The sequence below is a fragment of the Ceratotherium simum genome, chromosome 20 (genome assembly GCF_057802395.1).
Source record: "Ceratotherium simum simum isolate JZ-2026a chromosome 20, ASM5780239v1, whole genome shotgun sequence".
Classification (NCBI taxonomy): domain Eukaryota; kingdom Metazoa; phylum Chordata; class Mammalia; order Perissodactyla; family Rhinocerotidae; genus Ceratotherium; species Ceratotherium simum.
Window position 1 is genome coordinate 22637568 of NC_141919.1, and position 111993 is coordinate 22749560.

Below are 111993 nucleotides of genomic sequence, written 5' to 3' on the forward strand. Positions count from 1 at the left end.
CGCTGGGTACCTCGGAAAGTACAGGAATCACACTGTCTCCGGGTCGCTCTGCACCTCTCGGTGCGCTTGCAGCGACCCTGCAGCAACGCCCTCGGTGTTTGCAGCCGGTGCAAGCTTGCACGCGGCTGGAGCGCGGTGGCTAGAGTTGGGGGGCATTGGGCGTGGCCGCGATCCCTCGCGCCGTCTCCCGCCCAAGCAGTCCCGGGAACATTCTGAAAAGTATCCAAAAGTTCTCCGCCGCGCGCGCGCGCGCCAAAAGGAAAAAAAAAAAGGGCACAACCCCCCACCACTCTGGGCGTTGCACGTCGCGACCTCGCCATTCGGGCTGCACCTCCGGCTGCAGCGCACACGCCTCCTGCGCCTCCTCCTCGGGAGCCTCGCCGTCGGTTGGGTCCTTCCCTTGCAGCCGTCTCCAGAGACTCCTTGCGCTTCTACTTGGGGCACCATGCCCAACGACGACGCATTCAGCAAGCCCTCGGCACCGTCGGAGGCCCCGCACGCCCCCGGGGCACCACCGCAGGGGAAAGCCGGGGGCTTCGGCAAAGCAGCAGGAGCGCTACTGGGCTCCGCGGGCGCCGGGGGCAGCGGCGGCGGCTCGGGCTCGGGGGCGTCGGGCATGGGCGCTGCAAGCAAGAAGTCCCCACGGCTGCCCAAGTGCGCGCGGTGCAGGAACCACGGCTACGCGTCGCCGCTCAAGGGCCACAAGCGCTTCTGCATGTGGCGGGACTGCCAGTGCAAGAAGTGCAACTTGATCGCGGAGAGACAGCGCGTGATGGCCGCGCAGGTGAGTGCGGGCGCCCAGGAACCGGGGTTCAGCCCTGAACTTTTTGGACAAAATCTTCCCGGCGTGGCCAGTGCCACGTGGGGCCCGGGTTTGGGAGGCAGGCAGCGGTGCTCGCCGACGGCCGCATTGCGCTCGGGACCCGGGCCTCCCAGCCACGCGCCCACGCCGCGCTCAGATGGCCGGGACGCGTCTCCTATCCCGCCCGCGGAGCAGAGAGTTGCGGCGTTTGCTTCTCTCAGGGGGAGCACGGGATACCTGATTCGGCCGTCCAGCGGAGTTGCGGGGTTCGCCCCTTCAGGGGTCCTCCGGATCCCCGAGATCTCTGATCCCGCTTTCAGAGCAGAAGTTGCGGAGTTCGCTCCGCTCGGAGTCCCGGGGACCCCTGAGCCCACCCTGCCGCAGCGAGTTGCCGGGTTCGCCCCTCCGAAGGTCCCCGGGATCTCCGACTCCCAACAGAGACTTGCCGAGTTCGCGCCTTTGGGGATCTCTGACGCTACACCCCAGCAGAGAGTGGTCGGGGTCGCTCTTTGGGGGACCTCGGCATCTCCGACCTCATTTTCCGAGCAGAGTTGGGGGGTTCGCTCCTCTCGGGGATCCCCGGGATCCCTGACTCCGCCCCCCAGCAGAGAGTTGCGGTGAAACTAGGGAGGGTGCTCGAGGGTGCCGGCGCGGGCTACCGGCTGGGGCGAAACGGAGACGCGGCCCGCCTGCTGCTTATCCGGATAACGTGTCGGGAAGCTTTGTGTTTCTGGAAAAGTCGCTGTAATGGACGCCCACGTGGCGTGGTCCTCCTTGTGGTCTTGGCGCACTTTTCCTCTTCGCCCGGCGTGGATCCAGGCCGAGCTCCTCAGCCATTTTGAGCACTACGGAAATTTTATTAGCATTTTAAAATGTGTTGTTTCGACCTAAATTCTTCAAGTACGAATCACACTGAGTATATTTTAAAACACACTTAATTTTAAAAAACATGCGCAGGGGAGAAAATGCGGAGGTTGGAGGTTTTGTTTGTCGTTCATAGCTTTTTAAATTTCTTTTTAAATCAGCATAAGCAGGACAGCATTTAACATTTTATCGGAAATAATTAACGGCATCGGTATCCTAAAAGGATTTTTAGAAGAGAATAACATACATTCTTTCCAGCTAAAAGTTGTTTTATCTTTTTAAGACAGGTTATTTAAAATGAAAAGATACTGAAGAAATGTTTACTAACGATGTGCTACTTTTGATTGGAAACGTGTAAATATCCTCCACTGAAAATAATTTAGATAAGAGCTTTGGGCAGGACTGCACAAATGCTTAAAGATGATACTTATTCTGTACATCCGATTTTTAAAAATGTGTTTTAAACTAGATATATTTTGGCTTCAAAGATTGCAAGTGCAGTCATGGAAATGTAAGTTGTTTTCCTTAGTTTCTTCTTTATAGGTTTTTAGCTTAATTTATAGTGGATGAAAAGAATACACTGAATGTAGCATTAATGCATCACAGTGAACTTACTGAAAAAAACTTATGGACATTTAAATTGTATTTGTAGGTAGAAAAATAATCTGAACATTTAGTCGTTGGCTTAAATATTTAGCATGGAGAGTATGCTTGGGAGGGGAATTTTCCTCAAAATGTAATTAACAATATTTGTCCAAGTAGGGCCATTAATTTTGAATAAGCTTTATTAATAGGGGCATTAACTTGGCAGAAGCCTGTTTTTCTATGTTAAATACAGAAGCAACTCAGGATTACTTTTATAATATGAAACTTAAGTATTTTCCTCACCAGAAGGCTTGTGCTGTGCTAGATGAAATCCTTTAAAATCCATGTAACAGTCATTTTTCAGTCATTCTAAAGTAGTTTGAAATTGATCTTAGATATGACTCTGAAATAATTGCTTTTTTAATCGGTTGCCCCACCTTCCCCGTTTAGATAACATTTTCTAAAACTCTCGAGAGGTGTTTGTAAAAGTGTCCTTAGTTTATGGAGTATATGTAATACCCTGTGCATTTTGGGCAGGCATGAGATTTGTGTAAGTCAGGGTATAAGTATGCATTGACATACTTCAGAGGTTTGTGGGTATTTTTTAAAATTATTTCTGGTCAACTGCTTAATATTCTGTTTCTAAACTTCTTGATTAATAATAGAAAATCCAAGATTTAAGCTTAATTATTTAATCTTCATTGATCATTTATGGATATTTTTTCTCTGTTGAAGATTCTTCTTGTTAAGAGTAAAATTAGTTCCAAATTAATCAGCTGTCTAAATTTGGACTACAGTTTTCCTAAAACAATATATAAATTGTAGTTGTGTTTCTGGTTTACCACTTTGATTTCAACTTTTGGCTTGTATTTGGGCTTCTGAGGTGCAAGTGCTTCTTTCTAATTTCATTGTCGCCAATAGTCAATTTCAACAGAAAGTCTCCTTTTTTTTGTTACATGTAGTAAGCAAAAATACAATTTATTTTCTTTACACCTCTTTTTTCAACCTTTAACAATGTGATTTAAAAGAAGATAAATTGAAGAGGTGGCATGAGGCGTTTCTTAGGTGTGTTAGGTCCTTTCCAGCTCCCTCTTCTGTCTCCTTCCCTGCTGCCTGGAATGTCACCCATCCTCTCCCTTTCTCTCCACCTCCAGCCTCTCCCTTCTCCAGGGACTTCAACACCACGTCCCAGCCCTTTTCCCCATTACTTCTCTGCATGCTCTCTCCACCTCAGAGAACAGGGCTCTGCAGGGTTTCTCAAGCAGCCCCTGCCTTTCCTGCCCACTCTGCTCCCTTTTTCCGGATTGTTCTGCCTGTTCATCCTTGCCTCTCTAGGTTCTCCTCATCCTGTTCTTCAAGGCCCCTTTCCAGTACACCCTCAGGCTGATACTTGCACCTAAAGCCATTGGTGTCTCCTTCTCCTGTGGTGTTTGCCACATTTCATCTTGAGTTGCATTTGTATATTTGCCTGCCTACTGTTTCTCCTTTTAAACAGTGAGTACCTTGGGATCTAATTTGATTAAATCTTGCTGGTCACTGTTCCCAATACAGTGGACTTTTACAAATTTGTGGAATGAAAGAGTGCGTGAGCCCATTCTCCTTCCTTCCTCATCTATCAATGCTGACATCCTTTACTCTTTTTTTTTTTTTTTAAAGATTTTTTATTTTATTTTTTGCCCCCAAAGCCCCAGTAGATAGTTGTATGTCACAGCTGCACACCCTTCTAGTTGGTGTATGTGGGACTCGGCCTCAGGCTGGACAGAGAAGTGGTGCCTCGATGCGCACCCGGGATCCGAACCCCGGACCGCCAGCATCGCAGCGCACGCACTTAACCACCAAGCCACAGGGCCGGCCTCCTTTACTCTTCAGAGTGAAGTCCTCTGCGTGGCTGACTCTAGTTTTTCCTGATCTTCCCTAGCCAACCTTATTCCCTGCTGCTCTACATACTCATTTATTTAATGAATTTTGTTTTGCTGAGGAAGATTAGCCCTCATTCCTCCACTTTACATGTGGGTTGCTGCCATAGCATGGCTGGTGAGTGGCGTACGTCAGCCCTGGGATCTGAACCTGTGAACCCAGGCTGCAGAAGCAGAGCCCGCCTAACTTAACCACTACTCCAAGGGGGCTGGCCCCTAAAGATCATTTTTTGAGCACTTACTGTGGGCCAGACACTCTGGCTCTAAATCATTTCTCAGCTTTGGCTGCACATTGTGGTTACCAGCCTAGCTTTAAAAAGAAATTGGAGATCCTCAGGCCTCACCCCTGGAGCTAATGAACCACAATGTGTGGGATGGGCGGGGTTTCAGTGGTTTTCTCCAAGCTGCCCAAGTGATTCTGGAGTGTTGGAGGATGACCCGCTGCCCTGTGCTTCTAGGTGGCCCTGAGAAGGCAGCAGGCCCAGGAAGAGGAATTGGGGATCAGCCACCCCATCCCGCTGCCCAGCGCGGCTGAGCTGCTCGTCAAGAGAGAGAACAGCGGCAGCAACCCGTGCCTGATGACTGAGAGCGGCAGCTCCGCGCAGCCCCCGCCGGCCAGCACCCCCACCGCTGCAGCTTCAGGTAACCTGGGGCCTGGGTTCACGTGGTCGCCGGGCCTCAGGGAAGAAGGGCTGTGGCCACAAAAAGTCTTAGGACCGTTCTGAGCCACATATCACATTCAGAGCTTGGAGGGTTTTCTTAACGGAGTCTCCCTCTGAAGGTCTGTTTTTGGCTGCCTCACCAAAGAGATGGCCATGAATTCTATAATTGGATGTGACAGCTTCACTTTCCTGTTGGTTATTAGCCAAGACTGAATCTGGACAGTCAGAATCACAGAAAGTCAGAGGAGTGAGATTCCGAGATTTCAGCTCAGTCTACCCCTCCATTTTTGGGTCCTCTTGTTGGGAGCTAAAGATCCTTGTTTCCCAGAACTGAAGGTCCCTTTCTCTGGCAAGGACTGCAGTTGATTTGGGGAAAGTGTCTTGAAAAAGCCAAATCCTAGGTGTCAAGTTTCAGTGGGCACTGGGTAGTGAGGGAAGACATGTCACATCGGCTTGAATTCTTTTCTGTGTGCTACGACTGTACCAGGGGCTGTATGTGCTCATTCATTTCGTTTCACTCTCTGAAGAAGGAGTTATTAATCCTATTTTACACATGGGAAAACAGGTGTAGGAAATTGAAGTGACTGGCTAAGTCTGCAGAACTAGAAAGTATCTGAATTGGTCCATCTGCCTCCAAAGCTCGCTGTGCTAACTGCCTGGATCTCCAAATTACCTCAAGAATCATGAGGTCTAAAGCTGCACCGTCCAATATGGAAGCCCCCAGCCATTTGTGGCTATTGAAGTTAATTACAATGAAATAGAATTAAAATATTCATCCAAAGGAGATATACTAATGGCCAATAAGCACATGAAAAGATGCTAAACATCACTGATCATTAGAGAAATGCAAATCAAAACTAGCGTGAGATACTACTTTCCCTCCCCCCCCCCCCGCCCAAAGCCCCAGTAGATAGTTGTATGTCACAGCTGTGCATCCTTCTAGTTGCTGTATGTGGGACGCGGCCTCAGCATGGCTGGAGAGGCGGTGTGTCAGTGCACGCCCAGGATCCGAACTCGGGCCGCCAGCAGCGGAGCGCATGCCCTTAACCGCTAAGCCACGGGGCCTGCCCCTGTGAGATACTACTTAACACCCATTAAGACAGCTACTATCAAAAACACAGAAGATAACAGTATTGGCAAGGATGTGGAGAAATTGGAAGCTTTGTGCACTGTTGGTAGGCATGTAAAATGGTACAGCTGCTATGGAAAACAGTATGGTGGTTCCTCAAAAATTAAAAATAAAATTACCATATGATCCAGCACTTCCACTAATGGATATATACCCGCAAAAATTGAAAGCAGGGTCTTAAAGAGATATTTGTGCACCCGTGTTTATAGCAGCATTATTCATAATGGTTAAACGTGGAAGCAACCCAAGTGTCCATTGACAGGTGAATGGATAAGCAAAATGTGATATACACATACAGTGGAATACTATTCAGCCTTAAAAAGGAAGGATATTCTGACACAGGCTACAACATGGATGAACCTTTAGGACATTATACTATTGAAATAAGCCAGTCACAGAAAGCTAATACTGTATAATTCCACTTTGTAGTCAAAATCATAGAGACAGAAAAAATAGTGATTGCTAGGGGCTGGGGGGAGGGGAGAATGGAGAGTTATTGTTTAATAGAGTTTAACAGAGTTTAACAGAGTTTCAGTTTTACAAAATGAAAAGAGCTATGGCGGGGCCGGCCCTGTGGCTTGGTGGTTAAGTGCGCGCGCTCCGATGGTGGTGGCCCGGGTTCGGATCCTGGGCGTGCACCGAGGCACCACTTCTCCGTCCATCCTGAGGCTGAGTCCCACATACAGCGACTGGAAGGATGTGCAGCTATGACATACAACTATCTACTGGGGCTTTGGGGGGAAAATAAATAAATAAATAAAATCTTTAAAAAAGAAAAGAGCTATGGAGATGGCTGGTGGTGATGGCTGCCCAACATTATGAACGTGTTTAATACCACTGAACTATGCACTTAGAAATGGTTAAGGTGGTAAATTTTGTATTATATGTATTTTACCACAGTAAAAATAAAATAAAAGAAATTTAAAACATTCAATTCCTCAGTTGCACTAGCCACATTTCAGGTGCTTGATAGGTGCATGTAGCTAAGGCCTGCCATATTGGATAGCGTGCATTTCCATTTCTCACAAAGTTCCATTTGACAGCGCTAGTCTAGGGTGTAGGAGCTCTAAGAAACCACCAAAGATGAAATCCTGTTGGCAAATAAATACATATATTACATATTAGATACATATGCTGAGATTCACAGAATACCTTTAGAGCCTGCTAAGGCTCCATGAAATCCAGCCCTGCAGTGTGGTACCTCTTAACTAAGCTTGTCCTGAGTTACTCAGTTTGCTGCACTTAACCCCGAGGCTAAAGTTGCTCAGCTGCCTGTCATGAACTAGCTGTGCAACTTGGAACGAGTCACTTAAGCTCTCTGGACCTTTTGTTTCCTCTTCTCAAAAATGAGGGAAGAGGTTTTGAAGATTTTCTGAGTCTTGACCATTATAAAGAAGGGGAAGGTAAGCAGGCACCGGAGAAAGCAGGTGAGAGGTGGAACTGTCATCCCTGTGTTGCAGGTAGGTGTGTCTGTCACTGTGTGTGTTTCTTGGGCTATAGATTTGTAGTTTACAAAGGGAACTGTATAATTTCCTTTTTTGGCTTGATTGCTCATAATATATACTTAAAACAGTTCCCAAACTTTCCTTTTCATCGGAAGGAAGGAGTATATCTATCAGAAATATGATCTTTACACTTTGGAATTTTAAGCTGTCTAAGGTTAATGACCACATAATCCCTGGTCAGGGCTGATCTGGTGGGTTTAGCTGGAGTGCTGAGAAGGGAACAGGGGTATGTCAGAGGAGTAAAGAGGCGCGTACCTCATTTGGTGTTCACAAACATCGTATCGGGGAGGAATTATTATTCCCATTTACAGAAAAGGAAACCAATGGTAAGGAACCTGCCCCAGAATAAAGCTGAGTTGAGCTGAGATTCAGTTCAGGCCTCTCTGGTCCCAAAGCCCATGGATTTTCCATTTCATTTGCCTGTGAAGAGAGCCTGTGGGAACAGTTGCCATGTTTTCTTGGAAAATGAACAATTATGATTGGAAGCTATGGTTTAATCCCCAGAAGGGATTTAGGGCTAATGGACAAATAGGAACAATGTTAGGGGCAAAAGCCCCTGCCATTCTCCCTTGGCATGGAAGGCTGCAGCCACGGATCTTCTTGGGGAGAAATACAGGGAAAGGCCTGTGATGGATAAATATCAGTGCTGGGCATTTTGTAGGACACCATAGGTGAACTTGGTCTAGCTTGCTGTCCTGCATTCCACCTTGGTGGAAGGGGTGTCAGAGTTTGATACCCCAAGAAAGCAGAGCTTTAGAGAAGGATTTGAGGCTGGACGGAGTTCAGAATGAAGAAGTTCTTGCAGGGTATTTCTGAGTGGCGATAGGGAAAGTTACAAATAGAAGCAGCAGGGGAACAAGATAGAAGGTTCAGGATGGATGGATGGTTCATGGAGGATGTGACCAGATTCCTTTCCTTGCCTCTGGAGCTGATGGACCTTGGAGTCATTTTGGAGTCATGAACCAAACTCAGAAGGAGGGGAGTGTGGAAGCCGACAGTGTGCTGTGTGCATGTGCTCAGGCCTGGGTGGGTTGGCATCGCTCTGGAGACTGCCTGCCAGGGGAAGATGGGCCCAGCCGGCTCATCTCCGTGGGGCGGGAGCCTCAGCATCATCGTCATCACACCCAGGGCTTCTGCCACAGCTCTTGAGGTGGGATTGATAACTTCTGGGCTGGGCTGGGATATGAGCAAGAGAAAAACAGAGATGCCAGTGGAATTAAACTACATAAATGTATAGAGGGAGAAAGAGAGAGGGAGGGAGCGGGGAGAGTGGGGGAGAGACAGACAGACAGACTGACTGACTGAACAGCGTCTTTCTAGTTTATGCAGTGCACGGGGCCCAGCTTCTTAGATAGCTTGCTGCTAACAAATCTGTGCTTCTCTTAAATTTCCAGAGATGAGGATTTATTTAAAATAACATTTAACTTTATGCAGGTAAATGGTAAACATTTATAGAGTGCAAAAACATTTTCAACAAAAAATAATAGTTCTTCTAGTCCCAACCTGCGGGTCTCTTCTATCTGTCATTCCCGGGTTACTTGCTGCATGTACAAGTTAATACGTCTATTTATTGTTTTCATGCATATATATATAATTTATATATTTAACATCATGGGAGTGTGTTATTCCCACTTGTGTATAGTTAGGTTTATTTTTTAATTTAAAACTGCTTGGAATTTTTATATGGCCATTTTAATTTAATTCCATTAGATAGATGTGGAAGGCTAGGATTTGCAGTTATTTAGTGAGAGGTGAAAGTTGTAGTTGTCATGCAATAGTTAAACCTACTAACTTGGCTCACACGGGGGCAAGTTGCTAGCCTTCTCTTTCTAAGACCTAATATTTAGCGTCTACAAGGGCAGGAGCTTAGTGAAATTCAGTAGATTTTTATGTCCTTGAAGTTTCTTAGTTATCTGTTTGGCTCCCAAAAATGCCAAAAATGAGAATGAGAAATGCCCAAGAATTATTGCCAAGATTATTGGCTGGATTCTGAGGACACTGCGAAGGAAATTAGATTTACCAAGCTGTTGTTTCATTTATTGGAGAGCTGACCCCTCTGACTAGGATTAAGTACCTTAGAAGCAAGTCGCTACAATCCTTAGCCAAAGATTGGCTCAGATGCACCAAAACACTGACTGGAGATTCCTCAAATAATGAGTATAAAAGATTTTTGTTGTTATTTTTCATCTATGATTGTGGGTATTACTGTGGAAGAAACAGCCTTTTGAAGAAATGCCCTGTGCATTGCTGTTTCTAGCAGGATCAGATGTTAGCAGATGCACTGTTCATGAGCAAATAGTTTCTTCCTGGCCATTTCGGGGGCACCCAGAAAAAAATGGTGAGCATTTTTGGTGATAAATGACAGTGAATTAATAGCAACTTCAGCATTATCTCTGTGGTTTTACTTTTTTAATTTAAGCATAAAATATATATTTATTTCAGAAGTTATCAACTGACTTAAAAAAAAATCTCATAGGCATTCTTCTTTGAAATTTGGGCTCCTCTTTGTTTTATTGTATATTCTGCTTTTCCTTCAACCTTCTGTGCAGCCAGTAGAATGGTGTTTTGCCCAGTACTTATGTTAAGGTCTGCCTAGTTCTTTGCCTCTTGTTTTCTGTGCAGAACTGTCAGATGAAGGGTTGCATTGTAGATAATTTGGTTCTGCATATGTCCTTTGTAAGTAAGGACCTGAATGTTATCTCCCTTGGAGCCCTCCCTTCTGGTGCACCCTAGACTTCCACACACACACTCACATTCACACTCCCCCTCATCAAACCACGTCCTACCGTCCGTCTCGGGCCTTCCCCCTGCAGCCCAGCCTCCTGTGACCTGTAGCCCGCCTTTGCTCACCTTTCCCCTGGTGGAAGGGTCAGTCAGGTCTGTGTCTGATAATGGTGGGGCCCCTTCCTTCACTTCTCTTCTTTAGCAGTAATTCCACTTCAGTGTACAGAGACAGAGCACGTGCCGGTAGGGGAACACATTTGTTTGTGTGTCTTCTAAGTGCTTAAATGCTTAACAAACATGTAATATGGTAGTTGGAAAATGGAATAATGTCCCCATGCAGTTTTTGCCAGTAAGAAATGTGGCTGATGAACTACCACTTGAAAATATTGAATTATTTAAATGTTTTAAAAAGAAACATTATTCTTTAGAGCAATTATGGCTTCACAGCAAAATTTAGAGAAAGGTACAGAGTTTTCCCATATACTCCCTGCCCCCCACACATGAAGTCCTCCCCCATAATCAACATCCCCCGCCAGAGTGGTACATTTGTTACAATTGATGACCTACACTGACACTTCATAATCACCCAAAGTCCACAGTTTATGTTAGGTTCACTCTTGGTATTGTATATTCTGTGGGTTTGGACAAATTTATGATGACATGTATCCAGTGTTATAGTATCACACAGAGTGGTTTCATTGCCCTAAAAATCCTCTGTGGAATTATTTAAATTTAAAATAATATTTCCGTTTTTATCTTTGGAGTTTTCCAATATTGTATAGAAAGAAGCACTTCATTCAAATGAACAACCAAGACATTTTATCCAAATTGGTTTGAGAGTTTATTTTTGAAGGATTCTGGCTACTTATATGAGATGAGTTCCATTTGATTTTAGACCGAGCTCTCGATTTCAAGTAGAATAGAAAATGTAGATATGTGGCTTAAAAAGGCCTTCAGATAAAATAGCCTTCCCCAGTTTTACTGTCAGTGTCAAAGAAATTTCCAGGATGTCTAACAAAACAAAATTCCTTAAAACTGAAGCAATAGTTGGATGAGAGAAAACACTTAAGATTAATGGTACTGATCATTTTGATAGTCTGTTGCTTTAAATAGTGTCTCAATCAATTTTTATTTATTTCAAGGGCAGTCTTTGCTTACAGGTGAAATATAGGAATTCATTGGCCTGATAGAACTTCTCTGTCGACAGTATTTCCATAAAGCAGTTACAACAACAAAGTATACAGGAAGTAGCCTACTGGTCTACCTTTGGCTAGAAAGGAAATTTAGAAAACATCTAGAGCCACAAAAAAGGTAAATACAGGATTTAAGGTCATAAATTAGTTTTGTAACAGCATAAAAGACATAGAAACATTTGATTGGTTTACATGTATATCTCCTTTGTGAAAATGTAATCTTAAGGGCAGGGATTGCGTTTTGTCTATCATTTTATTCATGTACATACTACAGGACCTGGCTTTATAGTAAATTGTCAACTTTTGCTGAATGAGTGAATAATGATGGTTAAATTTGAATTTTTTTTTTTTTTTGTGAGGAAGATCAGCCCTGAGCTAACATCCATGCTAATCCTTCTCTTTTTGCTGAGGAAGACCGGCGGCTCTGAGTTAACATCTATTGCCAATCCTCATCCTTTTTTTTTTCCCCCAAAGCCCCAGTAGATAGTTGTATGTCATAGTTGCACATCCTTCTAGTTGCTGTATGTGGGATGCGGCCTCCGCATGGCCGGAGAAGCGGTGCGTTGGTGTGCGCCCGGGATCCGGGCCGCCATTATCGGAGTGCGCGCACTCAACCGCTAAGCCACGGGGCTGGCCCTAAACTTGAATTCTTTTAAAACACTAGATTGGTGGTGTGAATCCACCTGCAGATATCAGAGAGTAAAATCATTGGTGTTCGATGTGCGTTTTTATTTTGTGATATGTTTTAAATGTATCTGAATTTTTTAAATGGCTAAAAATTCAAATGTAATTTAACAATTTAAGGTGTAATTTGTATACTATATTCGTCTATCTAAAATGTACAATTTATTGTTTTTTAGTAAATTCACAAAGTTGTGCAACCATCATCAGAATCTAATTGTGGAACATTTTCATCTCCTTCTAAAAAAAATTCTGTATGCATTAGCAGTCACTCCCCACGCTAGTCCTAGGCAACCACTAATGTGTTTTTTTGTCTCTATAGATGTGCCTATTCTGGACATTTTCTATATTCTGGACATTTCACATAAATGAATTATGTGATATGTGACCTTTTGTGTCTGGCTTCTTTCACTTAGCCTGATGTTTGCAAGCTTTATCCATGTTGTAGCATGTATTTATTATTCCTTTTTTTTTTTTTTTGCTAAATAGTAGTCCATTATATGGACATATCATATATATATTTTTTAATTCATCCGCTTATGGACATTTGGGTTGCTTACACTTTTTGGCTATTATGAGTAATGCTTCTCTAACATTTTTGTACCAGTTTTTATATGAATTTATGTTTCATTCTCTGGGGTATATAGTCAAGCGTCGGTTAATTACAGAGACACGTTCTGAGAAATGCATCGTTAGGCGATTTTGTCATTGTGCAAACATCATAGAGTGTGCTTACACAAACCTAGATGGTATACATAGCCTACTACACACCTCGGCTATATGGTACTAACCTTATGGGACCACCATCGTATATGTGGTCCTTTGCTGACCAAAACGTCATTACGTGGTTCATGACTGTATACCAGGGAGTGGAATTGCTGAGTCATAGGGTAACACTATGTTTAACCTTTTGAGGATCTGCAGGAATGTTTTCCAAAGAGGCAGCGCTATTTTACATTCCCACCAGCAGTGTATGAGGGTTCTAGAAAATTCAAACTTAAGTTTTTTAAAATTAGAAGGTATAAGATGCCTTCATCTTGGAAAACCCATAGATATAAAAACCCAGTGAGAATCTCTGATGACCGGAAGTTTAGATCATGGAGGATTCTCTAGGTTTGCATTTTATTATCACTAGAAATATGTTAATATTTAGTCTTTCAAAAAATTTCCTCATTTAGGGCCGGCCCCGTGGCTTAGCGGTTAAGTGCGTGCGCTCCGCTACTGGCGGCCCGGGTGCGGATCCTGGGCGCACACCAACGAACCACTTCTCCAGCCATGCTGAGGCCGCGTCCCACACACAGCAACTAGAAGGATGTGCAACTATGACATACAACTATCTACTGGGGCTTTGGGGTAAAAAAAAAAAAAAAAAAAAGGAGGATTGGCAATAGATGTTAGCTCAGAGCTGGTCTTCCTCAGCAAAAAGAGGAGGATTAGCATGGATGTCAGCTCAGGGCTGATCTTCCTCACCAAAAAAAAAAAAAATGCCCTCTTTTACCTCATTATCACATACAGTTTGTAGTGAAAGGAACGGCGTTTGAGGAACTAAATCATAGAGGGACCTGGTGACAGGCTTTGTTTGTTGTCTTAAAGGCTGATAGAAGTACTGATTTGTTTCTGAAAGGCTGAAGCAATTTTTCAGACCTTGGATGACAAGCATTTCCTCAGAACGAGGCAGAGGAAATTCTGTTGCCCTAGAAATTTGGCAAGAGTAATTTTTATCATTGGATTTTTAAAAATGGAAGACAACCATCACTTTTGTGGAAAGCAAAAGAGAAAACCTGAGAGTTGGTGAAAATAGACAGCTGTACTTCACATTACCAATGGGAAGAGGGTAGTTCATAGACTGTCCTAGAACTTACTGCCATAGCTGGTCATAGCATTGGAGGACTTTTATAGATGGCAACACTAGGTATTGTTGTAGTGTGGTACAGCCTTGCATTTGCTGCTGTAGGAAACTTCTGGAATGTCAAAAAGCTCATCTGTGTCATCCCTTTCACTTTCCTGCTCCACAGTGCCCACCTGAACCTTGAACCTGGTTATCTGCTGGTTCAAGGATCCTGTTCATTGACCACCGCCTCAGCCACCTAGTGCTTGGATCTTGTGGATGCCTTTCTGTCCCATCTGTTTTATCAACTAACTTATTAAAAAAAAATTTTTTTTTTGCTGAGGAAGATTCACCCTAAGCTAACATCCGTTGCCAATCTTCCTCTTTTTTCGCTTGAGGAAGATTGGCCCTGAGCTAACATCTGTGCCAATCTTTCCTCTATTTTGTATGTGGGTCGCTGCCACAGCATGGCTGATGAGTTGTGTGTAGGTCTGCGCCCGGGATACGAATCCTTGAACCTGAGCTGCCAAAGCAGAGCACGCAGAACTTAACCACGACACCATGTGGCAGGCCCTTAAAAATTTTTTTGTTGTGGCAAACTATACATAACATAAAATTGACCATTTTAACCATTTTTAAATCTACGGTTCAGTGGCGTTAAGTACACTCACATTGTTGTGCAACCATCACCACCATCCATCTCCAGAACTTTTCGTCTTCCCAAACTGAAACTGTGTACCCATTAAGTGATAACTCCCCTCTCATTAACTTTTGACTAAGGACAGCCTCTTTAGCTAGCCCAGTTCTCTTCAAAGCACTTGGCCTTTGAAATCACCTGTAGACTCACGTGAGCTAAGATGATTCCTTTTATCTCTGTCAGCATCCTTTCTTTCCTCTCATCCTTCTTCTCCCAGGCCCTAAATTTTTGCAATGTTTCTAAGGTAACGAGGACTCGGAAGTTTCTCAAAGGACTGAGGTTCATAGGGAAGAGGGTACAGGGGAGTGTCAGGTAACACCTCATGCAGGATACTATAAATTCTGTACCTCTGCCAGATGATCTGGACTCTGAACCTGGCAGTGCTCCGTGTTGCGCTGTGAAGCAAAGGAAGCCGGGTAAGGGTGCCTGTGGGCCCCCCGTGGCTCTGGCTGCTGTCTCACTGGTTCTTGACTTGTCAGGGTTCCTTTTGCCATTGTCACAAGCAACTATGACAACTTTTTTGACTCCCCTAAGAAAATTCACATAAATGTTGATTCCTGTTGCTGAACCAGTTGCATTTCAAACTCAGTTTAGTCTCTTATGTCTCTTGGCGGACTTCACAATCACTAATCTAGTCTTATCGTATAATATCACTGAAGATGCTTTCCAGAAAAAATGCATAAGAAACAAAGTAGACTATAGATAGCTGGCTTGTTATCAAAAGAAAATATCAATTCAATGTTATAGTAATAGCAGATTTTCTCATGTTTATTGGCAGTAAAAGTTCTTAGATATCGCTTCAGCCATCCCGTGTCAGTTCGGTCCAACGTCTGCTAACAGCTGACTCTCAGGATTGATTTCAGCATGTACAAAAGTCCTTCCTGTGTTTGCACCACCCCTTAGGTCTGGGCCTGAGGTTTGGGGGTGTATCTAAAATATGGAATATGCATTAATTCAGGGAAGCGGATTAGATTTATCAAATACCAATAAATGTTTGCTGAACCAAATTGAATTCATCTTTGCTGGTGAGTCTGCTGTCTGAGCAAGATTCCCTCCCTCCCTTCTTCCCTTTCTTCCTTCTGTTTTTTTTATTTTATTTTTTATTTGTTCAACAAATATTCATTGTGTGACTGCTTTGGGGCAGACCCTTTCCTAGGCATGGGAATATATAGCAGTGCATAAAACCTCTGTCTTGCGTGGATCTTATATATCCAGCAGGGGAGACAGTTGATAATAAACAAGTATACCAGTAAATAAGCAAAATATTTTCAGAAAGTGGTACGTGCTGTGAAGAAAGAGATGTGATGGATGTGTCCGAAGGGACAGTGGCCGATGATAGAGTAGTTAGGAAAAGAGGGCCTATTTAAGGAGATTAAATTGGAGCTAGTCCCAAATGATGATGAGCCATTGCAGTCAAGATCTGGGGAAAGAGCCTTCCAGGCAGAAGGCGCAGCAAGGTGCCAGGGTGCTTAGAGCAGGAAGGAGGCCAGTCTGCTGGAGTGCCGAGAGCAAGGGTGACATCACTGGGGGCTGCATCTCTCAGGGCCTTGTAGGCCAGGGAAAGAGTTGGGATTTTATTAAGAGTGCAATGGGAAGTCATTGGAGTGTTGAAGCCGTGAATGATCTGATTTACTTTCTTAAAGATCTCTCTGTTGCTGTGTGGGGTGTAGTGTGAAGGGAGGCGAGTGGGAGCAGAGACTGAAGTGGAGGCTGTGCAGTTGCCCAAGCAAAGAGGAGAGCAGCTTGGGCTGGGGCGGTGGTGGTAGAGATGGAAAGAAATGGTGGGACGGGAGGTCTATTTTGGAGGCAAATTTACGTGTAATTTTGGTAGATATTGTCAATGGCGCTCCCTCCAGAGTGGCTGCCACAGCATGGCCAGTACTAGGTTGTCCTGGGGCCTCTACCATTCTGAAAGCGGAACAGTTGTACATTGGCGTGGTCAGCAGAATCATGGTCCCCCAGAGATATCCACTCCCCAATTCCTGAGCCCTGTGAAGATGTTACCTTACACAGCAAAAGGGACTTTGTAAATGTGAAGAAGTCAAGGATCCTGAGATGGGGAGATGATCTGGATTTTCCAGGTGGGCCTGTTCTAATGGCATGAATGCTTAAAAGTGAAGAACCTTTCCTAGCTGCCCCAGAGATGCCACAATGGAAGAAGATGTAGGAGTTTCCAAGTGGAAGAGAGGCTTGACCCGCTGCTGCTGGCTTTGAAGATGGAGGAAGGGGTCCCTGAGCCGAAGAATGCAGGAGTTCTCTAGAAGCTTGGAACAGCCCTCTGCTGACAGCCAGCAAGGAGATGGGACCTCAGTCCTACAACCACAAGGAACTGAATTCTGCCAGCAAACTGAACGAGCAAGGAAACAGATCCTCCTCCAGAGCCACCAGAAAAGAATGCAGCCCTGTTGACACCTTGATTTTAGCCTGGAGAGACCTGTATCAGACTTCAGGCCCACAGAACTGTAAAGATAGTAAATTTGTGTTGTTTTAAGCCACTGAATCAAAAGAAAACAAATACAGTTGATACAGTTTATAATCCACATTTTCCTTTGTTAGTGAGGTTCAATATCTTTTCATACATTTAAAGGCCATTTGTATTTTTTTCTGTGAACCATCTGTGTATGTCTTTTGCCCATTTCTCTTTGGAATTTCCCTCCTCCCCCTATATGTAGGAGTTTCTTATTTATTATGGAAATTGGCGCTTTGTGATATGAGTGGCGGTTCCTCCCCACTGCTTGGTATTTCAACCTATGAAACTAGCGGACAACAGACTGCAGAGACGAGAGGAGCCCAAGGACTGAGCCCTGGTCCCTGCACTCTGGAAATCAAGCAGGAGAGCAGAAGCTTGTGACCCCTCCAGCTCCCTGTTAGCAGACCGTTAGCCAAGTGAAAATGGCCATAATAGAACGACTACATCTGTGTTCATCTTCTTCCAACTTCTACTACTCATTTTAGTTTAACCATGAGCAGATCTCAATTTAAGCTTGTGATCCCAATGGTTAAACCGTTTCAGGGCCGGCCCCGTGGCTTAGTGGTTAAGTGCGCACGATCTGCCGGCAGCCCGGGTTGGGATCCCGGGCGCACACCGTCGCACCGCTTCTCCAGCCATGCTGAGGCCGCATCCCACATACAGCAACTAGAAGGATGTGCAACTATGACGTACAACTATCTACTGGGGCTTTGGGGGGAAAAAAAGGAGGAGGATTGGCAATAGATGTTAGCTCAGAGCCAGTGTTCCTCAGCAAAAAGAGGAGGATTAGCATGGATGTTAGCTCAGGGCTGATCTTCCTCACAAAATAACAAAAAAAAACAAACAAAAAAACGTTTCACAATCACAACACGTGTGTGGTCTAGAAGTTTCAATACAGTTGTCCGCTCTTATGTGCGGTTTCGCTTTCTGCCATGTCAGTTACCTGCAGTCAACTGTCGTCTGAAAATATTAAATGGGAAATTCCAGAAACAAACAATTCATAAGTTTTAAATTGCACGCTGTTCTAAGTAGTGTGATGAAATCTCGTGCCACCCCACTTCGTCCCTGCTGGGACAGGAAACATCCATTTGTCCAGTGCATCCACCCTGTATATACTCCCCACCCATTAGTCACTTAGTAGCCGCCTCGATTATCAGATGACTGTCTTGGTATCGCAGTACTTGTGTTAAAGTAACTCTATTTTACTTAATAATGGCCCCAGAGTGCAAGAGTAGTGATGCTGGCAGTTCGGATATGCCAAAGAGAAGCTGTAAAGTGCTTCATTTAAGAGAAGAGGTGAAAATTCTCAACTTAATAAGGACAGAAAAAAATCATGCTGAGTTTGCTAAGATCTACAGTAACTTTTATTACAGTGTATTATTATAATTGTTCTGTTATTATTATTTATTGTTGTTAATCTCTTACTGTGCCAATTTATAAATTAAACTTTATCCATAGGTGTGTATGTATAGGAAAAAACATAATACAGTTGGCCCTCTGTATCCGTGGGTTCCATATCCATGGGATTCAGCCCATCTCAGATTGAAAGGCCTATAATGGTTGCGTCTGTACTGAACATGTACAGATTTTTTTTGATCATTATTCCCTAAACAGTACAGTATAACAGCTATTTACATAGCATTTACATTGTATTAGGTATTGTAAGTAATGTAGAGATGATTTAAAGTATATAGGAGAATGTGCGTAGGTTATATGCAAATACTACACCATTTTATATAAGGGACTTGAGCATCCGTGGATTTTGGTATCCACAGGGGTCCTGGATCTAATCCCCTGCAGATTAGGGACAATCTGACCAAGGGACAACTGCATATATAGGATTTGGTGCTATTTGCAGTTTCAGGCATCCACTGGGGGTTTTGGAACATTTTCACTAAGGATAAGGGGAGGCTACTGTATTACTGTTTGGTATATAATAAACTGGTGTGGCCACGACTGAGGAATGGGATATACTGTCTAGTTGGGTATTCTGGTTGTTAGAGACTAATCTTATTCTTCCAATGTTACATGAAACTAGAATGCACGTTACCCATCAGCTATTTCAGAGTAATTTTACTGCTTTCTTTGATTGATGTGGAACACATTCAGGGTTGCAGTTCCCCCCTGGTGAATTGTTATTACTGCATGGCAGTGCCAGGGTTCTCCCTGAGAGAATGGTATATGGTAGTAGAGACTTGATCAGAGGTCTTGAAGTTTGAAGACCCCTGGAAAAAAAGAGTTTTGCTGTTATCTTGATAACTATACCTGGGGAGGAAGCTCTATGTCATTGAAAGAACCTAAGATATATCGTCCAGGGACCTGGCTTGGTTACTCACCACCTCTCTGATTTTCAGCAGTTCACTTAATTTTTTGTCTATTTCCTCATTTGTGAAATGGATAAAATATTAATGCCTGCCCAGTTTATCTTACAGAATGGTTATGGTGCTCAATTAAGATGTTTATGTAAACATTCTTTGTAAACCATGATGAAGTACAGAAACATGCCATAGAACTTGGGTTTCAAATACTAATATGAGGAGCAGAGGAACGAGCCTGCCTATGATCCCCGCTATAGCCATAAACTGTGTTTTTGCAAAAATGAAGCTACATGAACTGATACAACAAGAATTATGTCTCTGGGTGAGGATTATGTAGCCCATCACATTTCCCTCCACCCCATCCACACCCCAGCTCTCTGGAATCTCAGGGATACATCTTAATGCTCACACCTGGTAAATGTACAGAGCCTTCACATTAGAATATGAGTAAGTTTCCCCCTTCCTTTCTTGGCCTCACTTTTATTTTTCTGTTTTATTTATTTTCCTGATATGTGTCTTTAGTGTTAGCCATCTCTTATCCTTTCTAAAGGGAGTGGGGAGAGTTGATAACCACACAAATACTCAGGACTCTGAGATGAGGAAGTTACCTTCAGCAAGATAGGTAAAGACCATCAATATCTTGCTTAGTTTGGACAGAAGGCACACATTTTAGAAACCTTTGGCCGTGCACGTGGGATTAAGAAGCAGAGGGTGTCAGCGCAGACTCTTGGGGGGCAGACACTTTGACATCACCACCTTCCTTAAGAAACGTGGGAAAGCTGAGCTCAGTGAGTCAGACTGTTGCCCACTGTGAAATAGAGTCTACCTGGTGATGAGGATAGTATTTGTAAGCATTTAGTTTTAGAAGTTTTCATTTTTAGAAACCCTCCCAAAGCTGTGTGTATTTGAAAATAAACAGAGGCAGATTTTTCGTTAGAGGCAAAACAGAAGACATCAAGAGAGTCTCAAGGACACTATTCTCATGCACTCATATCGAATGCAACGGATGAGGAAGGAATTAGCAAGTAGAGTGAGACACACTGGGCCTCCTTCCTCATCAGCAGGTTTGAAATGCATCTGATACTGTCCCTCGGCCTCCCTCCCCAGAACTGCTCCCTCTTAGGGCCCCCGCCATCCACTTGATGAGGGTGGTGTTCATTTCCCTTATCACTCTCTGCCTCAATTTTTATCTGAGAGATGGAGTTATGAGTTACAGGGGAAAAGGAGTAGAAGCACATCAAAGAATTTTCTTGTGGCTTTTGAATAAGGGGCCTTATTGCTATAGGGTTGTTAGTTTTGGGTGTGCTGTTTTCATCATGAAGCACCTGGGGTTTGTTTTTCTCTAAAAGATGTAGATAAACCAGAGAGCATCCAGGGGAAGGGCAACAAAAATGATGTATGGCTTGGAGAGAAGGAGAATAACAGTCTATAAATATTTGAAAGGTAATATAAAAGAGGGAGAGAGATTATTTACAGCAATGGAGAGGAGTTTGACAGGGAACAAAAGCTTGCATCTAGGAGCAGGGGAAAATTGGGTAGAACTGAAGAAACAAAGCATAATAAGGGTGATTAAGCAAAGAAATGTAATTGTTATGTTAGTTTGTGCTGCAGGGAGCCTGAATGGCGGGAATAAGCGATGTTTCTCAAACTGAGGATCCACGCACGATTGTGAATAATGTTTTCCTAATTCCTCCGTGTGAAGCGGGGAGAGTGGGCAGTGCTTTATTCTTTCCCATCTGAGTGTGTAGTTTGTTTAATTCCCAACTCTGTGGCATTATATTTTCAGAGGTGGTAATAATAATTACAATACTACTAGCTCTCATTGACTGAATGTCTGCCTCATGCCAGCTATTGTCTTAGCTGCTTTCTTATTTATATTCTTATTTAATCTCTACAGCAACTCTGTAAAGTAGAAACTGTTTTTTCCACTTAGAAGGAAATTGAGGTTCAGTAATGTGCTCAAGATCGCACGTGTATTGAGGAGTGAGCTTGGGATTCAAACCCAGGCTGTGGCTCACAGCCCAGGCTCAGGCCGTATATTGGGCTCCATCGCCCAGGTCTTGATAGTAGTAATTTGGGACCCACTGTATAGCCAGGTAAACAGTTTGCATCCAGGTACAGGCGTCAGTAAAATAGTAGATGTTCAAAGCTCCCTTTGTTTTTCTGTTTTCTCTTTTTTTTCTTTTCTTGAGATATGTTTTCTCAGTATCAGTAAGTGCTGATATTAGAATGTTACATTTTCTCATTCTATAAATTCAGTTATACCATACCATTCTTGTAGTTATATAGTGATCTGTACAATCTCACGTAGGAAGGAAAAGTATTGTAAGCCAGGTAGATCTTACATGCTGGTTGTAACGGGGATCCTTTGGCAGTATTGTGTATTTCCCTTAGCTTTCTGACTCTGATATTTTATACTGTCCAGTGTATTGATGATTAGTAAAAAAAAAAAAAAAAAAGAAAAGAAAAAAGAAAGAAAGAAAAACCCAAAAACAAAATACACAGAATTAACTACTCAGAATAAAGGTGAAGAACTGGGTGTCTGGGTTTTTCATGTCATTGCAAGAAGGGACGAAACATGGAATCAAAAGGCCTGGGTTAAATCCAGATTCCAGCTTCTACCTATTGCTTTGTATGCAGGATATCTTTCTAAGCCACAGCGAGCTCCTCTTTCCAGGGAGGCATAGTAGTTCCTGCTCTGTCAATCTCACAGACCTATTGCGGGTAGCAACTGAAAGAATTTATGTAAATTGCAGAATATTCCATAAATGAAAGATGGTATTCAAGTTTAAAAGTTAGCATCATTTGCATTAGCAGCTCTTTTCGTAGCTCAGCTCCTCTTGGTTAAAATCTAGAATAATTAGTAGTGGTTGAGACTTTTGAGAAAGCTGACATTATTCAGGGGGAGCAGCATCAGATTTTTATTGGGGGCAAAACAGAAAGTGCCAGATGAGTTTCAAGGACACTATTCTACTAATTCCACAACCATTGCCTCTTCCCTTTGCCCCGGTGGCATGTCACGAAGACCACGCTGAATTTCCTAGCCAGAGGTTGATGGTATAGAAATCCAAAATGTGGCTCAAGGCACTGCTGGCATTTTTCATTTACACTTTTCACTTGCCAGTCCTGTTTGTTGCTCTACGTAGGAAGTACCTTCCCTCCGCAGCTCTGTGCCTTTTTAAAATAAAGAGCTTTTTGATTTCTGTCCCCATGCTGTTCTTGCAATAGTGGTCTCTTGTGAATTTCTCTCTAAAGTCATCCCTAGATTACTTTTACTGTAAACTGTAATGATTTTACCCTGGTCGTATTTCTCCCAAGGCCTCCTATCTCGGTTACTTGTAAGGCTACTCCTCCTTTCTCTTGTTCTCTTTGATCTTTTATAATTGGCTTAAAACTCTCCATATTTAATCTGCAGTGACTTTGTTTCTCCTCCCTATTTTTGCTTTTTCAGTCCCTCAGAATTTAATAATCTGTTGCTTATTATTTTCTTAGTTTTTCTCAAGGTGTCATATTTTCTGTCGCACTGTTTAGTGGTCTTTTTGTCTTTGTCTACACATTTGTTTTATTTTAGCTCTTAATGCAAGGCTGCACTCTGTATTTCGGCTTACAATAAATAAAACCCTATGCGTTCTGTGGAGTTGGTGGGCTTCCTGTTTTCAGACTCCGTTGAACCTGAAGGCACCTGCCTGTGCATGTGGTAATGTCATGATACAGTGACCCTTCCTGCCTTGGAGATAAACAGTTGAGCATCCAGATGGGAATGAATGAATGAACGAATGAATTTATTGAGGGCTTTTTCCCACAGGTTGACTTTCTGGGGCAAATGACTGTGACAGCTCAGCATGTATGAAAGAGCAGCTGTTTCCTCCTCTGTGGTTGACTTGTTGGTGCATCCTCCCCGTGGCAGCGTCCATAAGGATCTTCTCAGTAAGCTGAGCTCTTCAGCTCTGAAATCTTTTCAGTCACAGCATTGTAGTCTCTTCTCAGAAGGTCAACCTTTACTTTTCCAGTCTGTGTCTAGTCCAGGGATGAAAGAGAACCCCCAGGGGAGTCTTGAGATTGCCTATTTTGTGTTCTTTTCCTGGGGTGACGTGGGGGGAACAACTTAATCTTAAAACTTGTATGTTTGTAGGAGTATGTGCTTTTTTGTTGATAGTGTTCAGATAATTAGCCTTGCCTCGTTGTTGGTTAAAAAAAAAAACCTTTATTTTCTTACTTGTCAGTCCAGTATTGTTTCTGTGATGGAATAAACCTTGAGAAGCACGGGTGAGGCTGGTGGTTGCTGCAGCCACAGATGATACCAGTGCTGCCCACAGTTTGCCGGCTCCTCTGCCGCAGACAGGGCTCCCTTTATGCAGGCCCCATCATTTCAGAGTTCGTGTGCTCCTCCCACCGTGCCGCAGGCTGTCCCCCACCGTGGAGCTGCTCCTGGGTTGTGTGTTGACTTTGAGTACCGCCAAAGAGTTCGTGATCCTGGTGACCTTTCTGTGAAATGGAATTTCTGAAAGCGTGTTAGATTTCCAGTGACCCAGACACACAAAATCTGTATGATGTAGGTCACTAGATGAGGAAAATAAAGATAGTTGTGATGGGCTGTGACTGTGGTCTTAAGAAGTTGGCCAGCTACATAGCTTCTGTCATGCTGTTTCTTATTCGCCATGATAACATTTTAGTGGACAGGCCCTGCTTGGCTCTTGATAATCGTTTCTTTCAGTTAAGATCTGACTTTCTTTTCAATTAGGATGTTGATTGATATATAGATATAGATAAGGTTATAGGTATAGATACAGATAGATCTGTGTGTGTGCGTGGATTTGTATGTGTTATGCTTGTATATGTATGTGTGTGTGTATATATATGTGTATGTATATGTGTGTGTGTCTACATATCCATATGCCAAGTTGTCAGAGCCTTCACAGCCTTGCAACTGTGGCCTCTGCTACCATCAAAAACCAGAAGCCTCTTGCTTCAGCCAAAAAACAAAACAGAAAGGGCATTGTCACAGTCGAAGTCTCCCTTGGGTGATCCAGTTGGCAGAGCTTACTTCTCATGCCTAGGCCCTAACCACACAGAGGCTGGGAATTCCAGTTCTGGCCCCTACATTGGGGAGGCAGGGATTGTCACAAGTATGTCATTTTTTGCTGTGGTTGGTGAAATGTTTGGTGGAGCGGTTAGCTGTGAGGTGATAACTGGGAGTTTGGAGATGATCATCGTACATGGTACATAGTGACTCGTATACACACTTTGAACACAGCACAACACAGTTGGTTTGGCAGCAGCTGGCAACCGAGGCTGCAGATGCAGAGCTGAACAAGGACCCAGGGCTGGAGCGAGCTGCTTCAGGGATGAGTCAGAAGAGCCACCTGTTAGGGGCTCTGGGCCAGTGTGATGTGCCCTTGGACCAAATCTCGACTCTCAGCCCTTGCCCTGCCTGACATTTCCCAGTGGAAGGGATGAGGTCCTGACCCTCATGGTCTGTCTTTGAGTCAGACCATGCTGCCTCTCCATGCCAGCACTTGAAGAATTGGTAGTCATTTGTATTCTTCTCCAGGAAATCATCAGTGTTGACTCCTTGTCAGTAGCAACAGATGTCTTTTAACTTAGATGTCCATTGGCCATATCTGTGTGGCTTCCTTTTCCTTTAATGACACAGCGTGGTGGCGAAGTGTGAGGTTGCGGACGGGGGCCTCGGCCAAGGTCCCACTGCCAATTTCACATACATCCTTAGCCTTACCACTTTAACTTCTCCAGGCATCAAAACAAGGGATAGAACTACTTCCTAGGCCTTCCCTGTTGTGGGATTCCCTGAAAAGCTATTAGGTTTGATTCCCCATGGTTCACCCTACCTGGCTTTGGTAAAAATGATGGTTGAAAGAATGGACAAGTGTTTATTTTTAGAATTGACTTCTTTTAATTTCAGAGGTGCTTTATTCAAAAGAAGGAAAGCCAGAAGGAAAATAAAGACAAACACACACATAAAGAGTGGACACATGGAGGAGATTCTGTTGCATAGGCTCAGAAGCTTGGTAGTTGGTGGCCGCACAGAAATCGAGTGGTTTCAATCCTAGCAGTGTACCCTATTTCAGACTATTTTTGTGAACTTTATAAAGCTTCGAGGTACATCCCACACCCTCACACCTGAGCCGTGCAGCAGGGGCTTCTGAAGGAGGCAGTGGTGGAGAAGACACAGAAATACTGATGACTAGCTGAGCGTTTCGGCAGCCGTGTGTACAGCCAGCAATCCTTGCCCCCTTTTCTCTTTCCCTGCTAATGTTGAAAAGTGAGGTAAATGTAAAATGACACTTTGGGATGTATCGCCAAATGTCAGTTCTAGAATTAATATTTTAAATGCACGTGGAATCCCCAAATCTCATTTTAATCATTGATTTGAACATAGTTCTTCCTCCCACTCAAGAAAAACTGAATGTGGGAGCATATATATTGAATTTAAGATTTCAAGTTTCACCCTTTCTCTATTCCCTTTCATATCTCCACCTTCTCCAAGTAGCAATCTTTAAGAAGCATGATACAATTAAACAGCCAAATCAAAGACAAAGGGGTGTAAAGGCCTCCAGATAATTCCCGGTTTGAGTTATCAGCTCCCACGTAATGAAGAGTTGATTATGCCTTATTTTCTTCCTCTTTGAGGGGAGGTAAAACTCCGTGGAGGTGGGAAAGGTACATCTGGAAGAGGTCTGAAATACTCCTGATCCGAGATAAGCACGCCTGTAAAACGTTCTGATGTCGGCTTTGGAATATACCATGGAAAGTACTAAAGGTCAGAAAAGCTTCCTTCACCAGTTTGGTCAGAGGGAGCAGTTAGCTGTCACAGCGGTGCAACCCTGGAGGTCATAGACCAAGCTGGGAGAAATCATTATGCATGGTAATGGGCAATTACAGATAATGACCTTCTGGGGGTGGCAGAAAATACACAGCCCCACAGTCTTGCCTGGAATGAACATTGAATAGCACATTAACTTTATAGCAAGCTAAAAGTTCATCCTAGAACAGCAGCAGTCCCCCCAAATACATAAAATCCCTGTCTTCCTTAAGGGAAGCACTCTTCTCAAAGGTGGAATTGAATACACGAGGAGGCGGGGCTGGGGGAGCAGGATTTGGGAAGGGGAAGGAGTGGTCAGCTCTTCTCTGCCTGGCTGTATTTGTCTCACTAAGTAGAGATGGTTCTGGGCTCGTGGCAGGTACACAGGGAAGAGCTTGTTTGCTTTCCTGGCGCCAGGTTTGTGTTTGACGTTTAAAATAGCCCTGTCATGATTGCCTTGTGGGAGAAACAGATTGTTCCCGCATTTCCTGATTATGACTTGAGGGAGTGGTATCACACCAACTGCACTCAAGGCTACTGTCTGACCTCAGGGGAGGCCGGGAGCGGAGGATTCTGCTCCTTTCCAAGTTCAGTTGCACTCGGGAAGCCCTGCCAGGTGCAGCCCAGCCTTCCTGCGGTACCCCGAAGATGAGCATTTGGAGCAAGGATAACTTTTGTTTGCAGAATTATTTGGTGGCTGTCTAGCATGATGGCAGAGAATGCTATCACTGTGTTGTGATTGAGAACATAACAATAGCTAATGTTTATCCAGCACTTATGGAGTGTGGGAGCCTTTCTGTGCCCTCTGTGGTGTAAGCAGCAGCATTATCCCCATGTGACATATAGACACTGGGGCATAGGAAGACTTAAGTAACTGGATCCAAGGTCCTGGGGGAGTAGATTCCAGATCTGGTTAAGCAGTTGGACTTGGGAGCTGGTGCTCTCATGCCGAAGTCCTGCTGTCTGGCCATACTGTGTAGTGGTTAAGGTCTGTTTCGCTGAAAAAAATATTCGAGGCTTAAGGATAAAGCCAAAGGTGCCTAGTGGGAACTTGACTGCTGACTATGCAGCTCAGGGAGCTGGCTCGGAATCAGACTCTGGACTCCAGTTGCTCTGAAATCGGTCCTCCTGGAAAGAGAAGAGCTCGTAGGACAGAGGTTCTCAAACATTTTTAGTGGCAGGATCCCTTTACACTCTTAAAAATTATCGAGGGCCTCAAAGAGCTTTTGTTTAAGTGGGTTATGTCTATCAATATTTGTTGAATTAGAAACTAAAACTGAGAAATTAAAAATATATTTATTAATTCCTTTAAAATAAAAAATCCATTATTTGTTAACATAAGTAACATTTTAATGAAAAATAATTATATTTTTCCAAAACAAAAAAAATTAGGGGAGTGGCCTTGTTTCACATTTTTGCAAATCTCTTTTTTTTTGAGATTTTGCAAATCTCACATTTTTGCAAATCTCTGGCTTAATAGGATACGGCTGGGTTCCCATATCTACTTATTCATTCAATCTGTTGTTTTGATTGAAATACATGAAGAAAATTCAGCCTCACATAATAGATAAAGAGTTGGAAAAGGGAGAGAAGTGTTTGAATAGCCTTTTGAGATCGTTGTGACTATTCTTTGATGCTAGACCAAAATTTGACATGTGATAATTTCTTAAAGATTAGTTGCAGTGTGGAATCTGAAACCATGCTAGTGAGCTTTTTGTACTCTGTTAAATTAAAATCCATTGGTACATCTTGCACTTTAAATGAATCTTTTACCCATGTGTTACTTCATAACATCATGCATTGGTCATTTGGAAAGTATTAGTTCACTGAGTTGTACAGATCTTCCAAACATTGACATATTTCATTACAAAATATCAGAAAATCCCATTCATTAATGTCAGAAGAGTCTTTAAGTTTGGGAAGCTGTCAAGCACATGGTGGCAGACATAAGTTTTCTAAAATTCTGATTTTTACTCGAAAGCTCACATTTTTGGCAATAAATACTGTCAGTTGTTTTCCTTGAGGGGACAGACTCACTTTGTTCATTTTCAAGAAAATGTCTGCCAGATACCAAAGTCTCGGTAACCATAGTTTGTCATCAGTCATTCTTCTGGTATAGTCACGTGCTGCTTAATGATGGGATGTATCCTGAGAAATGCGTCGTTAGGCAATTTTGTGGTTGTGCAAATATCATTGAGTGTACTTACACAAACCTAGATGGTATAGCCTACTACACACCTAGGCTATATGGTACTAATCTTATGGGACCACTGTCATATCTTCTGTCCGTCATTGACTGAAACGTTGTTATGCAGCGCATGACTGTATATTGTGCTCCATAAAAAAAGCAGTGAGTATAGCTCTTAATTCAGGCATTTGCACATGTGCCTTTTTCAAGGAAACCATCACCCTTGGGTGTGCAGCAGAAGTGCGTACTGAATCCTTCCCACTTTGTCACACAGTAGTAAAAAGATGCACTCAAAGGTAGAGATTTAATCAAGTTATTTTTTTTCTGCTTCATCAAGAGCATTTTAAGCGAAATTGACATAAAAAATTTTTAAATATGTTACTTGGCAGCGATGAGGAATACACTGATTATTAGCACCGTTTGGCTGAGCTAAGGCACCAGAAGTTTTCCGCACCGTGGCTTCCACATCATCAGCGCAGATGTCAACACAGTGAGAAAGGCAAATAACGTCTTCATGTGATTGTAGAAATACTTTTGACCTCGTGGACCCTTGAAAGGGAGTTGCGGACAGGGAGCCTCCAACCGGTTTTTGGAACTGCTGCAGTAAGACATAGGGTGTGACTTCTTGGCATTAAAACACCAACCTCTGCCGGGTTTAAGCAGTTCTCAACCTGCTGGTGCTGGAGGCACCCTGGCGGCTCTGAACAGTTCTGAAGCCTGGGTCCCATCGCCAGAGGCTCTGTGTAAAGTGGTCTGGGGTGTGGCCTGGTCCTGAGGAATCCTCCCCCACCCAACTTGATATAGCCAAGGATGAGAGCTGCCGGATTAGAGGCAGATTGTGTTTCTGGGGGGCCCAGTCCTTCTCAGCAATTGGTTAAGTAATTGTTTTTGATGACTTGAAATATTTTACAAAACAAATACCTGACTGAAAACCGGGGGTATTAAATTGAACTGGGTATCATCTTGAGTTGAATGAAAGCCATGTGAAACAATATGTTGAGATGTAATTTGATTTTTTTAATTATAATTATTTTATGGGGTCACATTGGTTTATAACATTGTGTAAATTTCACGTGTATGTTATTATATTTCAGCTTCTGTATAGACTGCACTAAAAGTCTAGTTTCCATCCTCACCATACATATGTGCCCCTTTACCCCTTTTGCTCTCCCCCCACCCCCTTCCTCTCTGGTAACCACCAGTCTATTTTCCTTATCTGTGTGTTTGTGTTTTTATCTTCCACATATGAGTGAAATCATATGGTTTTGTCTTTCTCTGACTTATTTCGCTCAGCATAATACCCTTAAGGTCCATCCGTGTTGTCACAAATGGCACGACTTTGTCTTTTTTATGGCTGAGTAGTATTCCATTGTATTTATATACCACATTTTCTTTATCATTCACAATAGCCAACACTTGGAAGCAACCCAAGTGCCCATCACAGATGAATGGTAATTTCGTTTTTTCTCTCTTCACATTTACTTAAGAGTCTACTCCTTCACTTCAGATCACTCTCTTGACCTGTAGGAGCAAAGACAAACATCTATGATCTTATTTTTAAAAGAAAGCTATAAAAGTAGAATCTAAATCCCAAATCTAAAGGGGGCTGGCTTCATATGAGCAAACTCAAAAACTGACACCCCTCTGTTCAACACCCTTCCTGCCCAAGCAAAAAGACCCTGATAAATTAAGCCCCTACATTTTAAGTTGTCTGAATACAGTTCAGAGCAGACCTTTTCTGCGGAGACCTAAATATATGTACACAGTCAGTCAAACATGCTCCTAATTTAAAATTTTCCTAATGTAAGGGATATTAAAAAGATTCGAGAAGGGATTCTCTATAAGATCTCTTTCAGACTAGGCCACCTGATGGAGAGGAAATGTGTTAGGCATCTTCCCTTTCTTCTTCTCTTGTCCACTCCCAAACCCGAGCCTTGGCACTGGCTTGTTTGTGGCACCGCCTACTCCTCCGATCTGCTCGGAGGTGTTGACAGTCTCAGACTGTCTCTGGCATCTTGCCAATGATAGGAAATTCTGAACTGGCCTCAAGAGAGAAAACCTCTTTCTTGGCCATGAGATAGGCTTTCATGGCCGTGAGACATTTTCTAGTTAAGTCAGAGAAATGGTGTTTTCTCTATATCTGACTCCCATTGGAGGGCTAACAGTTTCCCTGGGTGGCCCTGGGCAATTCTGAGCACACACAGAGGAGGAGAAAGGGAGACACATAGAGAGAGCAGGAGCCAGGGAGGGGAAAGCAGAAACCCATGAATAGGAATGCTGGCAGGTGGGTGGGTGTATGAGGTAGGGGTTACGACGATGCCATCAGCTGCCCCTTGGGACCACACAGTGAAGCCTGCTCTTTAAGTGCCGGTCTTTTCAGATCCAGTTAAGTTTTTTCCCTGGAGGGGAGTCTAAACTCCATACAACTATTCTAACAGCACCCTCATTCTCATCCTACGGGGACCCTGGCTTCCTGCTGTGCTCTGCAGGCTGTTCTAACATCCCAGAAACTTTTTTTGTGCTGTCTGTTTTTCCTTAACCCGAAATTTCTTTCTTTCTCTCTCTTTTTTTTTAGTGCCTTCTATGAAAACCTTTGCTGATTCCTTAAATCAAGACAGAGTAAGCTCCTTGAGGGCAGGGCTTGGTTTCTGCTGCTTCTTGCTGCACACAATGGATGTGGTTGTTACTCTCTGGGCTTTTCAATGGCCCCAGGGCAACCTGTTTCAAATCTTGGCAGCTCCCTTGGAAGGCCTGTATTTGCTTTTCCTGCTCTTTATATTTTCTCCCTCTTCCCCGGTATCTCCTGCTTGGTTTCTTTGATCTGGTCATCTTGACAATCAATATCTGTCTGTCTCTCTCTACCTCCCTCTCCAGATCCCTTTGCATCCCGCCTTGACATTTTGCCCACCTTTGAACCAAGCCTGCTCCTGGCTTTAAAGGCCAACTTCAGGTTTGTTTTGTTATGTAGAGCCTTCACCCTAAGAAGAAAAGTGAACTTGACAGATTCTTCCAGGCCAAATTACATTAAAAAAATTCCTTGGGAAAAAAGAGAAATCGGCTCTAACATATTCCATGCCTCATGTACAAGAGTGATGTTAGTGAGCCAACATCAGCCGAACTTGTGCTTTGAAGGTTGAACTTAATCTGACCCTCCCCTCCACACAGTTTTTGTGTTTTCCCATAGCCTCGATCAGTCTTTCCTTCTGTGTGTGTGTTTTGGAATCTCCCTGTACTGGAGAGCCCTGGGGCATCAAGGATCACATCCTTTGTCTGTTTCAAGGTACTAGACAGGTTGCCTTATGTATAGTAGGTCCTCAGTAAGTTTATTGCATTGGACAGGAATTGTTTCTCTGGCAGCGGAAGGTGACACTTGTGGCGATGTCCCTCGTTCATCATCAGTCCCCAGTTAGTCGTGTGAACAGTAGACACACTGCCGCCTCAACTCTCAGGCCTCTCTCTGCACCAGCTCTGCTTTATCTCAGAAAACCAACCCATTCCCTTGGTCAGAATGACAAGGATTTTTTTTCTAGGATTTTCTTCTCGGAATTGTACGAGCGCTTAGAGGGCCCAGGTACCAGCTCATGGAACGACTTTTCTCTCCATGTAGCTCCACTGGGTTCTTTTTCATGTAGGGGAAGAGTCCTGAAGCATCCTGCTGGATTTCTCAGTTTTTCCTGAGTCGCTGGATTTCTCAGTTTTTCCTGAGTCTAGGAAATGCCAGGAGCTGATTCATCTGGACACAGGGTTGCCCTGCAGAGAAGAATGCAGAGAACTGAGCAAGCCTTCCTGTTCCAGGGAGGCGCACCCCACTGTCAGCCTCCAGACTCCGTGATATGTCATCCAACAACAAAGTCTTAAAAGACCTTAATTTTCCCTAAAATAAAAAAAAAAAAAAGGAACGAGAAGAATGACTTGTACCTTTTCTGTACCCTCCTAGCACTCAGTGCATTAGTTCATGGATAATTTTGAGATCTCGGACTTAATAGTGAACAATTTTGCCTGACTGTTAACTCTTAAAACTGAAAGCTAAGTAGGACAGGCACCATGCAAGGTATGGAATCACAAACAGAGGTAAAACCTGGTATACCTAAATTAACCTTTTCCATGAGATCATTGTGAATCACAAATAGTCTTATCATTTGTAAATTGTAAACTTCGGTTTCATTGGTGACCTTTCATGTAGGAAACTGCGGCGCTTGGTTTTGTCATTGAAAAGGGAGTACAGCTCTGAGTTTGAATGGAAAGGACTCAGTGCAACAACTCTGGGAATATTGACACTAGAGAAGAGTGGAAAAAAGCCTTGACAGACCTTAACATGAATTACTGGTTAACTACTATTAATATGCCATGGGCCCGGAGACCAGCCTATAACACTACAAGATCAATAAGGGTATTTATCATGTGTGGGTATTGATCTCTCATGAAGGAGTGAATCATATTTCACGCTGCATATGTTAGTGCAAAGAAAAGTAGCAGAGAGATTGGGAAGCCTGATCAAAGAACTGGACATGTGGAGGGTAAATGTACAGAGCCACAGATGAAAGCATTGGAATAAGAAGTGGGGGAGTCTGCAAGCAACGTCTCTGTTGGACAAATACTGCTGGTCGTTTTTCTGATGCCTACTTCTCCAGTTCCTGCTTCCTTTCCTAGCTGTTGAATCCGGTCCCGCTAATCTTTCTTCCTTAGAGCACAAATTAAGACTCTACCAGTAATAAATAACAACACTTACAACATCTAACGTCATACTTCCATTTGCATCTTGGCAGAGGATGGAGGGGTTGATAATTCCCATAAGGGACCGCTGGTTAAGAAAACTACCACAGTCTCTTGGGAACAATGCTGTTGTGCTTTCTATTATTATTAATATCATTGTTAAGTAACCTTGGCCAGTTTTTATTCTAGAAAAATAAAGAGTGAGATCCAGCTGAAGAATTTTCAGCAAACTCCTTAGGATGTTTCCTTTGCAGTATACTTCTGTGGTCTTTGTGCTTAGTCACAGTGGGCATGTGATTTAAATATCGCTGTCTGTGCATTGGGCATGGGGATAGACAGGAGGAATTCACAGTCACAATGAGGGGCCTGATACGTATTGGTACATTCAGCTCCAGTTTCTAGAGCCAGCTGTCAGTTTTTACTCTTTTTTTTTTCTGTGATTCAGAAAATGGTTAGAAGTAGCCTGTTAAGAGTTTATACATGGAAAATCACTTTTTGAATATATACCTATCAAATTTTGAATGGTTAGTTTATGTATTTTGTGGCTTATGAGTTGGAAATCTTACTTTTGGGTTTATCACCAATTAATAGTGACACTTAGCCAGACTTACCAGCTTTGATGACATCCCAGTGTTGAAGAGATTGTCTCCAGTTATTCTTGTGGGAATTCTGCTGTAGCAGAGGTTGGGAAGATGGCATATTCTGCTTATATTCTTACTTTCCATCCATCTGGCTGAGAGCTATGCTCTCTGACCCTTCTAAGGCTGGAGTATCCCGTGATCACTCAGCAGTTGAACAAGGGTCTGAAAGGGTAGCTGGGTGGCTTCCCTGGTCCTGGGGTGACAGAATGAGCAGTGTAACTTGGTTGTTTGTAGGGAATTCCCAGCACACCAGATGTGCCAGTGATTTTCGTGCAGTTCCTTCTCTTCCTGTTACCGCAGCCTCCCTGTGCAAGCTCGTAATTACCTCTTCAGGCTGGAGTATTTAAAGAGCCTAGTCTGTTCTAGTCTACAGACCACATATACGTACATACAGTGGTCCCGCTTTATCCGCGGTTTCAGTTATCCGAGGTCAACTGCGGTCTGAAAATGTTACATGGAAAATTCCAGAAATAAACAATTCATGAGTTTTAAATGGGACACCATTCTGTGATGAAATCTCATGCTGTCCAGCTCCGTCCTGCTCCCCCCATTCCGCTCAATGTGAATCATCCCTTGATCCAGCATATCCGCACTGTATAGGCTGCCTACTGTATTGCTTTTGTAATCAGATAAACAATAAAGACACGACATTGAAAACAAAAGAAGTAGATACTGAAAAACACCCATTGCTCTACTAAACTGGTGTTTAAAATAAGAAAAAGGACCAGTCGGGCCAGCCCCAGTGGCTTAGTGGTTAAGTTCAGCACACTCTGCTTCGGTGGCCTGGGTTCGGTTCCTGGGCACAGACCTACACCACTTATCTGTCAGTGGCCATGCTGTGGCAGCTCACATACAAAAAGAGGAAGATTGGCAACAGATGTTAGCTCAGGGCAGATCTTCCTCAGCAAAGAAATAAATAAAATAAGAAAAAGGACGAGTGGGGACGTTCAGGAGGAATGACATGTACCTTCTCCAAAAATGGTGTGGAATAATGAAATTGGAATTTCTCATCTCATTAGCTGGGAAAAGGAGGAGAGAAGAAAGAAAGGAAATATAATAAAATAGTGGCTTGACAATGCGTTTACAGTTGCGTAAGGTAGATGGATATGGTACCCTTTCAGAGAAAGGGGACTCTAGGGCTGACTTTAAAGTGAGATTGTAAAAGTCCATTTTGTGGTAGATCTCATCCAGACTTTCCACAGCTTCTGCTTCAATCATGTCCTTCCTTGTGTATTTTCTCTTTCTCCTTCCACACATTCAGCCAGTGGACGCTTTCTGAGCACCTGTTCTGAGCCATGCAGTGTGCTTGCAATTTACCTCCATTAGCTTCCTCTCCCCACCTCCTGGTACTCAGCCCTTCTCAGTGTTTTAAAAATGAAATACAGTGGTCTCCCCTTATCCACGTTTTCACTTTCCGTGGTTTCAATTACCCGCAGTCAACTGTGGTCAGGAAATAATGCTACACATCACAATGCCTGCATCGGTCCTCTCACTTCATCTCATCACTAGGCATTGTGTCATCTCACATCATCGCAAGAAGAAGGGTGAGTACAGGACAATAAGATATTGTTTGAGAGAGAGAGACCACATTCACATAACTTTTATCATAGTATATTATTATTTTTTTGATTTTTATTTTTTATTTTTTTTAATTTTTAATTTTTTAATTTTTTGTTTATTGCAGTAACATTGGTTTATAACATTGTAAAAATTTCAGGTACTTCATTGTACTTCTATTTCTGCATGGACTACATCATGTTCACCACCAAAATACTAATTACAACCCATCACCACACACATGTACCCAATTATCCCTTTCACCCTCCTCCCTCCCCCCTTCCCCTCTGGTAACCACCAATCCAATCTCTGTCCCTATGTGTTTGTTTATGGTTGTTATTATCTACTACCTAATGAAGGAAATCATACGGTATTTGACCTTCTCCCTCTGACTTATTTCACTTTGCATTATACCCTCAATGTCCATCCATGTTGTCACAAATGGCTGGATTTCATCGTTTCTTATGGCTGAGTAGTATTCCATTGTGTATATATACCACATCTTCTTTATCCATTCGTCCCTTGATGGGCACTTAGGTTGCTTCCAAGTCTTGGCTATCGTGAATAAGGCTGCAATGAACACAGGGGTGCATGTACCTTTGCAAATTGGTGTTTTCAAGTTCTTTGGATAAATACCCAACAGTGGAATAGCTGGATCATATGGTAGTTCTATCCTTGATTTTTTGAGGAATCTCCATACTGTTTTCCATAGTGGCTGCACCAGTTTGCACTCCCACCGGCAGGGTATGAGAGTTCCCTTCTCTCCACATCCTCTCCAACACATATTGTTTTCTGTCTTGTTAATTATAGCCATTCTGACGGGCGTGAGGTGATATCTCATTGTAGTTTTGATTTGCATTTCCCTGATAGTTAGTGATTTTGAACATCTTTTCATGTGTCTGTTGGCCATCTGTATATCTTCTTTGGAGAAATGTCTGTTCAGGTCTCTTGCCCATTTTTTAATTGGGTTGGTAGTTTTTTTGTTGTTGAGATGCATGAGTTCTTTATATATTTTGGAGATTAAGCCCTTATCAGATATATGGTTTGCAAATATCTTCTCCCAATTGTTAGGTTGTCTTTTCGTTTTGTTGATGGTTTCCTTTGCTGTGAAGCCTAACCCACACATCTATGGACAGCTAATCTTTGACAAAGGAGCCAAGAACATACAATGGGGAAAAGAAAGTCTCTTCAACAAATGGTGTTGGGAAAACTGGATAGCCACATGCAAAAAAATGAAAGTAGACCCTTACCTTACACCATGCACAAAAATTAACTCCAAATGGATTAAAGACTTGAATGTAAGACCTGAAAATATGAAACTTCTAGAAGAAAACATAGGCAGTACGCTCTTCCACATCAGTCTTAGCAACATCTTTTCAAACACCACATCTGACCGGGCAAGAGAAACAATAGAAAAAATAAACAAATGGGACTACATCAAAATCATAGTATATTATTATAATTGTTGTATTTTATTATTAGTTATTGTTGTTAATCTCTTACTGTGCCTAAATTATAAATTAAACTTTATCATAGGTGTGTATGTATAGCAAACAACATAGTATATATAGGGTTAAGTATGATCTGTCGTTTCAGGCATCCACTGGGGGTCTTGGAACGTATCCCCTGTGGATAAAAGGGGACTACTGTAACACCGTCTTATCATTCCTTAGAGCTTCTATTTTTTACTTACATTTATTTTTATTTATTTATTTATTTTGCTGAGGAAGATTGGCCCTGAGCTAACATCTGAGCCCATCTTCCTTTATTTTGTATGTGGGACGCCACCACAGCATGGCTTGGTGAGCGGTGTGTAGGTCTGCACCCGGGATCTGAACCCGGGAACCCTGGGCCGCTGAAGCGGAGCACATGAACTTAACCACTGTACCACCGGGCTGGCCCCACTCACATTTATTTTGGGTACCAGACTACTTGAAAAACCATTATTTGTCCATCCCTTCTGCAAATGTTTACCACCATGAGTGCTACACTGTGCTAGGCACGGGGCTGCACAGGTAAGCCAGGAGGCGTGGTGCCTGCTGGCTAGATCTTAACATTCTGGTGAGAGAGAAGGCTCTTCCCTGGAGTCATCTCCTCTGTTTCCTCAATGCTTACGTGCTCCTCGCTCTCTTGCAGGCTTCTGCTCCTTCCGCTACGCTAAAACCACAAGGCCCTAAAGACCTAGTCCTCTGTTGGTCTTCTCCAGAACTAATTTGGCTTGATCTTTTAGCCACAGTTGACACTGCATCCTGCCCCCTCTGCGATCCCCTCTCTGATCCAGAGGTCAACTTTGGCCTCTCTGACATTGCGTTCTCTCCTCAGTTCTCCACGATTCCAGCCTTGGCTCTCTTCTCCTCTCAGAACAAGCTCGTCAGTAACAACATCTCCCTCCTCCTCTCCCCAGATGCAGCCAGCATCTCCTGGTGGCGACTCCTGAATCTCAGCTTCCTCCCTCAGCCTCCTCCATGAGGGCGAGCTTCGAGTTTCTCTCCCTCCTACGTCTCCCCCACCTGCGTGTCCGTCTGGCATCTTGATTAAGCAGAACCCAGCACCTCCCTCTCCTCTGCCCTCCCGGGCTTGCTGCTCTCTCCGACCGCGTCTCCTGCATCTTCTTTCCTGATGTCCCATCAGTCCTCCGGTTCTGTTGAGTTTCGTCTCCCACGTGTCGCTGGCACAGGTCTCTCATATTTGCTGTCTTCTAGGTCTCTCCCTGACTGCTTCATTGGCTCCCTAGTGGGTCTCTCTGCCTCTGGTCTCTCTTCCCTTCAGTGTCTTAAGAATTACCATCAGATAAACCACCCCAAAGCACAGCTCTGACCCGCTCCTTGCTCGCAAATCCTTAGTGCTTCCGGCCACAGCCTGCAGGGAGTGCAGAGAGCCGGCCTGAGGCTTCCCTCCCCTTGCTGCAGCCCACCTGTCAGACTGGACCTCTTTTTCCTGTTCTGCACCCGATTCTTCAGCCCGACCACCCGCCCTGTCCATCACTCCCAAACTCTCCTCTCGCTTTCCTGCTTGCCTTCCTTTGCCTTGCTGCTTTTTTCTCAGTACTCCCTTCTCATTTTTCACCTATTTGCTGCTCCTCTTTTAAAGTGCGGCTCAGATACAGTTTTTTCCATGGAAGTCTCTGTAATTCCTTTCTAGGCTAAGTCATCTTTCTTTCCTCTGAATTTCTGTAAAAGTTTATGGATATTGCAGTGTGAAAATCCGTGTTGTTGTTATTTGTAATCCTGTCATATCTTTCATCCTAGACTGTAGACTTCTTGAGGGCAGGGGCAGCCTGACACCCTGCAGCCACCTCGGGCACCTGGAGCAGCTCTTAGGACACTGTTTAATAAATGTCCATTGGAGGAATGACTGAAGGGTCCATTTGGTTGTTTATTGGAATTGACACAGTTTAAAGTCTAGACCTGGGGTTGGCAACCTACACCCTGCAGGGCACTTCGGCCCACTGGCTGTGTGTGTGAATAAAGTTTTATTACAACACAACCACGCAGCAACCTGTACATTCCACAACTGAATGGCCCACGAAGTCTCAAGTGGTATCTAACTGACTTTTTACAGAAGTTTGTCTACCCTTGGTCTATACCATTGTCCAGACCTCTGAAGGTTATGATATCAGCTGTGGAAGGAAGTGAAGGAAACAATGTTTGCTTAAACTCTTAACCTCTTGCTTTGATTCTCTGACATATCTGTGTGGCACTGGGATATTTTATTACTTTGTTTATAGTGAAGTACAATTAATTTTGTTGTGAGAGTGTTGCGGACAGCCAAGTTAACTAGATTTGATCTCTAATTTCTTGACGTCAGGATAAGAATTCGTGGGTAGAAGGTAGACGGCCAGGCTTTATGTAATTAGAATGACCTCTAAAATGTCTTTGGTATTCTCAATAAAAAAAATCAACAGGAGCGTTCCAGCTGTGCCAAGAGTGACGCTAACGTTGGAAACCCTCCTTCATTTTGGCTGCAGGAGAAGCCTGATCAGGTGCCTTTTTCTGCAGATCTTTGCGGAGGAAGGGGATGCGTTGTTAAGGTTTAGAGTGATGTTTTGTGGGCCTTCACGTTAATACCACGTTGTCTTTCTTTCTAGAGGCACGCATGGTCATCCAGGATATTCCTGCTGTCACCAGCAGAGGGCACATGGAGAACACACCTGACCTGGTTTCAGATTCCACCTACTACAGCAGCTTTTACCAGCCGTCGCTGTTCCCTTACTACAACAATCTGTACAACTACCCGCAGTACTCCGTGGCCTTGGCTACCGACTCCTCTTCCGGGGATGTGGGAAGTCCCCTCGGGGGGTCCCCCGTGAAGAATAGCCTTCGGAGTCTCCCAGCACCTTATGTGCCTGGTCAGACAGGAAACCAGTGGCAGGTAAGATGTTACCCAGAGAGTGAACTAGATATGTGAAAACCACCCACCCACACACACACACACCCCCCCAACTCAGCACACATGTGTGCATATTATGCAAAATGTGTAAAAAATTTTCACTCTAATTACGCCACTTAACCCCAGAGGTTGGCTGCAAGGAATTGTAAAGAAATGTGCGTATATTCATTTGTGTTTTCAAATTTTACTTTTCTCATTTTTCAATGACATTTTGTATAAATACACAGTTGGCCAAAATAAGATTCACAAGTGGCTTGCTGTACGAGGCCCCACCTCCTCTAGCCTTGTCCAGACTCTTTGAGCAGCTTAGAAAATGCTGGGTGCAGCTTTCTGGGTGACAGTAATCTTAGTGATGAATTTGCACGCTGCGAGGGAGGGGGCTTATAGTCTGTATGTTTGCATGGCAGAATGGTAAAAAAGAATTAGGTTGCTGCTGTGCTGGGCCAACTTGGGTGCATTTTTAGTTGGGAATGGAGGTCGGTCTTTCATGCTCTAAGTATGTATTTTTAAAATAGTGTGCAATCAAGAACTTTTGGGGTAAAACAAAGCATTTTGCATTCTCAAGGAAGGAGCGTTTATCTAGAGCTGTTCTGCTTCCTCAGTTTCAGCCATTTCTATCATGCCAGTATATTAGCGGCAGATTCAAGGCACTGAAAGCATCCAGAGGCTAGATTGTGTGTACTCATGAGAGCTTAGACTCAACACCTCCCAGCCCCATTCCGACCGTGAGATGTTATGATCCTGCGAGAACTTGCTCTCATTTTGGATGCATTTACCATGTTTGGGCCTTCTCAGCTGGGCTTTGATTCCAACACAATGCGACGTATATATTTGGGAGTTTAGGGCAAGTCTGACCTTCTTATGCCTACTTTAAAAAAAATGTGAGTTGAAATTTTCCTCTGAACAATTCTATTCTGTTTTGTCTCTGGATTGTTTTAGGTGCAGAGAAGTTGTTAATATTCAAGTGACCCCACATTTTGGATTCTCTTGCTACCCTCAGGGATTTGTCTTCTTGGGTGTATTAAAATGTCAGCTTTAATCCCCTGGGCCACACATTTTCATAAGTTTTCCATATGTTTTATTTTTACAATCATACGTTTAAAAAAGGGAGCTGGAAGCATATTGGTGTTAGGATTGAGAGGTATATGCGTGGAAAGGAAATGCAGTGAGTTATGGATCTGCAAGCTGGACCCCTTCAGGCCTTTCAGAGTGCTGGTGGATTTTATGATTTCGAGCAGGTTTTAGGTTGATTTCTATTAGAAACTCCACTCTCTGAAGGGAGAAAGAAGTATCTTGTGGTTCTCAACAAGCCCAGCTCATCTGCAGATTCCCAAGACCTAAGGACCACTATTCGAGTGTCGTGGCTTTCTGACTATTTCCAGGCTTTTAAGGATAAAGTAGGGAGGGTCTATGAACCTGTTGGCTTATGAGATAAAAGATGAGAAAAAAAAAAATCTAAGTGTTTTTCTGAAAGAAAGACAGCTCAAGATCCTCTTTACAGGAGAGTCAGAAATTTCCTATATTAACATTCTTACTTTGTCAGAATCTTCCAGATGGCATATGATGGCTGATGCACTAATGTTTATTCTTACTCTACCTGGAAAACCTGGGAAGGGTACAGCAGAAGTCTTTGATTTTCTTGGAGGTCCCTTACCAAAGTCCACCTTCTGGGGGACAGCTGGGAAGAGGTGGACTCTCTTGGGCAGCAATGTTGCCTGGTCTTGGAGAGCTGCCTCAGCTACCGAGTGCAAGGAGAGAGTCCCCGAGGGCAAGTTTCGGTACTCCTGCTAAAGGGTGGGAGAAAAAGTCTTGCCTAAACTGACTTAGTCCTGTGGGGAGTGCGCAGTTTTGATGCTGTCAGTGCCTTCTCTAGAATCACCACTTAATAGACTGGAGAGAGGTGTTGCTGGTTAGAGGCCCAGGAGGGCTGCTGAGGCATCATTTAACATATGTTTGTTTTCTGGAGGCCTGGGCTTAAGCCTTATTTCCTAGCCAGTCACCACGGGTAATATATTCTCGTGTAACAAATTATTTTGCAGAAATAGGTCCTTCTCTGCCTCTGTGGTTGATATCCATTCCTCTTTGTTGGTAATAACACCAATACTGACAGCTGTCATTTGTTGAGCAGTGAATCCTCCCCCACAGCCCTAGGAGGCAGATGTGTTCTTTTTAGAGGTGAGACTTAGAGGCTGACTTATCCACGGTCACACAGCCACCAAATGGGAGAACTGGAGTGTGAATCTGTATCTGTCTGGCTCCAGTGTGTTTCTCAGCACAGTCTGGTTATCTGTGGGTCTGCCACAAACTCAGGGCTACGGAAACTGCCAGCCAGGAGCTGAGACCTCTGAGGAAAGTGCAGAATACCTCTGAGGTGACCCTTAACCATAGGATCCATTAAGTACGAATACTGAGGCCTTCGTCAATTCTTTTGGGCTTGGAATTTTTACTGGCTTTGCTTTTCATTGGGGATCTTCTTGGAACTCTTGATTTTCTTCCTTCCCTTGTGGAGGTGACAAATAAGCAGAAACTTCAAGAACAGTGCTGATGTGTGGTTACTTCAGATGGCTGAGGATGGAGCTTCTGATGCTTTCCTGAAATATGCAGTCTCAGCCATTAGTGTTTAAAATATGCTGAATTCTTTGCTATTTGGGAGTTGCTTTGGAATCTGCATACTGATTTTCTGTGCATGTGGTTATCAGTAAAGCACATCTAGGCACACCTGCGATGTGTGTGTAACATAAAAAATGATCCTAACAATTGCAGTGAGGGGCCCTACCATATGGCTTCTCTCTCTCTCTCCCTTCTTAGTCTGATATCTTATGAGTCTGTGGATTAATCTTGTAACCAAATGTGAACACAAGCTTGACTTAGAATCTTATAGTCATGTCCACAAAAATTAGTTCTATTGGAAATAAACGCTAACATTAAAAATACAAGAGCCAACATCGATTTAAGCCATCAGTTTACAAAATGACAGATGAAAATTAGTCCAGTGATGATTAGAGCTGAGATGGATCTTACAGAGTTCTAGTCCATCCCCATCCTACTGCTGAGAAAACTGAGGTCTGGAGCTGAAAAGATTCACTCAGCACCCACAGCTAGTCAATGCCAGAGCCTGGAGTAGAAACCAGGCCTATTGATTTAAGGGAACAATATGGTGTGCTTTGAGGAGCATGGATTCTGGTGCTTGAAGAGCCATATTCAATGCTAACTTGCGATTTAACTGTTCATGTAGCCTTGAGCAACATACTTGATCCTGTGAATCTCAGTTTTCTTATCTGTAAAGTGGTATAGTACTGCCCTCACAGCATTGTTGCATGGATACATAAGGCAATGTGATAACTACAGTGAGATGATCAGTGTACGTGGCAGTTTCTGTGTACACCAAGAAGTGCTATGCCAATATTAACTGTAATGAGTTTATTTCATTAACCATCATATTCACTTGGCCCTGCTCTTTTTTTTTTAATCTGTTTAATGTTTAGCCTTTTGTTCTTAATGTATCTTAGCTACCTCAGATCCCCTTTGTAACAAGATAGGGTATAAGTAATGCACATTTTAGTTATTATTAAAAGACCGTGACATGTGACTATGGACCAAGTGAGAATGTGTATGGAATAATTTTTATCAGGGTTGGAGAAGAATTTGATCCACTTAGGAGATAGAAGACTGGAAGTGTAGACAAAGATTATAATGGTTATGTTATAAAGAAGTATTAGCTAAGTAGTAAACGCCTACAAATAATACTTATAACCAATGTTTAAGGGATAGCAACTGGACAGCTCACTATTTAACCAGTCGTTTGGCAGAGGTGCAGGGAACAGCGATCTGGAACAGGGCCTCCCCTGGCCCTTGCTTTTTTGCTGTTTCTGGAAGCTTCCCTGGCTCTGCTCTTTGCACAATGCCTTGCCCCCTCCTGGTGGAAGCTTCCAGGAGAAGGCAGGGTGGGGGCTCTCCCTTGGTTGTTGCCATGCCTGTCTTCTTTGTGGAAGGTGTCCCACAGCTGCCTCTGGAGAGTCTCTCCTGCCTGCTTCTCCCCTTGGTCTGACCCCGGCTTAACCCGAGGGTTCTGAATCTTGGGCAGCATCTCCTCCATCTACTTTCTTGACTCTATTGCTAAGACCCGACTTCCTGCCTATGTCTTCACCAGAGTGAGTTACCATTTGATAAGTCACCCTCCTTCCTTGCTGCTTGTGTATCAGCGTGTGTTGGGGGAGCAGTGTGAAATGTTATTCAGCAAAGAGCTCCTTTCTGATTCCTAGAAAAAATCGACTGTAGTGGAGATCATCATCATTTTTTTTTTTTAATTTTTTAAATTTTTTTCCCCCAAAGCCCCAGCAGATAGTTGTATGTCATAGTTGTACATCCTTCTAGTTGCTGTATGTGGGACGCGGCCTCAGCATGGCTGGAGAAGCAGTGCGTGGGTGCGCGCCCGGATCCGAACCCGGGCCGCCAGCAGCAGAGCGCGCGCACTTAACCTCTAAGCCACGGGGCCGGCCCATCATCATTTTTTAAAACTAGACTTCTTAGAGATTAATAAGGAGGGTATGAAATTATTTGCAAAAAGAAACCATTGACTTTTTATTGTAGACTTGAGACTTCCTGTAAGTTTCCCTATAAAATCAAGCAAGCCACAAATGATTTTTGAGCACCTACTAAGTGCAAAACCTATAAAATAAATTTTTAAAAAATCGAGCAGTCTAGTGAGTTAGCATCGCAGAATCCCATGGCTCTTTCTTATTAATGCCCTGCATGCTGGGAGCTGGTTTAATCACTTTTGGTCTGTCTCCAGCCTCTGGAGATTTGTGGCCCAATCAGAGATTCCAGTCCTGTTGTGAAACAGGAATAACATTTGTGACACTGGAACAAACTCACGATGAATGGCTGGTTCCACTGGCCAGCAGCTCAATTTCGCTTCTGCATTTAATTGCCTGCAAAAGCTGTTTATTGCCTTGTGCACTCCTCCACGGCAACATTATCTCTTAAATAAACATGTTGTACCAGGTTGACAAGGGAGAGGTGCATATCAAGTGAGCAGAAATAAATATGGGAGGACTTGGAGCTGTACCTGGGATCTCCTTTCTGTCCCTATAGCAGAAGCCCTCGATTGCTTTTCAGAAGCTTGTGCCAACAGATGTGTAGACTCACCTTCTGACCACAGTTAAGGTGTGGTCAAAATGGCAGCAGAGGGGCCGGCCCAGTGGCATGGTGGTTGAGTTCGCGCGCTCTACTTCAGCCGCCCAGGATTCAGATCCCGGGGCGCAGACCCATGTACCGCTTATCAAGCCATGCTGTGGCAGTGTCCCATATAAAGTAGAGGAAGATGGGTACGGATGTTAGCCCAGGGCCAGTCTTCCTCAGCAAAAAGAGGAGGATTGGCAGTGGATGTTAGCTCAGGGCTAATCTTCTCACACACATACCCACACACAGAGAAAAATGGCAACAGAGCTGATTTCATTCCTTCTGGTGGTTATTTTGGGCTCGGTCTGAAGTGTCTCATGATATGGTTGCCCATTTATGATTATGCATGTCACTGGAATGCATTCATTTACATGCATGGAGGTCCTGTTGTGTGCTAGGGATCTACCACTGCACCAAACAGACAAAAATGCAAAAAACGGGTCTTGGGGTGTTTGCACCTGTTAACATGTGCAAAATGAGAAGGGAGGTTGGGGATCATCTGAGTAGCTCTGGGTTTGAAACAGAGATACAAACAGAAAGGAAACCAGATTCTGGCATCTGGACCTTGGAGCACAAAGGCGCCCCCTTGTGAGCGTTCTTGGGATGGCCTCCAGCACCTTAGGCTGCTGAGGGCCAGAGGGCCAGCCAGGGCACTTATCAAAGCGACTGCCCTTTGACTGCCTGCCTGGCCTGCCCGCTGTTCTCCGTCCTCTCATGAGCAGCCTGACGGGGGCCCTTGTTTTCACCCGGCCTCCTCTTTCTATTAGCGTGGCCCAGCGTCAGAACAACCTGTTGGCTACAAGGATGTTGAGAAGAAGGGACTTCTCGAGCATGTGCTGTGTGGGAGCAGCTACATCCCCTCCACACCCGTGCCCTAGTGGCCCCACCGGAGGGTCCAGCAGTGGGGGTGGGGGGTCTGAAGCCATGGCTTAATTCTGCCTCCCATTCCCAAGGAGACATTACAATTAACAGTCATTATTTTAAAATATTCCTAAATTAAGAAAAATATGTCAGGGAGAAGGTAGTAGAATGCAAAATCCACTTCAATTTTTAAGATGAAGTAGGAGAGCAGACCACCGAGCTGTACTGTCAGGGCCCCCAGGATAATGTGCATCTGGCCACCTCAGACTCCTGGGTGGTTCTGGGCTGAGAACGTTGAAGTGACTTGCCTGAGGAACACAGCTGGTGATGGAGGGCCGGGCCCCAAACCTGGGCCGCCTCACCTGTGGTTGGGTGCTCTCTCTACAAACAGTCTTGTGATCCACTAGGCTGCCAGCTCCAGTCCCATCACCCACGTCACCCACAGGTTAAACTAGCCCTGGCTCCTCTTTTTAGAGCAAATTGGTCATTGGTCACTCTCTGGTGGTAGACAGACGCTGACTGGCTTTTTCTTCTGGAAAGAAAAACTGACAAAATTTGCAAGCAGCCACAAGAGAAATTTATGAGAACATATTCAGTTTAAAACATTTAAAGCAATTTCTTTCCTCAAGAAAAGGGAATTAAAATAGATACACTATTTGCTTTGGGCTGTAAGGGCCAACAGTGATAATTTGGTTCCTTAAAGGGGAATTATACAGACGTAAATTTCTGTTGATGACTGAAAGGGTTATGCACCTTCTCTTTATTTCTTTTTTTTTTTTGTGAGGAGGACTAGCCCTGAGCTAACATCCGATGCCAATCCTCCCCTTTTTTCTTGAGGAAGACTGGCCCTGGGCTAACATCCGTGCCCATCTTCCTCTACTTTATATGGGACGCCGCCACAGCATGGCTTAGCAAGCAGTGCGTCCCAGGATCCAAACCTGAGAACCCCGGGCCGCCGCAGCGGAGTGCGCGCACTTAACCACTGCGCCACCAGGCCGGCCGTGACACCTTCTCTTTCTATGATGGGGTATATTTATTTTGCGTCTGGCCACTTTTGTGAACTTTGTAATTCTAATAATTTTATAGTTGCTTATTTTGGAGTTTCTAGGTTAGACAGTCATTTCATAGAAAAATATTGATACTAATGTATTTCTTTCCCCTAAATACCTCCAGTTCTAATATTTGTTCTTAGTGCATTATTCAGTTCAGATAGCAGTCGTGGACTCTGGTGTCTACTTGTTCCCTATTTTACTGGGATTGTGTCTAGCAGTTCACTGTCGTCTATGCAGGATGTTACCTGTGCTGGTTTACAGAGAAATGAGGAAAATAAGCACAAGTGGGTTTTTCTTAAAGCTAAATTATCAATTTAAAATAATTGTTTTTATTGAGACTATAGCCTTCCGACTTTTTTTTTGAATGATGATCCTATTAGATGGCAGCATTTCTTTTTTTGTAAATGCCCTTACTCAGCAATATAAAAAGTTGGTGACACTACCTGTGTCTCCCCAGCCCTTTTTAAAAAGCTTTACTAGTCTGAAGTCCAGAGAGAGTCTGGAAACCACTGCACTGTCATTGTGTCACCATGACAACAGCACAGTTCTTCAGGGTCCGAGGTATGCTTCTTCCAGCAATTGTGTTGACTTCACTCTTAGCTTAACTCCTTGCAGGCAGAGTGCTTTGGTCTTTTCCTTCTTTTTTATCACAGCCTTGTAAACACCCTCATGCTAGCCCAGCAATTTGTGGGACTCCTCATGCACCCCAAGTAGGTCCTGCCTTCTGGTACAGTGAGGACACAGGGATTGGGCCTACCAGGTCAGAAGGCCAGTCTTGGAGGATCTTCTCTTTAAAGAAACATGCAAGTCACTCTAGACCACAGGAAGTTTAAAGCCAGGCTTCCCCAAGGTTGGGGGTCGCATTGCCTCTACTATGAACTTTCCCTTAAATGGCCTGTCAGGTCCCAGCCACGTCTTTAAGTTTCTCTTCTGAAACATAATTCCTCATTAGTTTCTTCACTTCTTTTTTTTTTGCTGAGGAAGATTTGCCCTAAGCTCACATCTGCTGCCAGTCTTCCTTTTTTTTGTATGTGAGCCGCCGCCACAGCATGGCCACTGACAGACGAGTGGTGTAGGTCCACACCTGGGAGCTGAAGCGGAGCGCCCCGAACTTAACCAGTAGGCCACCAGTGCTTGCCCAGGTTCTTCTGTTTTAAGGATAAATAATAAACTCAATTCTCTTGGGCCTTTACAACACATTCTTAATCCTATTTGCCGGCCAGCGCTGGGAGGGGCAGCAGTAGCTTTGGGGTCATCCTGTGAACCTCTGTGGAGCTTTGTAGGCCGCATAAATGCAGTCCTGGCTCTCTGTTTCTAAACTACCCCCTTCTTTACATGTACTTTCACAAAGGAATTGCTATTGTATCTCATTCTAGATGATTACAATTGATGATCACGACAGCCATCCATCTGATTTTTATTATACCTTTTCTGGAAGGAATTGCTGTTTTGTTTCACAGATTCTGAAAGTTTAATGACTTGTGTGCTTTTGATCCTGCAGCGAGGGCAGTTGTTTGTAAGACTTGGTACCTGCTCTGACAATATTCCTGGTCGCTCTTGGTCTGCAGCCGAAGATGAGGGAGATGGTGGGCATTGTAGAAGCAGAACTCAGACAGATGGTGAGAGGTGGGGCTGAAGGACGTTTCTTAACTGCAGCAGTACACAGTAGAGTCCTTTTTGCAGCGTATTTTGGTTAAAAGTGTGTGGATTGCGGAAGAAAGTGGAGCTGGCCTCTGGAAATGCAGGCACTCGGGAAGGCAGCTCTGACTCTGAGAGAGGATCAAGGGGAACGGGCCAGGCCCTGGACATCCTAAGGGATTGTCTTCTCAGCCTGGCTGAAGCCGTCCAGTAACACCCCAGGGAATCCAGATAGAGTGGAACCTCGGATTCTTAGGAATCTTTGGGAGATTGCAGTAAACCCTGGGCCATCCTGTAGGTTCGTTTCTAGTCTTCCACAGGTTTAGTGTGATCTGGAGTGAGTTGGAAAACCCTGGAAAAGGCTAGTGTGCTCCACTGGGACTACTCCACAATTCAGTTCGAGGCAGAAAGTACCACATCATCAGTCTGTTGCGAGATTGTTACACAACCTGATCTCCGACTCGGTAACATCGGGTTAGTAAATGATACAGTCATTTGGGGATTCTCTCATCAGCTTGCAAATTAGATAATAAGATTACAGCTTTTGAAAGCTTTCAGATTTGATTTGGTTGGGCTGGTGGCCAAAATCTTATCTATTTATGTTTGCCCTCTTAGCTTGCTTTTTCCCTAAATAGATGTGAATATGATATAAAATTAGTTGCTTTTCAGAACTTATAAGTACGTGGAAATTTGAGTGTTTCTCAAATTTCTCGGGAGTCCATGTTTCTGTGGCTTGTTAGGTATCTCTCATTAGTTGAAGAAAGACCAAAATCAGGGGAATGCATAACAGAGGCTAGTTTGCCCTATATTTTTAAAACTATGTTAGGAATATGATAGTAGAAAAATAAAAAGAATAGGGTTACAAAACTCCACCGTATTACGGGGTGTATATAAGAAACCCCTTCGCTCATTCATTATCATTCATTTATTGAGTGTCAACTCTGTGCCCAGGACTGTACTAGACTGTCCCGACCCTCACGTTCCAGCTCACAGCGGAGTGGATGAGAGAGAAGAATCGAAGGACACACGTAATTCTCTAGTCACTGTTGTGGTCAGTCTGGAGGTTTCCCAGGGAGGGCGGTGATGCTGTGGAAAAGGTGGGCCCTGTGCAGTGTGTGCCAAGGGGTGGAGCAAGGCAGGGCGAGGACAAATATTTTATCATAATTTAGAATTGGCACTGCATGGTGAGAATTCAAAGCAGATTGGCTTAGTGAGTTTTATTATTTTTAAAAATGCTCTACAGAGAGTGTACCCCCTTATTGCCTGCACCCAGGACAGGTTGCTCTCAGCACCCCCTCTTTGGTATACACTAATCCTGTGGGCATCGCCCTTGAGGCGCACAACCTCCTGGGACGGGGGTTCATGCCATGATTGAGAAATAGGAAAAAAGGTATTATCTCCTCATTTTATTTTTCACACCCTTTTTCATCACATTTCTTCTCACAAACATTCTTTTTGGCAGTTCCCAGTTCTTATCAGCTAATACTGGGAGAAGGAAGGCAGACATAATAATTTAATGTATAAAACCAAAAAATGGGAAGTAACATGTTTTCTTTCTCTCTGTGTGTTTGATAGTGTCAATGTAGGATCTTGAGTAGGTTTTCCAACTTTTTAAATTTGAAAAGTAGAAAAATTTCAGAGAATGAATTTTTCTTTTAAATATCAAACGAAATATGTACTTAATTTTTTAAGTAGGTAATGGGCAGATTTTTCTGTCTCCCTCCTTTTTTTTTTTTTTTTTTTTGCTGAGGAAGATTAGCCCTGAGCTAACATTTGTGCCAGTCTTCCTCTACTTTGGATGTGGGTCACCATCACAGTGTGGCTGATGAGTGGTCTAAGTCCACGCCCAGGATCTGAACCTGTGAACCTGGGCCGCCAAAGCAGAATGTGCTGAACTTAACCACTATGCCACGGGGCTGGCCCTCTGTCTCCCACTTTGTTACTAGATCCCTGACATACCTATGAAAGGGCTCAGAGTTGTTTGGTAAGAAACTCAAAAGAGGGGTTCTTGAGTGTGACCACCACCCTCCCACTGATGCTCCCACAGCGGGAGGCCCCATAAAGGGAAGGGGAAGATGCAACAAGACAGTTACTGAATGGCCTACGGGGCTGGGCATGTCATATTTGATATTCCACTTAACCCTTAAGCACAGCCCTGTGAGGGGTTAGTATCCCCTTTTGTGAGTGAGGAGGGTGAGGCTCAGAGAGATGAAGTGACCTGCCAACATGCACACGGCTGGTACGTGAAGGAGCTGGAGTTTGAACTGGGTTTGCTTGGCTGCAGAGGGCACGTGCGTTCCCATTGTATCTCTGCCTTCCTTGTGGGACAGCGCGCATTTCTTGGTTTTCCTTGTATGAAGCCTTGAGAGGTGTTATATAATGTTTCCTTATCTCTTACGATATATGTAAAATTTTATACGACATAACTTATATAATGTTTTCAGAGACTTGACGTGTTAGAGACAGTGGAGGAGAGTCCTGTGTCGTGATAGTGTTAACCACATTTAAGTCACTACACATGTGGCTCTTAAGTGTGGTCCCAGACACACGCACACATGCACACACACTTCAGATTTTGGGTCATTGTGTCATTTTGGTTACTTAGAGGTGGACTCTCGCCATCATGGTTTTGGAGTAGTAGCAAGGGCCTTTCCATGCTACTAACCCACCGGGAATTGAGTGTGCCCATCAGCAGGCACCAGCCTGCATTTGAATTTTAATACAGTGCACTTCAAGTATGTGAGTGTGCGCGTGTGCTTACACTTAGAAGGTGGCCCCAGACAATCTCACCTTGCCCTCCAAGCAGTCTATCATGTTCAGTAGTCATAAGATACCCTTCACACTGCTGATTTATGCTAAAAGTATCCTAATGTTTCTGACAGCTCATGTGTGACATGAATATAATCCATATTTCTTAGAGCGGCTGATCTGAGTGGCTTATTTCCCGATAGTGCTGATGGAGCTATATCTCTTGGTGTCGCAGCCGTTGAGATTCTGATGGTAACATATTGTTTGTGGGTCACTAGCTTTGTCTAAAACAGTAGGTTGGGACAGAGTAGCAAAGGTTAATTAAGTTTGTCCATCACGATGGGAACAGATATGAATGCCTCTGAAATTTCTGTCCTAAAATCAAAGTTCCTGGATGTGTGGTTACAAGCATCTTTTCTTCTCATTTTCAGTCTCCATAAAAAATGTTTCTTATTTGGTCTCGAAGCAGTGAAAGCATAAAGAGTTGTTAAAAGCCAAAGGCAGTGAGTAGGTCTGCGTAACAAGCAGATATCTTAATTTAAGGTGGGAAAAGTGGCTTGGTTTAGTAGAGAGAAGCTTCTGAGGCTGACTCGTTTTGAATCCTGCCTTCTCTGCTTATTCCCTTTGTGAGCGGAACCAAGTTATTGGATCTCTCTGAGCAGTTTCTTCCTATGTTAATGATGATTACGTGATGAGGACTCCATGAGACAACAGGATGAGTCTTTGCAGTATCTCTCAATAAATGCTCGTTTTCTTCCCCTCTGAAATTCCATTAGCCCTGTAGTCAGTAACCAGCATTTTCTCAGGAAAGTTATGTTAAGAATGTCATCATTACAAGCCCCCTCCATTTGTCTTAAGAGGTGTTACATAGTGCTTTCAGAGACTTGACGTGTTAGAGAGAATGGAGAGTCCTGTGTCTTGATAGTTATTAACCCAGTTTTAAAAATATAAACTTTCTCATGCCCTCCTCCACCAGCTCTTTTACTGAAGCTGTTCCCTATTGGCTTTCCCGTAAATCATGCTTGCCTTCCTGCCTGGCTCTGTATGACTTCAGGTGGGAAGTCAGGGCTTGTGTTTCAGATTTGTGAGTCAGATAAATACAAGTTTCTGACCCAGGAGCTAGAAAATCCTGCATAGATTTGTGATTTGGGAAAATGAGGAGGGTGCTGGGCTAGTCCCAGCCTGAGACTGTCTCCAAACCGACTGCCCCCCTCTCTTCTGTGAGTGCCTGAAATGCATCAGAACCTTCTAGGTTCCAGGAAAAGGAGCCATGGTTAAAATTGGCTTTTTCTGGGGCCAGCCCTGTTGCCTAGTGGTTAAGTTTGTGTACTCTGCTTCGGCAGCCTGGGTTTAGTTTCTGGGTGTGGACCTACACCACTGGTCTGTGGTGATGCTGTTGTGGCCCCCCACATACAAAATAGAGACAGATGGGCACAGATGTTAGCTCAGGGTGAATCTTCCTCAGCAGAATAAATAAATAAATAAATAAAATTGGCTTTTTCTTACTATGTACCTGTTTTTAAAGGTCCTTACTTCCCTTTACCTGATTTATATACATCAGTTTCTTTCAAACACTTTAGACCAAGACCCACAGGAAGAAATATTTTATATCGTGATCCGGTATATATTTATACATACATATAAACACAAAATGAAAAGTTTCATAAAACAGCTCTTACCCATACTGTATACAGTGAATTCTCATATTTCTATTCTATTTTATTCTATTCTGTTTCATTCCATTCATTTCCATACTGCTCTTAAAAAGTATATATGTTGATTGCAACCCCCTGAATTGTTTTGGGGCCCACTGAAGGGTCACGATGCTGCATTTTGTAAGACGTTGTCCGGAGGAGTAAACCCCGTGCTATCAGTACCCTGATGCAGATGGTGAAACCAGCAATGGAGCGACACAAGTTTTAAAAAATTAATTTGGGTTTTTTAAAATGTGGAAATACTCACATCTTAATTTTTTTTTTTAGTAAAGACGAGCAAAGTGGACCACTAGTAAATACGAGTGTAATCCTGATATCATATGGAGTTTCCATCCCTTAAAGTTTATATGAGAGTGGTGTGAATCCCTATTCATGCCCCCCTGGGATTTCTGGTTTTTTCCATCTTTCATCCTATGGTTGTTTCTCATGGTTTTTTTTTGTTTTTTTTTTTTTGTGAGGAAGATCAGCCCTGAGCTAACATCCATGCTAATCTTCCTCTTTCTGCTGAGGAAGACCGGCTCTGAGCTAACATCTATTGCGAATCCTCCTCCTTTTTTTCCCCAAAGCCCCAGTAGATAGTTGTATGTCATAGTTGCACATCCTTCTAGTTGCTGTATGTGGGACGCAGCCTCAGCATGGCCGGAGAAGTGGTTCGTCGGTGCACGCCCGGGATCCGAACCCCGGGCCCCCAGTAGCGGAGCGCGCGCCCTCAACCGCTAAGCCAGGGGTCTGGCCCTCTCATGTTTTAAAATCTACTCTGGTATTAGTCCAACCTGGAATGGAGCTCCTTTTCTTCAGTCCTTTATGCAGAGCCAGCCTACGCGTTTTTTTTTGCTTTCGCATGTGTCACAGACTTTCTGAAGCTTTGGGAAACATAGGGTTTACAACTTCAAGCATCTTAGATGTATCATTTCTTAAATGGTTTGTGCTCTCTGCCATGTTGCTTGAGCATCCTCCTCCTGTCTTCTTTCTCCATTTTTCCCCTCCCCTCTCCTCCCTGGGGAGGAGGAGCATCTGTTCCGCTCTTGGACAGACAGCTCTTTGGTTCTCCAGCATCTAAGTGCTGACCCTCACACTCAGCACCTTCCCTGGGCTCATTGAAGGTGTCCACGCCGGCTTTGCGGGAATCCCTCACAAGGGCCTGAGTCCTCGCAAGACCAGTCTCCCTCTCTCTGTCTCTTTTGCTCTTTCTCCCTCTAGGGAGGGGAGTAGAGGGCATTCCACGGTATGAGCACCTAAGACAAAGCAAGGTTAGGAAGAAGTTAGGGGCGAGAAAACTGACCTCCAGAGGACCAGACAGACAGGAAAGGAAGGCGGGAGGGAGGGATTGTAGCCCAAGGGAATCTGCTTGTGTCACATGACTTAGCATTTGGCCTGTTGGTGTTTCAGTAATCTCTGAAATGTATGCGTAGTAGCAATCATTTTTAGCCTATGTATTTAAAAATAATTCCTTCCGGCTGTGACGTGTGGGTTCCCAGGGGATGAGCAAGGTGCCTGTTTCAGGAGGTCAGTGGGCACTTGTAGGGGGTGGGGGGCGGGGTGAGCCCTGGCATAGGGAGAGTCTGTGGGGCTCACAGTGTGTGATTAGGTGAGCGCGGCAGCAGGCATCCCATTCAGATGGCTTGAAAAAAAGCTTCTTTTATTTTTTTTTTTTTTTTTTTTTTTTTTTTTAATTTTTTGTTTATTGCAGTAACATTGGTTTATAACATTGTAAAAATTTCAGGTGTACATCATTGTACCTCTATTTCTGCATAGATTACATCATGTTCACCACCAAAATACTAATTACAACCCATCACCACACACATGTACCCAATTATCCCTTTCACCCTCCTCCCTCCCCCCTTCCCCTCTGGTAACCACCAATCCAATCTCTGTCCCTATGTGTTTGTTTATTGTTGTTATTATCTACTACTTACTGAAGGAAATCATACGGTATTTGACCTTCTCCCTCTGACTTATTTCACTTTGCATCATGCCCTCAATGTCCATCCATGTTGTCACAAATGGCTGGATTTCATCGTTTCTTATGGCTGAGTAGTATTCCATTGTGTATATATACCACAGCTTAAAAAAAGCTTCTTTTAAAACTAAAGAAATCCTTTAATGAGGGCAGAAGTCATCCCCAACCTTCACTCTTAGCATCACCAGGAGACCTAGAATTTACCACAGTGTGCGAGGAGCTGTGCCTTCTTCTTAAAAAGATTTCTGTTCATAAAACCAAGGGGTCATCCCAAATGCTGCTTTTGCAATTTAAAAGACTGTAGGCCACAGGTCAATGCCAAGGGAATCTTCACACTATTCATTTAACTATCAGAGTTTGCAATTAGGAATTTTATCCTGTACAATCACTCTTCTCATGAAGACCATTCCCTTTCCTCTTCAATTCTAATTCTGAGCAGCTCAGCCACGCTTAATGAACAATGAGACAACAATTTGGTCTTCAGGAACCTCTTTGAGCCATAACCCAGATGGAGTGTTCAGTTCAGTGCAAGAACAGACTCTTTTCCTGTATAAAACCTTAACAGACAACCAATGAATGGTATTGAGAAATTTTTTTTTTAAGGAAGTAGGGTCTAACATTTTTATGTTTTGTTGGGATTTTATTGTTACTATAAAAAAAGAGTGACTATAGTACATAAAAAGGAAACCTATAGTTCAGATTACTGTGCTGTATGTTCTCAACAGTTTAATAAAATAAAGCCCAAAGCTCTGAGGTTTTCCTCCGGGGTTAATACTAACACACGCACCTTCTCTGCCAGCCCAGCTCCTTTCCGTAGGTCACACTCTGGTTCAGAGACTTGGGGTGAGTAATAAGATTATAAAACACCTCTCTCGCCTCCAGCTACCACATGCTAATAGTAACAGTAGACATAATTCACTGCAATCTTGGTTTTTTAGGTTTTACTTGGTTTGTTTAATTTAATGGAGTAAAAAATAAGATCTTAAGAAACAAGTCAGCATTGGATAAAGGAAAAAAATTATATCCTTTTAGCAGAACTGAACAGTTCTTTTAATTTGTGTGTGACTTCTGTCCCTCAGTGGAACTTTGCTGTTTTAGCTGGAGGTGAGCAGCTAAGCACAAGGGGGTGGTAGTAGGTTAGTTTAAAGCAAGTTTTCTCAAGCTGGGCACTATTGAAATGTTGGGCTGGATAATCCTTTGTTGTGGAGCTGTCTTGTGCATTATAGGGTGTTAGCAGCATCTCTGGCTCTGCCCACTAGATGCCAGTAACACACCCCTTGCCCCAGTTGTGACAGGTGTCTCTAGACTTTGCCAAATGTTCCCTGGAGATAAATTGCCCCCGCTGAGTACTCCTGGTTTAAAGTAAAACAAGTTTCAAAGATTTCCTTATTTACCCATTTTGTCTAAGCCAAAAGTAGCAGGACTGTGATTTTTTTTGTTAGAAGGGAGCAAGAGGTGATCTAGAGTTTTAAATAGCATTCTGCCACGCCCTTTTCTGGGTGAATCACAATTTGATGTTAACTTCATCTTTCAGAGGTTTACACATGCACTGAGAAATACCTAGAACTGTCTTTCTTTCTTATGTCCAAGTGGTCACATGGACGGTTATTTGTGGATTATTTTTCAAGTTGGATGTAGCTGAAGTGATTGATGGCCTCAGTAAGTTCACATTTTAATAACCTCCAATGGAGTCTGACCCTTTGTATCTCTTTCTTCTTTTGCTGGGAGTCTTTTCTAGCTCGGTGATCTTGGGGATTCATTGGGGAAATTGAATGTCTCAGTTCAAATAACTCAATTCCTGTTTCCAAATAATCTTTGTTATTTGATGCTTTCTAAAACCATAGAAAAAGAATTCAGGGAAAAATAAACACATGCATGGATTTGAAATTGTGTTTATTTTCCTGTAAGCTTTAGTTAAAAGAAGGAAAAAAGAAGTCCACAGTTTATCTGAATCTCTTTTCAAATAATATACACATTGGGATTGACAGCAGTTGACCTGTCTCTTTGTCAGACTTAACCTTTTGCATTTTCTAGTTAATACTGGAGACGTTGAGATTTCATACTTCTCGGGGTGTGGGAAGTGTGTAGGTAATTCTAGAACACTGGTTCTCAATCTTGGTGTCATGGTAAAACTACCCAGGTTGCTTTGAAAAAACTGAGGGCCCAGGCCACATCCCAGACCAGTGACATCAGATGCTCTAGGGGTAGGGCCCAGGGATCCCTGCTGGGTCCCCTCCTCCTATTTCAGCGGGAGTGAAGGTTGAGAACCAGGAGGCTTTTTTTTTTTTTTGGTGAGGAAGATCAGCCCTGAGCTAACGTTCAATGCCAATCTTCCTATTTTTGCTGAGGAAGATTGGCCCTGGGCTAACATCCATGCCCATCTTCCTCTACTTTATATGGAACGCCGCCACAGCATGGCTTGACAAGCAGTGCGTCAGTGCGCGCCCAGGATACGAACCTGCGAACCCCGGACCACCGCAGCGGAGCACGCACACTTAACCACTGCGCTGCCCCAGGGTGCGTTTTTCTAAATAAAGTTTTATTGGAACACAGCCATGTCCATTCATTTACCAATTCTCTAGAGACCCTGTGGCTTGCAAAACCTAAAATATTTACTGTTTGGCCATTCAACAAAAAAGTTTGCTGACCCCTGCTCCAGAGTCACAGTGAATATTTTTCAAATATTTTGAAAAGAGGCTTTATATAAAATTCATAGTATGAGAGAAAAATCCAGCATTTTGCAGAGCCTGCAGGCTCAAATCCTGTCAGTTTTCTCGTACATGGGGAAAATTGAAAAGCATTTTCCTTGAAGAACTGACTCAAAGATACTGTCAAACCGGAAGGAGATGTGGCCAACTCAGCACCCAGAGGGAGGAGGCTCTGTCATTTATATTATGTACTTACGCGTTCATTACTTCGGCTGTGTAATTGACTTGGGGGAAGTCTATAGAGGCAGAAATGGCTCTTTAATGCAAAATGTGTTTGTTATTACTGCTGCAGCAATTCTAGGTGGCGGCAGACCCCTGCAAAAAATCTTCTTAGCTCTGGGGAATTTCATGTATAAATAGAAAAACAATAAAAATTTTAAAATGCTATTTACATCATTTCCACCATCCCTCAGTTCAGATGGAAAATTGATGGTTGTAAACGATTGGTCAAAAGAGTTTTTTAGAAGGCCTTCCTTTGGTCTTGGGCCCCTACAGGCACAAAGTATGTGTGAAAGGATCATTTATTCTAGTCCCTTGTGACGAAAGCAAGGTTTTTGAGCCAGCAGAATCAGCATCTCCTGGGATCGTGTCAGACTCTTGAGGCCCCACCGTAGACTTACTGATCAGAATCTGCTTTTTGACAGGATCCCTAGGCTTTTGGTATACACAGTCACAGAGACTGGGAAGCACTGGTCTAACTGATAACTGGGTTCTGTGCAGTAAACTGATTGTTGATCATCACTTCCCCTTAAATGATTTCATGGCCCCTTAATGACTCTCCTGACTTGGGCTCACACGTTAAGGGCAGCCAGTTTTTCCCCTTTGGCTATTTCCAGTATAGCTTGATAGCCCTCTTATTTAGTAAAGATTTATATGATGGTAGAAAATGAAAATTGGATGATGAAGCTAGAAGAGATACCGTTTTGTATACTTCAGAAAAACAAACTAGAAAGGGTAAAGGGAACTGCCGGGTAAACTTCACCTGAAAGGAAATAATCAGGTAGAATGGAGTCTTCTTTGCTTCTGCAAGAATAATCCACCCATCAGAGCATACATTTGCACTGGGAACAGTTGGGAGGGTCAAAAATGAGCTTTTCAAATTAGCACACAGAAATCAAGAACTTAGGCCTTTCCACCAAGCAGAGCCAGATAGTCAAAGTACACATAGGCCTGTATTACTTGGGAAATTGTCGAAAATTTAGATATTCATAGAAAAATCTTAAATAATCCCAGTACCTGTTAAGTTAAGGCTCTGTCGAGTTAGTACTATTTTCTTTATGAAGTAGCATTCTAAAGATTCGATTGGAAAACATGATTTTGAAATTATTCCTCAATTCTTGAGCAGAATTTGTTTATCCTAAACGCTCTCTTAGACTGACTTTTTAAAAATAAAGTTATCAGGGCCGGCCCGGTGGCGTAGCGGTTAAGTGCACGCTCTCCGCTTCGGCGGCCTGGGGTTCGCGTGTTGGGATCCCAGGCGCGACCAACACACTGCTTGTCAAGCCATGCTGTGGCAGTGTCCCGTATAAAGTAGAGGAAGATGGGCACGGATGTTAGCCCAGGGCCAGTCTTCCTCAGCAAAAAGATGAGGATTGGCATCCGATATTAGCTCAGGGCTAATCTTCCTCCCAAAAAAATAAAAATAAACTTATCTAAATCTAATTTTATAAAGGCAGTATAAATAATAGAAGTCTAGCTCTTCTTGCTCTGAAGATATGATCATGCGTTTAATGCTCACTGTCTATACCAGAGTCTGTGCAGAGAACAGAACAGTTCTAGATGTTTGTGGAAGTGGCCGGGGAGGGCCGAGAAAGTAGAAGTGGGGGCCCCTTCTAAGCCTTCAGGTCCTATCTCCTTAGCTTTGAATGAGAGATCAAGAAGTTATGGGGAGCTGCTCCTTATATAAGAGCTGCCCCCAGTCCCAAAGGCAGGGTGTGATTGCCAGAGAAATGCACGAGCGCTGCACGTTAGCTGCCACTGCTGCTGAGGGACAGCACGTGCCTCTCTTCTGCCTTCCACGTCTCACTCTGTGTCCTATTAGCAAAATCCAAATCACCTCCAGAGCCCTGGTGACAACAGAGTCTGGGAAACAGACCCAAGCCTTCTGTTCCTAGCTATAGGGAAAAGCATAGAAGGGGGGTGGGAATGGACGCTAAGTGACGGTATCCAGCACAACATCATGCTAATGACAACAGCTTACCTTACACCTTTGCATGTTATTTATTTTTTAGAATATTCTCTTTATATGAACGCTGTAGGATAACCAAGGTAAGATGGCAGTTTTACACGTGAGAAAACACGTGAGGAAGTTAAGTAACGTGCTCCTGCTCAAACAAACTAGTCAGTGTTACAGCATGTTGTGTTGGCTCCTAAGCAGAACTCCTCCCTCTCTATGGCCCTGTTCTCTTTAGTACTTATTAATTGAGCATCATATGACCAGATGGAATTTGGGGTTCTTTAGAGGGGACCCCTAGATAGAAAAGGCACCTTCAGAATGCACTGTTCTAATATTTCTAGGATCAGTGCACTGGAGGGGCATATTTGTGGTTGAGGATACTTCCAACTTTAATAGGCTGTTCCCTTAATTTAAAGAATTAGGCAATTCTTTTTTTAAAAAATAAATTTATTTATTTTTATTGAGATATAATTGACATATAACATTATATTAGTTTCAGGTGTGTAACAGAATGATTCAATATTTGTATATATTGTGAAATGATCACCACAATAAGTCTAGTTAACATCCATCACCATACGTAGTTACAAATTTTTTTGCTTTTTGATGAGAACTTTTTTGTTTTTGCTGAGGAAGATTCGCTCTGAGCTAACATCTGTGCCAGTCTTCCTGTATTTTGTGTGTGGTTCGCTGCCACAGCATGGCCACTGACCAGTGGTGTAGAGCTGCACCCTGGAACCAAACCCAGGCCGCTTAAGTGGAGTGTGTCAAACTTAACCGCTAGGCCACGAGGCTGACCCCTGTGATGAGAACTTTTAAGATCTACTCTCAGCAGGTTTGAAATATGCAACACGGTATTGTTAACTATAGTCACCATGCTGTCCATTACAGATCCAGGACTTATTTATTTTATAACTGAGAGTTTGTACCTTTAGGCTTCTTATAATAATTGTAAAATGCAACTTTGACCTCAATATATTCCTTCTTTTTTCTTAAGCAGATGAAAAACTCGGAGAACCGCCACGCGGTGAGTTCCCAGTACAGGATGCATTCTTACTACCCGCCTCCCTCCTACCTGGGCCAGAGCGTGTCCCAGATCTTCACTTTTGAGGATGGCCCCTCTTACGTGGAAGCCAAAGCAAGTGGTAGGTGTCTGGTTACGCAGACTAGATTTGGGATGGAGAGAGAATGAGCATCCAACACTGGATCTCTAGCCCTCTCTAACAGCTTACCAGTTAGAAGCTGTTGGAAAGTTTATTGCTGTGTAAATCTTATATAAATATTTTTTAAAGTATTTAGTTATGGAATGATTTTGCTTTGCCAGATTTTTAATATCCTGTTTCTCTTTTCTGGATTCCTGGAGTGACAAGAATAAGATGAGAGACTCATCAGAAGCTAAAAATATATTTTCTGGAGGATCAGTAAGAAATACGGGGCATTTTAGATGTAGTTCAAGTTCTGATCTTTTTGGTGAAGTGAATTTCTGTATATTGAATACTTGTTTTCCAAAACTTTTCCCTTTTAAAATTGAAGGGGTATTCGTCTTTTGGCGGAGGAAATAAAATAACATAATAAAACATTTTTTAATACAATAGATCTCAGAGTTTATGCAGTAGCAAATAACTCTGATCTAATGCTTTAAAATAAAAAATGACTGTTTAATGAACCAAAGCACTTTGAAATATACAATTCCTCAACTTCAGTTTTAACCTTCTCTCCAACATTTACGCTGCGATGAGAGGCAGGTCTTTTATGCCTGCTGTGTTTCCAGCCCCCGTTTTTAAGTTCTTTATATATAAGCATCATCTTTTGATCTAGGAAAATGAGAAACATACACAATTGAGGCAGTAAGTGGAAATCAGAGCAATACTGAGTGACTTGGTAGAGAAACTGACTACTAGAACTTACCCTGTACTGAATACAAGAAGTCTGTTATCTCAATAATTTAACTCTCTTTGGAGAACTTGTTTTCTTTGTAAAGCAAGTGCTTAGAAAATGAGACTCAGAACCATGCTTTCATTTCCAAATTCAGAACAATGAAGTCTAAAAAAGCTGGGTGAGTTATGCTTTATTGACCATACTAAAATAAAATAAAGGATTCCACTAATATGGAATATATAGGTCAGGGGAACTGATCAGTTTGAACTGTAGAGAGACTGAAGTACACATTATTGATTGCACTATGACTTTTATTAATAATCACTTTTTGTCAGGAGTGGGCAAGCACAATTCTATATTATAAATATTCCTACCATGTAATGTATGCCCATATGGTCCTTCATTCATACTGCTTTTGACTCTCTGTACTTATCTGGATTGTATGTTCCTTAAGGACAGAGAATACATATACCTTTTTACCTGCCTTTTGTTTATTTATTGGTTGAGTGAATGAATGAATGAGTAAATGAATCAGGTAATATTTTCAAGTAAGCTTGTTCTGTAAGGAAACACAAGGCTGAAAGGTCAGAATCCTACCTCATTTTTTGTCTCATGGAGCCAGGGCACAATTTACGGAATGAAACAGTTAAAGAAATGTTTGTTCATATTAAAAATTAGGAATGAAACCTGCTTTCAGGAAGAAATTGCCTGAGTCTCTTGCTCCAGGAATAATGGAATATTTTTAGAAGCACTGGCATTCTTAAGACAAAGGTATAAATTCAGAGCAGGGCAGTAAGACAAAAAGATAAGAGGAAATTTATTAGAGCAGAGAGGAACGAATTTGGAGAGGAGCAGAGGCATTTGAATTTATAGCAGAAAAGGAAAAGACTCAGAAGGAAAGAGGTTACAGTCTAGGAAAGAAAAGACAGCTGCACCAGTGTTTGTAGGGAAAGACTGGGTGAATGACAACTAGGATTTCTTAAAACTTTTCTGGCGATGTGTATGTTTGAAAGTGTGGTGTGAGGAGACCTCAGCCTAACCTTCTGGTACCCCTCTAACTCACTAATAATTCATCAGGGGAGTCAAGCTTCAGGCATGAGGCAGCTAGGAAGAACTCCAGTGAAATCTCAGTAATACCTACTTTTGGCAATTGTCATGGAGAAGGAGAACATGAATTAATAGAAAATCCAAATCTTAGCTAATTTTTAAAAGAAATGTGGCTTTACGACTTCCAAATATATGGTATTTGGGGTTTCTGCGTTGCAAAAAATTTTTACCGAGAAGGTTGGGAAGGGAAAAGGAAAGAGAAAATTGTGTTTGGGGGGTCAACAAGAACACCCAGGGTCATCTCTGGGAGCGTTGGATCCTCAGGTTTTTTTTTGGTGAGGAAGATTAGCCCTGAGCTAACATCTGTTGCCAATCCTCCTCTTTTTGCTGAGGAAGATTGGCCCTGGGCTAACATCAGTGCCCGTCTTCCTCTACTTTATACGTGGGACGCCTGCCACGGCATGGCTTGATGAGTGGTGCGCGTGTCCCTGTCTGGGATCCGAATCCGCAAACCCCGGGCGGCGGAAGCAGAGTGCGCGGACTTAACCATTATGCCACCGGGCCAGCTGCTGGGTCCTCAGTTCTATCATCAGCATTGATACAAGTGGGGAGCACTTTAGGGGCATGCTGGGCCCTTCTGGTAAGTTGGGCTGAGGCACATGGCAGGGTGCTGTGGGTGGGGATGGGACATCAGTCTATTTGTTTGTGAGAAGGTGACAAAGGCTGGCTGATAACCAGTTACATTTATCAGTTCTATCAAGTTTGAGTTGAGGTCCTTTGGTTGTGTTAATAAATAAGTTATGATTTGTAAATAGTATATCAATTATTCTAAATGAGGACTTCTAAGTAATTTGAAAAACTGTTTAAATAGGTTTAATGTTTTCTTTAAAGTGTTAGGTATAAATTTGTCCATTAAATCCATTTTTCTTTAGTTGTCTTAGGTATAAATTTGTCCATTAAATACGTTTTTCTTTAGTTTCTTTGAAGATAAGCTTAACCTCTCTTTACTATCTAAAGAAATGAGTCTAAGGGCCGGCCCGGTGGCGCAAGCGGTTAAGTGCACGCGCTCCGCTGTGGTGGCCCGGGCTTCACCGGTTCGGATCCCGCTTGTCAAGCGATGCTGTGGCGGTGTCCCATATAAAGTGGAGGAAGATGGGCATGGATGTTAGCCCAGGGCCAGTCTTCCTCAGGAAAAAGAGGAGGATTGGCAGATGTTAGCTCAGGGCTAATCTTCCTCACAAAAAAAAAAAGAAATGAGTCTAAGTTCAAGATTTTGCTCTGGTTTTGCTGAAGATTGCAACATGAAAATAGAATATGTGTGTGGGGGGGAATTAAAAGGGAAGATTTTCTTTTGTCGTGTTGCTACTATTTAGTTTTTTCTTTGTAAAAAGGCTAGAAGCCTTCAGAGAGAAGGCAAGGCCCAGTCATGTAGAACTTCATAAGCCATTGCAAGCACTTGGACTTTTATTTCAAGTGAGACGGGAAGTCACTGGAGAGTTTCCAGCAACAGGGTGATGTGTATGTTTTGTGGTTTTTAAAATTACTTTGGTTATTGTTTAATAATCGACTGTAGGGATGCAAGGTGGAAGCAGGGAGACCAGTTAGAAGGCTACTGCAGTAATAATTGCCAAAGATGACAGTGGCCTAGTCAGGGTGGGAGTATGGTAGTGATGACAAGTGGTTGAATTCTAGATGTGTTTTGAAGATAGAGCCAATAAGATTTGCTGATGGATTTGGGATGTGCCAGAAAGGGAAGCGTGAAGGATGATACCATAATTCTTTACCTGACTGAGTAGACAATTGGAGTTTCCATTTATTGAGGTAAAGAAGACCATGGGAAAAACAGGTTTGTGGGAATTCGGAGTTTAGTTTTGCATGTTAAGTTGAGATGTTCATGAGTCATCCAAGCGGGTCGTCAAGTAGGAATTGGATGTATGAAGTCTGGGGTTGAGTGGAGATGTCCCTGCTGGAAATAAAGATTTGAGAGTTCAGTGCAGAGATATTATTTGAAGTTAAGATGGTGAGATCACCTGGAGAATTGAGTGTGGATAGAGAAGAATAAAGGACTGAGGATTGAGCCCTGGGACGTCCAGTGTTGAGAGGTATGAGTGTAGCCAGTTCATAGTAACAGGTGCAGGTTGCTCAGGAAGTGGTGGGAGGGCATCCTGGAAATAATGCTTCCTCAGCTAGGGGTAAAGAGGTAGATGCCACAGTCATCCCTGTGTTAATAGATGCACACCTTTCTACAGGTGGGTGGCAGGCATTTCATATCTGTAAAAAGGCATCTTCCTCTACATGTTGAATCCTTGAGTATAGGTTCTTGGAGTACATGTAGCTGGCCAACACCTGCAAGAAGGTTTAGGTTTAAAATGCTGAAGATGAACTACATAGATCTTTGGGTCTAGTTACTTTGCGGTCTCAGTTTCAAAGTTGGAAATGGTGTATCCTATTTCTTCAGGTTCTTTGGCCTCTTCTGGCTCAGATGCAGTGTCAGGCCCCTGTGCAAACTCAACTTTCCTTTACATTCAACCTCTGCTCTTTCTGGGAGAAAGACAGACGTACTTGAGGTGCTTATAATGTATCGCAAGCTGTTCGTGTATGATTCATCTAACATACAGAGGGTGGCAACAGCTCTGTGTGGCAAGGGGGCAGAGCATCTACATTTTACCCAAGGGTCAGATGGCCGAGGTCAGTGGGAGGGCCTCTCTGAGTTGAAGGCCTCATCTCCTTCTGTGATGTCTGGGCAGCTCGCAGAGACCTATGTGTTCCCAAATAGGACTTTTGAATCCATTCAGCAGTAGCAATTCCGTAGGCCAAGGAATCTAGAAGTGCCTGATTTCACTGATGGCATATGCTGCCTTCCCCACGGTTGTCATGACTAAATGCAAAATGGTTAAGCTCTCATTCCATGGAGTAGGTTTGCTTAATGCTGCACGTTAGAGTTGGATTTTAGCAAAGGATCATCCGGCCGAACTTCCCAGTTTTGCAGGTGAGAACAGTGAAGTTGTGCTCCCCGTTGGAAGACCCCTCAGACTCCTTGCTCACGATCCGGGATGGTGACTCTGCCTTTCATGTCAGGTGATGTGATATTCTGCCACGAGTGGCTGGGTGTGGGGTAGAAACATTCTGTGCTTAGCATCTGAAGGGAGCCAGGGCTCACCAGCTGTGCAGCCTTGGGAGTATCCGACTCTTCTCTGAGAGCCTCGGTGTCCTCACCTGTTAAAGGAGGCGGCTGAGGAGTGGGCCCTGGCAAACCCACACAGGTGTTATGAGGATGAAATCGTGTCCCGTATGGAAACAAGCTCTGTAAATCACAAAATGCAACAAGAGGTGGCAGGATACTATTCTTACTTTCACCATTCCTTTCTGCAAGGGTTGTGTTGCTGTTTCAGGCCGCTCTTTTTGTCAGGGAGAAAGATGTTCTGGAAATGCTTTAGAGTCTTGCTCAGACAGGAAGGAGAGCAGGCCAGGGTATCTGAGGGCTGCTTTTGTTGTGTATGTTCTGCTCTGAATTGTATGGCAAGCCTGTAGGAGACGAAAAACATTGACCCTTTCCTTTTCTTGCTTTTTAAAGAAAGCTGATTGTGTTTTATGCAACATTTAGAAAATGTTGAGTTGGTACTTTAGGAAATGACTTATCATTTGCTAAATTTCAAAGAAGAGAGCACTGGGCTGGTAAACCTGTTTTCCTTATGTGACCTTTTTATTCTCAGCTTTAGCCTGGAACAGAGCGGTAAGTGGAGCATTCATTGGCAATGACCGTGGAGGCTGGTGCCTGCAAGGCAGTGGATCCCACCCAGGAGAGGAGATCTGGCTCAGATCCCTAGCTCTGGGCTCGATGGCAAGGTGCTTGTTTAATCTCTTAGAGCTTCACATCCCTCCTCTGGAAAGTTGAAAAAAAAAATAATAACAGCTTTGTCTATTTTTACATACGAATCACATAAAAAATTATGTAAAAGCACAGTGGAAGCTGCCAACTCCCTTATTCTCACATGAAGACCCGTCACCATGTCTTACATTTCCTTCTATTTCAGCAAGTGCCTGGCAGTGGGCTGTACAAATGAAAGTGATTACGATCATTGAGGAGGGCTCATTTTTAGCCCCACAGAGACCCTGTTTGAAACTGACTGTATGTGTATTGTGATTCTCAAAATTAGCTAGCCATCATAGTTTGCTGAGTGAGGAAGATGAAGCATACTAATTTTAAGCATATAATAAACATTTAGAAATGGCAGCTTTGAAGACTTATTTTTAACATATCACACATATGATACGTTTCCTAAGTAAAGCAAGAGAAACAACCAGAGAGGAGGAGAATATAAGGACACCAGAAGGTCCCTTTATACATAAAGAATAGTGTAGAAGGCAAGCTGAGATGCTGTTTGATGAGGACACAGAGATTTCTGTCTTTTCTTCAAATCTCTTTTCTTCCTCCATGAAAAGAGAGAGAGCTGGTGGGCCCCTAACATGTCCTCTGTAAAACGCTGCCTTTTGACATGGCCACCACCAGTCTAGAAATAGCAGGTGCTTCCCAGGGGCCTGCCTGGGGGAGGTCAGACTCACTCATGTAAGGAAAAAACTCACTCACGGCCACACGTTAGCGAGAATGATCACGATGGGTTCTCACATGGAGGGCAGGGATCATATTCATTCGGTGTCGTATTTCTCCAGGGGCCTAGCATCTTGCCGTGTTCTCAGAGGGCTCCTGGGATGGTTCGTGGTTTCTTGAATGAATAAGGACCTTTGGATCCTTTCTGCTGGTGCCTCACCAGCCCGGATTTTGGCATTCCAGTGAAGCACTCGGTGAAATAAATCAGACGTGGACAGACATGGGGTGCAACCCCCAGGCTGCAACGTATCCTGGATTTGTATCATGTAGAATCTTCCTTTTGGAAAACTCGAATTTTAAAGACTTAATTCCTTGCATGTGACTGGTTTTTGATTAGTAACACAGCCCTGCAAGAGAAGTCGAGAGGGGCTTAATCACCGTTCACACTTAAGAGAGACCGGGTGGAGTTGCAGGCAGACTGTGTGACGGCTCTGAGCCTCATTTCTAGTGTTTAAGAAGAGGAGCTAGGGGATGATGCCGTGGCGTAGTGGTTAAGTTCCACGTACTCTGCTTCTGCAGCCCAGGTTCGCGGGTTTGGATCCTGGGTACAGACCTATGCCACTCGTCAGCCACACTGTGGTGGCAACCCACGTGTAAAGTGGAGGAAGACTGGCACAGATGTTAGCTCAGGGCTAATGGTCCTCAGGGGGATGGGGAGCCAGCATAGGAACTCAGGTCTCCCTGTGTTCTTTCTGCAAGCGTATCCTGTGGTTTCCTCCTCCCTTCCCCTCCTTTTCCTTTTCTCACAAACACTGTGTAGCCCTCAATGTCTGTGCATGTTTTGGGGGTGACTCATCTTATTCTCCTAGTAATAGTAATATCCCCATTTTGCAGTTGAGGACACTGAGGCCTAGAGACAATGCCTGTGAGGTAGAGAGGAGAAGGGGTCCTCATTTCCACATGGCAGGTGGAGAAACTGAGACACGGTGGTGACTTAGCTTGTCTGAGGCCTCCCTGGGCTACTCTCCGGTGTTCTCGTTTGAAATATTTTCGAGGAAATGATGGCTATGATTGGGAGTTGAGAGTGCACTTGAAATGTTCTCTCTGCTGGGACTGAAAATGTGGATGCAATTGTACTTCTTGTGCTGTAATAATAAAATTCCAGAACCTGCTCTCTCAATCATGCAGAAATGCCCCCGTCTAGGGGTGTCTTTCTGGAGCATGTTGGTGAACCAGCAAAACAACCTGAAAAACAGCCTTACAAAAACTCACCACCATATCAGTTGTGCTATTTACATTGCTGTTCCCAAAGCTAGATGTAAACTTTAAAACACCGTTATGACTTGATTAACACAGTAAAATCACTTCTAATTTTCTGGTTATATTTGAATTTTCTTTTTTCTTTAACAAGAGTTAGTGAAGTGCAAGTGTTAGCGTTTGACAAAGGCAGACATAAAAATTAAATAGTTATTAGTTTTGAAATTATAAGTGTAAATAGGAACACAATCAACTACTTTTTTTTTCCCTGAGGAAGATTAGCTGTGAGCTAACATCTGTGCCATTCTTCCTCTATTGTGTATGTGGGTCACTGCCACAGCATGGCTGACAAGTGGGGTAGGTCCACACCCAGGATCTGAACCCAAAAACCTGGGCTGCCAAAGCAGAGTGTGAGGAACTTTAACCACTAGGCCACGGGGCCAGCCCATCAATTGCTTTTTTTTTTTAAATTTTTTTGTGAGGAAGATTGGCCCTGAGCTAACATCTGTGCCCATCTTCCTCTGTTTTTTACGTGGGACACTGCCACAGCATGGCTTGACGAGCGGTCTGTAGGTCTGCACCCAGGATCCGAACCTGCAAACCTCGGGCCAGCAAAGCGGAGCGCGCAGACTTAACCACTATGCCACTGGGCTGGCTCCAACTGCTTTTTTTATAGTTGTTCTTTTTTTTCCTGTGGACATAGCTATCATTTTTTAAATTGGTGTGCATTTGACAAGATACAGCATCCATTTATGATAAAAACTCTGAATAAAATGGGTATAGAAGGAAAGTACCGCAACATAATAAAGACCATATATGACAAACCCACAGCTAATATCATCCTCAATGGTGAAAAACTGAAAGCTATCCCTCTAAGAACAGGAACCAGACAAGGATGCCCACTGTCACCACTCCTATTTAACATAGTACTGGAAGTCCTAGCCAGAGCAATCAGGCAAGAGAAAGAAATAAAAGGGATCCAGATTGGAAAGGAAGAAGTGAAACTGTCACTATTTGCAGATGACATGATTTTATATATAGAAAACCCTAAAGAATCCACCAGAAAACTTTTAGAAGTAATAAACGAATATGGTAAAGTTGCAGGATACAAAATCAACATACAAAAATCAGTTGCATTTCTGTACACTAACAACGAAGTAGCAGAAAGAGAAAGGAAGAATAGCATCCCATTTACAATTGCAACAAAAGAATAAAATACCTAGGAATAAACTTAACCAAAGAGGTGAAAGATCTGTACACTGAAAACTATAAAACATTTCTGAAAGAAATTGAAGAAGACACAAAGAAATGGAAAGATATTCCATGCTCTTGGATTGGAAGAATTAACATAGTTAAGATGTCCATACTTCTTAAAGCCATCTATAGATTCAATGCAATCCCTATCAAAGTTCCAACAACATTTTTCACAGAAATAGAACAAAGAATCCTAAAATTTATATGGAACAACAAAAGACCCCGAATAGCTAAAGGAATCCTGAGAAAAAAGAACAAAGCTGGAGGTATCACACTCCCTGATTTCAAAATATACTACAAAGCTATAGTAACCAAAACAGCATGGTACTGGCACAAAAACAGACACACAGATCAATGGAATAGAATCCAAAGCCCAGAAATAAACCCACACATCTATGGACAGCTAATCTTTGACAAAGGAGTCAAGAACATACAATGGGGAAAAGAAAGTCTCTTCAACAAATGGTGTTGGGAAAACCGGATAGCCACGTGCAAAAAAATGAAAGTAGACCCTTACCTTACACCATACACAAAAATTAACTCCAAATGGATTAAAGACTTGAATGTAAGACCTGAGACTGTGAAACTTCTAGAAGAAAACATAGGCAGTACGCTCTTCGACATCGGTCTTAGCAACATCTTTTCAAACACCATGTCTGACCGGGCAAGAGAAACAATAGAAAAAATAAACAAATGGGACTACATCAAACTAAAAACCTTCTGCACAGCAAAGGAAACCATCAACAAAACGAAAAGACAACCTAACAATTGGGGGAAGATATTTGCAAACCATACATCTGATAAGGGCTTAATCTCCAAAATATATAAAGAACTCATGCATCTCAACAACAAAAAAATCTACCAACCCCATTAAAAAATGGGCAAAAGACCTGAACAGACATTTCTCCAAAGAAGATATACAGATGGCCAAGAGGCACATGAAAAGATGTTCAAAATCACTAACTATCAGGGAAATGCAAATCAAAACTACAATGAGATATCACCTCACGCCCATCAGAATGGCTATAATTAACAAGACAGGAAACAACGTGTGTTGGAGAGGATGTGGAGAGAAAGGAACTCTCATACACTGCTGGTGGGAGTGCAAACTGGTGCAGCCACTATGGAAAACAGTATGGAGATTCCTCAAAAAATCAAGGATAGAACTACCATATGATCCAGCTATTCCACTGTTGGGTATTTATCCAAAGAACTTGAAAACACCAATTTGTAAAGGTACATGCACCCCTGTGTTCACTGCAGCGTTATTCACAATAGCCAAGACTTGGAAGCAACCTAAGTGCCCGTCAAGGGACGAATGGATAAAGAAGCTGTGGTATATATACACAATGGAATACTACTCAGCCATAAGAAACGATGAAATCCAGCCATTTCTGACAACGTGGTTGGACATTGAGGGTATAATGCAAAGTGAAATATGTCAGAAGGAGAAGGTCAAATACCATGTGATTTCCTTCATTAAGTAGTAGATAATAACAACAATAAACAAACACATAGAGACAGAGATTGGATTGGTGGTTACCAGAGGGGAAGGGGGGAGGGAGGAGGGTGAAAGGGATAATTCGGCACATGTGTGTGGTGATGGGTTGTAATTAGTATTTTGGTGGTGAACATGTAATCTATGCAGAAATAGAAGTATAATGATGTACACCTGAAATTTTTACAATGTTATAAACCAATGTTACTGCAATAAACAAAAAACTAAAATAAATAAATAAATAAATAAATAAATAAATAAATAAATAAATAAATAAAATTGGTGTGAATAAAAGGCCTGTCGATTTTCCCTAGATAATTTCTGAGAAAGGCAGCATTTTACACTCTACCTAGTCTGTCGGTGGCTTATGATGAGCTTGCTCTTACACGTTTAACTTATTCTTTAAAAGCCCTAAGTTCAGTATATAGGGCACCTTGGAAGGGGTTTTCCTTTGGGCTAAAGATTACGGTCTGGAGCAGGACACAGAGGGAGCAAGCTCTGGAAAGTACACTTTTAGGAACTCCTAAATGTCCTGACATAACCAGGTTGAACATAATGACTAGAAAATTGCTTGCCCGTGTTTTCAATGCTAATCGTATCTTTTTTTTTTTTTTTTTTTGTGAGGGAGATCAGCCCTGAGCTAACATCCATGGTAATCCTCCTCTTTTTGCTGAGGAAGACTGGCTCTGAGCTAACATCTGTTGCCAATCCTTCTCCTTTTTTTTCCTTCCCCAAAGCCCCAGTAGATAGTTGTATGTCATAGTTACACATCCTTCTGGTTGCTGTATGTGGGACACGGCCTCAGCATGGCCGGAGAAGTGGTGCGTTGGTGCGCACCTGGGATCCGAACCTGGGCCACCAGTAGCGGAGCGCGTGCACTTAACCCCGTAAGCCACGGGGCCGGCCCGCTAATTGTATCTTGATGGGATTCAGGTGTGACATTTAGTCCCCTACCTGCCTGCTTAGTGCAGGGAACCCAGTGTATTGTGGGCACATCACACCTCATCAAGTTTGCTGATTCTGTTACCATCTGTATTTAAAAATTCTGAAGAGGCAGTGCCCATGGGGGCATTGACTTGGATATGACAGTGGCCAGTCGAGTTAGAGCATCCAACATCATCATGCATGAGATTTCTTCACTCGAATCTGACTTGAATCCACTGGGCCTCGGCGACTTTTTTTGGGCATGGTATGGAGTAACTCTGGAGTTTATTTTCCCCACTTGGCTCCTCAGAGGCATGGCCCAGGCCAAGTACAACTTGAATAACCTTCAGGAAAGCTGTGCTGTCCTTCTGTCGGCCGCTGTCTTTGAAAATTGCCTCCAGAGTTAGTGAGCAGGAACAGTTAAGATTTACAAACAATGATGAAGCTTGTCATGCATCTTTCACCATTCATCATCCAGGTGCCGTGCCTGGGCGGTGAAGTGTTCTTCATAAAAACCAGCTCAGTGTGAAATACACCTCGCTGCAATGTTTACTGCTCTGAAGCTCGTCAGCGGCCCTTTATAGTAAATCCAGATTGCGATGTGACATTACAGTATATCATTGCCCGGCGCGGTGGGGTTTACACTGGAAATGAGTACGGTGCACACCAGATGAGGTGTCCAAATTGAGTTATGTCAGAATTTGGCTGTTATATGGGGATAGCTTTTGTTTTCTGAACACTGAAAGTTAGCTTTATATGTATTTATATTCATATATAGGCATATACTTCCCATCTTGCACATATACATGGGTATACAATATATGCTGAGGTCAGGTTCCACCTGGGCTTCTGCTGTAAAGAGTGGTAACCAGCTTTTATGTACCTTCCAACTGTTGTTCATTGAAATTGGCATAAACGGAATCTTTTGGGGGAACTAAAGGAGATGGTTATTTTGTCGTAGGAGTGGGTTTGATTTTGCTGTGTGTGAAGTAGTCATATTTACCATCCTTTCTTACAAAACCAAGAACCCCTCTCTCCTGGGATTATTGTGGTACACTGGAATGACCCCCTTGATATGAGGGCAAAGAGAAGAAACTCATAGGACTGTTCTTCACCTGCTGTCGAGCACCTTGCCTGCTGTGCTGAGCACATGCTCCTGGGGAGGTCTTTGAAGTCAGTTGCTTATTTATTATTTTTTTAATGGGTATCAAAGTCCTAGTGCTGCCTCTGTTATCTTGAAAGATGCAGCTTCCAAGAGAAGACTTATGGTGTCTTAGCTTAAATCTGCAAAATAAAAGAGCACACTGAATTTATTGCATGATCAGCTTTATTTACATTCACCCTAAAAGCGCCGATATTAAAAATGAGCTCCATAAAAAAATAATATTCAGAGATAACAGCAGACCCTGCAGTCTCATGATCATCTTCTTAACACGCATATTTTTAAATTCTGTTTTGAGTGTGGCAGGGTTGTTAGGAGAGCCGTTTGTTGGTCTTTACACATCTGGCGCTACATCGAATCCAGGATCTCTCCCTTGTTTACACCAAGTCTAGGGTAGGGGTGCCTCCCACTTTAAATGTAGAGGTAAACACAGCCCTCCTGCCATTGCCCTCTGCTCTTTTTCTGGCTATGTTTCCTCTTAGTTGCAATGTCTTCTTACTGGAGATTGATTAATGGTGCCCCATGTCTGAGCTTCCTGAAGCAGCACAGGACACAATTGCAGGGGTACGGTACTGGCCTCTAGGGCTGGGACAGGGGCCAGGAGCCTTCCATTGGCTCTTGCACCAGAGGAGAGAGAGACTAGCCCCAAGTCCATCCAGTGCAATTGTGACCAATCACTTCATTATTGCATTGCGAGATCTAACACCATAGCCAGTTACAGTTAAATTTCATGTAAAGCACAAAAATTATTTTAATATAAGCATTTCCACAATATTTTATGATACAGAAATTATTTGTTGTTTCTGAAATTTAAATTTAATTCAGTATCCTGTATTTTTATTCGCTAAATCTGTCAACCTTATGCTTCATGCACATCTTCTCCAAACCACCATTTTAGGGCCCTGGGATAGAAGGCAAAAATGAAAAGTGGACGGAGGAGAGCAGTACTTTCTCTAAGCATATTCAGCAGTTTTAAGATTGTTTCATTTATATTTCTACAAAAATAGTCCAGGAGGTAGTCCTGATGATCGTGCGTGGAACGGTTTCCTGTTTTGGTTGAAGCCATTCGTGGGTTTCTCAGTGGAAAGTTTCTGGATTATAATTTGTCCTTGAACATATTAACTGTATTGTTTCTTCCTCTGTTTAGATAGTTCGTAGGTCCAGACATTTCTTTTTCATGTTTTATAGGTTAGCTCCATTAATATAACCCACTGCCACTCAGCATCAAAATGGAAATTGATACTTTTCATACATTTGGGTCAGTTGTCCCCTTGTAGCTTTGCCAGGCATAACAGTGACTCTTGAAGACTCTTGGCAGGACTGGTTCCTCTCTATCTCTTTCCTGAAGCTCCCCCAGGGTGTAAACTGATAGGTTAGTCAGTAAGGAAGTAATAAATTCATTGAGTGCCAATTATGTGTCTGTGGACCTAGCATGATGCCTGGGAGGTGAACCATGGCAGAGAGCATGCTGCAGTGGTCCCCAAATGCCAGCAGGTCTTAGGGACACACGCCCTTCCCTTCCTGTCCACAGAAGAACGGCTTTGCCTCTAAGCCTCTGCAGGGCATGCAGGGGAGTAGCCGTGAGCCCGCTGTCTCACTCTTATTCAAGACTTGGTTGAGGTCTTGGCCGTGAACCTAAGTGAGAGTTTCCTTCGTTAGCTAGAGAAACCGAGATCACAGCCAAACTCTGTGGATAGATGTTCCAGATGTGCAGCCCTTTCCAGACGTGCTTCACCTGTGTTACTTATATGGCTGTAGAGATGGGAGGGGCTTGATTTATTTGTTTGTTTTAATGGCTTTATTGATATATAACTCATATACCATAAAATTCACCCCTTTAAAGCGTACAGGTTAGTGGTTTTTAGTATATTGACAAAGTTATGCAACCATCACCACTATCTAATTACAGAATATTTCCATCATCTGAAAAAGAATCGCCATGTGCACTTCACGCCTCATTTCCACCTCCCTCCCAGCCCCTGGAAACTACTTTTCTACTTTCTGTCTCTATGGATTTGCCTATTCTGGACATTTCATATAAATGGAATCATATAATATGTGGCCTTTTGTGTCTGGCTTCTTTCACTTAGCATCATGTTTTCGAGGGTCATTGAAGTTGTAGCATGTAATAGTGCTTCATTCGTTTTTATGGCCAAGTAATATTCCATTATATGGAAGGGCTTGGTTTATTTTGAGTTCAAAAACGATTGCAGGGCCCAGAAAAATTATTAAACCATAAGGTTCTCAAGGTGAAATATGTGTTTTATCCGTTTTATCAAGCTTTCAGCTCTTTCAACTCAACACGTGAATGTCTGTAATGAGTAGAACCTACGATGTGAAGTGAGAGGAACGTGGTGTGTGTGTGGACATTGAGCAAGCCGGGTTGTGTTGTTTTTCCTGTTTTATGCTAATGCTGTTTATATTTGTCTGCTAAAGCTGCCATAACAAAATAGCACAGCCTGGGTGGCTTAAAAAACAGAAACTTATTTTCTCACAATTCTGGAGGTTAGAAGTCTGAGATTAAGTTGCTGTCAGGGTTGGTTTCTGGGGAGGCCTCTCTCCTTTGGCCTTTCCTCTGTGTGCGCAGAGAGAGAAAGAGCGCACGTGTGCTCTGATCTCTTTTCCTCTTATAGGAACACTAGTCCTATCAGACTAGGGCCCTGCCCTCACAACCTCATTTAACCTCATTTATCTCCCTAAAGGCCCCAGCTTCGAATACAGTCCGTTGGAGGCTAGGGCTTCAACATATGAACTGGGGGGACACAATTCAGTCCATAACACTGTTGAAGGGTTTAATGTCTCTAAAAATCTCCTGTTCTTGATGAGGGTCTTGGGAACTAGGAGAAGGATCCTGAGATTTTGTAGGCCAATGTGTATAGAATGAATGGAGTATCTTTCTTGATCTTATGGCCTGATATCTGGCTTTTGCTGACCACTCACTCACCTCCCAAGCTCTCTCAAGCCCAGCCCCTGGCAGGCCTTCATCTGTAGGTGGGACCTCAAAGCAGGGATTTTTTCAGAGATGGAGAACTCCATGCTCAAGTGCACCCCACTCCCCTGGAGCACTTCTTCTCAAGATTCTTGCTCTTCTTTTCCTCATTCCCCACCGCCCCCCTCCCCCAGAATTCTTTTTTCCCCTGATCTCTGAATTTGAGAAAAGAATTTCTGATTCCTTGCCATCTTTGCCTTTGAAGTGCTCTGCATAACCTTAGACAATTTAACTCTGATGCACCACTACAAATTAGAATCTTTGCCAATTTTCTTGGCAAGTATGACAGGGAATTAGGGCTTTCCCACATAGGAAAATGAGTGAGGAAGCAACGCATTGTTTCCAGATATTATTATGAACCAGTGCAAAGGTTATTTCACAGTAGACTTATCATGGTTAGCGTTTATGAACTAGCTAATGTCCCTTACAGATCAGCCAAATATGAAAAATAATCTCTTACTCTATGAAGCACTTTGACATACATCATTTTGTTTAATCCTAACAACAATCTTGTTGGGTGCTCAGAGGTTTTTTCCTCCTGACACCAAGCAATTTTGACACCAACTGGGTGTCCTGCAATTCAATTCAATTCTGACACTCTCTCAAGTTAGCCCAGACCCCGTAGGTTAAGGGCTCACACTCACAAGACTGCCCGCACTTCAGATGCCAGCCACAAATGGGGTGCCCAGGCTACCCACATTTCTGCCTGGCCCACTACAAATTGGGGGGCTCCCACAACCTCTCCTCAGGTTTGATAATTTTCTAGAATGACTCACAGAACTCAGGAAAGCCCTTTACTTACTATTACCGGTTTATTATAAAGGATATAACTCAGGAATAGCCAAATGGAAGAGAGTGGAGAGCTTCCATGTCCTCTTCAGGGCACCAGCCTCCCAGAACCTTGATGTGTTCACTAACATGGAAGCTCTACAAACCCTATCATTAAGGGGTTTTTATGGAGGTTTCATTACTAGGCATGACTGATTAAATCATTGCCCATTGGTAATTGACTCAATCTCCAGCCCCTTTTCCCTCCCTGGAGGTCGGGGGTTAGGGCTGGAAGTTCCAGCTTCTAATCAGGGCATGGTCTTTCTGAGGATCAGCCCCGATCCTGAAGCTATGAGTAGCCCCCACCCTAAGACTGTGTAGGGCCCTGCCAAGAGTCCCCTCCTTAGAACCAAAGACGCTCCTATCACCCCCATCCACTCCCAGAGAATTCCGAGGGTGTGGGGAGCTCTGTTGCAGGATCTAGGACAAAAACCAAATACCTTTCTATGATAGCAGAGGTGGGTAGAGCAAAAATCACTGACGCTATTTCAGGGAAGAGTGATTCGCTGAAGAGAGAGACGAGGTGACACAGCTGGGAGTGGAGCTGGGCGGTCTTCTCTCTCTTGACTCGGTGTCTCTCTGGGACGCTTTCCAACCTCAGACTCACCAGTGTTGAAACTCTTGTCTTTAGCCTGCTCTCTGAGACCTGCACCATCTAGTGCAGGAGCTCCTAGGCACATAGGGATATTTAAATTTAAATTCGTTAAAATTATAAATCCAGTTCCCCTGTCACACTAGCCACATTTCAGATGCGTGGTAGCCAGATGTGGCTAGTGACTACCATGCCGGCTCGAGCAGAAATAGAACATTTCCATCCTCACAGACCCTTCTATGGGACAGCGCTATCCCAGACAATTAGGTGAAGGCTATTTTGTTACGGACTTTCAGAGTGACAGAAGGGGCAGCATGGTGTTGAAACCTGAGACAAAGGATTGACACAAGTACCACAGATTCATCAAACAGCATTGTAAAAGTCTTACATTTGAGAGAACATCAGCCCTTATCCAAAGAGCCCATCAGGTTGAGGACCACTAATTGAGAATGGACTAATTGAACGCTGATAAACGTTAGTCGATCTTCGCATCTAACTTTGGTGCTCACCTTTTTTTTAGTAGGTGGAAGTGAGTGAGTAAGCTAGAACTTGATTGATCCCAGTCCAAGAATGACAGTACTTACCCAGGGAGGAAAACTTGTCTTATGGCCATGGGGCAACACGTGAGCCTTGGGGACTTGCCAAGGATTGCTCACATTAAAACCAAGAGGGTGAAGTGGCATTAATCCCCTATCAGGTATATGATTTACAAATAGTTTTTCCCATTCCGTGAGTTGCCTTTTCACTCTGGATTGTGTCCTTTGAGGCACAAACATTTTTAATTGTGTTGAAGTCCAATTTGTCTATTTTTTCTTTTGTAACCTTGCTTTTGGGTTCATAGCCAAGAAATCATTGCCAAATCCAGTATCATGAAGTTTTTCCCCTGTGTTTTCTTCCAAGAGTTTTATAGTTTTGGCTCTAACATTTAGGTCTTTGATCTACTTTGAGTTGATTTTTATATATGGTGTAAGGTAAGAGTCTAACTTCGTTCTTTTGCATGTGGATATCCAGTTTTCCCAGCACCATTTATTGAAAAGGCTGTCCTTTTCCCATCGATTGGTCTTGGCACCAAAAGGGGAAAGTGGCAGAAGAGTTAAAGTTCTGTGATCATCAGAGAACATTAGACATTGAATATTGAATCTGTAGAACAAGCCTATGAAGTTGTGGTTGATGATTCACCTGGGTCTCTGTGTGAATAGATTTTCTCAGTTATTTTTAAATTTTTGTTTTTGTTTACTTGTCTCTCACTCCTGTCTCAACTGTATCTTTTTTCCACTCCTTACAGTTCTGAAATAAAGGAGAATAGCATAACAAGAGAAGAGAATCCTTCCAAAGTGAGGATCATAGTAGAGCTGTGAGAGTAGAAGTGTTTGTAGGAGACTGTGGCTGATTTTCCATTTTTCTAATAGAAAGTGACAAATGTTAATTTTTAAAATACTCAGTTTTTAAGGGTCATCTGAAGCTGATACATGAGAGGTGGTAGAACCTCCTTAGGTGAGCCCCAGGGGCAAAGCCCTGAAATCCTTTGGTGTCCCATAGGAATCTTGCTAAGGACACAGACTACCAGAGCTAAGAGCAAGAAGCAAAGAGAGGTGGATGATAATGCCTGGCTGGCTGCAGCCTGAAGTTGTCAATCACCCCTTAATGTTTACAGAAGCGAAAAGTCAATGTGTAGTTGTTTTAATTTGACACACTCTTGGTTGAGAGAGTGTAATCGCTGGAGGGGACAGTTAAGTGGCTGTGCTCCTTGTCAGCTCATCTGGGTCTGACTCCTGTGCTAAGCGCTTTTCTGATGAGCGATAGATTGGGTTAAATACCGGCATAATTGCTCGCTTCCCCATACCGGTCTCGCAGTGCCTTGTACTACATTGCTATCAGCGCTTGCCTGAGGCGGTTGGGGTTTATGCTGCAAAGAAGAGTCCGTATGTTCATTTTCATGAATCAATGTCGGTTTTTGAAAAACAGTTGTTACAGCTCTAAGTGGACTGTAATAAATTACAGCCCTTCCAGACCCATTGGAGTAAATCAGAACTGTTTATATCCATCCAAGTGGTCTTTTGAGTATAAATGACTTTTTGTTTACTTATCAAACCAAATGTTTGTCTCCAGGAAATGGAGGCAAATGGTTTGCTCATTTTTTAATCCTGTGAATAGCACTTTGCTGCTCTTAAACCAGAGAGGAAATTCTGTGTATTGTTAGGTGGAAAAGTCTCCCCACGCAGTAAGTGAAATTATCTCAAAGTCATTTTCAAGGCTGGAATCACTTTATTGTAAGTACACCAACTCTGGGTGTCAACCTCGTCTCAAACCACTACTTAGTATGTGCCAGTAATGCACTGAGCTCTGCAAAGAGAGCATGGTTTCTTGCCCCAGAAGTTTCTAGCCAAAAAAACTAAATTTTGGAATGTGTATTTCTGTCCTTGGAATGCTTGGCTCTACTTCTTTATGAAGGAGGTGTGCTACCTGATACTTTGTTGAGAGAAAACTGTTGAAATGGCTGCATTCATTCCTTTTGCAAGTTGAAGTGAGGGTCTGAGCCTTCATGGTTGGGATGCAGGTATCGCAGAGTTTGATTGTAGTGGCTCCGTTGTTATGAAATATCTGTTTCACATTGAGTGCTAGTTGGAAGAACCGTCTCATGATTTTCTTTTCTTTTCTTTTTTTTATTGAGCCATTGTCTTCTTGCACTTACCCATTCCATAGGGCTTGCCAGGCCACGTTAATAATGTCTCTCTCAATGAAGCACTAATGCTCTTTTATTTTTATTACACTTTTTCTTATTATGCTAAATATATATAACAAAATTTTCCATTTTAACCATTTTTAAGTGTAAGATTCAGTGGCATTAAATACGTTTACAATGTCATGTAACCATCTAAGGTTAACCTAAGGTCTAAGGCAGTCATTGAGATGGTGGGGTGGTGGGGTTGTCAACTCTAGGGTGGCCTTCTAACCCATCCTTCCCCTTCGCTGGTTGAGTTGCCTCACCCCACAGCCTTCTAGAGCTACTTTCAGGGTATCAGTGATACCCATTCATCCCTATGTCTCTTTTTCCCTGAGAATCCCTTCGTTTACATGACAGCTGGACCCTGACCTCTCCTCTGCTCATCTTCTGTGTGTCCTGAATAGTTCGGCGTCTTCCTTTCCAAGCTGACCATGTTGCCTACCCTCTGCTCCAGGGACCACTCACCAGGCCACTAAGAACCTCCTTTTAACTGCCCTTTCCTATTGAACCTTACTCTCACGTTGTACAGTATTCCAGAAACAGTCTTAACTCCCTACCCAGTGCTCCAACTTCCCTCATTCGCCACGTCCCCTTCTTTAATTAGCCAGCTCTAGAGGCCCTCTATCATGATGTTTTCTAAAATGAATTATAAGAACAGGGTTAATTTTCCCTGATCCTGCTGTTTTGAAATATGAAACTTCCCCGCATATACTAAACATAGTTATTCCTATTTTCTGTTATATAGTCTTTCTTTTCATTAGTTCTCTGAACTTTATTATCTCTTTATTTCTATCGTTCTTCTTAATATAGACCGTAACTGCCTGAATAGGGCTTTGCATTATTCTCTGTGTAACTCCTAGTTCAGTGCTTCATGCAAGGTCATTATCATTTTTTTTTACAAAAAAGCAATACAAGCTCATTAGGACACTAATCAAGGAATGTAGAAATCTGTTAAAACCAGATGGCTCATAGTAAAGTTTTACAATTTCTTTCATATAGATACTACACGTTTTGTGTTCCGACCCTCCCCAGCGTATGTTATGGTCATACACATTAGTACCTACAAGAATGGAATCATATTTATATCAAATGTCTTTTGGGCATCCATCAAAATAACCATGTGATTTTTCTCTTTTTAATGTAGTAAGTCACATTAATGGATTTTCTAATATAAAACTATCTTTGTATTCCTGAAATAAATCTTACTTGGTCATGAGGCATTATCTTTTTAATAGATGGCTGGATTCAATTTGCCTGTATTTATTTAGGACTTTTTAATTAATACCCGTAAATGAGCATGGCCTTCTTTCCTATTTTGTGGTGTCCTTATCATGTTTTGTATCATGGTTATAATAAGCTCATAGGATGAAACTGTAGTCATTCATCTTCCTTTACTCTCTGGAGAAGCTTAAATGATGTAGGAATAATCATGTCTTTGTATTTGAATGAAATTGCCCATAAAACCATTTAGGCCTGGGTCCTTTTGGAGATGGGAAGTAAGTCTTGATTAACTTTTCTGTTTATTTTATGGTAATCTATTTAATGAGCTCTCTTCCTCACTTAATTTTGGCAGTTTTGTCTTTGAAGAACACTATCCATTTATAATTTTCAAACTTGATATAAAATTATAGTGATCTCTTAAATTTTTGAAAACACTATACCTGTGGTTTTAGCCACCTTCTCATGTTTAATGCTTTTCTCTTTATATGGTTATTTTCTTGTGTTTATGGTCAGATTTTCTAAAGGTTTGTTTGTCATATTGGTCATTTCATAGCACCATTATATGCATTTATTTGTTCATTTGTAGATTTTGGTTGACATAGCTTAAGTTGCTCTTAAAGAGATTTTTGAAATTCTTGATTTCTACATTTTTCTTTCAATCCCCATCAAAAAAGTGGGTATTTGTAGTCATAAAACCAGCTGGCTTAAAGAAGTTACTCACCCAAAGAATGTGGCAAGTAAATGGCAGAGCTGGGATTCAAAATCAGATCGATCTTTAAAGCTCACTCCCCCCTCCACTATATTATGCTGCTTGGTGAGGTATAAAGGATGTCTATGTCCTAGCTTGGGTTCTGCTTAAAAGCAGAACTCAAGATGACAGGACTTGTGTGCTGTAGTATATTGGAGGATAATTCCAAGGAGCAAGAGTGAGGAAAGGAGGAGAAGCCAGTATAAGGTTGTGTTATTGAAGTCACTACAGACAGCACGTGTTAGATCTGGAAGCTTCTGAGTAGCTCCTAGAAAGCCTCTCAGGATTATCCACCTGAGGATAAAGCAGAAGTGTTTACTCATAGGCTCCCATCCTCCATTAGCTGAGGCATTAAGCCCCCTCACTTTTGAATTGCACGTGTGTGCTGGAAGGATACTGTCTGTGGCATCAGAGAAGCCCTGGGGCAGAAGCTGAGTGACCCATGGTCCACTCCTGATGCAAGATGCTGTCCTAGGGAGGTGAGTTGAAGCTTACACAGAGGTGTTGCCAAGAGGATGTGAGTCTGGCATCAGAGGCATCCAGTACAGTCTATTTATAGGGATATCATTTGAACTCACACACGACAGTGCTTTTACCCAACTCTGTTTTCCATGAAAGTAACACATAGCCACCCAACACATATGTCCTTGATTTTGGGTAGCGTGAATTATTTTTATTTCCTTAAAGTCCAAAAGTCATTGGGATGATGGGATATATGGTCCACTGCTAAATGGACTTTCTGTTCATCTGGGAGCATCAGCCAGGGGAAGAGGGCCTGGGAGGATTGATTGAGAATAATGTGTGAAAGATTTGCCAGCAGATTCCAATTTACTGATGAAGTACTCCATTCTAGAGAAGATTTATTTTGGCAAGAAAGGCAGAAAAACAACCATGGGAAAGAAGCTGTTTTCACCTTTCTTAACCAAAATATATCTATTTAAAGAAAAGATGAATTTAGAGATACGAATGACCCTTCAGAGAATGTGGTTGGCTTTGGGGCTTAAGCACTGATTCCTGGTCAAATTTCTGTATTTTCCTTTGTATTTTTGGGGGAGGGTGAGGCACCATTGCTTAATGGTTCAGAGCGTTGAGTTTGGTGTCTCCCAGACCTGGGTTGTCACTTCTCCACATGACCTTGGGCAAGTGTCTTCCTCTCTCTGAACCTTAGTTTTTCCATCTGTTGTTGGAGGTTGATAGTATGCATTTCATTAAGGTTTTTTTTTGGTGAGGAAGATTTGCTCTTAGCTAACATCTGTTGCTAATCTTTCTTTTTTTGCTTGAGGAGGATTAGCCCTGAGCTTACATCTGTGCCAGTCTTCCTCTAGTTTGTATGTGGGACACTGCCACAGCATGGCTGATGAGTAGTGTAGGTCTGTGCCCGGGATCCAAACTCGTGAACCCCAGGCCTCTGAAGCAGAGTGCACCAAACTTAACCACTACACCACAGGGCTGGCCCCTAATTAAGTTTTTTTAGTGTAAATTAAGTGAAGTAATGTATGTAAAGGGCTTGGCACTGCATATGCCACATGGTTAGTGCTCAATAAATTGTAGTTACTCTGGTCAGTTTTTCAGGAAGTCCATGATCTTAATTGTACGTTCCTGAGTGCGTTTGTGCCTGCCAAAATCCTTAGAAAGATTGCAGTTGAAAATGTTCCAGGCAGGACCAATTCCAGGAAAGAAATGGAGTGATTAGTAGGGTTGGACTTCCGTCATTTCTCTTCCCGTATCCTGACACAATAAGGGTGCATACATACATAGGACTTTTTCTTACTTCCGTTACCCAGCTCCCCTCTTGCCTCTCCCTCTTTTGAGAAAAAAACAATTTGATAAATAACATGGTAAAATAATATTGATTTTATGTCTTAGTCTTCCTGATTCTTTGCATTTTAAAAGGACATTGGTCTTTATTCTGAAGAAATTAATCTTTAATGGTGGAATTACAGATATTTTGGTCTTTAGGTGACAGGCATATTTGGAGGACAGAATCTCTTGTCCTCGGCATCTCAAATGACTTTTTTATAAGTAACCACCTCTTTTGTGTACATGGGGCCAAGCCTGATTCAAGCATCTTGGTTTTAGAAGTGCTTTAAATTTGGCTTTATTCCAAATACTATATTTGTGCCCCCATTATGATATCACATGCTTATAATAACAGGCTATGTGTTATAAATATTACTATTCAATTTCAAAAATAATATTTCAAACGTAGACGTTACAGTGTATTTTCTAATTGTCAGTTGTTTGCTTTGGAAGGTGCATGACTACTTACTAAGTTAAAAAAGACAATTTAGTAAATCTAGTTACCTAAAGTACACATCCCAAAATGACTAACTTAACCTAAGGAATTGTCCAGACCTCTGTTAAAGACCTGCTGTGTTATAATAAATCAGACATAATAATGAAATCCACTGCAAATTTTATCAGCAAGATAGACCTTTTGCAAAGTAGCATTTTCAAAAATCAAAATAAAGTGGTTCATATTAACAATATAACTAGATTGTAGTTAATTTTTTTCTTTCATAGTAGTTTGTAATCAGCCGTTTCATACTTCCATCAAGATGAAACTTGCTGTACAGTTATCTTTTGTACTTTATTCATCTAGAAAGTACCTTTTAAGTCAGAGATTTAAAAGCGAGTAGTTAAAAATAACTTTGGAAAACTGTGGCTTTTCAGAACATGTTTCTAAACGTACCGTTAAAATAACTTTATTTTTTCTTAGATGAGCGGAAGACTGCTGTTTTTGTTTTCTCTGTAATTCCTGACAAGGTGTTTTTTTTTTTAATACACATACATGTTGTTTTTACTAGTTGTAATCTTGATGTACGTAGTATGATATGGCCTACTTTTCCCTCGTTTTATTTATTTTAACAGTTGTCTCAAGAGCTAAACTCTTAATGTTTCAGACTTTTTGCTGTGAAATCACATGCAGATACATGTTTCTGTAGAAATACATAGTTTGCTTGGCTTTTTAACATAAGAGGGGTCATAGTGAAGATATTGTTGCTCAGATCTACTTTTTTTCAATGAACAGTTGGTCTTAGAGATCTTTCATGTTAGTACATTTAGGTCTGCTTTATTCTTTTTAACTGACACATACTATTCCACAGTGTGGATGGATCATAGTTTATTGGTTAATTTCCTCATTTATTGACAATCATGTTGTTTTATACAAATGCTGCAGTCTCGTCGTACACACGTGCTGGTGTTTTTCTGGGGAAATGCAAAGAAAGGGCATTTCAAACAAAGCCTACATTTTAGATTGTATTAAATCCTGCCAAATTAATCCCACAACTGGCTGTACCAGTTTACATTCCTAGCAGCAGTGTCTGAAGGTACCACTTTCCCCAAACCTTTGATACTGTGATATTATGTTTTTTTGTGAGGAAGATCAGCCCTGAGCTAACATCCATGCTAATCCTCCTCTTTTTGCTGAGGAAGACCAGCTCTGAGCTAACATGTATTGCCAATCTTCCTCCTTTTTTTCTCCCCAAAGTCCCAGTAGATAGTTGTATGTCATAGTTGCACATCCTTCTAGTTGCTGTATGTGGGACGTGGCCTCAGCATGGCTGGAGAAGCGGTGCGTTGGTGGCGAACCCGGGCCGCCAGTAGTGGAGCGCACGCACTTAACCGCTAAGCCACGGGGCCAGCCCCTATTATGGAACATCTACATTTTTGTCTGTCTAGTGGGTGGAAAATGGAGTCTTTCCAGGGGCTGGCCCTGTGGCGTAGTGGTTAGGTTCACACATTCCTCTTCGGTGGCCTGGGGTTCGCCAGTTCGGATCCTGGGTGTGGACCTACTCACTGCTCATCAAGCCATGCAGAGGTGGCGTCCCACATAGAGGAACTAGAAGGACCCACAACTAGGATATACAGCCATGTACTGGGGCTTTGGGGAGAAAAAAGAAAAAGAGGAAGATTGGCAAGAGATATTAAGGAAGATTGGCAACAGATATTAGCTCAGGGCCAATCTTCCTCCAAAAAAAAAAAAAGCAAGCAATCAGAGTTGAACATGCATGATGATATATGTCTTTATATATATCATTGTGAAAAAAAGTAGAAAATGGAGTCTTTCCCTCAGAGAGCCAGAGTACCTCTTGAGTGGCCTGGCAGTAAGGGAGGTGCCCCCATCCAGCATCTGGGCAGTGCCTGAAATGTCAGGTCGTCCACCACTGCTCCCTCCTCTCCCTGCAAGAAAAGTACAAGAGCAGGTCACAGGTCACAAGACAAGCCCCTGAGGCATAGTCCATCTCTGCCTAACAGTCAGCTTGCCCTCAATCCCAATCCATCTCCACATAAAAACACCAGCTCTTATACAAGCAGAAGTGCTTGTAAAGACCCTAGTGATTTTCATCTCTTGTAGCTGCTTTTTCATTACCAGAAGATCCAGTCTAAAAGAAGACAGCCCAGAAAACAGAAAGAAAAAGGTGATTCTACCTGCTTTCTTGTTGATATAGCGTGGTGACAACTGTGTTTTCAGTGTGGCTAAAAACATGCTGCCTCCTTTGTAGGAGTTTAGGGATGTGTCCTCTCTGTGCTGATGGGGATGCGTCCAGGTCTTCGGGGTCACAGTGGACAGTAGTTGAGATTCACACACAAGAGCCATTGACACTCCGCCGAAGACTGGATTCATCAACTGAGCTGATGAAGATACTGAAGAACCAGTAGTGTTAGGAAATTCGTTATGAGAAGTCAGCTAATGATCTGATTTCCACCAAGTCATCATAACATGACCAGCGTTTGATTCTGAGGCGGAGGCTGTGACACATCATCTAAAGCTACTTTTCTACAGCAGCACAAAGATGGAGGAATTGAACCTCCTTTTTAGTGGCTAAATCCCAGTGATGGGAAAGAGCTTGGTCCATTGATTGACAGAAAACAAAGTCTCTCTTAGAGAAGAAAAGGTCTTAATTTCTTGATTTGGAAGTAATCACTTGATGCTAAATTACCCAGCTCTGTTTTTACTCAATTCTGACTTTGAGTGGGCACTTAAACCTTTAGAATTTAAAAGAAATGGAGTTTTGTGGGGCCGACCCCGGCATAGTGGTTAAGTTTGTGTGCTCTGCTTCGGCAGCCCGGGGTTCGCAGGTTCAGATCCCGGGTGCAGACCTACACACTGCTTATCAAGCCACGCTGTGGCAGTGTCCCATATAAAGTAGAGGAAGATGGGCATGAATGTTAGCCCAGGGCCAGTCTTCCTCAGCAAAAAGAGGAGGATTGGCAACGGATGTTAGCTCAGGGCTAATCTTCCTCACAAAAAAAAAAAAAAGAAAGAAAGAAAGAGAAAGAAATGGAGATTTGAGAAATCGTAACGATGAGAAATTATAACACAAAGAATTTTAGTTCTGGGAAAGAAGTTAGAAGTCATTGAGCTCAAGCCCCTCACTTTATAGATGTGGAAACTGAGGCCCCAAAGATGACTTGCTCAAGAGACAGGATAGTCTTAAAGACATACCGTAGGAGTCCGAGAGTTTATTATTGTCCTACGAAGCGTTTCCTGATGTCTAGCTTTAGATTTGAGCGTGAGCTGGACTCCGTGTTAGTTTCATTGATTGATAGAGTTTTCCCGCTGGTGGCTCTGGTCAGGCACCGCGGCATTTCTGTTAGATGTATCAGGAGCCCTTGATCTGCTGACCGGGAGGTGCTGGAGCCTGCTGGGGTGAATTGGCTCATTTTTCATTGTCTCCATCCTGACCCCATGGAAGGTCATATGAGGTGGAGTTGGGTAATTACTTATCTACTCTGAAAACTCACCTGCATGGATTTGCCCAGAATTTGGCCCCCTGGTGCCTCTTTGTGCTTGGGGAATGTGGCGGTGAGCTTGAGGCCTGGGGGTGGATCCCGCCTTGGTGCCCACCCACCCCCTGTCCCTGCTCTCCTTCAGATGTGTGCTTTGCTGAACAAAGCACGTCATCATTATCTTAAATCAGGTGAAGGGAGCAGCAAAGCTCTTATATTAGGAAGGGTCTTTGTCCCCCTTTCCTCTCTTCTCCCCAGGCACATGTAACTTGGGAAAAATAAGATCCCTTGAACACTCTTTTGACACCTCCGTGTCTGGTACCTCTCAAATGCTCAGATCCTACGGTTCAGATGCTCAGAAGTCTTGGTAGAGTCAGCATCCTCTCCATGGCCCCTGGCTGCCTCCCTGCTGGCCCACGACAGACCATCTCTGCTCTGCTGGTTTGGGGCTCAGAAGGCTCTGCAGCAAGAGGTTGCTTTTGAAGAGAATGCAGGGTTCTGCCAAGTGACCCCTACTTTATTTTCTGAAACACCCACGATCTGATAGGCAGCAAACAGATAAGTTGCCCCAAACCCTTCACCACCAAATCACATGATGGATTCCTGAAGTCTCTTCTGCTTGGAAAGTCAATTTAAAAGATGTGGGAGGGGCTGGCCCAGTGGCGTATTGGTTAAGTTTGCGCACTCCGCTTCAGACGCCCGGGGTTCACAGGTTTGGATCCAGGACACAGTCTTACACCTCTCATCAAGCCATGCCGTGGCAGCGTCCCATATACAAAATAGAGGAAGACTGACAGAGATGTTAGCTCAGGGACTATCTTCCTCAGCAAAGAGAGGAGGATTGGCAGCAGATGTTAGCTCAGGGCCAATCTTCCTCACCAAAAAAAAAAAAGATGTGGGAAATGGGGTCCCTTGGGTAGCTACTTTCCTGGAGTCATTTTTCAGAAGCCAAGCCTACAATTTGGGTGATGCCTTGGACTTCAAAGCTGTCTTTTTGTAGCATCACCATGGCTTTCTGGAGAGGAAATCAAGCAGCAACTTAGTGAATGTGCAGAAGAGGAAAGCTCATGGCAGAGGGCCCCCGGGGTCATCTCAGCTAGGCAGCAGGAGGAGTCAAACCAGCAAACCTACTGCAGTATCCTGTGGCCTAGTGGTGGGCGGTCCAGGGTCAAGTCCCGAGTCCAGATTCTGGCTCTGACCCTCAGCACTTGTGTGACCTTGGATGTTAACTAATCATCCTCTCTGAGCCTCAATTTTTAAAATCTGTCAAATGAGGATATTAATACCCACCTCCCCAAAGCATTTTTGTGAAGATGATAAGTAAACTACAGTACCTGGAACATGATTGGGGCTCAAGGAATGATAGTGATTATTATTAATAATTATGCTAATAAATAATGTGGGCTGAGCCTCATTTCACAAGCCTGCTTATCTCAGTTAGCACTTACCAGCTCCAGTTCAAGAGAGGAGAGCTGGGCTTCCAGCAGTGGCCTCTGTTGTCTTTCATTTCCTGTTATCTTGCTTTCTGTCTTTTTAGATCACTTTTTGTTACTACAAAAATAATATGTTTATTAAAGCAAATTAATCCTTCGTTATTTGATAGTTTGTTTTGACACAGAGGGTTCTAAGTACTTTTCATGTAAATGTTTGACCTTGGTTTAGCATTATAAAAAATTTTCCCCCCTAACTATCAGGCACCTTTGTTAGCTAATGCTAATATTTGTGTCTTTTTCCTTTTCTCTCAATTTTATCTGGTTTAGTGTTATAACTAGCAATATTTCCTAACAAAAATAATTAAAAGTTCATTTTATTCAATGCTCTGACAAATACTTCATTAGAATTCTGGAGCCTCATTGAAGCACTAGAAAACATGAGTTATTGTTAGTGGAAAATAATTATCTTGTAATTTCTATTCTTTAAATACCAGTCGTTTTCTGGTTAGCCGTAGGACTACATTCTAATTAAGCTCCTGGAAGGCAGAGTGAAAGGGAAGCTGATATCAGCTTGAGATTCTCTTTGACTCCATTCTAGGTGGGGATGCAGACCAGGCATGGACCAGAACCTCACTCAGCAAGAATGCATCTTTCTGTAAACTATGAAAACCTGACATATTAAAAGTGAAACTCGAGGATTTACCCACTGATAGCAGTGCATTCTGTATACTGAGTGGTATAGGCAATACTTTAGAAATTTGCCCTGCCCCCAAAGATGACATCTCTGCAATGTCTAGAAGCCGCCTCTTTGAAATGAAACTATCAACAAGAGGGTTAGCGTATGCAGCGTGCATTTACCTCTTGGGCGAATTAGTTTAATGGATGCTTTTCATCAGGAGCTCCAGGCGGTATACTGAAAGAATAGAGCTGTTTCTGGAGTGGGTTGAGGGGAGGGGTAGGGTATAATTTGGCAGAGGGGAGACCAGGGGAGAGGATGAGGGAACAGAGGATACCTAAGAACAGAAAAGAAGTGCAAAGAGTGAGGGAGATGCAAAGAATAATTGAGAAGAAACATCATCTTCTTGATTTTGCTTCTTTGATTTGGGGTACATTTGAAGCACTTGTCTGCTCTCTTATTATGGAAAGGGACAAATAGAGGAAGGAACTGATGTCGATTGAAAACTTGGTGTATTTTATTTTTAATTACAACAGCCTTTGACATACTTTTCCATTAACGGATGAGGAATTGAGGTTCAGAGTTGTTAAATTATTGCCCATGGTCACATTACTAGTAAGCGACCCAGCCAAAATCTGGTCCCAGGTGTCTCTGATTCTAAGTGTCCCCGGCGTTTTCCTTATGAGAACAGAGACTTGTTTTATTTACAGCTGTTGTCCCTGTGTCTACAAGAGTGCTGGGCACAGAGCAGATGCTTAATAAATATTCCGTGAATTAAGTAACCAAGTAGCACCACACTGCCTTCTTTTATGCTCAAGAGGAGTTTTAGCTAGTTCTGGAGGTAGATTAAGAAGTAAAGAAGACCAGCAGTGGTCATCATGGTCCTGAGATCACTCAGCTCCCTAAGAGCCCTCCAACACTTTGGACATGAAATAAAGCGGTTCTGAAATTTATGCTTTAAAAATTATGGTGTAATCAAAAGACCAGGCAGCACATAAACTTGACAGTTTATGCAATTTAAATAATGTTTCTGATTCCCAGAAAGCTTGCAGATAACTGTGGAAAGCATTTCCATGTGTAAAGTGGTCACTTTTGAGATGAGCTGGTACCTTCTGAAATTAGCAGATTACTTAAGCTTGAAGGAGCTGAGGTCGCCATTTGTTATTTGATTGCTCTTTGCTCTGAGCTTCGAGGGCAGCCAATAATGCAGGGGTGCTGGACTTCCACTCTTGTTTTCAAATTAAAGATTTAATTACAGTCTTCACTGAAGATGAACCAAGTGTGAAAATACCTGATCTACTTGGAATGTGGGCTCGAGGAGGAGTGTGTGGGTTGGAGTCAGTGCCTGGGCATTTAAATACTTTCAACAGTAGCATTAAGGGTGAAATCAATTATATTGTGACCAAATGCTGGCCTGTTGGTTAGTCAGAGTCAGTGAAATTTATATTCCTCTTGTTTATCATTTTTTAAAGCTGAGAGGTTTTTTCTTAGTAGTTATTCTGATAGACTACAGACTTAAATCTCCAAGGCTTCAAAGGTTTGAAAGATATACATCTTTGAAATTTGTGGAGACTCGCTTTGTAGACTAGTCCATGGTCATTTTGTATTAATGTTTCAGGTGTGCTCGTGAAAACTGTGGATTCACTTATTGTTGGGGCCAGAGTTCTATGTATGTCTTCTGAATCAAGCTTACTTACTGTGTTGTTCACATCTTCAGTCAGTCATCAGTCAATCAATAATAAAAGCAATCTATCCACATTAGCTAGTTTTTTTTTTTTTTTTTTTTAAAGATTTTTTATTTATTCAGTTTTTTCCCCCCAAAGCCCCAGTAGATAGTTGTATGTCATAGGTTCACATCCTTCTAGTTGCTGTACGTGGGACTCGGCCTCACGTTGGACGGAGAAGTGGTGCCTCCGGGCGCTCCCGGGATCCGAACCCGGGCCGCCAGCATCAGAGCGCGCGCACTTAACCGCTAAGCCACGGAGCCGGCCCACATTAGCTAGTTTTTTAAGGTAGTAGTTTTAATAAGCTTCTTTTACTATGGAGAAAAAAATGTCTATATACCTTTCAGTCTTCCAGCCTCGGTCATTCTGGTATTTCTGTTAGTGTCCAGAGTGAAGTTACGTCTGACTAAGGACTGGGTTTATAAATAGATTCATGATGTCTCATTAACTCGCCATCACTGAGAAATGCTCTGTTTCACGTAAATGAATTTTCCAAATGACTGATCATTTCTCCTGCGATTGCCAAAGTTCCCTGCCTCCCAGTCTTTGATGGCAGGGACGTTTATAAAGTGGTTTCTGTTGTTTCTTGCCTTCAGGATGCTGAACCTTTCTTGAGGGTTCAGGTTCGTTGTCACATCTGTTATTGTACTGCAGCTCTGCTGGTTCCCCACCTGCTTTGTAAGGTTTCCTCGCCCCTTGCTTGATGTGGGGCTGGCAGCTGTCACTTCTCTCTTGTCCTTATAGCTGCCTCTCCACCATTCTTTTCAGGTATCCTCATAAAGTATGCTGGTCATGACTGACTGAGGGTCTGGGAAACAGATCAGCTGGTTTTGACCCACTGCTTTGACCAGGAGTTCATTCATCTGCTACTATTTGTTGAGTGCTTATATGGGTAAGGCTTTTACCTGGTGACCACCAAAGGCCTCAAAGACAATTGTGACATGGATCTATCCTGTTCTGTGGGGGAATTGTTAGTTCTATATTGGAAGGTGACAGGAAGGCGAAAGGGATAGTGCCTCAAGAAAGGTACAGGCAAGAATACTCAGGGCGTTAGAAGAGGTTGTTTCTGCTGAGAGAGATCGGGGAAGGTTGGCTTTTGAGCTGGGTGTTGGCCTGTGGAGATTTGGGAGACAGTGGGACCAACGTGAGCTCAGTGTCAGTGGCAGGGAATCAAGATCTGTTCGAGGATCAAGAGTGGGAGTGAGTCTGGAACATGGTGTAAGTGCAGGGGAGAGGTGGGAAATTGGGAGGTGCTCTTCAAACACCAGGCCAGTGAGTTTGGACTTTTTCAGAAGCCACCAATGTCTTGTTAGAGACGTGCTTCTGGAATCGTAATGGGCCACCGTGGGTAAAGTGAAGTAGAGAGAGAAGACTGGATAGTGCAACCAGATGCTAGCAGCTGAAGTACAAGATAATGAAGGCAGGAATTCTGACTAGAGTGTAGCAGGACAGGGTAACTGGAAAGGAGAGATACGTGGGAGAGCTCTGTGGAGTTCAAGAGAGCAGGACTTAGCAGCTGCTTAGATGTGGGAGGGAGGGAGGGGGTTCCTAAGATAGTGCCGGAGTCTCAGAGCCTGAGCAGGTGAAGTGAGCGTGCTCAGGACCCAAGACAGGAGGGAGGTCAGGTTTACCGTTGGAGGAAAAGATGGTGGGTTCAATGTTAAACACAGTGAGTTTACATTGCAGGTTTATCCAGGTGGAGATGTTGAGCAGATATTTAAAATGCAGAAGTAGTTCTCAGTGAGAAATCAGGGCAAGAGATATAAATTGTGAAGTCATTTGCAAGGAGGATGATATTTAAAGCTCATGTGACAAGAAAGGACCAAGTCAAGTAGTTTGGAGAGAGTCTGTGCTTAGGGTAGGGGTTAGAGAAGAGATGGTCAGAGGAGGGGAGAAAGCCTGGGGGGGGTGACAGAGGAAGATGGAGGGAAGAGGGCATGGTCAAGTGTCCAGTGCTCCTGAGGGAAGAAGGAAAAGACCAGAACAGGCCCTTGGCTTTGGTGATCAGCAGGTCATGGGTGACCTCGAGAAAATTTTTCGGGGAATAAGACAGCTGTCAGTTTTCCAGGCATAATCCGGCGAGTGATGGTGAGGCTGACTCTTCAGTTAAGTTTGGTGGTAATAAAATAGAGACGGGACAGTAGGTCAGGGTTGGGGAAGAGTGGGAAGAAATGGAGGAAAGGATTAATAGAAAAAGATCAAAAACTAAATCTGGCACTTCACACCCATTAGGATGGCCATTATTAAAAAAAAAACAAAACCAGAAAATAACAAGTGTTCCTGAGGATGTGGAGAAATTGAAACCCTTGTGCATTGCTAGTGGGAATGTCAAATGGTGTAGCTGATGTGGAAAACTGTATGGTGGTTCCTCAAAAAATTAAAAATAGAATTACCATATAATCCAGCAATTCCATTTCTGGGTATATACATGAAAGAATTGAAAACAGGGACTTGAACAGATATTTGAACACCAGTGTTCACATCAGCATTAGCCAAAGGCAGACACAACCCATATGTCCTAAATAAATGAATGGGTAAACAGAATGTGGTGTATATATAGAATGGAATATTATTCAGCCTGAAAAAAGGAAAGAAATACTGCCACATGCTACAACATGGATGAACCTTGAGGACATTATGCTAAGTGAAATATGCCAGTCACAAAAAGGCAAATACTGTATGATTCCACTTTTATAGGGTTCCTAGAGTAGTCAAATTCATAGAGACAGAAAGTAGAAGGGTGGTTACCAGGGGCTGGGGGAGGAGGGAATGAGGAGTTATTATTTAATAGGTATAGAGTTTCAGTTTGGGAAGGTGAAAAAGTTCTGGAGATGGCAGGTGGTGATGGTTGCACGACATTGTGAGTATACTTAATACCACTGAGTTGTACCCTTAAAAATGGTTAGAATGGTATATTTTGTTATGTGTATTTTACCACAATAAAAAAATTAAAAACAGAGAAGTAAACCCTGAAAGAGAAACCAGTTTGTTGACCAGTGGAAGGAAGAGTTAAATAAAAATTTGTCTCATGCTTTGCTAAGTAGCTGCCAGCATTAGGGTCCTTCCTTGAGTCCAGAGCTGAGCTTGGCTGACCAGCGCCCGCAGGCCCTGTCCAGGAGTTTCTCACCCAGAGACCATCCGTGGTCATTCTGAGAAGCCCCTAAAGAAAGGCTACAGTTAAGTTTGGCTTCAGACGGGATGCATTTGGGGAGAAAAGGGAAAACTTTTCTTGAAGGCAAACTAAAATACTTGTTCAAACATGAGCTTTTCTCTCCTGAAACAATTTAAAAAAATCATAAACACCTGGAGAGGGGACGTGCAGTCACATCTCCTGAATGCCTTATAGCACCTACAGATGAACCGCTTTAGGGTGGAAGTCCTTTCTTGGGGGCTAAGGGAACAGACGGCATTTTAAATAAAATATTGTAAGAAATACATATATTCAATTTTTTTAGTTGTTGTGGTCTTATGCAAAGTGTGGAAATATTCTTTTGGAAAAATGTATAGTTTGTGCTGTTATTTTCTTATTTCTGTTCACCCTTAATGGGAACCATTCCAAAAGAGAGTTTTCTTGCTCCTGTAATCTGAACTACCTTATCCATCCGTGATGGCTGTGTTGTATTCAGGTGGTAAAATAACTTGTACAGCTCTGAGTAGGCATGTATTCTCCTGTCTGGAGATGCCTGGAATTTTCTGTCCTGATTGATTTCCTCTGGTATATGTTTTCTTTAGATGTGTGCTGGTGTTTGCTACCTTCTGTACCAGAGAAAAATATCAATACAGTCAAACGCTGCATAACCACATTTTGGTCAATGACAGACCACCTATAGGACGGTGGTCCCATAAGATTAGTACCATATAGCCTAGGTGTGTAGTAGGCTCTACCACCTAGGTTTGTGTAAGTGCACTCTATGATGTTTGCACAAGGATGAAATCTCCTCACAATGCGTTTCTCGGAATGCAGCCCATCGTTGAGCGACGCATGACTGTAATTACTAGTCTTAAATTTCTTATAATGCTAGTTAGAAAGACAGAGAAGGAAGAGTTGGCATAGTATGATGGCCAGTGCTGATGGTGTTTTGTATTTGCTCCTTGGAGAAGACTGAGTCTCCTGGTAGTAAAGGTAAAATAATATGCCTGACACAATTCTCTACCCTGCCACTAGCATATCAGTTGGGGCACAATATTTATTTCAAAGTATAAGCTGCAAATTTTATACAAATTTTACTCGACAAAATAGCTCATGAACTTTCTCTTATACTCTTTCAATTGCAAAGTCTCAGAATATTTTTAAGTGAAAAACTTCCTAAAACCTACATAGCTCAAGCTACACATCTTATACGTTTTGTTTAACAGCGTGTTTGCTCGGAGGTGATGTAATTCCAGAGTGAAAGGCTGACCGCAGCCTGGCGGATTAGCCGGAAACCGAGCTGATTTCCGGCCCTCAGTTAGAAGGCAGGGTTCACTCTCACTGTCACCAGCTCTCCTGGCAGTGCTGTTCCTCCAAAACTTGAATCCTTTTTCTGAGCCTCAACAAGATGCCCGTCAAGGTTGAGATTTCCATTATATATTCTCCTTTCAGGTTGAAGCATCTGTGATTCTTTCTTCTCAGGGTGAAGAAAATTCTCTGCAAGGCTACTTTAAAGGTTTCTCTGGTTGCAAAATATCTGGACAGAGCCAACCCAGTTTCTAGGATGGCAAATGCTGCAGCCTGCTTTATGGGTTTGATTCCTTTTGTTAAAACAGCTGTCCCAGAATCAAATGGGAAATCTATTCCAGGGATGACTTGTAGAGCATCTTCTTTGCCTGGTCTGCCTTAGTTTCCGAGATGATCACGTAGGTATTTAAATTCTGTTTTCAAAGGCAGCTGCTCGTGTGACCACGCAGGCACGGCTCGCGGTACGTGGGCTTGAGCCCTCGTTTGCATTGCAGTCCCGCAGGAACTTGGTTCTGGGTGCTCATTAAGAGCCAAGCTCTTCGGCCTCTGCCCGGGCTGAGATCACGGTTCTTCCACGTGTACCAGGGTGTGTCTGAGGCAGCTTTTCTCTTTGCCTCAGGGCCCAGGCTTTGCATAGAATCTCTGTGCAGTAAAACAGACGGAACTAAATAAATTCTTGCACTCTAAAGTCCTCAAAACCGGTTTTAGACTTGAGACTCTCTTTGCTAATGTGTGGGTCAGCCCTGTTTTGTGGTGGCTGCATGTCTTGTGAAAACTAAATCCCATGTTCTTTCCCACTCATTCCTCCACTATTAAACACCTACTGTGTGCACTGCACTGTGCTAGAGCATGTATGGTAGATGTTCTCAGCTTCATTTCAGTTTGCCAGGTGCTGTCTTTTACCTTGTAGACTCTCTTCCTATGTCTGCCACGAGGTGGTTCTCATAGCTCTCCGCTGTAGTCCAGCCAAGTCTTCTCACCTGTTGGCCCAGCCTCAGGAAATGTTGTGTGTAACTGAAGGCCTGTGCACGATGCTGTAAAAAGCACAAAATAAGAGGCTCGGGTTTCAGTTCGGAATTCATCTTAACTTCAGTCTTTTGGTGTGTAAAGTAGTATCAGTAAAAGTCACCTTGCCCTGGACATCAGAATTGAAACTTGTCTGAGAAAATTCTGGAATGTTTGAATGTGTTGTCACTAATTCTTTGTTTTTTCTTTCCCAATCAATGTGTAATAAAAATCTGAGTAATTTCTTGGTCTTGTCTCAGACAGTGGAGTACAGAGACTAATTCATACTTCTTTCCTGGACGAGTGCACAGGCTCGTGCCAGAGGAGAAGAGGCAGAGAACATAATGACTGACAAGTGTATCCAGTGTTCACGTTTACAAACTGTTTTGTCATATATCCTCTCCTTGATCCTCAAAGCAACTTTGTGAGATACATAAACAATGGAAGAAACTGAGACTCAAAGATGTTTATTGGGGTGCTAGTGTCTGATGACAGCTCATGGTCCTTCCACACTGATTCTCAGATGGCCACTCTTTGGAGCTGGGCTTGGCACAGCCTGATGGACCCTCCAGAATGAGCAGAGCCCAACCCGGGAGCAGGACACCTGCCCCCATCAGAGCACTTACATGGTGGTAAAACAGTCTGCCTCCCCGGAGACGAGAAGCTGGACCAGGAGCAACAGCCCGCTTCTCTGACTGCTAGCCCCTCAAGCGCTCAAGAAAGATGCGGCAGGGCAGGAATGGGTATAGACGAGGGCAGAGGAGAGGAGGATAGAGGCTGGGGAGTGATGCTAGGAACAGGGCTTAGTTTGGACAGCATCCAGCATGGAGGTGCTGCAGTCACCAGGCCACACGTGTGGGTGACCAAATTGTGAGGCTGTGCACAATTGTAATGTGGGTTTTTCACCTGCATTGGGCTGAATGGGGCCTCAATGCTTTTTGTAGAACCGTCTACTCTGTTTCCATTTTACAGATGGGGGAACTGAGGCATGAAGAGGTTAAGGGCTTGTTCGGGGTCTTCAGATAGTACGTGATGGGTCCACCTCCAGAGCCCATATACCTAACCCTATCTCTGCTCTGCTGCATTTTTTTTTTTTTTTTGGTGAGGAAGATTGTCCCTGAGCTAACATTTGTTGCCAATCTTCCTCTATTTTGTATGGCTTGATGAGTGGTGTATAAGTCTGCGCCCAGGATCTAAACCTGTGAACCCCAGGCTGCCAAAGCAGAGTGCATGAGTTTAACCACTTCCTCATTGGGCTGGCCTCTCTGCTCTGTTGCATTTTGACTGAGGGGCAGCTCCGGTACCCAGCAAGTCTCATTCAGTCCGGGCTCCAGGTATCTGGCAATTGTATGTTAGGAATTGAGGATACCCCTACTTCTTTTGGAACCTAGAAGCCCATGCCTGTACTTCCCATAGTTCCCAACTTTTAGGACAACTTAGGCTCAAAAACAAGAGAAGCTGCCTGCTTCCAAATACTGCTGTCTGAAGGGTTTGGTCATTGAATAATAACACTTTTTTGTATGGTTTATAAAGTATTTCCACAGACATTCTGCTGTTTCATTTTGACTTGACACCAGCCATCTTCTAAATGTGCCCTCCCCCCCAAAAAAATGAAAAAGGCAGAGCTTTGTAACGAGGGACCTGTCGTCCGAGTGAGGAATAGGTTGGATGTGACACTCTGGCTATTACGTAGACCCAAAATGAAGTCACCATGTATTCCTGTTCCCTGGCTTTCTCCAAAAAGCACATGTATGTGTGGCCTGGAGTGAATGGACCTTGTATTAAATCCTGATTGAATTCTGGCACTTTCAAAAGCAAGAATCTTCTAACTTTAAGACATTGAGACTTAGACTCCGGACAAAGAAAGTAAGGAAACTAATATGTACTCAGTAATTATCACAACAACCTGTTATTAGCCTCATTTCACAGATGGGGAGACTGAGGCTCAGGATGCTTAAGTCCATTGCCCAAGTAGTCTAGGGGATTTCTTCAAAGTCTGCTTTGTGGTTATTTCACTGAAGAGGAAAATGGAGCAGAGTTAGCCAATCTGAGGATTTACCTCAGGATGTTGTTACCAAAGAGAAGTAAAAGCGACGCTATGTTGAGGTTTTGAGACTGAGTATATTTTAGTTAAAACACAGTTAATTAGAGGATCGTTTAATGTTTAGATTGTGTGTGTCACCAAATGCTGCCTCCCTGGATGAAACAAGTGAATTGAGCCAATGATAATGAGTTAACTGCTTGTGTACACACTTGCTCACTTTGGAAAAGGTTCAGGAAGAAATAAGTCAGTGAGAGAAAAGTTTCCACCACTGATGGTGACAGTTTGGGGATGAGGGAGCAGCCAGGAGCATCACCACTGCTGATGGGCAGGAGGTTTTCGGGAGGTGAGGAGTGAGGAGGTTCTTTGAGGGTGCTGAGCCCCTGTCTGGGTGGGGCTGCTGTTATGGACACATTGCTCATTCATGGGCTTGCTTTGAGATTCGAGTTGGTTTTGGTGGCCCCCTCTATGAAATAAACAAAGAACTCGGGGCTTCATAAGCTGCCATGCTGTAGTCCGGGAGGGTCTGTTGTGCAGGGGGTGGGGGTGGAGGAGGAATGCCTGGCCCTGAGACGATTCTGCCTGCGTCCCAGGTTGGATGGAAGGCTGAATGGTGTCCCTTCTCTCTTTTCCCTTTTTGTGTACTACATTAAAACAAACAAAAAAGGATTCTTCCCTTTATGCTGAGCTCTGTAGGTGGGTAAGGGAGTAGGTTCAGTGCATATCCCTTAGTTTTTCAGGCAGTTAGCATGGCTAGTCTGCAGCACGGCTGGACCTGGCTGTGAGCTCAGGTCCGCAGACTCCCAGGCCACCGCTCTCTCCAACGTGCTACAGGAGGACGCTTGATAGGCTTCTGTTTATTTTGAGAATTAAAACGTTGTTCTAGTATTATTTTGTGAATTGTGTATACATGTTATACAAAAAATTTAGAGGGAAAGAGATACTGTTGATATTGCACAATATGTACTTTCTGTTGTTAAGTTCACTTAGTTTTTAAAAATGGCAGTTCGCATGACAAAGGTTGTGATGGTTGTATCAAGGAGGAAGCACTGATAATGGACGTGATCCATCTGCAGGAACTCTCATTTGCCGTGGCTCGTGCACTTCTCTCTACAATATGCAAAGTGCAGAGCTGGCCCCTCTCAAAATTGGTGTTAGATTTTAGAACTGACAATTAAGATATATATTCAAGGAAGGCATAATTCTAAACAGCCCCTCTCTTGTCACTACTCTTTGATTACACTTAGGTGGAAAAAAGACATTTAATTGTTTCAAAGATGATTATTTTTTTAGTAAATATATCGTAAATGGGGGAGATTAATAAAGGGCTGTTTTTTCTCAGCTTGTGGTTTCTCATTACATCAGTTACAGCTCAGCCTTCCTCTTAACTAGAGTGCAGGCATGAACTGGAAAAGAATGAGCTAATCCGCGATAGATCAGGTTGAATAAAGATCTCCATTCATATCTTTACCTTTCATCCCTTGTTCTGAGTGCCAAGAATTAACGCTGTTTGAAAGTACAAACCGAACCTGCCAAGCTTCGGACGGCTCAGATAATCCTAATTATTTTAAATGTTAGTGAGAAGGGCAGCAGTTCCACTCTGGAAAAGAGTTCTATTGTGAAACATTAAATATCTGCTAAGTGGTATTGATTGGACATGATTTTATTTCCAAACACCATGATTATCACGAAGCGGAAGAATTTGTTGTTTAAGAAATTTTCATCAACTCTTACGCCTGCAAACTCTAGGAAACCCAAGAGGCCAGCACTTTTGTTTTCTTCCTGTCAGCATCTAGGTGAAGACCTGCTAACAGTTGAAGAATGCTACTTGCGTTTTTATTTTTAAATGGTTTCCCCGTGGGAATTTAATAGTATTTAACATATAGAGGAAGAAAAAATTTTTTTTTCTCCGGCATGAATATCCTGTTTTCTCACATCACTGGAAGAGAATTATTCGTTCCAGTCCATTGACTTCCAACAGATCATTCAAGTTAAAAGTCAGGGGTCTTTGCAATGTCAAAAGATTTAGCAGTTAGAGGTTTTTGTTTTGTTTTTTAGAGAGATTTTTTGGGGGGCAGTATATAATATTTTCCAAAAAAGAATACTGATTGTTAGAGGGGATTACTGAAATCATTGAAAGTTTCTTTTTTTTTCCATCAGGGGTAAAAGTGATTATGTGTAAGGTTTTTTGTTTGTTTTTAAATAATAATAAAGACAGACTCCAGCTTCTGTAGACAAATAGGCTATTAGAGAGAAAACAGATACTGGGCTCGCTGGTTCAAACAAGGGTCAGCCTTGGCAGTTTACCCACCTTTCATTGTAACACGAAAAAAGATCAGATTGGGCACGTTTTTCTTTTTTTTTCTTTTTCTTGCTTTTCAGTCTCTACTTCCGTCTCCAGAAGTCATTTCGTCCATTTCTGTAAGTGCTGGGAGCCTGTCAATAATTACAGGGTAGCATAATCCTGATTGTTTATTGCCTGTGAATGCTTCCTGCCCCCCAACCCCAACACAGCTGCCCTCATCCCCACTCCCACCCCCTTAGCACGGGAGCAAAGCGCTAACATCTTCACTGATGCAAATAGTGGTGTGTTGAGCATCTCTGGACCAATTATTCTTTCTTTCTTTGGCCTTATTCCCCAGAGTGGAATTACCAGGTCAGAGGGTATGAACAGTTTTATGGTTCTTATTACATGTCACTAGATTGCTGTCCAGAAAGATTGAGCCAATTTCTAGTGCTACCAACAGCATATCTTTCCTCCCAGTCCTACCAACACTGGGCATTAGCATTTTTACAAAATAATTAACAGGAACCTTTTGAGTTGAAATTAGCCTTGTGCAGGCAGGGCTCATTAAAATCAACTTAAAAAGCAAAAAGGGTAATTTTGACTTTTGAATTGGTAAAAAATGATTTACAATAATCAATTATTACTCTTTCCCCTGACAAAGTTCAGTAAAGCTATATTAAAATGGAAGGGGTGCCTTTAAGGATGGTAGAAAAATAGATTTTGGACATTAGTCACTAAGATAAGCACTTATGAAATCTTTAATGCACTTGGAACTACTTTTATGAGGTGCTACACACAATGAGTTAAACAGATACCATCCCTAACCTCAACAGCCCATTATTCAGAGACAATGCTAAGCCTTGAACAAAAGTAAAAATAACATGGATTTAAATTTTGAGTGGAGAAACGCTTTAAAAAATACAGGTATTTTTCAAAACAGGTTGAGTTCATTTATTTGCATCTTCTCTGGAGTGCAGTCATGCATTAAGTATGCTGGGAGCCTCCCTAGTCCGTGCAGGTGACACAGTCTGCATGTCTTTGTAGCCCCAAGTCACAGGAACACTGTCCAAGAAAATACCCACTAGGCAAGTGAGAGCAAAAGGGAGTCATCCCCAAATTCCTTTGTTTTGCAGAATTCCCGCCCCTCCCTCTTTCAGTCCCAAGTCAGCTAAATGGGGAGTGGGAGGTGGGTGGCTGGGGTCAGGGGTGTCTTCTAGGTCAGCTGCTAACTGAAGGAAGAAGGCAGGCCCAAGGTTCAGAATATGTCAGAAGAACACTTACCTATTCCTTTACAGCCTCTGCATTAGTCTCACAAGGCTCAGTTATTTTGCCTCCTTAAACTCATACAGAGATTAGGAAGGGTCAGTGGCCAGGGACTAAATGTGGCACCCAAGAGTGGGATGGTGCAGGGACAGAAGCAAGCCAGAGGGTCGGGCTGACCAGTGCCACACTGCCCTTGGTAGCTTCCACAGGGTCCCCTCTGTCAAATGGAGAGAATAATTCTCTCAGTGAATGGTTTGAGGATTAAATACCTGATTAAAGTATGTGGCATACAGGAAGTAGTCAGTAAATGTTCACTCCCTTCCCTATCCCTTCTCTATAGAGGAACTTCTGTCACTGGTTTGAGGTGGGGATGGGGGTAGGCAGATTAACTCATAGTCTCTCGGGTTGGCTCTTAGTCGGCTCTCCAGATCTGTGTATGGTAACAAGATTTCAGAGCAAAGTCTACCACCTTTGGAAAACATTTCTGTGTATATACAACATCCTTGTGCATGTAACACAATTCATAAATCATCTTGGATTTGCAGGGAATTTCAAATCTATATAACAATGCAAATTTAGTAAGAAGCCTTTATGAACTGCAATAAAATGAAGGCTTCAGATTTCATAGGTTCCCAGTTTTTTTTGGTTGCCACTATGTATTTATATATTCATGTGCATGCTTTTTTGACATCTATAAAGTACTATTTAATGGCTCTTTTTAAAAAAAAAAAAGCTTTAAACTATTACCCTTGCTTTTTATTTCCGTTACTAAACAAATATTCTCAATATCAAAAGAAATTGCTTGTCAGGAAATTGCCTAAATTGTTTTTCAAATTTATTCACTTACTAAGCTTTCAGATCATGCCTTTTCTTATTGGATATTGAGGTAGCTGGACAAAACTATCCATCTGTCTGTCTGTCCATCCATATGTCACATTAAAAGAAAGGGGCTTTCTGAAATAATTTGGTCCAGGGGTGTGGTTAAAGGTCCGCTTCTTAAATCCCAGCTCTGTTCTTTTATTTCTGTGTGGTTCCACTGGCTTCAGCAAACCTTTTCCAAATCCATAACAAGCGTAAATAGTGTTCTCTTGTAAAAAGGTCTCTTTTCAGCATGGTAATATACCTTATTAAATTCCAAACATAATAAGTATTGATGGCAAACACATCAGGACCCAGTACAGCTCCTACTATGATTTAGTTCTCTACAAATGACTTCAGCACTCAGCTCCCAATGCATTTTGCTAATTACATCATAGATTTCCCTATTGATGAACACAAGCTGAATTAACACAGGAGCACTAATGTACCCTTTCACCATTATTGTTGTACAAGAGGCCGTGGCAGATGCTGGCAGTTAGTTACACAAACATTAGTATTAACGATTGGCCATTTGGAATTGGTGACAAACTACTGCCCGGCAGAATCCTGAGGCTGAAACCAATCAGGAAGTTAATGAGGAGAGAAATTACCACTGCAGCTTCCCCTTAATTACATTCACACTAGGCAGGAAGGGAGTTCTGGGGGTGGATCTGAACTCGGCTAAGGTTAAGAAGGTCAGAGACCCTTTTGCTTAAATTTTGTATCTACTGTGGCTTGTAAGGTTGCAAAAATTGTTCCACACATTATTACTTTTGCATCCTTCATATTTAATGTCGGTTTCCCAGTGCAGTTTGATGTTCACAAGTTTGCTTTTAAAATCTTTACTTGACTAATATTTTAGTATGGTATAATTCAATTTCTTTTACTTCTTATGTTTTTAAAAAGTTTCCCTCCTATTTACTGCTGTTTAGTTTTTAAAAGTTGTGTATGCTGACCCCCTCCCAAGTGTTTGTTCCCCTACATCCAGGAAAAATAACAGGAAAGTTGATAAGCTGTCCCCTTCACTCGCTATATATTGAAAAACTAGGGTTACCTGTCAAATGGTGGAAATACAAGGGTGGAGTCTTGCTTGGGGTAATTTGTCAAATGGATCACTTGACAAGACAAGTTCTGTTAGCATCCTTCGCATAAAGGGGAGGGTCTCAGTGAAGGGTGGAAATAGTTTCCCCAAAGAGAGGGGAGCAGACTGTTTTTTGTTTTTAATGAACATAAAACTGGAACTCTGCTACCTAACTTTCTCCTCTGGTTAAATAGATATATTGTGCAGAAATACAATTTTTTTATTGTAAAGAAGTGCTGGGGATTTTGAGTGTTTATAAAAAGACTTTCAACTTGGAATAGAAATGCAGAGTGCCTCTTTGTTGGATCCCCTAATTGAATGCTGCATGTAGAAAGACTAGCCACTTTTAACGGACTCCTCTCCCTCTCTCTCCCCACTTCCCAGTATTCTCGCCGCCCAGCAGTCAAGATTCTGGCTTGGTTTCCCTCTCCAGCAGCTCTCCTATTAGTAACGAGAGCACAAAGGGAGTGCTCGAATGTGAGTCCGCCTCAGAGCCCAGCAGCTTCACGGTCACGCCCGTCATCGAGGAGGACGAGTAATCGTCGCCCCATGCCTTTGGCCGTTCACTTGGAATAGCAGGCTAATTCCGTTTATACACAGGGTTTGTTATTAATATTTTGCCTTGACTTAACTGTTGAAACGTGTTTCGCTTACACTCCTTAGAGCTTAGTCCAGAGGCTAAAACACATTTGGAATAGTTTAGGATCCGTGACTACCACCCGCCAGAATTAAGTGCTTTGCTCATGGAGTTAAACAGTCGTGTCCCTCATTTTTTTATGACACTGGTTTACTTGTTTTCAAGAAATACCATAATTCACTCAAGTCAAGCAGTATGTTGCAGCTAACTGTGTTATAATTAGATATTACTTTTAGTTTTAAAATGAAATCTTAGGTGCCTTAGATTTTTTTGAATTTTAGTATTTTAATAAAACTGCAAAAATATAAATTTAGCCAAGTACCTGACCGTTGAGAAGAAAACAGCAAAGTTAGTGATTATTTTAGAAATCTGCAGAAGGTCAGAGTAAATGGACATACTGTGTTTGTGTTGCTGTTGGAAAAGTCTAGCCCCAGTCCATCTCCCCAAATCCAAAACATGACAAATATGCTCAGAAAAAAAAAAAAATTAAAGCCCTTACGAATCGCTACCTTTTCTGTAAAGGGTAAATTGAAAACAACACAATTTAAAGTAATCCCAGTAATACAGAGTTCCTGGTGTTGTTTCTAGAATAATACGAGAGTTTATCATACACATTCTTTCTACTAGAGGAAGAAAATGGATGCAAGCTAAACTATTGTGTAACCTTAGGTTGTAATCTGATTTGAAAATAAGTACATCTTTAAAAGTTACTACAGATTTCTGAGTTCATTATTTTGTTAAAAATTGCTTGTGGAGTACTTCCTTATGTAACAGAAGCCATCCTGAAATGAAACTAGTCTAAAAAAAATTCATTGTTCTGTGTAGTTGCAGCTGTACCTGAAATAAAAATGTTATTGATGACTGAATTTTCTTGTGTGTATATTTGGTGAGCGGTATTAAACAGGAAAAAAGAAATTACTTGTATTTTCTTCGCTCTGTGCTTTGAAAACATCTATTAGATTTCACCCCCCATCTGTTGTAATCAATAACCTGACCATCTTGTTTTTTATTAAATGCACTTACTCTTAATTTCATCCACCAGTGGTTTTAGAGAGAATAATGTGGAGTTACCTATATAGGTTTGACATTATAAATCACTTCTTGGGGCTGAATCGTATAGCGGTATCGATTGATCCTGATATATCACAGAAATTTACTGTCACTTCTGTTTTCAATTAAAGATACAATCAGTCAGATAATGACTTAATTGGATTTTACAGAAGATTGAGTTTTATTGCCCAGTGCTTTACGAGTTTAGTTAAGGAAGATCATTTTATCACACTTGTCAGGCTGCTGCTACTGCAGCCGTGTGCCCTTCGGGGCGGCTGTAGCTGTAGCTAATGTGACGGCGACGCCGGGAGGCTGGGCGGGCGCGCAGAGAAGGGACCCGGCCGCGGAGTCGCCACCTCCAAGGCGTTCATGGTGGCGTTCCTGGAGATGAAGACCCCTAGCTCACGCGCGCACTCGTTGCCCACTGCCCAGGCCCCCTCTATTTCTTTGAATAATCCTGGCTTCTGCGGATCCAGGAGTCTTCCCTTTCCCACTATTCCGTAGATGACCCCAACACTAATTTTGAGAGGTGGTTTTGTCGGAGAAGCTCGGCACGCCCCCTCAATGGGGGGTGGGAGGGTTTCCCCCTCCGGCACAGCCTCCTGCAGTGTCCCTGCGTTTCTGGAAAGCCTGGCGGAGCGCGGATCAGCGTGCCAACGCTCTCTCAGAGCCTTGACTGCTGGACCCCTGGTGCGCCCAGAGGTCCGGCCTCGGGTTTCGCAGCGCTCATCCCGGCCTCCTGCTGGCCCGAGCTCGACTCCCGGCCGCCAGCTCCCTGGGAACCAGGCCTGTCGGGGGGGCGGGCAGCGCCCGTTCTTTGGTGAGGTCGCTCTGGCTTCCCGGCCCTGAGAGTGCGCCTGCCTCGCCTGACGCTTAGTTTGGTTCTGAATCCGGGCTGCTGCCGCGCGGGGACCCTGTCGAGGATCCCGCCCCAGAAGGGCCACTCCCCAGGACCACGACAGACCCAGGCGGAGTCGCGGGAAGATCTGGCTTCTCTTCTCTGCCGAACCCGCGCCCGGTCGGATGGAGTGGCCCCGTGACGCTCAAGTTTGCCAATCGGGTGTTTATTCTCGGCTGCTAGGGAGGAGGGTGCCAGGCAGGCCCAGGGCCTGGCCCAGGTGGACTGCGTTACGAGCTTATCAAATCCTGAACACACACTAGAGCGTAGACACCATGGATTTTCACCATATTTTGCTGCACACATTTGAAGGGCGACCAGGTTCTCAAAGCTCTGCCCCGTGAACAGACTTGCCGCTTCCTCTGGCTGGCGCTATCCGTGGTGTGCGCGGTGTACGAGTGCGCACAACACGTGTGTGCAAGTGTGGGCGTGTCGGGCATCCTGTGCTCGGCTGGTGGGCTGCCCGGACAGCCCTTTCTGAGCCTTTACAGGCGCTTCTGCCATTCCGGCGCGGGGAAACCGAGGCAGGCTCGCCAGGCCGCCTTCTCCTGGGCGCTGGGCAGGCTCCTGCCGCCACGCGACGTGGGGCTGTGGGCAAACGAAGCGCGCGCCTCTCCCCAGGGCCCCCTCCGGCTCCCGCAGTGGCCAGGGGTGAGGGCGACCCTTCCCCCTTACAGTGGACCCTGGGCCGGCGCCCCACCGGGTGCCCCTGGCCCTTACCCCACTAGTGTGCTGCAGAGCCTGCACCGCAGAGCGCCTCGGGGAAAGCCACCTGCGGGGCCCAGGGCACCATTGGTGACACTCGCCTCCTCGCTGCTGTCACAACCCCTGACATGCCCGCAGCGGGGGGTCCCTCCGGAAACCCACGGAAGAAACTGCAATTTGGGGCAGGGAAGTGAGCCAGACTCGCTGAGCGCGCCCCGCCGTCTCCCTCGCACCTCGTGGAAACGCGACTCGCGCCCACGCATAAAAACCGAGCCCCCTCTCCGGCCCACGTGAACTGCAGTGCTGAATATACGGGTTTCACACGTACACGTACATTGCACCGCATCTTGACGCTTTGCATCAAGTGGCATTAAAAGCGCTTTATTGAATACGCTTCGCATCACAAAGCCAGCCGGAGAGCAGTCTGTCGAGAGACACGGATCTTCCTTAGCACCCCCTGCTTGGCCCTGTCCCGCTGGCCGGAAGGGGTCGCGCTGTCTCCCGGCGCGCCGCCGCCCCTCTGGGAAGTTTGCCCCGGAAACTTGCACAGGTCGTTCGCCCACCTTTCTACCTGCGCGCACACGCACGCGGACAAGGCCTGAGCCCCGCGCCGGCCGCGCAGGGGTGGCGTCCCTGCAGCTCAGCCGCTGCCATCCTCCTCCACCCCCTCACCGGCCTTTACTCAGCCGCTCGTTCAAGTTCCCCCGCCCCCAACAACCGGCGAACTTTTCAGCAGTGCCAAGGCGCGCTCTGGACGGGTGGGGAGGGTCCTGGACCGGTGGGCGGGGCGAGCAGGGCTGGGGCGGGGCGCTGGGCGAGTGGGCGGAGCCCCGAGTGCTCCGGAAGTCGCTCTGCTCTGGAGGTTCTGGCGGGGCAAAGCGAGCAGAGGGGCTCAGCCGAGATTCCTTGGGGTGGGGCGCCCCTCGAGTACCCCCACCCCGGGCACCGCGTCCCCGCGCAGCGCCTCGGCCTTTCGGCGTTATTCCCCCGCCTCCGGTCTGGCCTCGTGCATGGAGTCGCACCCACTTTCCCTGGGGTGCGGGCGGCGCCCACCGTTTCCCCTCATTATTCCCGGGCCCCTTGAACCGAGCAGGGACTTCTTTTCTGGAAGCCCGCACATCCGCCCCTTGCCCCGCAGCGGGGATGCTCCGGTACAGCAGGGACGGGCAGGCAGAAGAGAGTTCTGGAAAAGGCTCGACCTGGGATGGAACTGCACCAGCGCCCCGAGAGCGAACACTGGGGAAAAGAAACTGTCTTGTCCCTTGAATGTTGCTCTAATACCCTACAAAGATTTCCTTGGCCTTTTTATGTTTTGTTTAAAATTTTAAAGTCGCAGGGGAAAGGTTATCTTAAAACTGATTTCAAGTCAGGGCTGTTCTCATTTTACCTTGGAGGGTACATATTTTTTCCTTTTTCATTTGCACAGAAGACAGAGCCTGCAGGCCGCCCATTGAGACCTTCTTTCAAAATGGTGTGGGGACGTGACCGACGGCCTCAGCCGACCCCACGCCCTCCTGCTGCCCAGCGCGGGGTGTCCGCTCGGCCCCGGAGCCCCGCCCGCGCGCTCGTGCGTGCAGGGCCGCAGCCCAGAACTCCCGGGGACTTCGTAGGGCAGCGGACAGGCCGATGCCGGAGCGGGAGTTACCGGCTGCGCCCGGGGCCTCCAGGGGCGAGCCTGGGCCCCAGCCCAGTGGGGACCGCTGCGAGGGCGCGCTTCTCTAGTCCTTCCCTTCGAAAGTGCAGGGCTGGGGTCGCCGCTCAGTGGGCCCCTCGGATGAAGTAATGCAGGAGCAACACCCCTACCCCAAAATGTGAGGGCGGCGCGGCCTTGTGTCTGGGCTGGAATCTGCACCGATGGGAGCGCTGGCTCCCGGGCATGAAGCCCCTGCTGGCTTCAAGAGGTCAAGAACGTGCAAGACGGAGCAGCACCTGCCTGGTCTGCACGAGGCCGGCGAGGTTGCAGGCCGTTCTGCCCTCCCCTTTGCTCCAAAAGGCCTTGGCCTCTGAGGATCCTCAGGCTGCCCACTGCCAACATGGTGTGGGGGACATGGCCGTCTAGGACCTTCCTTCTGCTCAGCGGCGTCCCCCGGGCCCGCCTGATGCAGCTTCAGTCACCCCGGCCGCACGTGGTCTCTGCCCTCCGCTCCGCGCCCCAGAGGGCCTCTTCAGGGATGCCTTGGGGGGTGCACACGAATTTCTCCCCAGTTAATTGAGGGAGAACAAGGGCATTGCTGTCACCTCAAAAAAGCGATTGCTGGTTGCCCCACCGCCTCAAAGATATTTGTTCCCCCCTTTCCATCTGAAGCTGGTCGAAGAGCGCTGCCGAGAGGCACGGACAGGGTGACAGCTGAGAAGTCCCTGCGCGAGGAGAGGGGGCTCGTTTTCCTGCATTTAAAGTGTTTTCTGCACGCCCCGGCCTCCAGCGTCACCGTAGTCTCGATTAAAACGGCAAAATAGGAACCCTAACCTTCAGCTCCATGAGAATGCAGCAACGCAGAAAATTTCCTGATACAGTATACATCCGGGACAAGATGAAACTGTCGTTTTGATTAAGCGTTGCTTGCGGTGAGGAGCAGCTACCAGGACTGCCAGATGTGGAGGCAGAACATCCTCCGTTTCTCAGCGAGGGCACCTGCATTCTCAGCTTTTAGATGTACACGCACCGTGAGATTGTGTGTGCGCCGAGCGGGAGAACCACATACGCACATTATCTTTCACCCTTTCGCTGTTAATACCTGTCACAATTCTACCCGGTTAATTGTGGTTTGAAAACACACACACACACACACACACACATACTCTCCCGACCCAGAGCAGAACGCGAGTGGATCCAGTCTAGTGAGGTTACATTGACTTGTAATCCTCCCCCCTCCCTTTCCAATGTCTTGGATGATTTTTCCCATAAGTGTGTAAGCCGCCGGGACTTAGCAGAAGTGGGCCGCTCCTCCTAAATGTGAGTCGGACCATATGCTTTCTACATTCATTCCCGCTCCGGCTTTTCTTCTCCGCACTAACTGCTAACACGTAATAGTCACCTTGAAATTTCCTCTGCTATTTTCCAATTAAAAGCTTAATAGCCCTGGAAACGGAGTTCATGTGGTGAAGTTTACCATAGCCCCTTGTTCTGAAAGGCTTTCTGCTGGGATCCCATTATGTGCTTGAATAAACCCTTTCTGCAAACAGAAATGGGACTCCGGGTTGTCAGGTGTTGGGTTACAATAGACTTTGAGGCAGGGGACATTTTACCAACATAAATACAAACCTGTCCCTATAGGGAGATGTTGTCAAATACTGGGATATGGAAAACATTCCCATCAAATATGAGAAAAGGATTATTGCGCTATATCAAACGAGTATTTAGATCTCAGCCCCCGATGTGCACTGGAGTGAAACAGGGCCCTGGGACCAAATAATGCCAGACTGAGTGGCAAAGGGATAGGGTGGCTAGGTGACCGAGAGGGGAAAGGGGGTTGTCTTGGAAGTGGGAATACCCCCCAAACCTCTGCTTTCCTTTAAAAGTCTTTACTCCCAAGTTCCTTATACTCCCGGGTTTCGTTGACCATTTGGAGAAAATCGGGAGAAATTTGGCTTTGAAAAAAGTCCATGTTCCTCACGTTCCCAAGCGACCCGGAGATTTCAGTGGGGAAGTTCTCAGATTCAGTGTCATTCTAGGCCCTGTACATCTCTCATCACGTGAAGCGACTTGCTGCCCCACTTCTTGGCCTCTGGCTCACTGGGCTGCGGGTGACCTCTGCCTCCAGTCCC

The 111993-nt window shown here is 43.6% G+C and overlaps 1 protein-coding gene across 4 annotated transcripts; it reads left to right on the top strand.

Annotated features, from left to right (window-relative positions):
* Nucleotides 1–445: 445 nt before the first annotated feature.
* On the top strand, nt 446–106435 carry DMRT1 (doublesex and mab-3 related transcription factor 1). Of its 4 annotated transcripts, none has more exons than XM_087444206.1 (6): nt 446–784; nt 4626–4809; nt 11655–11660; nt 39381–39664; nt 60722–60869; nt 105323–106435. In XM_087444206.1, exons 1-6 carry the CDS (start codon nt 446–448, stop codon nt 105475–105477), a joined length of 1116 nt encoding a protein of 371 aa, XP_087300332.1. In that variant the 3' UTR covers nt 105478–106435. The 4 variants fall into 4 exon arrangements, with proteins under 4 accessions (XP_087300332.1, XP_087300331.1, XP_014650940.1 ...); XM_087444205.1 differs by having other exon boundaries at nt 60725–60869; XM_014795454.2 differs by lacking the exon at nt 11655–11660.
* The last annotated feature ends 5558 nt before the right edge of the window (nt 106436–111993 follow it).

Excerpts from the sequence above, each read along its gene's own strand:
- DMRT1 (XM_087444206.1), top strand. The coding sequence starts at position 446 with ATGCCCAACGACGACGCATTCAGCAAGCCCTCGGCACCGTCGGAGGCC. Across the intron at positions 785-4,625 it reads AGCGCGTGATGGCCGCGCAG|GTGGCCCTGAGAAGGCAGCA; the intron begins GTGAGTGCGGGC and ends CTGTGCTTCTAG. Across the intron at positions 60,870-105,322 it reads CGTGGAAGCCAAAGCAAGTG|TATTCTCGCCGCCCAGCAGT; the intron begins GTAGGTGTCTGG and ends CCCACTTCCCAG.